The following is a 144,179-nucleotide window of genomic DNA, read 5'->3' as shown; positions in this document are numbered from 1 at the left end:
ATCCTAATTTAATGTGTGTCTGAGCTTGTCATTTATCCTAATTTAATGTGTGTCTGAGCTTGTCATGCTTTCAGTTTCAAAATTTTTCAGATTACATACTGGAACAATATGGAGGCGCTAAACAACACTGTTGTGTTTCCGTTTTCAATGCTCATTTTTTTTTTTTTTTGGTGGAATTTAAACACTGATGTTGAGAAATTGACATGAGAGAAATATTAAAAAGCTCAGCATTGGACCTAGGTGATGTAGTTAGTAGCAAGGAGGAGAGGAGAGGAGAGGAGAAGAGAGGAAAGGAAAGGAAAGGAAGGAAGAAAGGAAGAAGAAAAAAAGGAATAAATTTAAAAGCTGTTCCGTGCCAGGGTAATATATGCATGAAAGAAGTGAATAAAGACTGTTAAGAGAAAACAAAGAGCACCAGTCCCACTTGCCCCAGAACCATGAGAGAGAAACAGGAGCAGAGGTAAGGACAGCCTACAATGTGATGGGAGTGGAGTACAAAAACATTTGAGGGGCGCCTGGATAGCTCAATGCGTTAGGCCTCTGTCTTCCGCTCGGGTCATGATCTCGGTGTCCTGGGATCAAGCCCCACATCAGACTCTTCTCTCTCTGCCTGTCTCTCTGCCTACTTGTGATCTCTCTCTCTCTCTCTCTGTCAAATAAATAAATAAATAATGTCTTAAAAAATTTGTTTGAGTCCACTATCTAGGCAGTCTATGTGTGAAGATAACAAATATAAAACTTCTGTAGAAGTCACAAGTTTAAAACCTTACATACTAAAATGGTTTAGGAAGACAAAACACAGTATGAAGATTTCAGTCTATCATCAACACAGATTTTGAAAGTTCTTTAAAGGCCAAATATTTCCTAAGATTTGGGGAAAGTATATTTTTGTTTTATAGATTAGTTTTTTTTGAACATTCAATAGATACATACTTTTGCACATAACTCCCCTGTAGAAGGACTGTAGCACCCTAAGCATTAGAAAAGGGAAAGGCAGAGCTGTTCCTCCTTCAAAAGAAATAACACTTGCTTCTCTTACGGACCTGCTTCTCTGATCTTCCCATATTTAGTAAAGTGAGGGCTAACAGAGGAAGAGACATTAATAACACTGGCAGGTTTATGTAGCAATGCCCAAAGGTGAAAAATAAAGCAGTTTGGATACAGTGTGCATTTTGGAGGAAACTTTCTAGATGTTTTTCCTGGGCTATTTATTTATTTATTTTTTTAAATGTACTCCTGACAGTAGTGAATATTAATTTCCATCGTATGGGACTTGTGACTTGATCTGTCTTTGATCCGTGTGGCAGGCTTGGGTGTATTCTGTTATCTTCAAACGGCTTCAGATGATGGGGTAAACATTTTTCTTGCTCCTCTCTTAAGCACTGTGGATGGAGGGAAGGAGGTGTGCACTGCTTTATTTCAATGAAGTACATGCCTTACATTTCCTGTTGTTTGAACAGAAAGACTTGGAGCCATCATGCCAGAATATCCAGGTGGGATTTAGGACGGAACTCAGAGAATCTCACCTCCTAGCCCGGAGCCAGATAACTCAATAATATCGTTGTAGTGCATATCTGATGCCCTTTGGAGTTTTAATCAGTTTTTCTAGCTGTTCTTGGTTAAGAGGGCTAGTCTACAATAAAATGCTTTGCCAATTCCAGAAATGGGAATACTATATAAATACTAATAAATATGGACAAAAAATAACTTTTTATTTTGATGAATCTTTCAGCAGGAATGGATATTGAACTTTATTGAATTTGTTTTGGTTTCTAGCGAGATAATTATATATTTTGGCTTTGACTTATTGATTGAGTCAATTAAATGAATATATATTCTAATATAAAACTATTCTAGTATTTCTTAATTAGAGTTACTTAAAATAAGTTTATTACTTTCAGCATATGACTGAATTATTTTTGCTTAATTTTTATTTAGGGATTTGAGAATGTATGTTTATAAAGACTCGTTTTAACTTTTAATTGCAAGTTTGATTTCTTCAGGGATGAAAATGTGATGAAATCCCTTTGAGCTTTAAATTTTTAAATGATTTTTTTGGTTCATACTTTTATTTTTACTTTGGTTTTATTGCATTATATTCAGAGAACATGCCTATGCCACTTATGTTTTTTGTAATTTAAAACGTCCTATGTGACTCAATGATCAATTTTTGTAAATTTTCCATTGTTATTAAGAAATAAGTTGTATTGGGGTGCCTGGGTGGCTCAATGGGTTAAAGCCTCTGCCTTCGGCTCAGGTCATGATCCCAGGGTCCTGGGATCAAGTGCCACCACCACCCCCAATTGGGCTCTCTGCTCAGCAGGGAGCCTGCTTCCTCCTCTCTCTGGCTGCCTCTCTGCCTACTTGTGATCTCTGTCAAATAAATAAATAAAATCTTTAAAAAAGAAAGAAAGAAAGAAAGAAGTTCTATTGTTTATAGGGCACAAATTTGGGGGAAATTGATACATTTTATTAATTATATCATCAGATTATCTAGAGATACAATTTCTGCCTACTTTATCAAGGACTGAGAAAAGTACGTTATTTTCTATTAAAATAGTGTTTTGGGTGCTTTTCCTCCTAGTTAGAGTAGTTTTGAAGTTTTGTTGTTTGTTTGTGTGGGGGGAGGATTCCTGGGTGGCTCAGTCCATTAAGTGTCTGCCTTTGGCTAAGGTCATGATCTCAGAGTCTTGGGATTGTGTCCTGTGTTGGGCTGTCTGCTCAGTGAATAGTCTGTTTCTCCCTTTGCCTCTACTGCTCCCCCTGCTTGTGCTCTCTGTCTCTCTGTCAAATAAATAAATAAAATCCTTCACAAACCTGTACCCCTGAAACAAATAATACATTATATGTTAATAAAAAATAAATAAATAAAACCTTACAAAAATCATTTTGTAATATTTTTAATACATACAGATTACTCCTTAACCTATAAACACACATGCTGTTCCTTGTGAATTTTATCAATAAAAAAATGACTGCCTTCATCCTATTAAATGCAATTTCCTTGAATTCTTTCCTCCCTGCTAATTATATCATCAATTCTGCTTTTAAAATTATATCTGTCAAGTATATTGTTTATGAGCAACCCTGTTTGAGTTCATTAAAAATTTTTGGAAAAAACTCTGATGTAGATTCTTTGTAGCTCAAGTTTCTTTCAATAGGAATTAAAGTATTTTTTATTAGACTTGTAATGCTCTTTCCTTCATTTCGAAACTGGTAAACCAAAAGTTAGGTGATATACTGATGAAAAATTTGAAATATGTATCTAAGAAGCATGTCTTCATGATGAGCTAAGTAAACTATGTAGTGACTCTGAACATGTAGATGATTACAGAATGATCTTTATTAAAAGATAAAGAGTTCTGAGCAATAATTTTAGGTTACTTTAAAATTACAATAAAATATAAAAAATCTCTGATTACCTCTACTTGGATTTAAACCAAATTAAGTATAGTAACATTAGTTGGGTTTTCTAGCAAATTAAACTGATGATCATAGTGCCTTAAGTGGAAGAGAAAAAAAAGAAAAGAAAAGCTAAACAATCAAGGAGTGATAAGATTTCCTGGTAGTGGGACACCTGGGTGGCTCAGTGGGTTGGGTATCTGCCTCAGGTTCAGGTCATGATTCTGGGGTCCTGGGATTGAGTCCCCCATCAGGCTCCTTGCTCAGTAGGGAGCCTGCTTCTCCCTCTACATGTCAGTCCCCTGCTTGTGCTCTCTCTCTCTGACAAATGGATAAATAAAATCTTAAAAAAGAAAAAAAAAAAGATTTGCTGGCAGCACAAGCCTGGTATTTATCATGTTTTCTTTTGATTAATCATAAATGACTCCTCCAAAATGCAAAATAACAGAAAGTATACTATTTACAAAATTCATGATGTTGGTTGCTGCATATGTTGTATACCCTGTACCAGTACCAGTTAGGATTCTTGTTCTCCAATGTCATAGTACAATTATGCACTTCTACCACCAGCATATTGGGGTTCCTATTTATTCACATTCTTGCCAACACTTTATATTATCAACTTCTAACTTTTATCTATCTTATATGTGTGAAAAGTTTAAGCATCTTTGATGTGTTTATGGCCCCTTCATCTCCTTTGTGTGAACTGTCTGGATTCTTTCCCCATTTCCTAATTTTTTTCTTTTTGCCAGAAGATTTCCTTTCTTGTTCTGTCCTTCACTAGTTTTCATATTAAATTTTTCCTGTTTTCTGTATATATATATTTTTTAAAGATTTTATTTATTTATTTGACAGACAGATCACAAGTAGGCAGAGAGGCAGGCCGAGATGGAGAAGGAGGCTCCCCTCCCTGCTGAGCAGAGAGCCTGATGTGGGGCTCTATCCCAGGACCCTGGGATCATGACCTGAGCCGAAAGCAGAGTCTTTAACCCACTGAGCCACCCAGGCGCCCCTGTTTTCTGTATATCTTGATTTTTATGTTTCTCTTTTTTCACCATTTTGAATTTCTTTTGGATTACTGTAGTTTAAAAAAAAAAAAAAACTTCTAATGCCTCCACACCACACACACTGACTTAGAAATTATAAATTCTATTTCTCTTAGTTTCTCCTTTGAAAATTATAATAAATATTACACAGAGTTCTGATTAAGTCTCTCTTACTATGTAATTGTCCACTATTTTTGTTAAATTTTTTTTTGTGCTCCCTGAGTTAGAAATTAATATTATTGTTTTATGCAAGTTTTTAAGAAAATGTATTCTCTTTATTTTATCAATTTCTTCATCATTATTCCTTCTCACTTTTCTGTGACTGTTTTCTCATTTTTGAAATATACTTTGGAATTCCTTTATTGAGGGTTTATTGGAGAAGAATGAATCCATTTTTGGTTGTTGTTCTAATATGTTTTTATTTTGTTCACATCCCTGAATAGTAACTTATCTGTGTCTGTAATGACAGGTTGAAATTAATCTGTATCAGTTCTTTGAAATGTTCTGGTTTCCATTGTTGAGATTGAGAAATCTGTAGTGAATCTAATTATTTCTTTGTAGATAATACAAAGAAATGCTTTTAATATCATCTCACTGTCTTTTCTTTTCTTTATTTTTACTGTGATATGTTGTGGGAGAGATTTCCTTTATTCTAATTATAAGGATTTGTTCTTTATTAATTATAAACATTTATTAATTATTATCTCTTGAAATATTTTCTCTCCCTTTTCCTATTTGCTTCTTACAGAATACCATATAAATACACATATATGTATTTATGTATATAAATATAAATGTGTGTATATGTATGTGTACATATATAATATATACACACACATATATGTATGTGTATACATACTTATATTTTTTCTCATTATATTCTTCATGTGTCTTAATCTCTCTCGTATTTGTTTTTATTTTTGTGTGCAATTTTTTAGAAAACTAATTTGGATCTGCCTTCCATTTCCCCAGTTTTTCTTATAAGCTACATGTAGTCTATTATTTAAAGCACTTGAATGTATAAATTCAATGATTACATTTTTTCTACAACTTCTATTTGTTTACTTTTCAAATCTCCCAATATTTGGGATTAAAATATTGGGTTAATTTCTTCATTTTTATTTCTTTCTACTTCTTCAAGCATTTAAACATTTTAATTTTGTGACTTTCATCATTCTGAGATGTGAGGTCATGTTTGGCCTTATTTTATCTGCTTGATTTTTAGACTTCTGAGAGCTTAGATTAAGTGTAAGCCCTTTAATGAGGACGTTCTGCCAGGTACCCAGAACTCTGCCAAGGAGGACAGCAGCAAATTTATTTCTCAGCTTGGCACTTCTGGGTTCATAGAAGTAGTTTAAATTAGGTCCCTAAAGCAGCCCAAATCATGCCTGTGTTTAAGATACTCAAGGGAGAATTTTTCCTCACTCACAGCACAAATTAAGACAGATACAGTTTCTGATTGTACAGATTTAGCCTTATTTACCATTTTACAGAAGGCATAAGCCTCCAAAGAGCACAGCTTTGTGTGGGAGGGCAGAAATTAGTTTTCACTCTCCTTGGAATGGTCCCAGGCCTGCCTTGGATCCTCTAGATAACTCAGATCAGTAAATACCTTGAGGATTATTTCAACTCACCAGTGTAAAGCACAAACAATGGTAACCTGTCTCTTGAGAAAACATTATGTATAAATACACATTAAATAAATGATAGAAAATGTCATACAGGAAATGGTTGGTGGGTGGCTTAGTTGGTTAAACATCTGCCTTCAGCTCAGGTCATGATCCCAGAGTCCTGGGATGGAACCCCAAATTGGGTTTTCTGCTCAGCAGGGATCCCGCTTCTCCTACCCCCACTCCCTCCGCTTGTGCTCTCTTTTTTTCTCTGGCAATTAAATAAATCAATAAATCTTATAAAAGGAAGGAAGAAAGGAAAAAGAAAGGAAGGGTGAGGCTGGGTGGCTCAGTGGGTTAAGCCTCTGCCGTTGGTTCACATCATGATCTCAGGGTCCTGTGATGGAGCCCCACATCGGGCTCTCTGCTCAGCAGGGAGCCTGCTTTCCCCTCTCTCTCTGCCTGCCTCTCTGCCTACTTGTGATCTCTCTCTCTCTGTCAAATGAATAAATAAAAATCTTTAAAAGAAAAAGGAAGGAAGGAAGAAAAAGAAAGGAAGGAATGAAGAAAGAAATGGTTGGTGGGACCAGGAATGTTTAAATTTGGACAAGTTGTGACATTTTGTTAGGGTTGAGGATGAGTGGGCAGATCATTTGGTAGCTCTTCCTACTCATTTCAAATATTCAAATGGTAGAGAAGTGGAAATAGATTTCTCTGTATGACCTAAAAGAACAGTACTATATTAAGATTGATCCATCAATAAATATAGCAACCATTGTTGTCTGGCACTGGAAACTATGAAGAATTGAAATGCCATCATATGATTTGTTTTCTTACTCATTTTTCAAAAATTTAACATTAAATAATAAAACTTTAAAAATAACTGAAAGTTTTCAAAACACGATTATTGGCTTCACAATATCTTGTAATGAGGAAATGGCAAGATTTATATAATCATTCTCTTGTAGAGTGAATTTTTGCCCTGAAGAGTACTGTTAAAAAAAAAAAAATCCATACCATCTTTTCAAAAGATCTCTGATAAATTCCTTAGATAGATTGCCGAAAGTGTCTGAAAATCATGAATAAGTTTTAAAGGCATTTGATATTTGTTTTCCAAATTGTTTTCTGGAAAGGTTAGACCAATTTACACTCCACCAGCAGTACATGACCGTGTCTGTATCATTTCCACAATTTCTTTTCTGGGTGTATTTACTACAATTTTAAAACCAGGATCTTATGTTTGCAATCAAGAATACTTAAACTACAAGTGTAGCTCATACATTATACACCAGATTTGTAATGATAAACAGGTATCAAACCGATGGCTACTTATGTATTACAGTTACAATAACTTGTCATAGTCCTCCTTCTGCTGCTTCTGTTGAAAAGTCGCCTTGTCTCTTTTACCTAGAGGAATCTACCGATAGTTCCATATGGGATATGTTTGACACCCTCATGGTTTTAGATGTCAACTGCAGCTATCATTAATTGCTTGTTTATTAATTGCTTTATTAAATTTCATAATATCTAATACAAATCTGGATATAAGACGCCCTTTGTTTTATTTTATTTTTTTTATTTATTTATTTGACAGAGAGAAATCACAAGTAGACAGAGAGGCAGGCAGAGAGAGAGAGAGAGGGAAGCAGGCTCCCTGTTGAGCAGAGAGCCCGATGCGGGACTCGATCCCAGGACCCTGAGATCATGACCTGAGCCGAAGGCAGCGGCTTAACCCACTGAGCCACCCAGGCGCCCAAGACGCCCTTTGTTTTAGATGGCAACTGCAACTACCTTTTGCAGCAATAGATATAGAATCTAAAAGTAAATCCATTTTAGATTTTTTTCTCATATGACATTTTCTCTTCCTACGATAGCATGAAGTCCTTGATAGTGAAGAAATGATATTTATTAAAGGTCAGAGACTATCATCTTTAGAATTTAAATGTTTTTATTTTTTAAACTTTGAAAGTATTGAGGTTGCAATATAAATTTCACTTAATACAAAATTATATTGTTATGGGTGGTGGGAAAACTGAAGCTACATTTGCTAATATATATCTGTAAGTTATTTAAATAAGTAAATCAGTGATCCAGAATACTTATTGCTATTCCATGCTGAGATATACTATGCAAACTTACCCTGGGCAAAGGGAGTTGGGATTATGTGATCAAATTATCACATAGATCAAAAGCAATTACTGGGGCACCTGAGTGGCTCAGTGGGTTAAGCCTCTGCCTTTGGCTCAGGTCATGGTATCAGGTCCTGGGATCGAGTCCCACATTGTGCTCCCTACTGAGTAGGGAGCCTGCTTCTCTCTCTCCCTCTGCCTGTCGCTCTACCTACTTGTGATCTCTCTCTCTGTGTCAAATAAATAAAAAATAATAATAAAAAAAAGAACCTCAAACTTCTTTAAAAAAAAAAAAACAACAGTGATTATTCTCCTGTCATGATTGAATCATCCTCGTTCATTTAAACCTTGAAATAAACTTAAACCAGCTCTTTATGTTCACAAAACATCTTCATTTAGAATTTCTTTTCTTTCTTCCTTCCTTCCTTTCTTTCTTTCTTTCTTTTTTAAGAATGAAATGAAATGAACGTCTTCTCCCCTTGTAAGTGTGTCAGGAGTCAGTCTATAGGTAAGGAATTTGATTTGGGTGGCAGGCAGCCTTCCTGTTCTCCCTGAAGAAACGCTGAATATGCAGCCACTGACTAGACAGTTATCTCAAGGCTTCTTGATCTTGGGACTATACGATATTTGGACACACAAGCCATATGCAACGGGAACTCATTTCCTTTAGTAAAACTCAGAAATCAATATGATGAAACATGGGTTCTTTTTCCTTTCTCTACTGCAGCCATCATTTGTATTTTAGAAGTGCTTCCTGTGAAATTTTTAAAAATTGAATTTCAGGAAAGAAAATATCATACCCAGAAAAAAAAGCCATACATGTAGGGAAATGCGTCTGTGCCATCTGCCTTTAAATTAATCACCAACTCTTTTTGTCTAGGTGAATGTAGCAACTTGTATTTTAAGAGGCAACAAGACACAAACAGAAAATGTAATTGACCCCTACTTTGAAAATTATTAAGTGAAATATTATCTTTTATGATCTTTCAGAAGCCCGAAGTTTATGGTCTTTTGTTCATCAACCTCCAAGATTTATCTCAAGTTACGTGGTTGCTGAACTGGAGCTGTTCACGACTCTCATGCCACTGCCTTCTCTCCCTTCCTGTTGCCTGGTTTATAATGGCTTCTGATTCCTTGTTCTGTGATATATTTCTCAGCGAGACCACTCTCTTTTTTTACTCTACCCTGTACAATCTCTGTTCATCCTGTTCTCCTACACAGAGAAATCTCCCATCTTTTCACTGTCAGTTGAAATGCTACACTGTCTGACTAATGCCAAGTTGCACATTGAAATTTCACCTAAATACATATATGGAAATTTACCACTCTACCTTGTGTATATCACATAACTTTACCTTTAGAATTATATTCAGGCTGTTAATTTTGTTTACTTTCTGTCTTCATTGTTTTGAACTTATTTATTAATTGCTTTATCAAATTTCATAATATCTAACATATTATGGATAGAATAGGTTCTTAATAAATACTTCTTGCCAAGAAATAAATCATTGTAGTTCATTCTAAAATACATTTTGCAATGATGAAAGAGTTGAACCATTATCAACATAAAAACTTATAAATGGGATAATAAGGACAACAAAAACATACTTTTCTCTCTTGGCTATTGGAAGCCTTTAAGGATTTTTTTCAACAAAGACTAAATTAAAGAGAGTAATGTACACTCTTTGGGTTTAATTTTCCCAAGGACTATATTTATTGGTAGAAATATAGGTGGTGAAAGGAAAGCCCCTTGCTACCTATAGTATTTAATCCATGTGTGTAGGAGAAACACAACACAGCACACCTCCCTTGAGAAACATGTTGACCATATTGGTATCTGCAAAATCCTCAGAGACAGCCTCTGTCCCAGTCAGCTTTCTATCCCCAGCGCTGAAGATGGCTTCTGTACAACAAAATATTTAACTTTGATTGAAGTAACATGATTTTGCCCTTGGTGATGAGGCACCAACACTTTCTCCTACCTGGCACATTAATTTTAGTTTTTAAAAGACCTTATTTAAATTCCAATCAGTTAACATGCAGTGTAATATTAGTTTCAAGTGTACAATATAATGACTCAATACTTTGATACATTACCCAATGCTCATCACCAAAAATGCACTCCTTAATCCCCATCACCTATTTAAACCACTCCCCCCATTTTCCCTCTGGTAATCATCAGTTTGTTCTCTGTAGTTAAGAATCTGTTTCTTAGTTTGCCTCTCTCTCTTTTTTTCCCCTTCGCTCATTTGTTTCACTTCTTAAATTCCACATACGAGTAAAATCATATGGTATTTTTCTTTCTCTGACTTATTTCACTTAACATTTGCTCTCTAGGTCCATTCATGTTGTTGCAAATGGCAAGATTTCACTCTTTTTGTGCTGAGTAATATTTGAATACTCCTGAGTGTGTGTGTGTGTGCTTGTGTGTGGGTGTGTGTGTGCGCACACACACACGTGTGTATATATCACCTTCTTTATCCATTCCTCAATCAATGGACATTTGGGCTGCTTCTATAATTTGGCTATTGTAGATAATGCTGCTATAAACTATAAACATAGGAGTGCATATATCTTTTTCAAATTAGTGTTTCCATATTCTTTGGGTAAATACCCAGGAGTGGAAATACTGGATCATATGGTAATTACGTCTTTAATTTCTTGAGGAACCTCCATACTGTTTTCCACAAGGCTGCACCAGTTTGCATTTTCACCAACAGTTCACAAGGGACCTTTCCTCTCCACCTCCTTGTCAACACTTTTTCCTCTGTTTTTGATTTTAACCATTCTTATAGGTGTGAGGTGTTGTTTCATTGTAGTTTTGAATTACATTACCCTGATGATGCGTGATGTTGCATATTTTTTCATGTGTCTCTTGGCTATCTAGATGTCTTCTCTGGAAAAATGTCTGTTCATGTCTTCTGCCCAATTTTGGATTGGATTATTTGTTTTTTGTTTTTGTTTTTGTTTTTGTTTTTTGGCATTGAGTTCTCTGTTCTTGATGTATTTTGGGTATTAACCCTTTATTAGATATGTCATTTGCAAATATCTTCTTCCATTCCATAGGTTGTCTGTTTGTTTTCTTGATTGTTTCCTTCTCTGTGCAGAAGGTTTTTATTTTGTTATAGTCCTGATAGTTTATTTTTTATTTTCTTTTCCTTTTCTCAGGAAACATTTCCAGAAAAAAGTTGCTGATATGGCTGATGTCAAAGAAGTTACTGCTTGTGTTTTCTTCTAAGATTTTGATGGTTTCAGGTTTCACATTTAGATCTTTAATACAGTTTGAATTTATTTTTGTATATGGTGTGAGAAAGTAATCCAGTTTCATTCTTCTGCATGTCACTGTCCAGTTTTCCCAACACCACTTCTTGAAGAGACTTTTTTCTCATATGTGGAATTAAAGAAACTTTTAAATATAGAGAACACCAGATGGGAGATGGGAGGAATGGGTGAAATAGGTGAAGGGGATTAAGGGTACACTTATCGTGATGAGCACTGAGTCATGTATAGAATTGTTGAATCACTATATTATATACCTGAAACTAATATATTACTATATGTTAATTATATTGGAATTAAACCCACAGACCTAAGAGTGTGTTTCTTTCTCTTTCTCCCCCTTTGCTCATTTGTTTTGTTTCTTAAATTCCATATGTGAATGAAATCATATGGCATTTTTCTTTCTCTGACTGACTTATTTCACTTAAGGATTTCATAGGGTTGCAGTTGTGTCCTTGGGAAAGGCTTGTGTGGAGGGGAGGGACTCTTAGGTAGAGCAGAAGGTAACAGATTTCTCAAGGGACTCTGTGTGGGGCTTGTCTGGGATGTGGGTTGTGGTCTGGCTATAGAAGAATATGATTTGTAGTTGTAGTCTCTTTTCTGAGAATGTGCGGCACTGTGACCTAGAAAAACAAAGTTAGGGCAAGTACAGATACCTGTGAGTTTGGTATATAAGCTTGGCTGGGGAGGGGACTTTGAATAGAACTCTTTTATAACCCTTATCCTTAGCTCAGATGTTTACATATACTGTATCTTGGAAGGAAAGAGGAATTTATGCATAGGTAAGGCAGGATCTATTCACTCCACAGCTGTTTTAATACAAATCCAAATCACTCACCAGTCAATAACCTTGCTCTTGCCTTTCAGCCAAACCCATGATGTGAGATTACTGATTCTAATGTTTTGCAAACTGTGTTTGCTACACTAGATGCCTTCCTTTTTTTTTTTTTGACAGACAGAGATCACAAGTAGACAGAGAAGCAGGCAGAGAGAGAGGAGGAAGCAGGCTCTCCGCTGAGCAGAGAGCCCAGAACCCTGGGATCATGACCTGAGCCGAAGGCAGAGGCTTTAACCCACTGAGCCACCCAGGCGCCCCACTAGGTGCCTTCCAACAGAAAACTGTTTCTCCCCTGACAACAGAACCTCTCCTGAAGAGGTTCAGATGGAGAAGTTTCTCCCCTCTTTCTCACATGGAGGAAAGGACCAGAAGGAATAATTTGTTGGGTCAACTTTTTGTAGTTCCTTCCAAGTTGCATTATTTGTTATTTTTTTGTTAGTCTATATTTTCTTCACTTTTCATGGTTAAAACACAGCTCCTGAGGAAAGCTGTCATCTTATGCTCACAATATGGATTCAGAATGAATTAAGCCTTATAAAACAAAGGAATTGACTTAGGTTTAAGGTTTAGTAGAAGAAAAGTGTTAAGACAGGATAAATGGAAACCCTGTAATAAATAAAGAGAAAATAGTAGTTATTTGCCAAATGTAATATGGTAAGGATGACAAGATGTCTATCTCATCAACTGCTTTACTCAGTAATATTGGCACAATCCACTTGTGCTAAAAGCCTGGGATTCATTAGTGTGCAAACCAATAATGTTCCATTTCTTCTTAAAGCTTACAGTCTAGTGGGGGGCCTGATAGTGAAACAATTAAGATATTTTTTGTGGTAGGTGCTCTGATGGAATAGTACACAATGACTGGTTGAAGCCTTTCACTGAGAAACAGAATGCTAATTCTACCATGCAATCTCCAAGGAATGTGCTTTTCTTTCACTTCAAGTTATCTCAACTGTAACATCATTCATAGAATTCTTTTAGTTCGGAACAGTAGGAACCAGTTGAGAGCAGCATAAGCAACCCAGGGAATATGTCGGAAGACAATGAACATATCTCAGAAAACCAAAGTAAAAATCAGAATACAAGAAAGGAGGGAAGGAGGCAGACCCCTTGATCCAGTAGTAGGAGACCATTAACATTTTTGTCCAGATCTTCCCTGCCATTTTAAGCATTCAGCTGAACTAATTCCCAGGATCCTCTTCCCTTTTCTGATTGATCAGTTGTTCTGGGCCAGTCCCAGCCTAGCAATAACCAATATGTGGCTGGACCAGCCCTGTGTTTCTTATTACCATTGCAAGATCCCCTTCAACAATGAATGTCAGGAAAATTTGGAAGAACAAAATTTTATTACTCTTAAATCCTGGGAGGCACATGACATACCTGAGCCATATAGTGATATTTTGGGGAGAGAGAGAAAGAGGGGTGGGGGGGAGAGGGGATGCATAGGCTGGGTTCTGGTTTTACAACCAGCAAGAGCGGAAGACTAGGGTTTCACTGGTTCAGTCTTCATTGGTGAAAATAAAAGTTAAGGGTGGAGAATTTAAAGCATGAGAAAAGAAAAAAAACAAGTGGCCTAGATGGATAGTTATTTTTTTTTAAGATTTTATTTATTTATTTGACAGACAGAGATCACAAGTAGGCAGAGAGGCAGGCAGAGAGAGAGAGGGGGTAGCAGGCTCCCTGCTGAGCAGAGAGCCCGATGTGGGGCTCCATCACAGGACCCTGTTGTCAAGACCTGAGCTGAAGTCAAAGGCCCCAACCCACTGAGCCACCCAGGCGCCCCAGATGGATAGTTATTGAAATCAGTCAAGATCTGTAAAATGAAGGAAGTTCATTGAGGGGCAGGGTGTGTGAAGGCAGCCTGATTCATTTTCTAGTTGTGTAGCTGAAGACACATGTATTTGAGATAGCCATCTTTGAAATGGATGCCTCTTTGAAGGGAATGTTTCATCAATCAAAGCTTAAATCAGGCACTTGTGTTAAAAAAAAGAAAGAAACTCCACAACTATCAGGGTTTATACTAGAGTCCACCCTGTGCTACCACAATATCAGAGTTTAGGATGAGGACACTAACTGCCTGAGTGGCTGATATACTAAAAGTCAGGGGCAGGGCTCTGTTGTAACCCAGACTTTGCACATCTAAAAAGGATCAGAGTAGCAAATCCTATAATAATTCTATAGGCAATAGCCTGGAATTGAGTGCATAGTCACTGTCTCCCATCCAAGTACTAACCAGGCCCGACCCTGCTTAGCTTCCAAGATCAGACTAGAGATCGGGCACATTCAGGTGGTATGGCTGTAGACTCATTGTCCAAATTTAAAGGTCCAGACATAAAAAGGGATCAGTGATCCCAGAGGCCTTGGAAATCTGTTCAAGGATTTGTGTAATATTGTGAAATATTTCAACACCTTGAGCCAAAGGTGTAGTGTGCAGTAAGTTTGAACAGGTCCTGAGTTGGTAGATTATTCATCTAAGGAGCAACTAAGGGAGCCAACCTCTTAGTCCTGAGAAGAGGTCAGTTCAGTTAAAGGGTTGTGTCTCATTTTAGGAGGTGACAATGCAGGTGACTTTCTTAAGTTATTAGGCCAATATGGTGCAAGGATTTGCACCAGACATTTAATGAGAGGCACCAGGTATTTAATAAGAGTTTCTATGGAAACAAACAAACAAAAAACAGAGGTTAGTAATTGGAGCACATGATAATCCCAGTTTCTTACTTTGTAAAGGCAGCCTGTTAATAAGTATTTCTAGATGTTGGGGCACCGGGTGGCTCAGTGGATTAAAGCTTCTGCCTTCGGCTCAGGTCATGGTCTTAGGGTCCTGGGATTGAGCCCCGCATCGGGCTCTCTGCTCAGTGGGGAGCTTGCTTCCTCCTCTCTCCCTGCCTGCCTCTCTGACTACTTGTGATCTCTATCAAATAAATAAATAAAATCTTAAAAAAAAAAAGATTTCTAGATGTTGGGCTCAAAGCACCTTCAGATGCGGTGAGGACTGATAGACTTTCTTGGCTTAGAGTTTGAATGTCTCTGGTGATCTTTCTGAGTGACCCACACAGCAACTGGGTGTGAAGCCTGTCCATATATGAGCTGTTTTGGTGATTTCTCTGAGATTTATATAAAATTGTCCCACTGTAGCTTGCATGATTTCAGGAAAAGGAAAGTTGTAGTTCTCAATGATTCTAAGTCAGAAGGTGGGGGAAAGGAATGGAAATGTTAGTTTGGAGAGTTATAGCCAGATATTGGATGATATGAGAAGAATTCAACATTCAGTTTAGTTTACAAGTAAAAAGTAAAACCTCAAAGACAAGAGGATTAGAATCTTTTTTTAAAAAAAGATTTTATAAAAAAAGATTTTATTTATTTATTTGACAGAGAGAGACGCAGCAAGAGAGGGAACACAAGCAGAGGGAGTGGGAGAGGGAGAAGCAGGCTCCTGCTGAGCAGGGAGCCTGATGTGCAGGGCTCGATCCCAGAACCCTGAGACCATGACCTGAGATGAAGGCAGACTGGAATATGACTCGAGGCGAAGGCAGATGCTTAACGACTGAGCCACCCAGGCGCCCCAAGAGGATTAGAATCTTATATTCACAAGGTGTACTATAGTTTCCATTGAAACATATATATATATATTTTTCTCTCTGTAGTCATCCCTACTTCTATCTATCAAAGAAACCACACCAAGGACTGGCTATCAGACTTCACCTGCAATACCTAAAGATTTGGGTAAATCCTCTCTTTTTGAGATCTTCAAAATATCCTGAGTTTCCTGGGCTATAAGGAAATGACCTGCCTTGCACATCTGGTAAGGCTGCCAGGAATCCTGTAAGTAAGGGGTCAGACTGACTTTTCCAAGGGGATTTACTGGCTCCATGAAGTCAATCTTAGATCTTTAAAATTGTCTGGTCATATCTGAGTATATGCACATTCTGGTCATATCTGAGTATATGCACATGTTTCAAACAAAAAAATCATAAAAATTATAATCACCATCATCAGTTCATTCATTCTCATGTAATTAACTGGTGTTGATCTTGATCTTTTGTCAGTAGTTTTAGAAGTCATCGATTTCTCCATTTGTGTCCTACAAATTCATACCCAGTTTAGTGGTATGATCTGAAAATTATATGAAACCTCTCCTCATTAGAGTTCTTTTCATGAATCTCCCTGAAGACAAGCACTTTTGCCAAAGCATCAGAGTAAGACAATAACTGTGAATGGCAAATGTCTTAAAAATGTCTATGGTTAAAGATCTTGTGCGATTCATTATAATGCAATTGACAAGGAAATTCAGGTATTTTGTTGGCCCACACATTTTAAAATAATAATGGAATTATGAGTGATAACATTACATAGCAGATTTTTAGAAATTTCATGTAACTTCCAAAAGACTTTTATTAATAACATATCCATACAAGGATATTCATAAAGAAGGTTTCCCATTATTTTTAAAATAGATTTTATTTATTTATTTGAGAGGGAAAAAGGGAGCATGAGCGGTGAGGAGGGACAAAAGGAGAGGGAGAAGCAAACTCCCTGCAGGGAGCCTACATGGGGCTCCATCCCAGGACCCTGAGATCATGACCTGAGCCAAAGGCAGACACTTAACTGACTGAGCCACCTAGGTGTCCCTTCATCAAGTTCTCCATTATTTTTAATGTAACAATGCTTCCTATGTAATTTAAGATATTAAGGAAGCCTAATCGCTTTAATATCTCTTTTTTAATTAATGATTTTATTTATTTATTTGACAGAGAGAGAGATCACAAGTAGGCAGAGAGGCAGGCAGAGGGAGAGGGGGAAGCAGGCTTCCTGCTGAAAAGATACCAGATGTGGGGCTCCATTACAGGACCCTGTGACCATGACCTGAGCCGAAGGCAGAGGCTTAACCCACTGAGCCACCCAGGTGCCCCTAATGTCTCTCTTTTTATAAGGAGAGAGAACAAATCTTTTGAGATGTTTTGGGAACTCTCTGCAAATTCCCAAAGGTAGTTCCAGTTAGGGTAGTTTAATTGATTTTATTTAGAATTTGAACTACTAGAATTTGAATATGAGTTTCTATTATATTTTATTGATAAGTTTGTAAAAAAAAAAAAATCAAAAGTTTTTAAAACACTTGATTGAAAAGAATCACAGTTCATTGGAAAACAATACTTAGTAATCTGTTCAACCAAAGTAGTAATTTAAGACTTTGCAGGCAAACACAGAAAGTTACATAGTTTTTAAAATAACAAAAACCTTTTAGCTCTTAATAGGGAAGACTCAGTTTTCGCAAGTAACCCAGATAAAGACAGTGGTGCACAAACTTAACTGAGCAGAACTCAAAGGATGTAAATCACCAAAGAGGTTTGGTAAGTAGATGTATCATAAAACATAACTGTTGAAAATTTCACTTTGTAAGGGCCTATTCAACCAGAGTGGCCCCACCTCAGTTGAACAGCCATTTTGTTGTTTATACAGTAAAACTTAAATTGACCCTGCCCCCCGCCCCCCTCAGGGGAACTTATTTAAAAGCAAGTCCAGGAAACCAGTCCCAGGTAAAAAAGATAATAGCCTGAATGCAGGGATGAGTCAGGTCAGGTGGAGACATCCAATCAGTAGAGCACGCATATTTTCTCCCTAGCTACCAAGGAGTATGGGCCCTGCCTTTTGGGTGCCTTTTGGGCACCCAATTCTCACCAAGGTGATAGGCTGCTTCAAATGTCTCCTATAGGGTAAGTTGTAATTCAATTGGTCACTTATGTGTGAACTAGCATGACTGTGCAGCTTTTTCTGTGTGTTACAATCTCATTCACCACCTGTGTGTGACCCAACCTCATGGCCTTTGCTCCATAAGTCTGTGAGGCAGGGAGGGGTCGTGCTCTCTGTAAGAGGCGTGGCCCCGGCCGGTTGGTTTGATTCTCAATGCTTGGTGCAAAATAGAGCTTTACTTGACCTTCGCTTTGTATCAGTCTTGCTCCATTAATCACGGACCCATTATTGGGAGACCCAACATTGGGGACCCAACAACTTGAAAACATTTATCACACTTACATTTATTTACTTGTTCCTAAGATCCTATCTAGATTACTTATAAAAATTTTTATGAGGCATTAACATAGCTAGCCAGAATTTTATAACAGGTATCAATGAGTTTATTTGACTAAAAAACCCAGATAGAATAAAAGTTCTGTCTACATTATATTTAATTATGATCTCTGAAGACATGCTTACTTTAATTAAACAAACAAACTTAAACTAGCTTTTATTTACCAAAGATTATCTCAGATCTCATGAACATGAAACACATTTAGGTTAGTTTCTATTATATTTATGAGAGTTTAGAAATATTTAATTTGATAAGCACTTATTTTTATTTAAGCCAGTTAAATAGAGCTTTTTCATAAATTAGTTTTGGCAATACCATCCAGAGGTAGAGAAGGGGTGGGGGGAGGCACATATAGATAACACATCTCCAGACATACATAAACACACAGACAGACACCGAGACTCTATACCTTTCCCTCCAAATTGTACCCAGGAATCAGGTATAACAATATAAAACTCACCGGTTTATAAATAACGGTTGAATTGAAATTTTGTCTTTGGCAGATAGAACAAATTAAGGTTACCTGCTCCAATGGCTAGAGCTTTTAAGAAATATCTGTGGACTCGGTAAAACAATCTGAGGGGTTTGAAGTCACGGGGGGGTGGGAGGTTGGGGTACTGGGTATTATGGAGGGCACGGATTGCATGGAGCACTGGGTGTGGTGAAAAATAATGAATACTGTTTTTCTGAAAATAAATAAATTAATTTATTAAAAAAAAAGAAATATCTGTGGAGAAGACTCTAGTATCTGTCCTTGACAACTAATCTTAAAAAAAAAGATTTTATTTATTTATCTGAGAAAGAGAGAGTGAGAGAGGGGGAGGACAGAGGGAGAGGGAGAAACAGGGAGGTAGGGCCTCTTGTTGGTTTCGTCAGTCCTCATAAAATGTAATGGTGCTGCCTTGTAATTAAGAGAAAGAGCTTGTGAAAGTAATTTTCAAGACTCAGGGTCAGATGAAACCTCTTTGGAGTTGGAAATGAAGACTGTGTCCCTTGGATCACTGTGGTTGTGGAAATGTGCCATTGGACTGTGCCAGTTTTGTGCCACAAGAAGTGGGTCTCATCTTAATGTCTTCCATGCACTGTGAGCCTTAACAGTGATTATGATGGGGGGATGGGCACAGTGCCAGGCATTAAATATCCAAGAGAGGAAAGGGTGGGGGGCCCTGGTACAGAAATATTGCTCTAGGGTCCTTTGCCTTACCATTTCCTGGAGATCATCAAAAACCCTGTCAGCTTTTCCTTTGGTGGCTGGGACACTTCTTGAGGCCTGTTGTTGATCTCTACCCCTTTCAGAGAAAAATGGAGGGGACTGCAGAGCTCTGGTATGTTGGAGGAAATGAGCATATAGCCTGGGTGGATCTTTAAAAAGGCTATGGATTTTAGGGTCTTTAGTGATACTGGCCAGTGGATATATTTTGGCAGCCATGTGCAACATTTCAGAGCCCATTCCCAACCAATCATATGAAACCCCACAAAGACCAATAAGCTCCTCACCTACTTCCTACTGCGGAACATCTTTAATAAAGTTTAAATTTCAGTTAAGAAATAGTTTCTGATCTTACTTTCTACTTCTTGATTTTCCCCTGTTGCCTTATTCCTACTTAAGGTTATCAGGAAATTTTGACTGATGCCACTTTGTAGACAGCCACTTTCCTTTCCAGGGTGTCCCAGTTAACCTCTCTAGAACTGGGGTCTGATCTGCAAGCAGGATATCCACATGGTCTTTGGGGAAAGCCCCGAGGCCTCCAGAGTACAATATTAGAGTTTTGACACATTGTCATGCCATGGCAATACCCAGGAACTCCCAGGAAGCTTCTATAGGGTTTTGGTTTATTAAGGAGGTGGTATACCTCTATGTCATTCTTTTTTTTTTTTAAGAAGATTTTATTTATACACTCGACAGACAGAGATCACAAGCAGCAGAGAGGCAGCCAGAGAGAGAGAGAGGGAGAAGCAGGCTCCCCGCATGGCAGAGAGCCCAATGTGGGGCTCGATCCCAAGACCCTGAGATCATGACCTGAGCCGAAGGCAGAGGCTTAACCCACTGAGCCACCCAGTCGCCCCTCTCCACGTCATTCTTAGGAGGAAGTAGCACCAGATGTTCAGAACATTTATATGTGTCCACTAAGTTTTTCTTAGCAACACTGTGCCAGAGATTAGACCCACAATTTTCCATTGGATCAGGGGACAAAGAGTGTGTTGAATGAAGTGGTGACCCAGGGACCATAAACGTCTGTTGTATTTTTCCTCTGATGGTGCCAGTGGTTTCCAGTTGCAAGATGATTTTCACTCTTCTGGGTTAGGACTCATATTCTCAGTACAACCCACTGACTCAGTAGTCACAGATAAAGGTCTCCCATCCTCTTTAAAGATTTTTATTTATTTATTTATTTGACAGAGAGAGAGAGAGAGAGAGAGAGAGAGAGAGGTCACAAGTAGGCAGAGAGATGGGCAGAGGAAAAGGGGAAGCAGGCTCCCCACTGAGCAGAGAGCCCAATGTGGGGCTCGATCCCAGGACCCTGAGATTGTTACCTGAGCCAAAGGCAGAGGCTTAACCCACTGAGCCACCCAGGCATCCCTCTCCCATCCTCTTTAAAGGGGGGAATCCTTTTCTTGTGCCTTTAGCCCAGAGCCTTTCCTTGGGGGGTGACAATAGACTAGCAGTCCAACCTACCCTTCTTAACTGTCCTTGGCCTTGAGGCTTGGAAGACTCTCATGACATGAGTCATCAATTAAAGCTTTTATAATTAGTGGTCTACATTCTTATGAGACTCTGAGGCCTTGATCACACCACTCTGGGGGAAATTGTTGGGTCATTATGGGCATCAACCCTTTGGCAGACAAGACACAGTAGAGGCACCATGCCAAAGTACATAGCAGCATGACAAGCTCCCAGGAAGAAGAGATCCTTTTCCAGACGGTAATATCCACTTGAGTTAAGCAAGCTGCAGGTACAGGACATTCCCCTTTTTTAATTGCAATGGCAGGAATACAGTCCTCCTGATGGTGCCAATTGTTTGGTTCCAGGCTCAGCCTAATAATGAACTCTGTTCTGGCTGGATCAGCCCTGTTCTCATCATAACTGCAAAACCCTTTCAGCAATAACCATCAGAAAACTTTGAAAAAGGGTTTAGGACTTGCAAGTCCTGCGAAGTGCATGAAACACCCCAAATTACACAGGGACAGAGAGGGAGAGAGGATGTATGGGATGGGCCTGGGATTCTGGTTTTATTGGTGTTGGGGTGAAGGCCTAGAGTTTCACAAGCTCACTCTTTATTTGGTGAATTTAAAACATAAGAGTGGGAATTTAAAGCATGGTAAGTGGAAAAAAAAACAAGTGGCCCTAATGGTTAGTTACTGAAATCAACAAAGATCTCTAAAATAAAGGAGGTTCAGGGTGGGTAGGTGGCCTGACTCATTGTCTAGATGTATGGTTAACAATGTGTTTATTTGAGATAGCCATTTTTGTTGTGGATACATCTTTGACGTGGATGCCTCCACTAACAAAGCTTAAACTAGGCAATTGCATTACAAGAAGAAAGAAAAATATCCAACTGTCAAGGTTTACACTACCCCAGTTTGGATCTAGAATACATCCTTGGATCAAATAGATTTGGCTATGGTGACAATGATATTTCTACAGATATAGACATTATGAGTCCCACCTTCCTAAGGTAGAAGCCAGAAAACTTGCACCCACAAATTTCTTTGTAACTACAATACAAGCATAAGAACTAAGATTGACCAGTTAGATTTATGCCTTATATGTATATATATATTAGTAGCAGAAACTTTAGAAACTTCTACAACACCAGCTATTCCTTTGGAAAGAGATGTCAGATCTGACTGTGGTGTTAGATCTATATTGAGTCATTTTTTAGGTCTCCAAAGGCTCTCCATTCCCTTCATTCCCTTCAGATTAATACAGTGTCATTACATGATCATAATCTAGGGGTTTCTAGTCTGTATAGCGTGGCATTGCATCAGTTCTGTTACCTAATAGAAAGGAGTTATTAGCTTGCATATAATACATTTTATTTTATTTTAAAGATTTTATTTACTTATTTGAGAAAGAGAGAGCAAGCATGAGCCAGGGGCGGGGCAGAGGGAGAGGGAGAGAAGCAGACTCCTTGTTGAACGTGCAGCCCAGTGTGGGGCTCTGTGCAGGGCTCCATCCCAGGACCCTGAGACCATGACCTGAGCTGAAGTCAGCTACTTAACTGACTGAGCCATCTAGGCGCCCTTTGTAAGGCTCACATTTTAAGCAACATCTCAAGATATAACATTCAAAAGCAAGCAACATTTTCAACTTTTTTACCCTTGTTAAATTAAATATAAATAATTGTCTTGGCTTGTTAGTATTCCCTATTCCATGGGTACAAGTCGGCTATGATTGGGAGAAAACTGTGAAGTGATCATGTTTCCATACATGCTTTATATCACGTGTAGATTTTTTTTTTAAGATTTTATTTATTTATTTGATATCTCTCTCTAGAGATCACAAGTAGGCAGAGAGGCAGGCAGAGAGAGAGGAAGGGAAGCAGGCTCCCTGCTGAGCAGAGAGCCGGAGGCGGGACTCGATCCCAGGACCCTGAGATCATGATCCGAGCTGAAGGCAGCGGCTCAACCCACTGAGCCACCCAGGCGATATTTTTGAATTTACAGATTTTTATATTCTATGCCCATTCAATGGATAGTACAGTTTCAAGTTTACTGAAGAGTGAGTTAGAGTTCCCCCTGTTGTTGAGAAAGTGATCAGAGCATTCCGGAATTAATGGTGACGTCCCACTGAGAGAGGTCTTGCTTCCTACCTTGAGGTGATTGATGAGTTAGCAGAGCAGCAGGCCTGTTTTGTTCTCTGAATTGCAACAAGAACAGTGGTTACGGAACAAAATGAAACAGAAAGAACAGTGGTAACAGCAGGAAGAGTAGTAATAGTCTCTCTTCCTAGTCTCTCTTCTCCATTCTGTTGGAATGTTCACGACTACTCTTTCCTGGAGAGCTGAGTGTATCTGTTTAGATAAACAACGTATGTTTCATATTCCGTCTTCTCCAGGTCAAAGGTAAATAGAGGACAAATTTGTACAAAGGACATATTGTACGGGAGGCTGGATGAATAGCTTGTGAAACACATTCTCACTTAATAGGTAATTAAGTCTTAAGAAATTTGTTTTTACTGATCACTTGGCCAGAAACCAGAATAACAACAATTTTTCAGGGAAAGTCTCTGATAATTTTCCCAGTTAGAGGGATTCTAACTGTCTCCCATCCTCCTTATTGTACAGCTACTCATCAGGACTGTGCAAGTCTGAGTATGAGGTTCAGTACCGTTTGTGAACTGGTACAAAGGCAGTTCTCAACAGAATGGTGACCTAATGTTCCCTAAGTCAACTTCTTGGCACCCTGCTCCAAAACTGTTTCTTGGTGAAATACTTCGGCTCTCAGTGAAATAACGGGTAAAGTCTAACAACAGTTATTATTCTACTGGATGTCGAAATTAAAAGGGATAGAGAGATTTCTCTTAACAAAATCTAAGGCTACTAAGAAGAAAGGAGGAGTAGGTGGGGAACTAATCTTTATTGATGCCTTGTCTGTGGTGCACTGTGCTAGGAGCTTGGCAGTTTATTACATTAAATCTTCAAAAAGATATTGCCCATAAAAATTATTTTCATATTTCAAAGAGGATGAAACAGTTTCCTAGAAGGAAATACTGAAATAATCCCTCCCATTCCTAGTAAGGAGCAAACATAGAATTCAAAGCCAGAGACACCTGATTTTAAAAATCATTCTCTTTTTACCATGTGCCTTTCTTCAGTTTTGTAGGTTCTTTTTTATTTTATTTTATTTTATTATTTTTAAGTAAGCTCTAAACCCAATGTGGGGCTTGAACTCATGACCCCCAAGATCAAGAGTCACATGCTCTACTGACTGAGCCATCTGGGAGCCCTGTTTTTGGTTTCTTTTATAAACTTAAAAGTTCACCTAAAATTAATTCTCAGGGTTTGTAAATTACCAACTAACTAGGAATCTTCCATATGAAACAGAGGAAAATGAAAAAGCAATATTTCTAAGAGCTGCATTCTAATGTCTGACATCAGTGGCATTCATTCTTGAAAATGGAGAGAAAACTTGAACTTACCAGTTTTTAAGATGTTGGAGAAAGACATATACTATAGTATACAATATACAACATATTCCTAACTTATTAGGAACAACATATTCCTGTTGTATACAATATACAACATATTCCTAACTTATTTAATATTTCCATTATATACAAATGTCCTAGCGACACATCTCTCTCTCTCTTTTTTTTTTAAAGATTTTATTTATTTATTTGACAGACAGAGATCACAAGTAGGCAGAGAGAGGAAGCAGGCTCCCTGCTGAGCAGAGAGCCTGATGCAGGGCTCGATCCCAGAACCTGAGCTGAAGGCAGAGGCTTTAACCCACTGAGCCACCTAGGCGCCCCCCTAGTGACACCTCTCTTAGAATTTAATTCAACACATCAGACAGATTTTGATATTCTGTTCTTCACTGGAACTAATAAGATAAATTGCTTGAAATACCTTTTATGAAAAGAGGACAGACACAAGTCAGAAATTGTCTTTGAATGAAAAATTACACTTTATGGGGCCAAGAAATCTCTGGACACTATACTGTGACTGAGTAAGGAGTACAAGGCACTAACTATAGTGTGGTGTGGAAAGTATCACACATTTTTACAATTCTGTAGCTATTTCCATGACCAAGAATGTGATGCCTTGGAGCCATCACGCCTCCAGGAACCCCTCATCCATACAGGATGTGTGGATGCAGGACAAATGTGTATTGCATCACAGTGACCACATGCCAGCAAATTTTAGGTGCAAACTTCCTAGCAGGAGGGAAAGGACAGAGCAACCCCTCTCACAGACGACTGGTTCATCACCCTGTCTCCCGAAGCTCATCATTACCTACAAAGGGTCCATCTCTGACAAAGCCTGAGATGTGTGTAATGCCAATAATGTTCCCTGTTGATGTGCAACGTTCTGTCAGAGAGCTATTTTGCCCGTGTGACATCAAACAGATAGGTGTTCATTCATTTCCCCATTCATTTATCACATAAAGTTTTCTTTTCTCATTTGGATGCTTGATATCCTTTAAATATGATCCAGAACTTAGTCAGAAATGAAAAATGCTCCTTTCTCATACAGCTCAAATTACCAGCACGATATCACCACCACCTGGCTATACATAATGGGACTATCAGTCATCCTGCCTCTTCCCTCACACAAGGTGGATGACAAACTTCTACCCCTTTTCTCTGGAGGAGGGTCTAATCCACAATGTTCTTCTATTTTTACATCTACAAAAACCAAATGTAGGAGACAGAGGAGCTATTTAGGATATTTTAGTTCTGTTGGCCATGTTGGCTCGAAGACATCTAAGAGGCCTAGCCTCCAGCACGCAAGCTGCGCTCACTGCTTGTTTCTGACACAGCTGTCTGCTTAAGTCAGGTGGCCCACTAAGCGTGTGGCCTCAGTACAAAATTTGCCTTGAGTCATTGTGTCGCTATCAATCTCAGAGACTTTTATCCATGGTACAGACTAGTAATTTTTAGCCGGCAACTCACCAACTAACATGTGTTGTCAGCAAAACCTGATATGACCATCATTAATATTAGAATTACAGAGTTTTAGAGCTAGAAAGAAACTTCTGGATGGTTGGCGTTCCTCTCCCTATTTTAGATAGGAGGAGAAAGAGACCCGACTAGGTGTTGGTGGAGATACAAGGTTCTCCCATGAAATAAGGTGAAGTTGTAAGATTTTATACGGAATAAGGCCTTGATATTCTCTGGTACATGACTGAGTGGTAGGCAAGGAATGATGAAAGACGGAGACAGGTTTTCCGCACTATAAAAATGTATGAAAACGAAGAATTGTCATTGGTCAAAAAGCAGCTTACAGTGAGTTGCTGAGCAAGAGGTGTGCGTCTTTGTAAGGAAGGCCTTTCCTGCCAGGACCTGGCTGCTGGCTTCGCTTGGTAAACCAACACTCTCAGGCCTTCTTCCTGCAATTGATTTGAGTCACTCCTAAGTCCGATCTAAGAACTCTTCTTCTAGACCCCAGGGAACTTCTATTCAAAACCAAGAACCACCCCCCCCTCCCCACACACAAACACGCACACATTGATATTCTGTAAATCTGAAATGGGCAAAGATTCCTAGCTCTTATTTCCTCAAATTCTTACCTCCTTCCCACTCCCCCCAAAGTGGTTTTAAATTTCATTCTACTGTTATTCAGTCATTCGTTTGTTTGTGTGTCTTCTTACATTCATCCATCCCACACTTATTAAATACGTGCCTTATATAGTGCACATTCCACATTCTGGATGAGATATAAAGATGTTTAAGTTATGTTTCCTGTTCTGAAGGATTTCACAGGCATGTAAAAAGATAAATTATGAAACCAGAATACCACAACAATGGCAGAATTGCTGTGGGAGCATAGAATAGGGTGTTACCTACTATTCGTGGGAACATCTGAGACAGAACTTGAAATAGGAGAGAAGTTGTCATTGGTCAGAGGGAAAGAAGGAAGATCCTTGAAAGTAATAGCATGTACAAAAGCAAAGTTATACAAGGAACCTATGATGTTTGGGAATTGGTGAGCAGTTTCATGTGGGAAGAATAAAGAGTAAATGTGATGTGATATTACCAGAAGTTGTTTGACTGGATGGATGCTGGAAAAAAGAAGCACCAAGCTTTCTAGCTTAGGACACAGAATAGATAGCGCACATAGTAGAACATCTTTGCCAAGTTCAAAATATGGCACAGATTTCAGTTTGAGACACTTGAGAATGTGTAAAGCCAAGTCATTTGTAAAACAATTATTATTCTGCCTGCTCAGTAGTTTTAAAAACTGTTTTTCACCAATACAGATGGTCTTGTTTTGTTCTCAGTAATCAGGAGATAAAGGAATACATAAATATAGGGGCGATACTAACTTAAAAAGAAAAGACTTTATTTCCTGTTATTGATAATAATCCTGAAAAACTGGACCACCTTTCTACTGCACTTTAGTTGTTCACTTATTTTTAAAGATTTTATTTATTTATTTGAGAGCAAGCATGAGACAGAGGGAGCAAGCATGAGAGAGAGAGAGAGAGCATGAGAGGAGAGAGGTCAGGGGGAGAAGCAGACTCTCTGCCAAGCAGGGAGCCGGATGAGGGAATCGATCCCTGGACTCCATGATCATGACCTGAGCCAAAGGCAGTCGCTTAACCACCTGAGCCACCCAGGTGCCCCTGCACTTAATTTATTAACACTAGAGTTTTAGTTAGAAGTGTGGCCTACCTTTCTAGTATTGTCCATTTTTTAATTAATTGAAACAGTTACACACGTAACTTACAATACTAGTTTTTAAAATAATTGAAATTAGAATGAAAGCAGATGTATAAGACCTGAAGAAAGTAGGAAAATAGGGCACCTGGGTGGCTCAGTGGGTTAAGCCGCTGCCTTTGGCTCAGGTCATGATCTTAGGGTCCTGGGATCGAGTCCCGCATCGGGCTCTCTGCTCAGCAGGGAGCCTGCTTCCTCCTCTCTCTCTGCCTACTTGTGATCTCTCTCTGTCAAATAAATAAATAAAATCTTTAAAAAAAAAGAAAGTAGGAAAATACATATCACAAATAAATTAGATCACAAGGGCAGAAATACAGCCAATGTATTTTTTAAAAGGTAACTGATTTACATCATAAGTGATTTGGCCTTCTCCGTCTTCTTCTTCTCTTTCTCCTTCTCCTTCTTCCTCTTCCTCTTCCTCTTCTTCTCCTTCTTATTCTTCTCTGAAAGTAAGTGATTTAGTCTTCTGCTAATTTGGTTCAAATGTCTGTTCTTCTATGAATGTATCTATAGATTATCTACATAATCTATAAAAAAGTGTTGTGAATTATTGTAATAGAATAAGATAATATATTTCTTATATGTTTTTTTCTTTTTTAACTTTTTATCTTAAAATATTTTCAAATTTGGGGTGCCTGGATGACTCAGTCATTTGTATATCTGACTCTTGATTTTAGCCTGGGTTGTGATCGCAGGTGGTGGGATTGAGCCCTGCATCAGGCTGCATGCTCAGCAAAGTCTGCTTCTCTCTTTCGCCTTCTCCTTTTGCCCCACACACTCTCTCTCTCTAAAACAAATGGATGGATCTTTAAAAAATAATAAAATGAAATAAAGTATTCTCAAATTCATACAGAAGTTATAAGAGAAAAAAATTTAAATAATGTATGTTAACACAGTATAGTTAACAAATTCAGTAAATTTAGCTTTGATACAATAGTTTTTATCAAATCCACAATCTGTATTACAATTTTGACAATTTTCTCCTAAAGTTCAGAGTATTTTTTTTCCTTTGGTAAAAGACTAGTCTAGGATCACACATTTCAGGAAGTTGTCTTCCCTCGGGAAGAGTTCTCCAGCTAATGACATTGATATTTTGAAGAATACAGGCAGGTTATTTCACAGAAAATTCCTGAACTTTTAATTGTCTGGTATTTCCTCATAGTTAAATTTAGGTAATGCCTTCCTGTCCAGAATGCTACAGAAGTGATGTGGCCCTTTCAGGGTGTTGTATCTGGAGGCACATGATGCCTATCTACTACTCCTTACTGATGTTTTTTGACTGCTGGTCCAGTGGGTTGTCTGGTTTGTCCACTATGCAATTACTAATTTCCCACTTGAAACTCATAAACAATATGTGGAGAGACAATGTGAAACCATGCAAACACAGATGATCTTTATCAAATCATCCCCTCCCCCCTGCCTTCATATCTATCCATTGATTGTATACCCTCAAACCAGTGTATACTACAATAGAGGCAAAATGATGATTTTTACAACTCCAGTATCCTTTTCAAGGTTACTAGTTCTTGTCTGACTCTAAGGAATAGTCCTTTAATCTCCTCTATCTATCCCCATCCAGACCATCAATTCCTATTTTATTTGATATTACTGTCCTTATTTACTTAAATAATTAAAACATCTCAGACTGCCAAGGTGGAAGTTTAATTTCTGGCACAACAATGGCTTCTAGGCACACCTTGTACATTCCTTGCCCCAACCCTGGAATCAGTTATCTCCCTTTTATTAGTTTTTTGGAGCCATTTAAAAGAGTTTATGTTTTAACATTTAATATAAACTCAAAGATTTATTCTGGCATTCTGGATATATTTTCTGTTATTGCTTGCTATTCTAATGGATAAAAAATATAAAAATACTCTCTTTTTAACAAATGTGTGGCTCATTTTAAAAAATCTAGTAAGACTTCCGTGGATTTAAAAAAAAAAACCAACACAACGGGGTGCCTCGGTGGCTCAGTCAGTTGACTGTCTGCCTTCAGCTCGGTCATGATCTCAGGGTCCTTGGATTGAGCCCCACATCAGGCTCTCTGCTCAGCGGGGAAGCCTGCTTCTCCCTCTCCCCCCACCACTTGTGCTCGCTCGCTCTCTCTCTCAAGTAAATAAAATCTTTAAAAAAAACCCAAAACACTAAGAAATTTGTAACAGAACTTGTAATCAGAGAATACAATGCCAGGTGAGAATATTTTCCTTGGCTTGTAGGGCATGTTCATAAGGACAGAGGTGCTAATTAAACAATTAAGTATTGGTCAAATGATGGGGATTACTGTAAAATCTGTACTTGTCCAATCAGTGTCTACTCTCACTCAGGACACCTGTCACATTTGGCTATAGCTCTTGGCACTCTGCTGCAACCTGTCGACAGTACAGATTTCCTTTCATCACATATATTTTTAAAAGATTTTATTTATTTATTTGACAGACAGAGATCACAAGTAGGCAGAGAAGCAGGCAGAGAAAGGAGGAAGCAGGCTCCCTAATGAGCAGAGAGCCCGATGCGATGCAGGGCTCAATTCCAGGACCCTGGGATCATGATCCCAGCCGAAGGCAGAGGCTTTAACCCACCGAGCCACGCAGGCACCCCGACATGTTATTTTCTTAATATGACCTTTTTATCATATGATTCAACAATGACTTTTTGTTTCTCAAAATGAAATACTATAGGGGCGCCTGGGTGGTTCAGTGGGTTAAAGCCTCTGCTTTTGGCTCGGGTCGTGATCCCAGGGTCCTGGGATCGAGCCCTGCATCGGGCTCTCTCTGCTTGGCGGGAGGCCTGCTTCTTCCTCTCTCACTCTCTCTCTCTCTCTGCCTGCCTCTCTGCCTAGTTGTGATCTCTGTTTGTCCAATAAATAAATAAATAAATCTTTAAAAATAAAAAGTTCAAAAAAAATGAAATACTATATATTCACTGATCAAGAATATCTTGTTTATACATTAATAAAAGAAAGAACAAGAATCGTATAATACTCTTGATAGATGCTGAAAAAGCATTTGACAAAGTACAGCATCCTTTCTTGATCAAAACTCTTCACAGTGTAGGGATAGAGAATACATACCCCAATATCATAAAAGCCATCTATGAAAAACACACAGTGACTATCATTCTCAATGGAGCTATTCATTGGAGATATTCAAGGGAATATTATTCCCCTAAGGTTAAGAACATGGCAGGGATGTCCACTATCACCGCTGCTATTCAACATAGTACTAGAAGTCCTAGCCTCAGCAATCAGACAACAAAAAGAAATAGGCATTTGAATTGACAAAGAAGTCAAACTCTCACACTTTGCAGATGACATGATACTTTACATGGAAAACCCAAAAGATGCCCCTCCAAAACTGCTAGAACCCATACGGGAATTCAGTAAAGTGTCAGGATATAAAATCAATGCACAGAAATCAGTTGCATTTCTACACACCAACAATAAGACAGAAAAAAGAGAAATTAAGGAGTTGATCCCATTTACAATTCTACCCAAAACCATAAGATACCTAGGAATAAATCTAACCAAAGAGGCAAAAAATTTGTACTCAGAAAACTATAGAATCCTCATGAAAGAAATAGAGGAAGACGCAAAGAAATGGAAAAACATTCTGTGCTCATGGATTGGAAGAACAAATATTGTGAAAATGTCTATGCCCTAAAGCAATCTATACATTTAATGCAATCCCTATCAAAATATCATCAACTTTTTTCAAAAAAATGGAAGAAATAATCCTAAAATTTGTATGGAACCAGAAAAGACACTAGATAGCCAGAGGAGTGTTGAAAAAGAAAACCAAAGTTGGTGGCATCACAATTCCAGACTTCAAGCTCTATTACAAAGCTGTAATCATCAAGACAGTATGGTATGGGCACAAAAACAGACACTTAGATCAATGGAACAGAATAGAGAGACCAGAAATGGTCAACTAATCTTCAACAAAGCAGGAAAGAATGTCCAATGGCAAAAGAGAGTCTCGTCAACAAATGGTGATGGGAAAATTGGACAGCCACATGCAGAAGAATGAAAATGGACCATTTCCTTGCACCACACACAAAAACAGATTCAAAATGGATGGAAAGACCTCAATGTGAGACAGAAATCAATCAAAATCCTTGAGGAGAACACAGGCAACAACCTCTTTGATCTCAGCCGCAGCAACTTCTTCCTGGAAACATCACCAAAGTCAAGGGAATCAAGAGCAAAAATGAACTATTAGGACTTCATTAAGTTAAAAAGATTCTGCACAGCAAAGGAAACAGTCAACAAAACCAAAAGACAACTGACGGAATGAGAAAAGATATTCACAAATGACCTATCAGATAAAGGACCAGTATCCAAAATCTATAAAGAGCTTACCAAACTCAACACCCAAAGAACAAATAATCCAATCAAGAAATGAGCAGAAGAAATGAACAGATATTTCTACAAAGAAGACAACCAAATGGCCAACAGACACATGAAAAAGTGCTCCACATCACTCGGCATCAGGGAAATACAAATCAAAACCACAATGAGATACCACCTCATGCCGGTTAAGAATGGCTAAAATTAACAAATCAGGAAATGACAGATGTTGGCGAGGATGCAGAGAAAAGGGAACCCTCCTACACTGTTGGTGGGAATGCAAGCTGGTGTAGCCACTCTAGAAAACAGCATGGAGGTTCCTCAAAAGTTGAAAATAGAACTATCCTATGACCCAGCAATTGTATTACTGGGTATTTACCCTAAAGATACAAATGTAGTGATCTGAAGGATTATGTGCACTTCAATGTTTATAGGAGCAATGTCCACAATAGCCAAACTATGTAAAGAGCCTAGATATCCATCAACAGGTGAAGGGATAAAGAAGATGTGGTATATATATATAGTGTACTCTCTCTCTCTCAGTCTCTCTCTCTCTCTCTATACACACACACACACACACACACACACACACTATGGAATATATATATACACTATGGAATACTGGAATATTATGCAGCCATCAAAACCCCCAAATCTTGCCATTTACAGTAATGTGGATGGAACTAGAAGGTATTATACTAAAAGAAATAAGTCAATCAGAGACAAAATCATCATATGATCCCGCTGATACGAGGAATTTGAGAAACAAGATGGAAAATCATAGAGGAAGGGAGGTAAAAATGAAATAAGGTGAAACCAGAGAGGGAGACAAACCATAAGAAACTCTTAATCTCAGGAAACAAATGGAGAGTTCCTGGAATGGTGGGGGGTGCAGGGGATAGGGTGACTAAGTGATGGGCATTGGGGAGGGTATGTGCTATGGTGAGTGCTGTGAATTGCGTAAGACTGTTGAATCACAGACCTTTATCCCTGAAACAAATAATAAGTTATATGCTTATTTTAAAAAAAGAGAAAACATTTCTGGCTATATTTAAAAAAAAAAAAGAGAGTATCTTGTTAAGTTACATTAGAACACAAAGATGCAGTAAGTTTAGGAATGGATTAATGTACCCAGATTCTGAGACAAGCTATTACACGATGAAATGAAATTGCAGTGTGACCAGTTTTCTTTCCTTAGTGCATTTGAAGGTTATAGAGGTCATATTGTAGTACTTTAAGTAGTGTAAATTATTTAGCTTAGGATGCACATCTGAATAAAATCCTCTGATAAACAAAGGAGCAATTTTGAAATGAATGTAGGGTTTTACCCTGAATACTATTTTTCATTCTAGAAGACCTTTTGTCTTTCTGGACCAGTTTCAGAGATAGCAAAAGCCAAAAATTATCTTATTTCCTTTGTAGTATTTTTTTTAAAGATTTTATTTATTTATTTGACAGACAGAGATCACAAGTAGGCAGAGAGGCCTACAGAGAGAGAGGGGGAAGCAGGCTCCCTGCTAAGCGGAAAGCCCAACACAGGGCTCAATCCCAGGACCCTGGGATCATGACCTGAGCTGAAGGCAGAGGCTTTAACCCACTGAGCCACCCATGTGCCCCTCCTTTGTAGTATTTTAACCAGTATTTCTAGAGAAACAATATGATGTGGTATGTTATGGTGTGATATGATAAATATTGGATACCCTTCAAAGTCTTTTTCAATCTTTTGATGTCATCAACATCTCTGGGGATAGTTTAGAAGACCCAGGGCTTCTACTTCACTAGTTGAGTTATAAATTGAGTGAGACCTGATTGATGGTATATACAGTGGTTTTCAGGGTTACCGTCCAGATTATCCCAACATGTGAGAACATGTTTTGTGGCAATAGAGCATATCCCAGCATGCTCACAGGCAGAGAACACAGGATTGGGAGACAATTGGGGCTCTATTTGAGTTTTGACCACTCCAAAGGTGTGTTAATCTAGGACATTTAAATTCACAAATTTTACCCTCTTGGTGTATTAGGTGGGGGTGGATAATAACCACTTCATAGGATTATTTTGAGGTTTAACTAAGCTAAAATAATTGAAGAGCTTTGAATATTTTGAAGCATAACCTATGCTTCGTCTTCTTACAACAATACAATATATCCATTCTGTAAATTAAAACAAATCAAACATACCAACCAACAACATAACCTACAACCAAACAGGTATAAGTTACTCTGAAAACAGAAGAATTGGATTACCTGAAATCTAAGATATTATGGTTTTTACTAAGAGAATAAATAACAAAAGATTAATAGGTTAATTTAGAATTTGCTTACTAATATGTACTATGTTGACTTAAAAATCATTTAGAAGAGTCAAACGTGGGGCACCTGGGTGGCTTAGTCGGTTAAGCATCTGACACTTGACTTAGGCTCAGGTCGTGATCTCATGGTTGTGAAATCAAGCCCCCACCTCAGACTCCAAACCTGCTTAAGATTCTCTCCCCCTCTCCCTCTGGCCCTCCCCCACCCTCCCGCCACCTCCATCATGCTTTCTCTCTCTCTAAAAAAAGGGGGGGAGGTCAAACAAGGAAGAGAGACAACACACATGGTTAAGTTTGGATTTGCTCTACTTCTTTTTGTTCATTTTTCCCCTTAAGCTTAAAAATGTAAATTTACTGACTGACTTTTTCTATTGGATTTTGCTTCATGGCAAATCACACCAAAGGTTAGTGTTTCAAAGCAACAAATATTTATTTGGCTCATGAAATTTTGTTTGGATTTCACTGTTTGGAGTCTAGGCCTTACTGAGTTAACCCAGTAGTCTGCAGTTAACCCAGGTTAGCCTCAGTGGACATGGCTTCACTTGTCTCTTGTCTGCAGTCTATGTGATCTGTCATCTTTGACCTGACTAGCTATATGTGCTTGTTCTCCTGGGCAAGCTATAATACACAGGTGCTTGTCAAACTTCTGCTGCTCATGTCTCCTTTACTAATGCCAAAATCAAAGGTGAAAAATAGATTATACCCTTTGATGGGAGGATCTGTAAAGTCAAATTGCAGTAACATGGATTTATGGAGAGGAAAAATTTGTGGCCATTTTTAGAATGTATCACATTGATCTACATTTTAATATAAATAATACAAAATTATAAATAAATTGTTAGTTATAAATACTTTTTTTTTAAAGATTTTATTTATTTGACAGAGAAAGAGAGAGAGACAGGGAGGGAGAGAGCAAGCATAAGCAGGGGGGGTGGCAGAAGGAGAGGGAGAGTCAGGCTTCCTGCTGATCTGGGAGCCTGATGTGGGGCTCAAGCCTGGGATCATGACCTGAGCTGAAAGCAGATGCTTAACCAACTGAGCCACCCAGGTGTCCCTCTAGTGTCTGTTAACGGCAACTTGCTCTTCCTTTTGGAAATTGTCCCTTCCTCATCTGAAATTCAAAGGGGTAGAGGGTAAGCTATACATGGTTTTCAAACTGTACCAATTACCATCTCTTAAAAATCTAAATCTCAAGTGAAATCACACAAGCACAGAAAGCCCTAAAAAGACCTTCTGAGGGTTTCTCTGGATGACACCCCCCCAGGAATAGCCTATTTCCTGTATTTCTTGGAACCTGATTTTTTCAGCATTTCCTTCAAATTTGTGAATTTGTATCTTCAAAAATGTTTTGCTTTAAATATACACATATATCTAACATATATGTATAATTTGCTCAATTCTATGTAAATATATAAAATTATATGTAAAGTAGAACATTTATGAAGATAACATTTATATCTTAAGGAAATAAACATACTTATTTAAGTTTGCTAAAATTTTAGTTTTTTTTAGCCACTCTATGCTTAATAATAAATTAATATAATTCATTTCAAAAAGGGATATTACAAGCCCTGAATTGTAAAACCTCATGGAAGGCAGTACATTCTTTCATTCAACAAATATCTACTGAACATCAACCATGACCAATCCCTGTTTTATGGGATTAGATATGTCAGTGGACATAGCAGACGGGAATCCTTGTCCTCCTAGAGCTAACATTCTGGGAAGAGATTATACCTTTGCAGTGGCTCTAAGAATTCAAGAAGATGTATGTCACTGAGCCCTAAAATGTTCAAGGAAGGCTTCATGGAGGAAGTAATGGTAACTATGCCTTCAACTGGGTATGGTTTAGATAAAAAGAAAGAAGACATTAGACTACAGTAAATGTATTCCTGGAATTTGGTCTGCATTTTTATGAATTAAAATGCTAGTGTTCTAGTTGGTTTTGGTAACAACAACAACAACAACAACAAAATCTGAAATCTGCATTTAAAAAAGGCAAATAAGGTCAATCTTGATTTAAGTCTTCCAAATGGCTTCCCATTGCTTACAGGATAAGATCCAACATTCTTTTTTTTTCTTCTTCTTAATATTTTATTTACTTATTTGAGAGAGAGAGTGAGAGAGAGCATGAGAGGGGTAAAGGTCAGAGGGAGAAGCAGACTCCCTGCAGAGCTGGGAGCATGATGTAGGACTCAATGCAGGGACTTGATCCAGGGATGGCTCCAGGGACTTGGCATCATGAGCTGAAGGCAGTGGCTTAACCAACTGAGCCACCAAGCACCCAAGATCCGACATTCTTAGCAGGCTTCTTCAAGATCTGGTTCAAGCCTACCTATAAAGCTTCTTCTTTACCCTCTCTTCTCTCTGGTCAATAAACTCTTGGTCAATAGACTCTGGTCTTTTGGTCAATAAACTCTAGACCCACAGACCTACATTTAATTAGTATAGCTGGTTAAGCTTCATGCCAAGCTTTATGATCACTTTGCCTAGAAAGCCCTTTTCTCATCAATTTTGCTTAACTAATGCCTACTCATCCTCCATTTCTTAAACAAATGAATTTTTTCATGAAGCTTTTACTGATGCAACAGTTATGCAAGATTCCTTGTTATGTACTCTCAACATTCTATACTTTTCTTTCAGAGGAGTTAGTAAACAAATGACACTAGACAGTCTCATGATTGGATTTTCCAACAAAGGACTTTCCAGGAGAGAGTATAATCTTTTCAATCTCCTTAGAGGCATGGGGCAAGAGAGGATGCTTTCTTAGGGTACCAGTGAAAGCTCTCCTTTCCTTGGTCCCTTCTCATGGGATGACCAGCATGTACCCCACAGCTGAATGCTTGCTGAGTTGCAGGATCTGCTGTCCCATTCTGTGCCTCTAGGGTGTGCAGAAATATTTTTAGAGTAAGGTGGAATAGTGGATATAAAGGGAGCAATCAAAAAGAAACTGATTTAAAGATGTTAATCAAATCTATGGTGGTGAGTGAGATTCCCTGGGAAAAATATAAAAAAGTATAAAAAGAAGAGAACTAAAAGCTCCATCTACACTTAAGGGAAGATTAGAGGAAGAGAAAAAGCATACTGAACAGGAGAAGCCAGAGGTCTAGAAGGAAAACAGGGAAGCTCTGTGTCAAGATGAAGGGCAAAGTCAGTGCTTTAAATGCTCCAAAAATGTTGAGTATAATTTTAGAACTTTTCAAATTATTTCCGACAAGGAGATCATTGATGACCCTGGGAAAAGATAATTTTATGAAGTTAATGTGGCTTGGAAGCATGGGGTATTTTGAGCTGGGGATGTTTTAGAGAGAGTATATTTAAAGACTTGTGAGAAAGAGATTATAGAGATAAAAATATTTAAGATACATCAACAAGCAAAGGGAAAATTCTTAAGGGAGTAGGAGGAGAGCATCCAAGGCATAGGAGAAAGAGCCAGTCTTTGAGATAGGAGGAATCAAGTTTGGATGGCTGGCATGGACATGGGGGAAAGATGATCCTGTTCTTGTCAAATGACCTCTTTTTTTGTTATTGTTGTTGTTAAAAATGAGGTGAGGCAATTGTTGGGAAGAAAGAAGGCTTGGGAAAAGTGGAGTACTGAAATGCTCATAGGGCAATGGAAGGGAGACAAGAAGAAAATCGGAGCAATGCCAGGCACTGAGGTCCAAGTGAACTTAATGATTAACCTATGTGACAATATCCAAACCTGTATAGGCGTAGGATTTCCTCTCGTTTGTTCAGCCATCCCAATAGACCCAAGGAAAGAAACTATAGGACGAGTATAAATCTTGATTTTTCCAAGTGAATGGCATGGCTAGGCACAACAACATGACCACTTCTTTCTGCTCCTATGTTTGTCATTTAAATCACAGAAGAAATTCCAAAATTTAGAAAACAGAAGAAAGAGGAAAGAACATACCACATAGCATAAACAAACACACCAGTGAGACTTCGCTATAATTGTCTTTTTAATGCATGTTTTTATTTTCTATATAATGAAAATCAATGACTATATAATGAGGTGGTATTTTTTCAAATTTAAAATAATCTTTTTGGGGGCATCTGGGTGGCTCAGTGGGTTAAGCATCTGACTCTTGGTTTCGGCTTAGGTCATGATCTCAGTGTTGGGAGATTGAGCTCTGAGGTGGGCTCTGGGCTGGGTATGCCAGGTGTGGAGTTGGCTTGAGATTCTCCCTCTTCTTCTCCTTCTTCCCCTCCCTGTACCCCCCCAACTTGCACGATTTCACTTTTTAAAATTAGTAAACTAATTAATTAATAATCAATCTTTTACAGTGATAAAAATTATATATCAGGGGTGTGGAAACTTCAAGTTAGAGGTTCAAAGTACTGGAAATGATTGGTAAGGGGCTCTGAACTCTAATCTTTTTTTTTTTTTCATGATGTGCCAAGTGGCCTATATTATCAATTACATACCTCTCTTATGGTCACTTCAATAGTTATCAGATGTCTTTTGCCCAAACATGATCCTGTAAATGCTTTTAGCAGATTTCCAAATTACTCTGTTAGACCAGAATTTAAAAGCAAAATATTCCTCATATTCAAAACTACTAAGTGATCATGCAAATATCATCTCTTTCAGAAATGTTTAATTAGAAAAATTATTTTTACATTATAAGGTAAAAAAGATGAGTCAAAAAATCAGAAAGCTTGCCATTTTAGTTTTTCATTGTGATCTAGTGAGAAAAAGGCCTATGGGCATTTGTTGATGTTTTTGTTACATTTTTTTTAGAAAATATATTTATTTATTTATTTATTTGCTTGTATGTGTGTTTGTTTGTTTTGTTTGTTTGTTTGACAGGGGGAGAGAGAGAGAGAGCACAGGTAGGCAGAACAGCAGGCAGAGGGAGAGGGAGAAGCAGGCTCCCCACCAAGGAACCTGATGTGGGGCTCCATTTCAGGATCATGACCCGAGCTGAAGGCAGTCACCTAACTGACTGAGCCACCCAGGCACCCCATTTTTGTTACATTTAACTCAAATTTAGACAAGGTTCTTAAGTCCTTCCTAATGTGATCTTTTTCCTCTCAGTTGTCTCTCTACCTGCCTAGAGCTGCATATTAAATTTAACAGCTCAGGAAGAGGAGTTCTGTATCCCATCCGTTAAAAGACAAATTGTATTATTCCTTTGTCTCCCACTTGTGCAAGCAACATTCTCTTATACGCTTGTTCAGCCACTCAATGCCAAGAGGCTTTTTCTTTCTCTGTCTGACACGTCTTAGGCTACTGATTGACCTTCTGGCCTGACTTGGCCTTTTACAAATCCCTGCCTGTTACTCCTGGGTCTTGAATCTCATAATTCTGCTTTCACCATCCCGGTTACCTCTGTGCACTCACCATGAGCTTTAAGTACCTCATTACCATGGTGTTAAGGACAATGGGAGGTCCTCCCACTTGTATCCCTTTAGATGAAAATAAAATTGTGTCTTGGATACTATCCTGGCATTTAGACTCTCTCCCACAAGGTGGTATGTATATGTGTTCATGGGTTGGAAGGGGGAAGGAAGACATTGAGAAAGACATTGCTTTCATTGCTCTTATTATGATTTTACCTTCTGCCCACTCAATTCTCTTCTTGCTCTGCTCTGAGGCCACGTGGAGAAGTGAACATTGACCTTTTCTCCTCCCTCCTTCCTAGTCTGCTAGGAAAAGAGCGGACTCCACACAGATAGCTTAAGTATGTCTCCCTAAAACTCTCCATTTCCAAAAAAAAAAAAAAAAAAGAAAAGAAAAGAAACTCTCCGTTTTTGGCAAGAAGGAAATTAACTTTACCTGTGATCAAACCCCAAGCTCTATTCTATGCCTACATGTCCTGAATGTTCCAAATCCCTAAGTTACTTTCATACTCTAAATAATCCAGATGAAAAGGAGAGAAATTTATTTTTTTTTAAAGTTAGATTTACTGAATCGGCTATCTTTACTTGAATTAGCAAGATTATAATTCATATCAGTGCTATGCTGACGGATAGAGAGAACCTACCTGACAGGCTTATTGTCACTTACAGTTACATTTCAATTTTAGGGTTATTTCTGGGAACTCTGAAGTCCTTGATTTCAGAAGATACTCACTGACTTACATAAAACCTGAAATACAGTTTTGTGGGAGGTGGCTTGGATCCTGTTCCTTTCCTCCTGTAACTTTAGAAAACAATTTTTTCCCAGTATTTCAAGGTTCTGTGAGGAGGGAGGTCCTTCTGGGTATAGTTTTCTGCGGGGTCTGAGATCATGCCATGTTCAGGTGCTACAGACTCCTGCTGCCCACAGAGCCAATGCTGGTTCAGAGTCCTCCTCACCACTCATTTACACAGTCTAAGGATCAGGCTCATGGTAGCCCTGAAAGGGAAAAATGAGGGCACAGCCAGAAAAAGGTGGACTTTTGCTGACTTATGCCTCCCACCTCTCAGCCAGGTGCTTGACCTCCAGCTCTTGCTTCTGACATTTTCTTATGTCTGTTCAAGAAAAAGACTGAAGGAGCAATGATGGAAGGTTCTATCACCTTCCCTGTCTCAGAAATAAAATGAAAAGGGGCGTTATCTCATATTAGCTTTAGACTGCTTAGTACCTGGTTTTATCCAAAATATGTGAAAGTCAATGCAAGCTGTATATATTTTTTAAATTTCACTAATGTTTTATTTAATCTAATATGTTACCATACCAATAAGTAATCAATGCCAAAATTATTAATGGGATATTTTATATTCTTTTTTTGGTAACAAAGCTTCAAATTTTGTGTATATTTTCTGTGCACACCCTTAGTGGTTTTGTCAAAATGAAGGCAAGAAAAGTAAGTATAATGGAACTTACGATAATTTATTCATTGGTGTTTGTCTGTATTTTAACATTCATCACAACAGCAGTCTATAAGCAGAACACTAGACACATGTAACCGTAATTGAATTCTGCCAACTTCAGTTTTTTTTCATGTTTCCAGTTGGTTACAAAACCATAGTTATAGGGGCGGCTGGGGGCCTCAGTCGGTTAAGCATCTGACTCTTGATTTTGTCTCAGGTCATGATCTTGGGGTTCTGAGACTGAGTGTGTACACACACTAATGCAGTCTCTCTTTCTTAGGAAAAAAATGTAGTTATATGTGTATTTTGCAGTTTTATTGTTATAAAGGTATCTTGCACGTGGACTATGGGCCTCCATTTGTGCTCTTGGCCCAAGCCCCATAAACATTAGGGGTAGAATTGATTACCTTCTTTCCACCATATGATCAGGTACAGTAAAAACAAGGAGAATGCTTCAGCAGTCATAGACTCTCTCTGTGCTAGCATTTACCACTGTGCTTCTTATTCCTAAATACCTTCCCATGTTTCCTCTATTCTTTCCAACCTTTCCCTTTCAGTGGAACAAGTATTTATTGACTAATTAAGTTAGTGTGGTGTTTTGCAATCTGCAAGGACTTTCACATACATTGTCTGCTTGGTGTATGAAATACTCTGTACTTAGTAGGTAAAGCAGGTAGTGAAACAGGTTGAGAAAGTTTGAGTGATGTCTCCAAAGTTTAGCAACTACTCACCCAAGGCTTCTCATTTAAGTTTTTGATCTTTCCACTTCATTTTGTTGCTTCATTTTGGATCTTTTGGGAACCAGGAGAAGGGGGAATTCTGGAAGCATTTTAGGCAGAGCCAACAGCATAAGCAAAGAAACAGACAACAGTTGCCCAATTTGGTTAAAGCTCATTGTCCATGTTCAGGAAAAACAGAAAATATGGGAAAGAAGAGCACTGTGTAGATGAAGCTTTGGATGTCAGGTTTGGGATTTAGTTTTACTCTGATGTATGTGTGCTACAGATTTTTTAAAGTAAGCTCTATGCCCAACTAAGCTCTATGTTGGGCTTGAACTCATGACCCTGAGATCTAGAGTTGCTGAATATGTGCTCTATTTTTTAAAGAAAGTAATTGAAGTAAAGAAGTCTTACTTTTTTTTTTTATTAATAAAATACTGTTTATTTGCTGTTGAGAGCAAGCTGAGTTTTGCCTTAGTAGGAGTGGGAGGAGACAAAAGTAGTGCAACTTACTTCTGCCAATAACAAGTTCCTGAGGCCCACATCTTCCTTTCATCTCTAGTGTGGGAGGGAAGCACATAATCCTGACCAGCTGGCTCCTCAGTGTGTACAACCAGTCATAAAGGTACCAAAGTTAGAGAGGATGGATGGATCTGTTCCGATTTCACCACCATTTTTTAATTACATACCTAAGTGAATATGAATCAGCCTCATCTTTGTACAAAGGACAAGACATTTTCCTTTTCAATTCATATGTAATAATTTTATAGACTCCTTATTTCCAATGCAAGGGAGGATTATATGTTTAGACTTTTAATTTTCAACACAGCAGTCAGAGCACTCCCTTTGAAACGTGTAAGATCCTATTATTCTTTTGTTTAAAACACTGTAATAGCTTTCTGTTCCACTTGGAACGAAAGCATAATTCTTTAAAACATTTTGGAAGGCTTTACACAGTCTGGTTCCCCATTACCCTCTTAGTCTATCTTTTCTTTCACTCCCTCTCTCTTCCTTATTCTTCTCCAGCTACCCTGGCCTTTCTGGTGTGCCTCCAACATACTAAACACACTGCTGTCTCAGGACATTTGCACTTGCTATTCTCTCTGCCTAGACAACTCTTCCTCCAGATGCCTACAAGTTCAACTCCTCACCTCCTTATGATCTTCGTTTGAATATCCTCTTCCCAATGGGGACTCCCGAGTCATCCTATTTAAATAGAGTCTGCTTTCTATTGCACTCTTTTCTCTTTCTCTTTCATTTTTCAACATACTTCTTATCACCACCTAGCATCCTATGTCTTTTATTTATAGTTTTGTTTCTTGTCTCTTTTCAGCCACTTCACTGTTAGCATCAAGGGAAGAAATTTGATCAGTTTTGCTATAACACCTATAACAGTGCCTGACACATACATGTCCTCAACAGATATTTGTTAAATGAAAAACTGAGGTCTTTTATTCTATGGTGACTGAGCATAGAATTTCTTTGGACCTTTTAGTTTGTTAAAGAAACTATTAATCTTCTGATGAATTTCTATAAACCTAGATAAATTCCTTCTTCCTGCTGATTATCTGAGGTTAGGGTGATAGAGGCTTCATCCTCTCCCCGCTCCACCACCACCACCAGGACTGACAACGTCAGCAGGGTTTTAGTCTGACTGAACAAAATGACGTATGTCTTCTAGGTCATAGAATGGGCTTGTTAAACCTGAAACTTGGAAAAAAGTCTTCTTCTGCTGAGTGGGACGTGGGTACCATCTGTGGTCAGAAATATTATTCTCCAGTCTGTCTAGTTTGTTATTTTTCTCTGATTCTATTTAATATGTAATGTATTTAATTTGTGCTATTACAATATTGTTTTATGCTCACTGACTGCTAACTTTAGAAATGTTTCAAATCATGTATGTTTTTCTTTATAACCAAGTTTTAATACTTAGGGATGAAGGACCAGGTTTCTATGATGTGTAAAATGGTGGTGTGCACAGAAGTTCAATAAATATAGGTTGACTTGGTATGGTAATGACAATCTTAATTATGAGAGGCAAATAATGCCATAGAAGTTGTAATCATAACCCATGCATATCAGTTATGCCAAGATTTTCAAGATCTGTATCACAAATAAATCGTGTATATTCTTAAAATTCATGATATGTGAAATCAGAGAATGGAAGAAAAGGAATAAATGAAAGGATAACTTTCTGTTATATTGTTTCAGTGTTTCTGTTCAATTATTTAAACATTGAGAGCATCTTTAGAATGTTCACTAATTTTATTCATCCTGGTATGTCTCGCTTCCATATGTTGTTATAAAATTAATTGGTATAGTATTCAGAAGAACAATTTAATGATTCCTTCAAACCCATAGATTCTGTCCCTGCTTCATCAATAAGGAACTTTGTAAGAAGGGCAGAGTTCCACTGGAGAAATGGAAGATCACTGTTCAGCTCTGATCTGGAAGCAAAAGACAAAGAAACATGTTGCCAAACCCTAGATCTGAATCTATTCTTAGGTCTTAAAACTTCATAGACTCCAAACCAGTGTCACTGGTAAGCCATTCACTTCCTCTCTGCCATGCCTCTTAGTTTCTAGGGCATCTCAAGGCTTTTGAGAAATAACACTGTGCCTCAGAAAATGTTCAAAGTCCTTGAAACAAAGGCTATTTATTAGAGATGATTTGATCTCAGTTTTTTATTAAAAAATGATTCTTAGAATTTCTGGACATTGTAACAAAGAACCAGTTGACATAAATGAATATCCTTTAGCTACTCTCAAACAGAATGGAAGCATCTGTTAGTGGATTTTGACAGCCCAGTGTTATCTGTAGAGTTTATGCCAAGATTAGTGGTCTGAAAATTGATTCTGTCATATTGTGGTAGTCCTGAGTTCCTAGAGATAGTTAGGAATTAATTAACTAATCATTGTTTATTAGTAATTAATTAATTTAACCAATAATTTTCATTTGGTAGAACTTTAGACTTCTGTAACTTGTTGAAGTCTATTGTCATTTTCCTCAGAGAGATATAAAGTGACTCCCTTATTCTAAAATTTTCATTTTCATTAGTTACCCGTTAATATACCTAATGAAGTATTAACACTTTAGACTTACCATTCCAGCCTCCCCTGAAGCCTTCCCACCAGGCAAGCTTGTTTACTCACTGTTCACCAAGCTTCAGTGGAGGCCTCTAGAATTCCTATTGCCAGACCTTTGCAACAAACTTGTTTTTCCCTTAACATGACCTATGTGCTTTGGTCCAGTCAAATCCAGCGTCTATCATGGATGTTCTCCTGACTGGGCCATCCTCCAGATTTGATCTTGCAGACATTTAATTCCCTGAAATACTCAGAGTCATGAATTTGATGTTAGACCTTATCTTTTGTAACAAGTGAAATAATGGGCATGAGCATGTCTCCCTAAATCTCAATTTCTTTTATCTCTTGAATGGTAATAACACCATAGTCACAGAGTCATTGTGAAGTTTAAGCTTTGTAAATGCTAAAAAGTTATGGAAATATTAGGGATATCATAATTTCTGCTCAGTATCATGTATTATTTTTAGTTATCATTTTATGTATAAATATCTTATTTCAGTGTTTCCATCCTAAATCCTCTAGACTGCTGTATAGTTTTTATACTTTGTCTCCTTAATATGCCTGGTCAGATATCCTTTTTATTCTACATGAACAAAAATATTTGTCAATTGATTGCCTGTATTTGATACAGTGATGAAATGTTTCCATAGCATCTCACATTCGATATCTTATTTATTATATAGTGCTTAATTCATTTTTGTTGTTGTTAACTATAGTGTGTTTGGGATAATTTGAAACAATCACTGTGACAAAGAAGAGTTATATTGTATATATTTAAAAAAATTATGTATCCCTCCTTTTTGTCTCTACTAGAAAACCAATGTTGGATTTGGTGAAATGCCACCTGTATTCCCTGTTTTAATTCACATAAATTAACTTTCAAAGCTAAGATGCTGCCTTGAGTCTCTGTAGAATGACTTGTAAGTCAGGCTCTTGGGGACTGGCTGTGTATCAAAACATGGTGGCTTTAATAAGAGCTTTCAAACAGCTAATAAAAGTGGAAAAGCTTGAGGTGGGGTAGAACAAAAAGAAAAGATGCTTTGTTTTAGGGACTTTGTTATTTTTTTTTTCATCCAATAATTACAGGATATCTGTGGCTGCTTCAGAGATGCAGACAAATGAAGTAGCCAAGGTATAGTTTCATGGGTCTCTAGGGCAAATGTGACAATATGGAGCAGATCCAGAAAAAAACGTTACACAGCCAAATACATTACTTAAAAAGCCACTATTTGATTATTAATACAAAGTTGAATAATCTGTTCATATAACATTATCACTGGTGTTTGTTAAGGCTTTAACATTGAAGGCAACCTTGAACTCACCAAGTATTCTATCCTCCTCTCTTATCTTTGATAACTGCTACAGGGTTGAATTTATTTTTGTGTCTCACTGTCCTTCAAGGGGAGAAAGAAGGTTGGGCTTTCCCTAAAAGGAGGGGGGCAAAATAACAGAGATCTTCTTTCCTGGACTCCCAATGATTTTGAATGTTTTAGAGTATTTAATCAGGACAAGAAGGAATTTTAAAGTCACCAAAAAAGGGGCTCCTGGGTAGCTCAGTGGGTTAAAGCCTCTGCCTTCGGCTCAGGTCATGATCCCAGGGTCCTGGGATCGAGCCCCACGTCGGGCTCTCTGCTCCTCGGGGAGCCTGCTTCCTTCTCTCCCTGCCTCTCTGCCTACTTGTGATCTCTGTCTGTCAAATAAATAAATAAAATCTTAAAAAAAAAAAAAGTCACCAAAAAAAAAAAAAAATCATAGACCCCTACAATTGCTTGAAGAACAAGGGGAAGATAGAACTATTGGATAAAACATATTGTGCTATTTAGAAAAATAACTTTTATCAATTCAGCAACATCACAACTTTCAAAATATTCATTCATATTTACTTAGAAATACTATTCCTGTTAATATTTCAAAAGGAAATATGAAAGAATAAAAGCTTTATTCACCAACATATTACCTAACATAAATTAATGGTAATGTAACTATTAAAATACTACTATTAAGTGTGATATTTATAATAACATACAATAATGTTAAGAGAAAAAAGATAAGATTATGTTTATATCATATGATTAAAGCTTTAAAAACAAAATGGTATATTATGTCATTTATATAAAATATTATAGCAAAATACACCAAAATGCTAATGAGGTTATATCTAGGTATAGACCATATCAAGTTAACTCTTCTATTTTCCTGTGTATTATATAAGGACAAAAACAATTTAAAAATCAGAGGCTTAATTATTCCTGTTGAAATTAAAGGAAGTGATTTCTCGCCCTTCCTTTTTCTGAAAACATTTACTTTAGAATTCTTGTCATTGTAAATACTTTCTCTTCTCTTCGAAATAGAATTCCTTTTTTTTTTTTAAAGATTTTATTTGTTTATTTGACAGACAGAGATCACAAGTAGACAGAGAGGCAGGCAGAGAGAGAGAGAGAGGGAAGCAGGCTCCCCGCTGAGCAGAGAGCCCGATGCGGGACTCGATCCCATGACCCGGGCCGAAGGCAGCAGCTTAACCCACTGAGCCATTCCTTCTGAAGGCTAGATAAGACTTTTGTCAGGAAGTCTCTCTCAAGGATCTGAGAACCATCTCTTTAAAATGCAAATGCAAACATCAAACTTTTCCACTGTGTGAGGACACAGTGAGAATGAACATACCTGTCTTGGACCAGGAAGTGGCTTCTCACCAGACACACAATCTGCCAGTTTCCTTTATCTTGGACTCCCCAGTCTCTACTCTGGAACTGTGAGAAATAAATGTTTGTTGTTTAAACCACATCTCCCTTCCTACCCCAAAAGAAAATGTAAACATCAAAGAAGATAATTGGGAGGGCAGGAACCCAGCTGTAATAGGCACCTTGTTCCAAGCTGGAAGACTATTTTCTATTATAAAAACATAAGTTTGATTTTCCTGTGGATAAGTGCAGTTAGCTAGCACAGATGGCCATTTCAATTACCAGGTGAATTTAGGGCTAATCATGTGTGACTAATGGTGCTGTCCAGTCCTTACTTAGTAAGGACTAGTTATTGTCATCTTGAAAACATCTATATAATGGGTTGAATCAGCTTAGATATATAAGGGGGCTGAGATTCCTTTCTGTGTCTGCAGTCTCTTAGCAGATTATCTGTGATGTGCATTACATTCTGGTTCAAGGCTTATTCCATAATAAAAGTGCTTTCATTCTCCATTGTTGTTTTGGGCTGGGAAAACATTGTGTTTTAATTATATTTCTTCAACAATGCCAAGTTTTATATAATGAGCTTTATTACGCTTGTGGTGGAAAAATATTTTACTTTATAATTTGCTTTTATTTCCCCAAGTGATTACTTTTTTGATCTTTTTATTATTAGTTTATAATTACTTTGTCAGTTTGCCCTACTCTAAGCTATAAGTTCCTCTGTGTTCCAAAATCTTTTGACTTGGACACTGTTCCATTTTTTTTCTGAGCTTCAAGTTGTAGAGTTTTAAGCCTGAAAAATACCTATCAGTATTGTCTTACTACAACTAGGAACTCTGTCAGTCTCCCATGGAGATCAACTTAAAACCTTCCTTGCTTTTCAAAGCATCCATTGTCCACTCTTGCCACTCCTTTTCACCATTGTACTGGATGATATCCAAGTCAATTAGCGAAGGAAAGGAAATAAAAGACATCCGGATTAAAAAAGAAGTATAACAATGTCTGTTTATAGACACAGACCCCTACCTCACACTGGGTACAAAAATTAACTAAAAATGAATAATAAGCCTAAATTTAAGAGCTAAACCAACAGCATGTTTTGAAGAAATATAGAAGTAAGTCTTTATGACCTTGTATTATTAGGCAATGTTTTTTAGATATGACACTAACCATTAGTGTCCAAAGGAAAAAAATCTCAATGGATGTCATCAAAATGAAGAACTTTTGTGATTCAAAGGACACCGTTAAAAAAATACAAAGACAACACCCAGAATAAGAGAAAATATTTGTAAATCCTATATCTGATGAGGAAATTGTATCCAGAATATGCAAAGAATTCTTACAAGTCAACAATAAAAGATAGCATATTTAAAAATTGGGAGAAGATTTGGATAGTTCCCAGTGGATACATACAAATAGCCAATAAGTACATGAAAAGATGCTCAATTTCATTAGTCATTAGGGACTTGCAAGTCAAAACCTTAATGAGATATCACTTCACATCCAGGGATGTGAATTCAAAAAAGCATTGCTAAATTTAAAAAACCTGACAATACCTAGTGTTGCCAAGCATGTGAAGAAATTTTAGTCCTTGTATATTGCTGGTGGGATGGTAAAATGGTGAAGTCACTTTGGAAAAATATTTGGCAGCTCCTCAAAATGTTAAACATAGACTTACCATATGACCAGAAAATTCCACTTCTAGGTATCTATTCAAGAGAAATGAAGCACATATTTTCATGAAATCTTGTATCTGAATGTTCTTAGCAGAGTTATTTATAATAACCTCCAACTAGAAACAACCCAAAAGTATATCAACTATTAAGTGGGAAAAAAGTATACACGTACAATGAAGTATTATTTAGCAATAAAAAGAAGTACTGATACATGTTGCAATGTGAATGAACTTTAAAAGTATTATGCAAAGTAAGAAAAAAAAAAAAAGCAGCCAGTTAAAAAAGCACGTATCCTGTGACTCCATTTCTATGAAATCTCTAGAATAGCCCAGACTCTAAAGACAGAAAGTAAATTAGTAGTTGCCAGGTTGTGTGTGTTTGTGTGTGTTGGAGATGAGGTGGAGACTAACTGCTATCAGTCTAGGATTTCTTTTTGGGATGATGAAAATGTTCTAAAATTAGAGAGCAGTCATGATGGTGCAACTCTGTTAATAGACTAAAAACCACTGAATTGTACATTTTAAAGGATGAATTGTATGGCATATGAATCACATCTCAATAAAGCTATTATAAAATACAAAAGAAATTGGCCGGGGGAAGACTGGTGGTTCTGGCCAAGATGAAATAGCCCAACCCTTTTCAGGTCCTTCTTCTTTAAAAACTCTGGACATATCACTATAAACAAATGCCAGAAGTCTCTGAAAGCTGAGATGAAGACAGAGACTTCATCCAGTTACCCTAGAATGTGAGGCACAATACAGGGTTGGGGTCCTTGGATTTTCCTTTTGCCTTCCATATATTCTAGATGGGGCACTGGGGAAGCCTGCAACCTGAGGCTCCAAGTCTATTCACCCTGATCAAAGAACCAAGAAACCAAAAAAACTCCAAGTCTATTCACCCTGATCAAAGAACCAAGAAAAAGACAACCTAACAGAACAGAAAAGCTTTTTGACAATACCTACCACTACTGGAAACAAAATGCCAATACAATATTCAATACTCTGTCCACCTCACCCATAGCACACAGAGATGAGGGAGGAGATAATTCTACCTCCTACTTGATGAATACTGGCCCCAGTGGACGGATATTCCTGCCAGGGCAGTGTTAGTGTGGTCTGGCGGGGAGCCAGCCTCCATTCCCAACCTGGCATCGATAAAATAGAATGAAGAGGAGCAAGCTGGGCTGGTCTTCACTCTGTATTCCCACCCACGCCATTGTCATCAGGACCCAATGGAAGGGGGGCCTCCGCCCTTGCCTGGCATCAAGATGGATCAAGGTGGAATGTGTTGGGCTGGGTGGCACTCTGGTTTCCTCCACTCTGGTGCAGCAGGGAAATGTAAATTAGAACCACAGTGAGATATCATTACATGTCTATCGGACTGTCTAAAACAAAAAGCATTAATTACAAACATTGGTGAGGATGGGAAGAAACTGGATTTCTTACACATGACTTTGAGAATATAAAATGGCACAGCCACTCTGGAAAACAGTCTTCCAGATTTTGCAAAACCAAATATGCACTTCTCCAATGACTCAGCAATTATACTCGTTGGGGGCATTTACCCAGAGAAAGTTTATGTTCACACAAAAACCTGTGTAAGAATGTGCAGAGTGGGCGCCTGGGTGGCTCAGTGGGTTAAGCCGCTGCCTTCGGCCCAGGTCATGATCTCAGAGTCCTGGGATCGAGTCCTGCATCGGGCTCTCTGCTCAGCAGGGAGCCTGCTTCCCCCTTCTCTCTCTCTGCCTGCCTCTCTGCCTGCTTGTGATTTCTCTCTCTGTCTAATAAAAAAAAAAAAAAAAAAAAAAAAGAATGTGCAGAGTGAGTTTATATAGTAAAATACTGGAAACCACTCAAGTGTCTTTAAGGGGCTGTATGGTTGAGCAAACTCTAGGATATGCATACATTGGAATTCCACTCTGCAATAAAACTAATGAAATAATAATGTATGCAAATAGCTGGGTGGATCTCAAAGACATTACGTTTAGTGAAAGAAAGTTAATTTCACAATGCTACATATTGTATGATTCCATTCACATAACATCCTCAAAATGATAAAACTACAGAGATGGACAGATGAGTGGTTTTCAGCGCTCAGGGACAGGGGGATTATGGGAGATGGATACAAATACAGAGAGGTTGCATAAAGGAGTTCTTTGGTGATAATAGAAAATATATGTATCTTGATTGTAGTGGCAATTATATTAATTTGTACATGGCAAAATGCATAAAACTATACACATACATGCACACAAATATGGGTTTTGAAACAGTCATGTCAATGACTTTATGCTACAGCTTCATAAGATGTCCTCATTGGGGGAACTAGATAAAAGGTGCATGGAACTCATTCTATTCTCTCAGCCTCCCATGAGACTATTAATATTTCAAAATAAAAAGCATAAAAAAATGGTTTTCTACTTGCCCACAAAATGAAAATTTAAAAATCTACTTTTTGTGTGTGTGTGTGTGACTATTTTGTTGATTTTGTGTAATCCCAGAAAGCATAAGATTTTCATCCACAATTGTCGATTATAAAATTTGGTAACTCTATGCTGGGGGAACAAGTTACTGTCAATATTGCAGTTCCAAGAAATTAATCTGGATATGCTGCTAGAAGAATTAAGTGTGCTAAGGTTGCTCACTGCACTGACTGCGGGAGTGGAAAAGCTTAAAATTGAGAGCTCTTCAAGCGTCTTCAGGGACTTGCACAGCCATTTTTTGGAGAAATTGTTTCGCTATTGTAGCAATCTGTGTGTGTGTGTGTGTGTGTGTGTGTGTGTGTGTGTGTTTTTAGCTTTATGTATTTGTCAGAGAGAGAGAGAGAGCACAAGCAGAGGGAGCCGCAGACCGAGGGAGAAGCAGGCTCCCTGTTGAGAAGAGCCTGATACGGGACTTGGTGCCAGGACCCTGGGACCATGACCTGAGCCAAAGGCAGATGCCCCTCTGACTGAGCCACCCAGGCGTCCCAATCAGCGTTTGTTTTTTAAGATTTAGGTTATACCACCACACCTCCACCCTAGCCAGGCAAGTCATTGATTCCAAAATAGAGCTTAAGGATTTCTAACAATTATTCTCATTACATATTTTGTTTACAAGTGCTTGATTTCTTCTAGTTCTACTTTCTGCCAATAGCAAGTAAGTATCCCCTAAGTCTGTACTTGTGTGTGTGTGATTTACCATTTTTTTCCACTGATACATTTAAAGTATAATAATTTTAAATAAAATTAGATTTCCAAAGGAAATATATTAAATGATTTAATACAGGGAGTTTGGATCACAAGCTGGGTATTGGGTAAAATAGGAAAGATAGTTGAAAATTTTTAGTACAACCAGAGTCAGCAGTCAGCCTTACCAGTGAAAATGATGGTAAAAAGGATGGTAATAGGTAGCTGCCATATAAAAATAGTAGGATACATTTAAATATAAGCTATAATAATTGTAACACTGCCAGATGTCTAATCCTTTAGATCTTCTAATGGATAAAACCCTGAGGGTAATTGTGTAAACCATCATTGCTCTTTTGGGTGACATTAAAAATGAACTATTTAAATAACCAGAAAATTTCCAACAAAGGAAACAAAAATATCGGCTGGTATGAAAAGCACAATTAAAAAGACAAAATTAGGGGCACCTGGGTGGCTCAGTGGGTTAAAGCCTCTGCTTTCGGCTCAGGTCATGATCCCAGAGTCTTGGGATCGAGCCCACATCGGGCTCTCTGCTCAGCAGGGAGCCTGCTTCCTCCTCTCTCTCCGCCTGCCTCTCTGCCTACTTGTGATCTCTCTCTGTCAAATAAATAAATAAAATCTTTAAAAAAAAAAGACAAAATTACTTGATGGTCAGTTTAAAGAAAAACAAACAAGTAAACAAATAAACAAAAACCATGGAAAACTCCATGCTAGGGTTATGGTCAAATCTTTTGGGAAATTAAAAAGAGATAAAGAAGTTACCCATACTGAGCGGCACTCAATAGCTCTAACACTTCAGAAGAATATCTTAGAATGTACTAGGTGAATGTATTAGTTGAGAGAGTATGTACTAGTTGAATGCTAACCTTGCTCTTTATCTTAAATTGGAAAGCATAGACACTATTGTGTGTATGTGTGTGCAATTTGATCAGTTATTGACTTTTCCCCACTAATTTTAAAAGAATGCTTTATAGTAAAATACCCAGTAAAAATCATTTTTAAAAATGTGAGAAGTACTCTTTTTTAATTTTTTAAAAAAGATTTTATTTATTTATTTGAGAGAGAGAGAAAGAGAGCACACATGCTCATGCATGCACACCCTGAAGAGACAGAGGGGGAGAGAGAGGGACAAGCAGATTCTGGGCTGCACAGAGAGACCCACGGTGAGAGGTGGGGAGTGAGGGGGCTCCATCTCAAGACCACTGAGATCATGATCTGAGCCAAAATCAAGAGAGGAATTAAGAGAGGGTCACCTAAACTGACTGAGCCACCTAGGTGCCTGGAGAATTCCTTCTAATGAGCGGAAAGACAGACATTGATGGAGACACTCAGGGAAAATCTATGATGCTGACGTTGGTGGGAAAAGTCACCCTTTTGTATTTTGCATGAATCAGCAGCCCTGTAGCAGCCCGTCAATAACATCTCCTCTCAAAGAGTTTGCCTCTTGATTTTCCTTGTATATTAATGGACTGGCAAAAATAAATAAATAAATAAAAATGGAAGCTTTTGTTGTAAATTTGCAGAAATAATTATTTAGATGCTTATCATTATAGATAAATTTGTAAAGAAATAGGAAATGAGTTTGAAAACTTGCTATCTGACATAGCTATATGCTGATTTAGGCAGAGAAAAATGCTCATCAAATTTTCAATTTAGTGGAAAATTAAAATTTTAAATTTAATTTCTCTTTTTAGTGGAAAATTAAAAACATTATAACATTGGCTAAAACACAGGTTAAAACGATGAATTGTGGTTTTGCCTAATGACAAACAGTAATTCCCAACATTGGCTTATTCAGCAAAAACACTTGAAGGGTGAATTATTTGCAGAAGTGAAATTGTGAAAGCTTTCACTGGGTGTGACAGGACATAGCAGATTTAAAGTGTGAGATTTGTCACGAGTTGACTTTCTTGACAATGAAATTTTGCAAACTTAATTCAATTATGTGTGATAAAATTTAGCCCATATAATGTAATTTTTTTTCCTTCGAAAAAGCCCTTCAGGATGTGAGGGCAATCTGGCTGTGATATCCGTCATCACATTGATCACCAGGGTTAATTCTGCTGATCCGGCGGGCTCACCCGTGTCCCTTTCTTCCCTCACCTCTCCCCATGGGTCCTTCCTGAAGCTGTGTGCTCGGTGGACCTGTCTTCGGTTAAGGGTACAGGAGTAGGTGCACTCTGAACCTCCCGACAAGCTCTCCAGGTCCACTTGTAGGAGAAGGCAGGGTAGTCAAGCTTCCAAGAGTCCACACTCATTCAAATGAGAGGCTGTATGTGGCAATCTGCCTTTTCAAAAAAAAAAAAAGCCCTTCAACTATTTTCCCCTTAAGACAATAAAAAAAGACATCCTCACAATATTTTCTATGACACGAGTCATTTGACTTTTCACCTAAACGATACTTAAACTTTTCACCAGCAAGCATCTCTTACCTTATTATGCTTATAAGGTTTGCCCAACAATGAGAAAATCTATTTTGATTTGTATGCACATTTTTAAATGGAGTCATGGTCTCAAAATGTGATGACACTATGACAAGAAGAGAACTTACTTTACATGTAAAATCAGATTGCCTCAATTCTATAAAAGAAGTACATTAGCAGCTGTGATTTAGTTGAGAAGCAGAAAGGAAAACCTTTTGTTTTTCTTGTAGCAAACAATGAAAGTATTTAAGATTTGCCTTAATTTATTCAACAAATGTTTATTGAGCCTACATCTTTCTAAGTGCTTGGCACAATCAGTGAATAAAGCAGAAAATACCCTTAAGAGCTGAAAAATGTTCATGTTACAATCCTCCAAAATTCAAGAATTGTAGATACCATCCCAGACCTTGGGATACCTATTTCTTTTCTCTGCTATTAGAGAATTTTCTGACACATGTCAAAAGGACGCTGTTCTAGATGCTCTTTTGCTTCTGTAAGCACCTAGGTAGTTAATTTGAGATTCAGAAGGCTGCTTGAGTGCAAGCGGGAAGAGTGAGCTGCTGGAATTGGGGGACCTTGAGGGTTCTGTGTGTGGTACAGATCCATCTGGGGGAATCACCTCTCCTAGGATAGACGAGAATAGGCCCTGATCAGGAACTTCATCTTTTCAGACCTTGGCCTATTCCACTGGATGGCAGTGAAACAATACAAATATTCTGCTCTCAGGCTATCTTTTCTTGGGCTCCATGCAGCTCATCTCCTTTCCATTCAGACAGAGCTCAGAGTAGCTGCTTACGTTTTGCCTTTAGTTATAAACACACTGCATTTCTTTGAGACAAAATCCTATTCTCAGATGCAACTTGGAGATTCCCTATGCTCACCCACGTCATGCAGACAATTTTCTGTGATTTTCTAAGTTCTAAAAATGGGCTGACTCTTTGATTATGTGCCTGTTTTATATTAGTATTGCAGAAGAACATCACTTTCCATTTCTGGGATACCTCATTTTGCTCTCATGGTCTATTACATGAAGGTGTGGGTGGCTTATTTTATGAGCTCTCTGGATAAGGTTTTTAGATTCTGCTGATACAGTCACAAGAAAACATAAAACAAAGGGGGAGAGCAAAGGATATCTGTCCACATGTCATCCTCTTTACCTGTCTTTTTGAATTCCTCACAGCAAGGTCTTCTGACGGCCACCTATCAATTCTAGTTCCTCAAAATATTCTAGATGAGAGCCCAAGCAGTACTGACTCTCCATGTATTTCAGCTTTGTGGTGGTTACAGTGCTAGCTGCCTGCTAGCAATTGGTGCCTCCTTCACTCGCTGTCCAAGTCTCCTCAGCTCCCAACTTCAGTAAAGATTTGGTGTGCGGCTGAAGACCTCTCCCTCTGTTCCTAGTCCCAGTGGGAATGTCCCAGCCCACCTTGAGCTGCATCTCTTAACCTCCTTACACGCTGGTCCCCAGAACAAGGCTTCTTGATCTAGTATCTTGCTTTTGACAATTTCCTTCCCTGATCATTTCATTCCTACCCGGGCCCTGGCCTCAGTTTCAGGGTCTTAGCTGTCTTATGAAGAATCTCCTTGAAGATGACCCCTTACCTGAATCTTAAGCATGAGGCACCCTGGAGTCTGATGTTAGGTTTTCCCCAAGCCCTCAATTTTCCTGGGAAAACCTAGTGGTTGCTTTTGCTGAACTAAGCCAGCTTTGGCTCCCTGGGCTATGCCCCCACTTGCTTCTTTTTTTTAACAAGGTGACACGCTTAGTCTTAGCTCCTCTCTCCTTGCCTGGGATCTCCCAGGAAGAACATTTATTCCCCATAATTTACCTCCCAAATTTTAGCATATAGCAACTATTGCTCCCTTTTACTCCAACATTTAACTTCTTTTAAAAAATAATGTAAATGATTCTCTGGCATTCATTGTGCATTAACTATTTCACTCTAGAGATCATTAATTTAGAGAATCTGTTAACTGGGTTAATTGAAACACAAAATTTTGTGCAAAGTTTAAAATATATAATTGAGGTTAAACAATTTAGCATTATTTTGAGGCTGAATGACGTTATTTAGAAAGAAAACTCTGCAGATCCCAAACAGCTACATTGAATTTGTTTAATGATTTTTATAAAATTACATAAAGTACATAATTTAATTAGAGAATAAAGCCTCAAAAGGAAATTGGCAGATACAATTTATTTTGGAGTAAGATTATAAATTGGAAATAACTGCAAGTTCCAAGGGAAATGTTCTCATTTATTCTGGAGTACATTTAAGCCATATAGTATGAAAATTTTCTGTGATTCTTTTGAAGGGTGAGGAGATCAGGATTCACTTGGTACTACAGATGAGGATTGCTTTGGCTACTTATCAGTTTACCTTCAAGATTTTGGCCCACATACAAAATTTACACAATTTCAGAGCATAGGCACTCAAAGAAAGAAACATATTTTGGCAAAGTGAGCCTTCTTCATGACTTTAATAATCTTTTGAAACCATATAAAAATGAAGAACTTTGGTTAAGAAGACTGAAAGGCAAAATTAAGAGAAACTCTCAACTAAATCAAAATAAACAACTTGCCATGCATAAAATGTATGTGAAAAAGAACTTCACTCTTTGCTTCCTCTTCCTCTTTTTTTGGAAAAGGGTCGGAATGAGGAGTCTGTAGAACCACCTATTTATTTCTCAGTATTATCTTGAGAAATATTTATTATCTTGGTTATTTAATTTTTCCATCTGTAATTAGAAATCACAAAGGCTGCCTTGAAGTTTGTTGGAAGAAGTCAACAAGTCAAGGTATGTAAGTGTGCTTTGCAAACCATCAAGTCATAGATGCACGCAGGCATACAGGGAGGCAAGACACTGGTGTTGGAGACTACTGTGGTGACCATCCTTATAACCTTGGCTGTCATACAGACCTCTGAGTTTCAGGATTGTTTCGCATGACTTTTATAATCCTTGCCATTCTAGACTTTATTTCTAGATTTCATCATAGCTTCATATAACCAGAACTTCTTTTCCAGAATTTGCCAATCACACATGTTGGACTCAAAGATCGTTGCAATATGTGTAAGATTTTTTTGACTTTTCCCCACTGGAATGAAAATTATTTTCTATGATAAGAAAAATTCCTACAGTAAAAAATGTTGACTAGACACTTGCCTGAAAGCTGCCTCCTCCAACTTTGTTTTTTGTTTGTTTTGTTTTAATTTTTTACTTTTTGAAGCCCATTTTTTGAGAGAGCATATTCTGGGCTCTATCAAACAATAAGTCATAGTTGTACATTCTAATAAAGATACTTGCTACTTAAGAAGAAACATGCAGAATTTGAAGCAAAATAACACTATAATAAAAATCTGAGTCTACCTAAAATAATTAAACTAACTTCACATGTAAAGGCAAATTTCAGACGAGTACCCTTTTTTTCAAACAAAAATTAATCAGAGTCAATAAACGGTTTAAATGGGCAGAGTGGCTATCAGGGTATGAGAAGCTATTTGGGGTTACGTGTGGCTAAGTGCAGGAATTCATGCAGGCTTTTAGATTTTATTATGTAGAGATATCCTAGGAGAAGCTAGGCTGAACTGTGGACATATTTGATTTTAGACTTCATAAAACTTTTAGCTTTCCTGGAGACTGCTATAGGAAAGGAGGAAAATAAAAATATTCTCAATGTATAGACATGCCACATGATGTGTCTCCACACCTATTTAATTCAGTAACTTCCAATCACTGGAGGAGATTCTAATATCAAGTATCTGTTTGTCAGCAAATGTGCCTAAAAATAATTTTAAAAATCTCTGCAGGGAAGCATATTCTCTTTCTTAGGTCCACATATTTTCTCAAGATGACGTGGAGTCTGGTTACCTTCTCTCTGTAGAGGTAAATCATGCATGATATAACTAATCATCTTCATTGTCTATGTAAAAACAAATGAAAGTTAAGGTTAATTTTCAATAAGTGAATTATGCAAACATAATTTACATCTTTATATTTGGCTTTGGTGATAAGGCAACATAGAGAACTCGTGCAAGGGTTGTGTGCGCACACACACACACAAGCACACATGCACGCACACACACATGCACAAAAACTCAAGCACTTTATCTGCCTTGTTCTTATTCCTTTCTGAGATCAGATTCCTCACTTGAAATAACATAAGAGTTTCCCACCAAAAATTCTGCTCAGCAAAGCTTCTATTAATACAAGTGTTTCTAATCAAATATTTCTGAAATGTTTACAAATGTCTTCAATCCAGCATAATGAAGGGTATGTTTTTGGGAAGAAAATGCCCATCCAAAGTAGAAAAACTACCAGTTAAAAATCACAATAATAAAAAAATATTTTTGAAGGATAATTTCCATTTACCTGATAGGTTTTTCCATAAAAAATTATAAAATATTTTAAAAGAGAAAACAGAATATTTCAATAATCTTTGCTTTAGTTTCTTCATCTTAGCAATCAAGGAATTGGACTAGATACTAAGTTTTTTTTTTCCAACTCTAATATTCTATGAGATTTTAGTCAACATAGGAAGATGTTAAAATGTGTCTCATGTTTCATTCAAATAGTAATAGAAAAGGTGACTTAAAATTGTATGCCTGATAATATAACCCTTTTATCTTACAGGTAATAAAATCAAGTCCCAGGGAAGTAACATGACTACCCAATGGTGCTCATCTGTTTGGGCATCCATTAAAGTCACTGCTTCCAAATCTCTTTAATCATCAAATGTTTGCTTTCTTTTTGTGGTTGTTGTTGTTGTTATTGTTTTATTAAAGACTCCAGATCCTCCTCTGTACCCCGGGAAATTCTGCTTTAGTAATTATGGGATGAGATTAGGAAAGAGATCCTCAATATTTTGACTTGTAGTTAGAGGTAGGAACCATAGATCCACATCAGACTACCTGGGATACAGTGATGGAGGGAAGCAGGTATGTTGCCCAATTCTTGGGCAGTCTCTCCAATGTAACACAGCAGCAGCTCCCTAATGGGTCCATCCTTGTACACCACCACTTCCCTTTCCTCCCCACCCTTCTAGATGAAAAGCATATGATGTAAGTGACATCACTTGTTGTCTAGGTTACTTTTCTCTGATAGGTTTCCTATGGAAAAGGATATTCCTGAAAGAAACAAGAATTAAGAGCGTGGATCTAAACACCACAGAAATAGAAACAATTTTAAGAGAATATTATGAAAAACTATATTCCAACAAACTGGACAACCTAGAAGAAAGGGGTAAATTCCTAGAAACATATAAGCTACCAAAATTGAAACAGGAAGAACTAGAAAATTTGAACAGACCAATTACCAGCAAAGAAATTAAATCAGTGACCAGAAAACTCCCAAAAAACAGAAGTCCAGGACCAGATGGTTTCACAGGCAAATTCTACCAAACATTTAAAGAAGAGTTTATACCTATTCTCCTCAAACTATTCCAAAAAAGAGTGGGTCTCTAGCCCTTACTTATCATCTGCTCCAGCTTCATACTCCAGCCATTTTATTCATCTCAACTCCTATAAACTCTCCTTATTGGAAAACATGAATCTGTCTATCATCACACAACAGTCTTGAGCCTTTTAAGGCAGTCTGGGATTTAGAAATCATTTACTTTACCTCAGATCATGATGTATAATGCAATGAATTTCTCTTAATTATTAAAATATATCATAAGAGGAAGGTCTTTGAATACTTATGTCACTAGGCTTTCTCAACCTTTCTGGTAATAAAGAAAAGCTTAAATAGAATTCATATCTAATACCAAAGTTGGTTTTATAGAGAGACAATGGAGAGCAAAGTTGCTTCTAAGATCTTCCATATAAAAATCCAAGCACTTCAACATTTATACTTCCTTCAGTTCTCAATATAGATCTTATGTGTTCACTGGATGCAAATTGTGGCCAAAATACACATTTCTGTTCTTATGCTACTCATGGATGCCAAGGTTTAGTTTAAGGCTTTTTTTTTTTTTTTAAACGTAGAAACTGTAAGAAATATATTATAATTCAGCTCTCAATCAAATACCATTCTTAATATTTCTTGTTAATTAAAAAAGCAAATTAGGTTTTGTCTACTAATTTTGTGGAAAAGTTAAAAAAAAGAAAAAGGAAATGACTTACCTCTAAATATGCCTTCAAATAAAGAAGCTTAACTAAAAGCTATACAATTTAACAAAAAATTAGAATTCAACATAACTGAATTTCTTTTCATATCCTATTTAAGGATTATTTGTTACTGAAGTTGACAAAATAAGATCATTTTTAAGTCCTGTTATTTCTAAGGCTGTCTCATAATATGGCTCTGGGGATCAAGTACTCAGTTAAAGCCATAATAGACTACCGAATGATATACAAAAGATTTTGTGAACATTTTATGTTTGCTTTAGAAGCCTGAACTACTAAACCTATGACAACTTTATTTATTTAAGAGAGTAAACAAGGAAATCAATGGTATTAGTCCATCCTTATGTCAGTTAAGAAACTATTTATGAGCTGTATTTAGAAATCTACCAAATGTTATTAATGTGTATAATTCTTAATTTTCAGTGTAGTTGGGGCCCAGAAAGTGGTCAGTTAATATAATTACCTCAAATGCCTTAAGTGGATACCTATTAAAAGGTATACAAAATATAAATAGTACTGTATATTTTCAAAAATTTTAAATAAACAGAAAGATACATAGGTATACAGGTTATAATTTCAAAGTCAACACTAGCACATATGTTTTTCTTATCTAAATACATACTAGGATACTTCTCATTGTAACACATGCATCTACAAACACATGGCCATGCACATAACCTTGCTTTCTGCCACTTGCAAGAAAGTTAGAATATACAATATAGTACATTGTTTCAACTTAAAATCATATTGGCAAATTAATGAGGATGGCATTAAAAAATTCTGATCTAAGAAATCAAAATACAGGAAGATAATTATTCCATAGATTAAAAACACTGAAGACTGATGGGAAGTTAAGATTGAAATCATTTGTCCCAGTGATCTTGAAAGACAGAGAAGAGAGACAGGATTGGCTGTAAACACTTGGAATGCTCTATTTGGCAATTAGGACTTTTGTCATCTAGCAATCCAGGCCAGAGACTCAGACCATTGATGCTGTAGATCTCAAAGAAATGGTATAACTGGGGGCAGTCCTCCGCACGGCAGGGGGCGCTGATGGAGATCTCGAGGCCCATCTGGAAGGGAGACGGCGATTTGCTGGTCTAGCCGGTCGGGAAAATCCTTTTCCACGCGAGGATTTCACTGCCATGGATTCCTAAGAGACAAAGGAAGACCTCCATCTCACTATACAAGCACCAACAATTGATAATATATTAATATACTAATTGCTTAATATATATTATGGATCCCAACTTCAAGGGTGATGGACTAACCTATTTAGAAGCAAGTAACGGCACGGATATCTGAAGAAGGGGATTGTCTAATATTTGTGGTCTTGAATCAAAAACATCTCACTTTTAATGAGGAATATGGTATTTGAAAATCCTGTAGATCTTTTCACACTGCCACATTTTAATACAATTGATCTCTTTTTACGACTAATTATGAGTTCAGGATTCAAACATTTGTGTTAGATAACTTTGAAGATGGAACTATACGTGTTTATTAGTGGGACATTAGGATGGTTTAGTGTTCTTAAAAAACAAAAAGATAATATTGTATAAGAGAGACCGTGCTCATTTATGTCAAGTTATTGGCACTTTCAGAGGTCATAAGCAAAAGGCACACAGATCACCGAACGATTTATCTGATGCTTTTTTTCCCCACCAAGAACCACTATTACTACTTCTCAAAAGTTTCAAAATTGTCACTAAAATATTTCAAAATATAACTTGTTAATACAGAATCATTATCTATATTGGGCATTATTGGATGACTTAAAACCTTTTCCTTCCTGTCCCTTCCTTTTCTTTAATATCTTCTTTCTTTTCTTTCTACTTTAATGGAAGAAAAACATTCTTAGACCTTTGTAATTAAAAAAAAAAAAAGTTTCCACTACACATTTTATACCAGTATTATTATTGACTTTCCCAACAAAGCCTGTGCTCTTTCATCTGAGATGGGTAGTAAGGATGGCCTCTATTTCTATGACAATAACCTAAAATTTCTTTTTCTGTCTTTGGAATCTTATTTTTTTTTTAGATTTGCTCCCACAGGTGGGGAAGGGGATGAAAAACTACACTTAAGAATCTATGGTAGAGGACCCCCACAACCAATGCAAAAATGTAGCTGATGAGTATTTAGCCAGTATCCTATACGTGTTTCCATTTGCCATCTGAAGCTTACAGGCCTCCCAGGTATTTATGGACTCAACTAAAAAATGGAGAAATACAAAACCAGGGTAATTACTTGTACCTTGTACAAACAGGCAAGGTTTCTGGTAAAATGGATAAAAACTGGTATTTTTATGAGGTTGAAAGCCGCATAAAAATAATTTTTTTTACACCAGAAGAAGACAACCTGCATAGCTTAAAACTATATTGCATACACACTGAATTTTGCAAAAGTATGATTTTTTTGAAATATTAGCTAATTATAACAACCTGTGATCATGTAACTTTTTGTAAATTATGCATAAAAAGGGATTGTTGGATAGCTCTTTGTTATAAATATCAATCTCTTCAACTATCTTTTCCTCCTACAGCTAGGGAAAACTATATCCTTTTGCAAACAAGACTGGAACAAAAAAAGAATAACAGTTTATTTAAATACTTTTTTTGGAGGGGACAATTTTCATGTTAGGAATTTACACCAATAAGAATGACCTTAAAAAATTTTAAGCTAGAATATTTTATTTCCATGTACCGCCTTTCTGCTCCACAAAAAAAAGAGAACTTTATAAAGCATTATTTTACAATGTGTTAGACCCATAGTCACATCCATGTGACTAATCCCATGAGAAAAAACATGAATCAAATGTTGGGAATGACTGAACCAATCATAGCCAACAACTGAAAAGTGCAAGAAATTATTTGAAAAACATTTGCAATACTCTTTTAAAAATATAAACACTAAAAGAATAAAATTCTATAAACCAATAAATGCACATTTGGAATGTTTTTTCAAGAAAGAAACAACAAACATTGAATCTTCTTGAGGCTCTTGGTTCTACTTATTTTATTTATGTTGTCCCAGTTCAAAATTTTAAAGAAGTTATAAGGTACTATTCGCAGTCTTAAAAATCGTATTTTAAGAGGTTCATGTTAACAATTCTAAAATTTATACTTATTCACAAATAAAGGATCAAGAAATTAAGAATACGTCAAACCATGTGCCTACATTCTATTTATATAAATGGACTATTGACTGAACTCTGGTCACTGCTGCAAGTAGACACAGTCCTCTCAATGCACATTAATTGCTTTCTCACCTCTGTTATCTTTCTCCAGTCTACTCCTTGCTTCACTTGCTGTGCTCCACACATAGTTGGCTTTTGCTGAAGCTCTTGTTCTAACTGAACTATTTCTAAATGCTGACTTAATGTGGGCCCACTGCTGACATCAGCATTACATCTGGTCCAGTTATCCTGGAAGCATTTAGAATTTTGCACTGCAGATCCTGTGGATGCCTCATAGGTTTTCAGCAGCTTTTCCACAACACCGTAATTTGACCTAGGATCAGCTGATCTTGGCCGACCAGACAAATTACTGGGTCTCCAGTCATGCTCTTGGAGCATATTGCGGTAGCTGCTGGGGCTCATGTGTTCCTGCATTTGTTTAACGAGGCCTGTTGTGGATATTGTGGTGGGATTGTCAGGCACATTTTCTCTGGGTGCAGGCACGTGGACACTGGTTTTCAGAATATCAGACACATTGTCATTTTCTGAGATGTTACCTGTATGAGTAATTAAGGTATCACAGGGCTTAAGATCTTCAGATGATTCTGAGTAGCTTTGATTTTGCTGTATTGCCTGACAATTTCTATCAGTTCTAAATACGATTCTGTTAAATTCATCAGTCTTTGCTGCCAGTTTTTCATTCCTAGTTGTCTTCTTAAAGCCACAGCTGAAACTTTTAAGTGGGCCACTGCTCTCTGTCACCAAGGAGCTATAGTCACTGCTTATATGCAGATCGGGATGAGCTTTAGTAGGGTGATCTGGAACCATCTTTTCACACTTTGGCTTACTGGGAGTCAAGCAGGTTTTCTGAAACCACAATGGAGAGGGACTATTTTTTGCACTGATCCCAGGGTCATACGACCACATGCTAAGTCCAACATTTTCATTACATGAAGGCTTGTTACATATTTTGACTTTGGGGGCCAAAGAAGGAGACACGATACCATCTTTCAAAGTCTTGCCTTCATTTAGACACAGGATAGGCATCTCATTGTGCCTCAAAAGGAAACCAGAACTGCAGTTCCTTTCATCTTGACCCTCTTGGGCCACCTGGCTGCAGTGATCTAAACTTTCCTTCAAACTTTCATGAGCTTTTTCGGAATAGGAGCTGGGAAAATTTCGAGATGTGCTTCTTGGAGGAGGAAGTGGTGGAATTTCATTTCTTTGCAGATCAGTTGTATCAAGTTCACATGTCTTCAGAGAATTGCTTTGGAGCACATTGGTACTTAGGTTCTTCCTATTTTTCTGCTTTTCTTTTTCTAAATTGAGGGGAAGAATGCCCTGGCCATCATTGACCATGTGGTCTCTGTGAGGCATATTAATTACATTTGGCATTTCCTGAAGAAACGAATCTGACTTCATCCTAAACAATTATAAAACATGATATATTAGTGATAATTTTATTTAGAATGAGTTCTCAAAAGAAACCATGGCTTAAGCAATGAATTTCTGCAATAAGAAAAGGACTCCCAACTTCCTCAAACAGCATTTTCATATAAATTCTCTAGTCAGAACCTCCAAGTCCTCTTTCTTGAAAGATAAAGCCCACCTCCCAATGTAGCATTCATGGTCTACATGCTCTGACCCAAACTATCTTTCCATTATATTCCCAAACTGTCTCTTACACTCAGACTAGACTGTGGAGTCTTTGGGGTGTCTGCCACCGGTCTTCCCATTTCTACAGGTTCCCTTCTACCATTTTCTCATCTCTGCTCTGCCTACTGAATGCCTAGTCATTATGTCATGTGAGTTCAACTTCCTTCTCTTGGATTTGAAATGACATTCTAAACTAAGCAGTGTGACAGAAATCTGAATACAAGCTCAGTGAAACATGAGTAATACCAAGTAGAAGGTGTCATTTGGGCTTGAAACAAAAGTAAGAAGGGGTGGGGGGTGGGAGGTTGAGGGAACAAGGCTGTGAGTATTAGGGAGGGCACGTATTGCATGGAGCACTGGGTGTGGTGCAAAAACAACGAATACTGTTACGCTGAAAAGAAATCAACAACAACAACAAAAAAAAACAAAAAACCTCTGAACAGTCAATTCTGTTTGTTGGGGAAAAAATGCCTCAGCAAAAAGTACACTGAAGGAATAGTTCTCAATGTCATGTCTAAATGGGACTTTTGGGGTGTGATCCTCAGAGAGGAGTGCATGTCGTTCTTATGTGTATAGGAGAGTAAACAAAGTATTTGATGAACATATGAGCAGAATGTGTTACTTATTACCACTACCCATTGAAATCCAGTTATCTCTTCCATTTGGGAACATGGGCAACTAAATTTCCAGGCTCCCAGTTATAGGGGTGAAACTATGAGACCAGGGAGCATGAATGATGTGGGTCATTTCCAAGCTAGATTATTAAATTGCTGGTGTAAGACCTTCCAGAGTTCTCCACCCCCATTTCTTCTGCTGACTTGATCATGGAAGCCCATGTTAGACTGAGATGTGCTTTCGAGCCTGAGTCTCAGTGAGTAGAACAGAGAAGATTCTCCCAATTTAATTCAAGACAAACATGTAGCTTCCATAAACATTAAAAATGTTTGCTTTAAAAAAAAAAAAAAAGAATTTTGGGGGTGAATAAAAGGGCATATAGGCAAAGTGAGCTACAATAAAAATAGGTGGCTCTTTAAGGACTAGAGAGTACTTTGGTATAGCAGGATCATAAAGCAGAGTGGGAAGGAGGAAAGAAATATTAGACTAAATTGTAATGTAAATGTAATGAATTAGTATTACATACTAATTCAAATACAATATTTGAACTATCCTTCTGAAGTGTATGGTGTCACAAGGAGAACTTTATACCAGTTGTGGTTTGTAAAAGAAAATTGGCAAGAGAGTCTTTTCTAAGTTCAATCAAAACAAAAAACCTAAATAAAGCAACAAGATAAATCCACAAGTTAAATTGATCATACTGATAAATATAAATCATATTTATATATCTTCAGCTTGTAAAATGTTACAAGATAGAATACAGTAAAGTGCAGATAAATACTCAGTAATGGAGAATGGTAGGCAAAAACAAAATGGCCAGGTAGAGGGCAAAATTATGTATAAAATATAGTTGAATAAAAAAATCTATTGTAAGTCAATACAAAAATTCTTTCTGAGCTTCTTAAGAGCTAAAGAGAACTAAGGGTATTCCTAAGAGCTAAGAGAAACACTGTTGCTGTTTCTAAGAGGAACATACTCCTTCACTAGGAGATGAATGTTGATCCTAGAACAATCCATCTTTACTTACCTTGTAGAGAATTCCAATTTATTTTTTTAATTTGGTGAAAACTTACTTTTATAATTATATAGGTGCTTCTAAACTGAAATAGCACCATTTACTCTCATCGTATGTGTGTGTATGCATACTTAAAATAGGTTGTTCTGAATTATGTATGCTTCCATTATATACATGTAAATGTAGAGAAATAAATGACTTAAGTATTAAATACTCCACTAGAACATCATTATATAATTAAAACTCCACATCGTTAATTCTTAAGATCTTTTAAATTGGATTAGCCCCGCTGTGTACTCGTCCACCAGTCAACACTCAAAATGAGAAAGAACTACACATTATTACATTATTACATTATTCTGGAGAGTGTCCCTTAACCAAACACCAAAAGAGTGCAGTATTCCTCACAATCAAATTATGGAGACAATGAGAAGATTTGGTTTAAGAATTAGTAAGCAGAGAAATGTTCAATTAAAGTTTTTATCTCCTATCTAAGATAACCCTTTAATAACCCATGGTTAATTCACACGAACCAAGTATAAAGAGGAGGCAGTTTAGATTCATTCACTGAAAACAATATTTGTCTTGATTTTCTGATAGAAAATAATCATAGCTATATCAGCCCACCTTGTGTGGTTGGACCGCTTTCGGATTTCCTCTTGAAAGCTGCATAACTCTTCACTAACTTTGGCAAGTTCTTCAAGAGCCTTTATACATACAAGCAACAGCACATTAGCGCTTTGAAATGTGAATATTTCTTTAGGAACAGTTCTAGGCCAATCACAGTCTTACTTACCAAGTTCAGGGCCCCAGAACACCTCCTGCTCTCTTCCCTCCAAGTCCTCGGACCAGGGCAGGCCTCACAATCTTTTTGGTTCTCTGTGGCCAAAGGATCCATAAACCCTACTTTGGACTTTTTTGTTGCCTTTTGTTCCTTACACATTTGATTTCCCTCGCAGAGTAAGCTCTGCTCTGTTTTATTTTCTTTTTCCACACCATCCCTGTGATTTATCCCTGTAAATTCACATCGCCCTGAACTAGGGTCATTTGGAGATTCCAGCACTTGATCTCGAATTGCTTTCTCACCATCATGACTGATGATCTTAGCACGTTCATTCATGTTGATTTTCCTCCGAAGCTTTACTTCATGGCAAAGCTGCAAAGAAAACAAAGATAAAGCTTTTTTCTCCTCCTAATTTACTTGGTCAATATTTTTCATACCAAGCACACTATTTTGAGTTCCCTTTGCCATATTATGATATACTAACTACCCTGGGGTAATAATGCTCATGCTTCTGAGTAGTGCTTCTAAAATCTGATCAGTCAGGGGTGCTTGGGTGGCTTAGTCATTAAGCATCTGCCTTTAGCTCATGTTTTGATCTGGGGATCTTGGGATTGAGTCCTGCTTTGGGCTCCCTGCTTGGCAGGAAGCCTGCTTCTCTTTGTCCCACTCACCCTGCTTCTGTTCCCTCTCTCACTGTGTCTCTCTCTCTGTCAAATAAATAAATAAAATCTGGTTTAACTGATACTAAAGTGATATTTTAAAAATATATGATTCTATTTGCAGCTAACGGTGAAGTGTCTAAGCAGTTGACAGTATCATGTAGTGTTCCAGTTCATTCCACTCCCTAAGTGGACATTGTGCAGCTGAAGGATGTTTCCATTGGAAGATATGTTGGTGTTACTAAGGTATTGCTAGGTACCACTGAGTTTTTTTTTTTTTAAGAAGAGATTTTTTTCCACCCCAAAAAAGCTTTCTCAGGTACCTGGGTGGCTCTCATTAAGCGTCTGCCTTCAACTCAGGTCATGATCCCAGGGTCCTAGGATTAGGTCCTGTGTGCATCAGGCTCCCTACTCTGCGGGAAGCCCACTTCTCCCTCTCCCACTCCCCCTGCTTGTGTTCCCTCTCTTGCTGTGTCTTTCTGTTAAATAAATAAATAAAATCTTAAAAAAATAAAAAGATTTCTTATCCTGATTAAAACACATGTGACCGGTCCTTTATGATACGAGAACTCTAAGGCTTCCATCATTTATTAGTCTATGTTAAAGTGGACCCCAAATTATCTCTTGATGAGAGTTTAGTTTAACCTGCAGTCACTCACACAACTCACTCCTAAATATAGGAAGTAAGTAGCCTTCCTCTTTAGGCTTGAGCTGTGGGAAAGCTTGGCAAATTTCAAAGGAGTTTTTCGGATAACTATTTAAGCAAATGACTACATTTTATGGCCACAACCTATATCTATTCAAGGAAGACAATACTGCTGTTCAATATTTACTCACATATCAGAGAGAAGCACTATGCTGAGTTGGTGGCTGAAGTCTATACAGTACATATATTTCCATAGATACACATCTATCATTGGATGATCTCAGATTAGCATCAAATTATAGCCATGGAGCAATCATTTTTGTCCTCATAAATTACTTGTTCTGAGCTCTTGTGGGCATTATGATTTGAGCTGACCTTGAGAGATCTGATACAAAGCAACCCTCAAAACTTTATGTTAAATCTAAGGATGCTTATGGTGACACTGTCTGCTTTTTAAGGAGCTATGGGTAAAAACAAAATTGCCTTATTTTCAAAATCAGGGACAAAAGTACTATTCCTGGGAAACAGGTTTGCCTTTGTCTCCTGAATACTGAGAAACATGCAACTTCTAATTTTTATGTTACTACAGAGATAGACTTGCTATATGTAATTCACATAAGAGCCTTCCTCCTGTCTTCAACTCATCTTTTTGTTCTGTTTTGTTCTGAAATACTTTACCTCATGTAAAATTTTATATACCATCTTAAATTCTCTTAGGATTTAAGTGAGGTACGGATAAGCAAACAATACATTATTGATAGAAAACAAATTTATTTTGTATAAGAAAATCTGTGTTACTCCATACTCAGCACTTGTTTATGGTTCTCCGATCATTTGAACAAAGGTGACAAGCAGAAAAGACTGCGATGTGATTAAAAAAAAGAAAGAAAGAAAGAAAGAATTCCAGAAACCAAGACCTCTATTTAGAGTTTCTATCTGGATTACTCCAGGTTTCCGAATACATCTGGGTTTTGCAACAGCACTGCAATGATTGTGGATAGTGGCTGAGCAAAGAGCCATTAGCATCTATCTTAACACTCAACACTGGATCCTCCCACTGGAAGATTATCTCTTGGAACCAAATCACATGTGCACATTTGGGAACCCACAATTCTCTAGTACATGGCTTAATAACTTGTGTCTGACTTAATATGCACAACTTAATGATATATGTTAAACAAATACAGTCTATTATGCTCACGGAATGTTATAATTATTTTCAAATGTTGATGTTTAATTTTAGTTTAAAAAAATTCTGGATTCTCTCACATGTGAGGATACTTTCTTCCTGTTCTCCTCAAATTTTTCTACCCTCGTTTGTAGCCTGTAAGACGGACATATTAAAGGTACATTCTTATGGGCTACAAAGCTGGTAGTGGAAAAGAAATATGTATTAGTATGATAAAGGGAGTACAATGCTAGTATTCAGGTATGAAAGAACATTATCTATGGGTATTCTGGGGAAACACATTATGCAAACATACTCCCAGTCGTGGGGCTGTATATTTCTGGCAAGACACAAATAGCACCATGGCTACTATCCAAGATGAAGAAAAAATATTACAGCCTTCTATCTCCTTGATGCAGAAAGAACAGTATTTCTACAAACTATCATCCTATGTTTAAAACACGTTTAATGCCTGCTCATCAAAAAAGCTAATATTTACCATAGATAGAATCTTCAGAGTTGTGAGAATAATTATTTGACAATACAACAGTACAATGTCTCACCAGACAGCAGATTATTTTAGTTCTATTCCTTAAACAATTGGCTAGACTAATCCTGACTCCTTAATTGTTTTATTATTTTTTTGCTTAGATGCTAGAATTATCTGGTCTTCCAAACCTTTGGGAAGCAATGACCCATGACTTCAGGTTTCTGTTTGGAGTTTTGGATTCTGATTTGACTTAGACATCTCCTTGTTTTCATCCACTCTTAGTCTTTGGATAAAGAGGAGTTAAGAGAATAAGCAAAACATCCTTTCCAAATTACAGAGGTATGACCACTGGATTCTCATTTCAATTGAATCACAGACTCCACGTCTGCCTTCTCAGCTCTGTTACAGGAAGAGTTGAATAGTTACTTTTTAATTTTTCCTTGTAGTGTGCCGATTTGTATTTTATTCACAAGCAATTACACGGCTGTTAAAAATATAAATATTTATACTGAAAACACATAAAGCACCAGCTTTGATAGCCTGTGAATAAAGGCCAAGGAGTCTGTTAAAAGTATCACTTTGGCAACATGCACAAACCACATGACAACATGGATGGCACTAGAAGAAAGCAAGATAAGTAGAAATAATTTTCAGTTGAAACCAGCTCAAAAATACATCAATGTAAATACTTGAAGGAAATATTCCCGGGCCAACAGGGAGGGATGGTTAATGGGGATAAAATGACTATTTGTGTCAGAGTCATGACATGTTGTTTTTCAGAACCCATTTCTTAACAAATGTGCCAATAAATGTGGCACATTCTGCCAGAATAAATATCATGTCCACCGCCATTTTGATATACGACACTCCTTTCGATTATGCTGAATAATCTAATATGTAATTTCCTTTAGTAGACATGATTCATAAATCATTTCAGGAAAGATCTGTATTTTAAAGCCCAATTGTAATTTTGCTAATATATGTTCCACCAATTACATTTTTCTTACATTTTCCTCCTGGGCCTTGTGCTTGAAAATTCATGCAAAAACAAAAACAATAACAAAACTCTTTTTTTTTAAACAACTCGTTTTTGATACCAAGTCACTTTAGTCAGAAAATAATAAATTGCTACACTTTAGAGTAACATTTAAGTTCTTAATTTTCATGCAGGGATATATATATATATACACACACACACACACACACACACACACACACACAACCACCTCGTCTCTTCAATACCACTGGATAAGGTTCTGCTATTTTTGGTCTAGTAAATGTCATTGAGACTCGATGTGCATCTCTTAGGTAGAATAAGGAAAACAGAAATAGTTTCCAGTACAACAGAATCTCAAACAGAATTTTCATTCTGAGCTTTCAGTTTCAACGTATTCAAAACAAACCGATTTGTACCTCTTCTATCTTCTTCTGCATGATTTTCCATTGACTCTCCCATTCCTTCCTTTCGTTGTCAAACTGGTCCAGTAATTCCATCTTTTCCTTGTGCCAGTTAGCCTCTGTGTTCTCCCACTGCTTATGCAGGTCCATGGCAACCGTGTGAGTGTTAGTGAAGGGGTATTTCTGCTTGTCTCTGCCTTCTCAACTGTTTCTTGGAAGCTTGGAGTTGTTTTATTCAAAGCAGTCTCGCTTGCCTTTAAAATAAAGCCCAATATAAACATAAGGAGAAAGAGTTCCAAATCCATTTGCTTTTTGGAAACATGTTATCACTTTGTTAAGAGCCATCCACATAAACAAACTATAGGAAAACCGTACTTAAGACAGAAGATGATTAACAATCTGCTTAAGAAGAACTAACACAGTTGGGACACCTGGGTGGTTCAGTCGACTAAGTCACTGACTCAGGGTTGTGAGTTCAAGTCCTGCACTGGGCTCCATGTTGGAGCCTACTTAATTAATTTAAAAAAGAAAGAAAGAAAGAAAGAAGGAAAGAAAGAAAGAAAGAAGGAAAGAAAAAAAGAATTAACACAGTCAAAAAGTAAGTATTGTCCAAATGGTTTTTTTCCCCTTTCTCAAATGGATTTTTCCCCCTTTCTGAAACAACTCAGCAAAATTATATTGTAAATGCATATGTAAGATGTAAGCATTCCTTTAACCAACCTCCTAATCTAAAGATGGAATTTTTGTGTGACTATCTAAGAGTAGAAGTATGAAATTCCACTGGGTGGTCTGTCCTATCCATACAACTGTGGTAGATTCTGCTGCAACAGAATTACTCCTGTTTTTGATGCAACTGGATTGTGTGTTTCTGTGAATTGAAGTCCTGAGTAGTACAGGACCACAGTCTCCGTTTATATTCAGAGTCGCAAGCCCACGACAAACGTGAGGACTGTAGTGATAAGACCCCTTAGTTGATAGTCAATCTGGGTGGGACTGACATAGCAGCAAAAAATGAAACTGAATCATAAAAATATGTTCATTATTTTAGTTCATCAAGTAAAATGTAAAAGCAGCAAAGCCATCCTGGGAACCACATGCTCTGATTTCCTTCTAATGGACCATATACCACAATCTGTTTAGCCTATTGAATACAGAGCACTGAAGAAAACACTGCTCCATTTGCAAGGATATCCTTGATCACATTAATCAGTGACTGAAATAATTAGATTTCTAGCATTTCCAGTATGCATATTTAGGCTTTGAAGATGCAATTTATTTAATTAACATTTATTTATTTATTTGGATGGCACGTATGTGTGTGTGTGGTTGGAAGGGGGTAGGTGGAGAGAATCTAAGCAGGCTCCATGCCCAGCACGGAGCCCAATGCAGGGCTTCATCTCATGACCCTGAGATCTTGACCGGAGCTGAAATCACAGGTTGGGCGCTCAACTGACTGAGCCACTCAGGCACCCCTGAAGATGCAACTTAAAATACCAAATCAGTAATTCTGTTATATGTCATCTAAAGTCTCTGAAATATATTTACATTAAAATGGATGCTACTTAAAGGGTTGTTACAAAGATTATATGACACACGATAGGCAACATCGTTTGAGAAATCTACACATTTTCCCTAGTTCTTCCTTTAAAAAATCATGGTCTGATTTCCATGAAAAATAATTTCGATTAAAAAGGGCATATGGGGGGGGCGCCTGGGTGGCTCAGTGGGTTAAGCCGCTGCCTTCGGCTCAGGTCATGATCCCAGAGTCCTGGGATCGAGTCCTGCATCGGGCTCTCTGCTGAGCGGAGAGCCTGCTTTCCTCTCTCTCTCTCTTTGCCTGCCTCTCTGCCTACTTGTGATCTCTCTCTGTCAAATAAATAAATAAAATCTTTAAAAAAAAAAAAAAAAAAGGGCATATGGGGACCTGGCTGGCTTGTTTGGTGGAGTGTTTGACTCTTGATCTCAGTGTTGTGAGTTCAAGCCCCACGTTGGATATAAAGTCTACTTAAAAAAAAAAAAAAAAAAAGGAAAGAAAAGAAAAGAAAAAAAAGCAGACTGACACTTTTTAGTGGGTGGAAAAGAGTATTTAAAATGTCTGAATCACCACTGAAGGTAATGATGGCTATTGGAAATCTAGCTCTTTGGTTATCTGGGTCATGACCGAAATGTGTTAATTTACCAGGTGGCTGCTAATGCTAATTACAAGCACAGTGACCCCAAAGTCAACAGCTGTTTGGGTATCGGAGCTGTGGCATGAACCCGACATAACTACTTAGCAAGCCCCATTTTGTAGTGGCAGAAGATGACCATGTATTTCACGTCCCAAATGTAAGATAAACATTGAAGACTAATTTCATTTTTATCAGACTGTTCTGAACATGCATATCCAAGGGGTAAACTGCTCCAAACATATTTTTTGAGCTGCAATCTATCAATGAATTATAATAGACTAATAAGGATAAAAAAGAAATGAGTGCCCTAGACAGGGCTCTACCTTCAAAAACAGCCCATAAATATTGCGATCTACATTGTCATTCTCATAAACAATTTGCTACAGAGCCTTTGTCATTTTTACCGACTTCTTTGACAGTCTTAATACTGTGACTAATTCAGTCAAGAAAAGAAGCTAATTTCAGATCTGAGATGCTCTCATGTCTCATTTTATCCACTCAGCCATGCTGTTTTTCTAGTCTCATGCTCCATCTCCTCTATCGATCCTTTTGTCCTTTTGCTACCTTCCACACCTGTGAGCCAGTGACCAGTGACCACAGTACCCAAAGCAAGTTGCCTAAAATAAATACGTCAATGAAGATCTAACAAAACGAAGATAGTAAAGAATATACACAATCTTGTTTTCTGTTTGTTTTGTTAGATCGGTCATTAATCTTGATTACCAGTAATCTTTAAATTTCATCTACTAACTATTCACAGGAAATGCACAGTGCCTATTTTTTTGACTGGCAGACTGCTTCAAAGCTATATGTAATTGATTGTGAGCTGAAACTCTCTTGCTCACAATAGGTACTTAACACTGAGGTTTCTTAGGGAGAGTGGAATGGTTTAAGACCTCAAGAGGTAGCTGCAAAGGTAACCAAGAAAATTATAGAAAGGGAGCAGATTAATTTCAAGCTACCTGGAAAGAAGGTGTTATGACAGCCCATGTTTTGTCCTGTTTCTAAGCACAGGAAATATTCAGAAATCTTCACAAAGTTTCTCCTATAGTTACATAGCAAATGGACCCAATTTTCTTTCCCTTTTCTAAACTTTTTTTTTTTTTTTTTAAGATTCTATTGTTTTATGAGAGAGAGAGAGAAAGAGAGAGAACAGGAGCGGGGGTGCGGGGAGAAGCAGGCTCCCTGCTGAGAACCTAAGGCCCTGAGCTCATCATGACTTGAGCCCAAGGCCTATGCTTAACCAACTGAACCACCCAGGCGCCCCTCCAATTTTTCTTTCTATTGCTAACTCTTCTTCCTGAATCACTTCCAGACCAAGGCTAAAAGGTGTCAGATTATTCTTTTTTTTTTTTTTTTTTTTTTAATCTACCTGAAGGTCATCCAGGAAAACTACTTCAGGCTTGCTTTTTGTAACAGCATTATACATGAACCCAGGTAATGTTGCCAAAGCAGACAGAATCCTGCACTTAACTGCAAACAGCCAAACTCATCACTTACTTTGGATGAGGGCCAATCTACAGAGCTTCCCCTTTCCATGTCCAGAGCAGTATCTAGTGCCAGGAAATGTAATGGTTATGGATCAAAAGCAAGCCTTTGAAAGAAAATTCCTATAGAGCAATATCTGTGCCAAATTTTGTGGGAGGATTTATGTTGTCTTCCTAGCATCTATGTCATGTCATAATATGACAAACATAATATGACTGAATTTATTGCTTTCCCCTCCAGAAATACAATGGGGTCCATAGAGTAGTAGTGAGGATTACATGAACAAAAGAGGGAGAATGCTTAATAAAAGTGCCTCACATGTTTTTGAATCCTAGTGGGTGTTCAGTAAATGCCTGTTTCTTGGTTTTTTCCTTCTGTCCTTCCCTTTTTCTTTTCTTCCCTCCCTCTCTCCTTCCTTGCCTTCATTTTTCCTTCTTTATGTTTTCTTTCTCTGGAATAAAACTTACAATTTTCACCTTTATTTAATTAGAAATTTAATAGGAACAAATCTGATTTTGCAGACTCTCATATTTTCAATGACTTTCTTTTGCCATCAGTATTTTTCAAATATGTTAAGAATACATGGCAAATTGAACATTTAGGAACTTTTTTTATTGTTAATAAAAATTTGAATAGACAAATCTCACATTAAACTGCTTTTATTATAATTCTCCTTAAATATTAAAAAAAAGTCCAAGTAATAGGGCAACTTTGTAGGAACATAATGTCCTATCATGAGAAGTTACAGGGTAAAGTGGTTCAACAGATTTTAAAACTCTGTTTCAGTGCTCTCTACTGAGGCAAATATAAAAGTTCTCTTTGTTCCTAATTGTCATACTTTTCGCCCATGGATATTGGCATCTACGTGGGAGAGGAGGAAGGATTTGAGCCATCTGCATCCCTCTCTGTGTCTCCAACTCTGTATCATTTTGGTTCATGCAGAATTTCATTCAGAATACAAATTTATTAGAGCAAATATAAAAGGATCGAGTGAACTGCATTAGTCATGCATGTGTTCTTCCCTTGACAAGGCTAAGGTAGCATTATATAATCTATGTAACCTACTTCTGAGTCCCTGAGGCTAAGGCAGGAAGCCAGAATTGTTGGGTTGCGAGTGGGTAGCCCAAGCATGGTGATGGGTGGGAAATAGTTCTGCTTATCTTCTGTCCTATAAGCAAGCAGCATTTAAGAGAAACTTAGGAATCTCACAAAAAATTAATTTCCCAAATCAGTCTCAATTTGGTCATGGTAACACTTCTTTTTCTAAGGAGAGCTCCCCCCACCATCCCCTTCTCCCCACATTGGAAACTGGACATCAGCCAGACAAATGAAACAGTGTTACGGGTGCTGACCCTATGGCTACTTCTCTCTTCTGAGAATTTTGTTCTGAGTATTTGTTTCTTGGTCTCCTATTTCTTTTTTCTAAACATGCTACTTTTCATATAAAATCAAAGGTTTTTCATTTGTAGGAGGTTACAAAGGAATGTAAGAATGCTACACATAGTAGGTACAATCAATCTCACAATTCCTAGAAAAATCATTGGCCCTAGAAATGCTTTGCTTCTCTTTAAGCTTGAGGGAGGAGGAATTCCTATGCCCACACCCATTGCCGTTAGGCACCATTAGTCTCTAAGACTCTAGCTCTTTCTCCAGGCTGTTACAAATCACGTGCATCATTTCAACAAATTAAGACCTTACTCCTCCCCTATTGTTGAAAGATGCATCTTTCAAAGACAACCACGATTTGATTTCATGCAGGGCAAAAGGGAGTATTTTCTCATTGCTGTTTCTTGTTATTTCACCATGGTCCTCATGTTTCAAAAGGCCAAAGCAATAATGCTACATGCAATTCTGAAGAAATCCTTCTTGCCTTCTCATTTGATTACCTTCTCTTTCCTTGTTTTTCTTCAGTTATACACTCATGCTAGAAAACATCCAGGATTAAAAAAGAAAGAAAAAAAAAAAAAACAAAAGAAAGCTTCCAAGATAGAGACACGCTGATTTTACTTTTCTTAACTTAGAAAACTTTTGAAAGGAACTTCTGTCATGGATAAATAAGTATCCAAAATTCATCAACTTAAACAACAGAAGATGTAGTGTGAGATTCCCAGCTAACCGCAGATTCACGGGTTATGAATGGCACGCACTTCCACTCAGATTACAAAAGCACTAGTCATGGAGTGAGCAAACCATCATCTTGAATGAGCTACATTTATTTTTCATTGTAATTTTCAAATACCAACAATCTCCAGGAGTGTGAACTTTACTCTGTAAATGTAAACAGTCTTCATCCTGATGAAAAACAGCATTCTCATAAATACATTTAATGAAATTCCACAGTAGGTGAAGTACTGCTCGAAGTACTGAGAAGCAGTGCTTGAAAAAGACCGTTTCAGAGGGTGGATGTCGCTGTCAGCCCTGAGTTGGGAAATCCACCCACAGCAGCTGAACCTTGCTTCCCCGGGAGTCAATAAAATCCGCTACTCCACCCCGCTCACTGTTTTTAAGCCCAGACGCAGACACTGAAAGAGGCAGATGTTGAACTAACCCTCCACTTAAACAGTGTCCAGAGTTTAAGTCATATCAGCAGCAGCCCCTCTATATTTTGCCACAATGAGTCACTTGATAGAAAGAAACATACCTTTTTGCTCTGGGGAGAAATCCTATGGATGTCCCACCACAACTAGCAGTGGAAGGATAGCTAGGTTTTGTTGTTGTTGCTGTTTTAAAGATGAAAGTCTCAGCTCGGTGTATCTTGCTTCTTTGCAAGAAATGGGAGTGCAAAATCTGTCCAACCATTCGACAGAGCAGTACTGACAAGTCCCTTAGAATCCTTCAGCCCTTTCACAAATCAAAAAGCTGCTCAGCTCGGTGTCACAGCAGCATCTGAGACGACTGTGACGTCAGTTACTTGGAGGCGGCCTTCAAGCCCGTCTTCCAACCCGAGCTCTGTAACTTTAGAGCGGCTCATACTCTGGGTAAACAACTCCAGGTCCAGGACATTTTTAGCTTTTATAATGGAGCCCAGTATTTTCCAACTTGCCAAAAGAGCTGGTGTTAATATCACACAATGACAATGGCCAATTTTAGATTTCATTTGGGAAAGTCAACTCAGTTTTTATAGGCAAGAATTATCTCCTTGCATACCTCTCTCTTTCCCTTTTTCAGCTAGAGTCAGAAAGCCCTTTTCAGTGCCTTGACAAGTAGGTGTCTGTATGTGGCAGAAACACAGAGAGCCGTCTCCAGAGATGTGTGAAAACGTATCAAACGTCTGACTTTAAATAAAGTGGAAGCGGGACATAGGGAAAGACCAACATCATGCGCTTCACGTTTCTATGACAGCTTGCTCTCTGTAATGTCTGTGATGTCTTCCCGCCAGAGGAAGTCAGATACCATGGGAAAGAATGATATTTATCATGGGAAGAGAACAACCACCACCACCACGAGATACCCATGTGCTTGCTTTCAGCTGAGGTGTACCGCAGCCCGAGTATATGGAGGGGCCCCCTAGACCATGGCCCAATCAATCTATCCTGGAAATACTGGGAGAGATGCCTTCTCAGCAACATTTCCAGGTTGTGACTGAACTTGTACACGCATGCCTCTGCTCATGTTCGGTTTAAATGAGGTGTAAGAAAGTGTCTAAAACAGTTTTGTGTGTATTTCGGCAAATAAGCCTATTAAAGGTTTAAATACTAAGGTCTTGGGGCACCTGGGTGGCTCAGTGGGTTAAGCCGCTGCCTTCAGCTCAGGTCATGATCTCAGGGTCCTGGGATCGAGTCCCGCATCGGGCTCTCTGCTCAGCGGGGAGCCTGCTTCCCTCTCTCTCTCTCTGCCTGCCTCTCCATCTACTTGTGATTTCTGTCTGTCAAATAAATAAATAAAATCTTTAAAATAAAATAAAAATAAATAAATACTAAGGTCTTACTCTCAAGTCTGAAGAATTTCCTGCGTGGTAATTAAAACATTACACATTCACTTTCACATGAATTTTTTTTTTTTTTGGCCTGGTTCCAGATTACTAGGAATATTTTGTGGGAGTATTTTGTGAGAGCTCAAAAGTTCAGTAATAATAATCTGCTCATGGTAGCACTTAAGTGCAATTGAAGGAAATCATGCTGTGTTTCAAAAGCCTGCCATCATTTCAAAAGCAATAACAACATAATTGTTATAGCAGTAATAACGATTACTCAGGGAGAGCCCGCTCTCTGCAAAGCTCTGCACTAAGTACTTGGAATATATCTTTATCCTACTTCATAGTCATAGCAAATGTATCTGTTGATATTATTCACCCAGTCTTATTGATAAAACCCTGAGATATAAAGTAATTTCCCAAAATTCATAGAAAGCTGCCCATGTGGAGGAATAGGGTTTGGAACTTGTTGATTTAACTGGAGGCGGGGAATTTTGTCATGGAGATCTTGGTTTCCATCCTACCGCCACCACTCATCTGTGTGAAATTCCGAGTGTGTTTCTTCTGTAAAGGGATACTTCTATTTACTTCCTGAGGTTGTTGTCAGAGTGTGAGGGGATACTTTTAGTGCCATGCACCCCCAAAAAGGTAGCATATTCCTGCCTCTATCCTTACCAGGACAGGAGGAAAATCCTGGAGTGGGGGAAAAGGATTGCCACAAAGCACCTATACAGAATTATCTGGTAACATTTCTGCCCCTACAACTTTCTTCCACTCTGAACCTCTTCATTTCGATGTGTCCTTTGTAAATATAATTAAGACTGGTTTTTAAATCCTATCGGAACTTCAGATAATATGTGGCTAAGTTATGGGAGAAATGATGTTGGGCTATCCTCTGTACTGTCACTCAACAGGACCAATTCCAATACCCTCTTCATGGAAGTCCTAGTAATTATTTATCATAGGTACTTCATCTGCTTCTTGTCATGGTAAAGCTCACCTGAAATTATGCAGATCCAAACTAGGAATTTTGACAAGAATTTCACTCCACGTCTATCACTTATTCTAGTGTTTACCAACCCTTTTCGTTGAATAATTTTTATATGTATTAGCTTCAATTTCCATGCCATATACACACACACATATATATATAATGAAAGGACAGGAAGTCAATGAAAAATTCAGCACAGGTGCTTTTGAATCTTTCCACGAAAAACATTTTTTAAAACTTTAAGAAAAGTTCCTACTGTTAGGTACATAAAAGACCAAGGCTGGTATACTTAGCCCCTCAGGGATATCTGGGTACCTTGAAGTGCCTGACATTTTCAAGCTGATGTCAAGAATGGCTGAAAACTTTATGGCAAAAATGCAATTTGTGGTATAATCTAGATTGCTTTTAAACCAATTTATAGATTTATGCCTTCAAATATGAAATTGACCCAAATCATTGCTCTGTCTCTTGGAGAGAATTTGGAAGAATCGCGCAAATCTGGTGCCATACTAATCTTATCTCAATGTAGAACTAATACGTGAGGACATGAACAAAATAACATTTCATGTCAAGTAAATGCAGCAACACCAGTTAGGTGTCGAGAGACAAAAAGGAAAATCCCAAAAAGGACTTAACAAGGTCTATATGCATAATAATTTTATACCACAGACGATAACATTTTGGAAAGGGTGAAACAAAAACATTGAGTGCATAAATGTCATGGCGGGTGTTTCTAGATGTAGAGAATTTTAGAGCCAGAAAGGACCTCTGAAATCATCTAGCCAACCCTCTCATTTTACAGCTGAGGAAGGAGGCCCTGATGGTACGTCATCGGGTCAAGGTCAGAGAGCCACTTACTAGCAGTGCCGGGAATAGAATCCCGGGTCTTCTCATTCTTGGTGGAGTGCCTTGAAGTTTAAAAGGCCAAGGAGTTCAAGGGAAAGGATTTGGGGCACGAGACATTGATTTCTGGCCTTGTCAACTTCTAAATTCCGTCTTCCTCTAAGTCCACATGAGGGAGAGGCTACTCCATTTTCTGAGTATAATAGAGGAGTCAAATAGAGTATTTATCTTAATGACTGCCTACCTACAGAGGCCTGTGTCCTGAAATAATCTGCATCTTGGGTCCAAATGCAAAGATAAAGGATTTTAATTTGGTAGTTGAAGAAAATCTGGGAATAAATGTTCCAACTTTGCCTTTAGCAGGCCAGCACACATTTAATTTATAGTTTTCACCGAATGATGATCTTGAAGCCTTGCAAAGCAGTCATTTATTTAATTTCTTTATGCTATGGAACTCTGGCTGTGTATGAGGCTGGGTGGCTTCTGACTTCTGGTATGCACATTTTTTTTTTTTTTAAAGATTTTATTTATTTATTTGGCAGAGAGAGATCACAAGCAGGCAGAGTCAGGCAGAGAGAGAAGGAAGCAGGCTCCCGGCTGAGCAGAGAGCCCGACTCTGGGCTCGATCCCAGGACCCTGGGATCATGACCTGAGCTGAAGGCAGCGGCTTAACCCACTGAGCCACCCAGGCGCCCCGGTATGCATACTTTATTTATTTATTTATTTAAAGGAAAGTCTTTTTTTTTTTTTTTTTTTAAGATTTTATTTATTTATCAGAGAGAGGGAGCGGGCACAGGCAGACAGAATGGCAGGCAGAGGCAGAGGGAGAAGCAGGCTCCCTGCTGAGCAAGGAGCCCCATGTGGGACTCGATCCCAAAACGCTGGGCTCATGACCTGAGCCGAAGGCAGTTGCCCAACCAACTGAGCCACCCAGGCGTCCCAGAGGTATGCATACTTTTTAAAGTCCCTTTTCTTTTACTCTTCAAACATATTTACCAGTTGAAAGGGTATCATATTTCTATTTTCCTTGACAAGGAAATGGAAACAATTGGAAAGGGGATGAATTTGAAAAACTGAATTCATTCTTATGCATATTAAAATATAGAGACTATTATAGGGCATACACTTAAAATAATCTTTCCTTCTGGAATAATGTCTTTTGCAATTTTCTTTTTTTTTTTTTTTAAAGATTTTTATTTATTTATTTGACAGACAGAGATCACAAGTAGGCGGAGAGGCAGGCAGAGAGAGAGAGGAGGAAGCAGGCTCCCTGCAGAGCAGAGAGCCCGATGCGGGCCTCGATCCCAGAACCCTGGGATCATGACCTGAGCCGAAAGCAGAGGCTTTAACCCACTGAGCCACCCAGGCACCCGTCTTTTGCAATTTTCAAAATGTTTTATGATACATGATATTGGTTGTTTAGTAGAACTCTCTTGACCTTTAAATTCTCTTTCATTCTTTAGGGAGAAGTCTTGGGCACTCGAATTAATGTTCCGTTTAACAAATATTTGTGAACACCAACTCTGTACGAGGTAAACTGTTGGATCCTAAGGCCCAGAAGAAGAATAAGACAAATCCTTGTTCACAATGAGCTTGGTCAATGTTGATGATTCCTGAAAGGTAACCTGTGGCATGACTGCTCACATCCTGAGTAGTCCACTACCTCAAAATAAACTTATAAACAAATGTGAAGAGACTCTCCTCCTAGTCTCCACAGCATTCCATCAAGGGGACCATAATTTAGTGTTAATTCTCAGCCTTGCTGTACCCTGCAATCACTCAGAGAATGATTAAAAAAAAAAAAACAAAAAAAACTATGAAAGCTGGAACATTCCCCCAGACTTTGGAATCAGGTGATGAGGCCAGGATTTCTTAATTTTTACAAAGTTCCATAGCTAGTTCTCTCAAATTGGGTCCTGTGTTATTTCAGTCCAAGAATGACAGGGTTTGGATTCTGTCTTAGCAAAAGCAATATAATTTTGATACTTAGAGAATCTGTTTTGGGTTATAAGATTATGAGAGTCACACACACAGTATTAGATTGTCACATATTTAGACTGTTGTGTTTCAGAAAATGTGCTCTTTCCCCAGTTCTGGATGTTTTCCCCCTAGAATCATGGGATGCTGGCTCTCTCTTCTATTCTGAGGGTTGGTGGCATGTCAGCAGAGGTTTTAGTCAAGCATATCTGTCATGGGGCTTATGTACAGGCATTTCCAGATGACAAAAATATTCAAAAGAAACAGTCTTAAACTAACTGTTCTGTTTAAGTATTGGTCTGTGTTCTGAAGAAATAAAACAATAAAGCAATAAAACATTTTAGGATTATGGGCTATTTAAAATTAGAGATATATCTGGCTTACTGTTCTCAAATTGGTTTTTAGCACCTCATTATATTATTTCCAGATTCTTGACTTGGGAGCTTTGGATAATGATGAGAACAAAATCTAAATAATAACTAATAACGGGACCTATTGTTCTAGAGTTACCTCTTATTTCAGAAAAGAATCTCAGGAATGCTGGTCTACCGCAAGAGGGCCACCCTGAGTCATTTCTCCCTGGGAGGAGTTCCAGCAGTAAAGCAGGGCGGAGATGCCCCTTAGCCAAAGACAGAGCAAGAAGTCCCTACTCCCTTTCCTTTCCCCACCCGCCTTCCTTGGGAGTGGCCGAGCCAGCCCACCTGTGTCTTCTACCAGAAATGTTAGATTTATCACCAATAGCTGGTAGTATTGTTATTTCCAGTTTGTAATTGTCTAATAACATTTCATTGACAGAAGAAGCAGTTACTGGCTGGTCCCACCTTGGCACAAAAAAGAAGAGCCAGCACATAGAAAGGACTGGGAGGAACAAGTAAATATAGGAACGCTTTGATTGAGGCTTGGGAAAAGAATCCGTTTCATGGGACATGAAATGGGGAGAAGGAGGGGTGATGAGAATGGGAGGTTGTCTGGATGGGTGCCAAATGGATGGGCTGGCACCCAAGTGAGAAGAAATAGGTCATCATGACGTGGGAAGACTATGGTAAAGGCTCTAAAGATGAAGGTACAAATAGCGAGGCTCAAACCCACAGTTCCAGGCAGCCCTGTGAACATTGTGATCAGAGCACTCTGCAGAGCCAGCCAGACCCATGGCCCACACCAAGGTCTCTTAGGAAATCCACGAGAGACGCAAACACAGTACCCCCAATGGCTGTCCTTGGCCTTCACACCGTATTCTTTTATTGATGCTGTTGCCATGGAAATATTTTGCACAGGAAGATTCTCACAACTTCATTCTTTCTTATCTATTCTGAGTTTACCTTGCTTTTTTGAATCCATCTACTTTCTAGAAATAGCAGGACTTCAAACAAAGAGCTTATAACATCCAAGGCTGGGGGATCCTAACTTTCCATCAGTTACCTCCTTTGGGGGCTTCACGTGGATATTTTCATTATATGGAGCCTAAGCAGTTAGAATAAGGCTAAGACCTTCCATGCAGTGGCCCTGGTGCCTCAGCAGATATGCTCCCCCGCCCCCACCCAGGTAAAGTTGCTCACATTCCTAAGAGTCATCTAAAACCCAGAATAAACTGATTTTGCTGACTTGTTAAGTAACATTCTCCCTCCGAAGTTCTAAAGAACTGATTTAGGCTGCCACATAGGTTGTTCTATTTAAAAAGTCAAGCTCTGTTTTGTGTGTCCAGGAATTCACGATTCAGAGGAAGTGACATGGATTGTGCAAAAGCTGCACAGATTCGTGAAAATAAAGAAAGGAAATTATAAACTAGATGTTAAGCAGAATTTTCTGACTTTAAGAAATAACAGACTCTATAAGGTATCTTTCAAAAAAAAAAAAAAAAGGTCTCGAATTCTCTTCCCTTATAAGCTATTTGAGGCCACTGGGCAAACAAATGCGCTTCTCTCTGCCCCTCACACCCTCTTAATTTTCAAACGCATAGATAAGTTAAGATAGGTACTTTCAAAATGAATTTGAAGAGCTGACTTGCTCACTTTCACGGTACATTATGTTGGACAACCTCAGAAAGGAACAAATGTTATTTGTCAGCCTTTGATAAAATCACATACAGAAGGGCATGTGGGTGGCTCAATGGGTTAAAGCCTCTGCCTTCGGCTCAGGTCATGATCCCAGGATCCTGGGATCGAGCCCCACATCGGGCTCTCTGCTCAGCAGGGAGCCTGCTTCTCTCTCTCTCTGTCTGCCTCTCTGCCTGCTTGTGATCTCTGTCAAATAAATAAATAAAATCTTTAAATAAAATCACGTCTTGTTTGTTGACATAGATACATAAGCAGCTCAGCTCAAACACTCAGCTGGGACCACAGAAAATCAACATCGAAGGACAGCTTTTCTCACTTTCCAATATGCTCTATCACTTCCTCTTCAATCCTTACCTTCAGTTAGAGCATCTGACCCAAAGCGTGACTACCAGATGAAAGTGGGCTGGAGTTCTATCCAAATATAGCTACAAAGAGTGTGTGAATATTTGGAATTAGGACTTCGCTACCAAATTGACATACCAAACTTCTCTGGCAGCTGATTAAATAACCGTGTCGCAACTCTGCCACACGGCTTGAAAGGAAGGTTGCAAAATACAGGCCAATACACATTCCAAGCTCAGCACTGAATTTTCCCTTGTTTTATGAGTTTGAGTCAGTTATGCTTAAAAATAGCCAACTAAATTTTTTTTTTCTTAAATCCAGGCCAACTTACCAAAGACACTCTTTCCTAAGCTCAAGAATGTGCATGCAACGGAATTGTCTACAATAAGGTTTGCTTGTTTGAATTTCTTGTCAGTGTCATGTTTAAACAGCACAGCTTCAAAGGTACAAATAGGAGAAAATTCCTTGTCTCAGTAGTTGGGGGACTTTGTTCTCTTGATGAACAAAGAAACCTGGGCCTTCCTCTTTTAGAACTAGCTTTGTACAACAAAGATAATGCAAGTAACAGGATCAAAAGGAAGGGGAAGAAGCTACAAGGGATGCTCCTTCTGAGGTCTTGGGTACCATCTCTGTTAACAGGATATAGAGGTGGTTAACATTTATAGGGAGAGTAAGAGATGGTGATGTAGGGATGATATACCACAGATTGTGGGCACTCACAGAACAGCCTTAAGTACCAGGGAGAAGGCAGCAAGGGATAAGTTTGCTTTGCACTTCCTGGCAGTTTGCTAAAACCACCTCCTACATACTTGCTCCCAGCAGTCCCACGAGATAGAAGCAGGTCTGAATTCCCTGATGCTGAATGCATGTCTCACTGTACACTACAGTGTGGGAGAGGGGTGTGCTTGCTTATATGTGGGCACAAATGGGCAAATGGGGTATGTAGCGGGTAGTGGAGAGTTGAAAAGCATCTCCCTGGAACTCAACTATATTGTAAAGTTGCCTCCTTAACTTCAGAGAAGCTGTCAGAGTGACCCCAATCTCTCAGAACGTGGGAGCAGTAACCAAGTCAGTCCTGTGTCCCCTCCTCAGTTTCTTACTGGGGCTCCACAGATGGAGTGCCTGGATTGAATTCTTCTCTAAAACCAATGCCTTAGAATTCTGTTCATAGGTGAGATTAATATCCCTGTTGCCAGGATGACTTCAATTCCTAACAAGAAATCTAAGGATACGGCTGGTGTTTTGATCAGCCTAGACCTCCTTTGGCTAGCCTCTCCTTTCTTATTCAGGCCACCAGATACTGTGGAGATATATGCAGCACACCTGTATGTAAGCATGTAGGCATGTATGTATGTATGCACGCATGCATATATGTATTTATTGTTTCATTCCATGCAAAAATGTCTTGGGATTTTACTCTTTTCTTAGGGAAATCCAACATGCTTTCAGGTGTCCAATAAAAATAAGCTGCAACCATGAGCCTTTTTGTTTATTTGTTTTGACACTTCACTAAGAGTACCTGTCAGAGTTAGCTGTTCACATGTTTGTCCGGGTCAACGAACCAATTGAAAGTGCTAGGAGAGTAAAAACCGAATTTCATTTTGTCTGCACCTAACAGCCACCTCCTTACTTGGTTTGTTAAATACACAAGGGATCAGGGTGCCTGGGTGGCTCAGCCGGTTCAGTGTCTGCCTTCAGCTCGGGTTGTGATCTCAGAGTTCTGGGATCGAGGCCTGCATCGGGCTCTTTACTTAGTGGGGAGCCTGCTTCTCCCTCTGTCATTCTGCCTCCCTTTCTCTCTCTGTCTCTCATGAAGAAATACAGAAAATCTTTAAAAATAAATAAATAAATAAATAAATACAGAGGGAACCATGTTCTGTATTTCTGTTGCATTCTCGGACCTCTTGTATATGCCTTCTCATCTTGGTTTGGACACCAGTCAGCTGGCACCTACCGTTCCCAGAGGATTTGTGGCACACCACATGGGAAGCTTTGTGGAGTGGATAACTGTGAGTGGATAACTGTGTGCAAATCCACCAACTGCTAGATTGTCCGTATGTGTGTGTGTGTGTGTGTACACGTGTGTGTGGTCATCTCAACGCTGTAATTGGGGGTGTGTATGTGCCTACACTTGCGGGTGTGCGCATGACCCTGCACCCGCCCACCGTTCATCTTGGTCCTGCTTTCTGTGCTGTCCTCTTCCCATTTGTCTTCTCTGCTTTTGTTGGTTTCGAGAACCTGTGCTAATGAAAGAGAGTTTTCTAACACGGCATCGCTGTGGAATTAGAGCTGCCTTGTCATTAGAGGCAAAGGCCATATAGTAAAGATAGAAATGCTTTGGAGAGCACGTGGACATCCACTGAATGGCGGAAGCTTTAAGGTCTGCTGAAACCTAGACGGCTCAGGATTCTATACCATTGGCCTCACACAGTTGGCCGCAGCCTTGCGTCAGGCTGTGTATGCATATTTTAGACAATTCAAACATCTAAAGAAATGGCCCAAGGGAGTTTTAGAAAATACAAAAGCCTGGATTCAAAAATTCAGTGTCAGTTGGTGAGGTGGGGGCTCAATTCTAGAAACATCCTAGGAATTCTGATATGCTGTTAGGACTGGAAACCACTGATCTAGATATTGAGTTCTTGATTCTTTTCATGATAAAGAAAGTTACAATTCTGAAGCCTGTTTCTTAAAGTCACACAGGGTAGTGACTATCCATGATACTTCTGAAGTGAACACGTTCACTGCATATCATGCTTCATCAGAGGGACAATATTAACCATTTGGGTGGGACAATTATTTGAGATTTTGATTCCTTTCCTCTTACTGCCATTAGAGCTTCCCAGTTACTGTGACCACCTACAACACCTCCATAAACCACCAAACGTTCCAGGGGTAGCTGAGAATCATCACTTAGGTGTGTGGCTTCAAAGGCAATAAACATTTCAGACAAATTTCAGCCATCAAACACTGACTTTCAGTTCTGTTACTAAAATGGTCCCCCTGAGATGGCAGTCTGGAGGCTTAATCAAGGCTCTAACAGACAGACTTTGATTTTTAAAGTAGTTGCCTTCCCTGAGATAATTTTTTTTTTTTAAAAAAAAACAGTGGAATAATTGATTAAATACGGTGCTTAAATTATTTTATTTCTTTTTGCCATATAGTTCTACCTAGCCTTTTGAATCTCTAAGATGAAAAGCCAAGTAGATAGTGACAGTTTCCAACTGTTGGCTAACTGCTCCTCCTCACTCCTGGTCTCTCTTCCCTCCAAAACAAAACAAAAGCCAAAAAGAAAAATGTAAAGAACAACACAGAGACTAAGAGCAGTTTTTTAAAAACAGAATTCTCAACTATTGTGAAGTGTTTTTTTTTTTCTTTTTTTTTCTTTTTTTTTTTTTTAATTACTACTCAACGGGAAATGGAGGTCTAGGGGATGAGGGTTCAAGAGATCATTACCAGAACCAACTTTCATAGTACAGCAAAGGTTTTCCACATATTATTCTTGATGCTGAGGTGCAAGATACCTCACTTTATTTATTTGTTTATTTATTTTAAGATACCTCACTTTAACCACAGATTCTCATATCCACCAGCCAAGCTACAAAGCATTTCTGAGTGCTTGACTTCCATGAGTGCTGATATTTCTGAATCTTGATGGCAGTGGTACATTCCAGTTTTCCACTGGGTACAATGTCAGCAAGATGGACAGAACAGGACATTTTGGATACATGGAACCTATCCAGGCCGCTTTAGGGATGAAGAGAAATGGAGATGTTCGGGTTCACCAAAGCAAGTTTATACCTAGAGAACAACTCCCACTGGAACGATGTTACTGGCCTTGGATTTCAACTTGATGAAATTCTAGAGAATGACTATTTTTTCCCTACTGTACCATCTGCTCTGGAAGCAGTTCTATGTGATAACCTATTAGAGAGGCCAGAACTCCAGGCAACAAATCTGATCAGCAACAAATGCCCAAGTATAATAAGTAAATGCAGAAATGGCTGTTTTGCTTGGAGCTGGTCAAATGCAGTAGGAGGGATATAATCACTTTCTTAATGAACTAATATGTAATTCACTCTCATGCTTCCAAACACATCTTTCTAAACAGAATACCATCAGCAAGCATCATGACAAATTGTTTACTTTCCATGATGGTCACATTTCATTCATTCACCATAATTTTTGCTAACATTTATTGGATATCAAAACTATTTTGTTGGTCTAATGCAACCAAGCAAAGATACGTTATAAATCCATCTACCTATATTTTGAGATGTGACCATCTTGTGAATGTCCAGCTTTTCAATTACCCTAATAATCAACTACTGAGAAATAATTGAAAGATTTTGTCATTTTTTACAGTCATAATTAGTTAGCAAGAAGAGTACAGACTAAGATGTAAAAGAAAGAAGCAAAAACTGAAATGATTTATATAAAAAGTCATAATTACTTCCTTACCTGAAATATTTTAATGCTTGGGCTTCTTTTTGAATTTGGTAGTGGTCAGGTGGGTCTTTTTAAAGAAATAGGCAGTCTTCAGTGTTTTTATAGCATTGATTACTACAGAAATTATACTTCTTTTACTTCTTGTCTTGAAGGGTGGACAAAATAAATAAACTGAAAATACTACAATGAATGGTAAATGATGAAAGATTTACAGTACAAAAAACAGCGTAAAAAGAAAGACAAGTTTAAATATCGTTGTGTAAGAAAGTGATGAAAATAATACAAGAATGAGAATAAGTAAAATGATAGGCTGGAACATCTGGGAAGGTAAATGCAGAGACAAAGAGAAGAGTTAGTTAATAATAATTTTTAAAACTTAAATTCATATTAACTAATCTAAGCATTCATTCAATTTAAGATGAAGAAGAACCCTCCCTTAAGCCTGCATTTACAAAATCTGAAACCTATTAATACACACAGTTCTTTCTCTCACTCTGATTTCTATTTTTTTCCCTGATGGTATAATTGAAAACCCACATGCTTCAAGTATTCAAAAATCTGCTACAAGGAAACTGAAAGCCAACCATTTGACATTAGAGAAACAATAAGCCTTAATATTTCAAAATTCAACAAGTTTTATCGCAAAACTTTTTTTTTTTTTCATAACAAAGCAGAGCAACATGCAAGGTAAATAAGCAATAGGGTTGCGACTTTTCTAGTTGTGACTAACAGGCAGTTAATTTAATATCATGCTTCTGTGTATACAGTGATCTTTAAATTTGAATCTCTTGCGTGTCTTAAAAGCCATGCACGCTGTTGTACTTCCGTGTGTTCTCCAATGGATACAGGACAGGAGGCTTGCCAGAGAGGTAGCGCTGCCTGCTGTGTTTTTACAAATTCTCTCTTATGTGGTTAATTCTGACAAAATGCATGGGTCTTTGGCCACCATACCTGGCTAGAGCAGCTCAGTCCAATTCATCAGTTGTGCCTCTACAAATTAGGATGAAGGAAAAATGCTGGTTTTCCCTGTTCGGGAATAGTTATTACTATTTCTCTGAATCAGTGTTGGATTAAACTTAAAGTATAACACTCCTTCCCCAGTTTTGACATAGAGAGATGGCAGTGATTTTTTTTTTCCCCCCTAGAAATAACGATCCTGTTACTTCCACTTGTAAAGGAGTGACTTCTATTTGTTCCTTTTGGTAGGGATCTAGACACAGTATCCTCTCTTCACTGTTGGCTTGTACACTTGCCAGTAGTTACACAATAATCCTGGATACTCAGTAATTAAACCACCTTTTTAAACTCAGTTTCAATCTTGGTTCAAAACCTGCAAATACATAATTAAAGATTCCCATCTGGGATCTTCTTACAGCCGGATCCATCAGAATCGGTCGAGTAATACTGAACATATCAACACATAATAATATATGTTTAAGATCCTTTAATCTTTACACAAAAACTGATGGTGGGGATGTGTGTAAATTTCCTTTTTAACCAAAACAGAGGGGAGGGAGTTACCAAGCGGGTTCCGAAAACCCGAGGCCTGAAGAAGGACAGTGTGAGAGAACACGTGTGCTGTGGGGCTACGAAGCCCAGTGAGGCTCTGCGCGGGGACCCTGAAGCGGGGCGTGGAGGTCGGTGCGCGGAGACGCCCCAGCGGGGAGCACGAATCCGCGGACCAGCCTGGCCATCGCCGTGGCTCGCAATAGGCAGAACTGTACCTGACTCACGGATATGGGCTCCTCGGCGCCGCGGTCGTCCGCAGACTTGGGCACCTCGAGGCGGTCGATGAAGGTCTGCAGCTCCTTGCGGAAGGCTTTCATCTGCGCGTTGATGCGGTAGAGCAGCTCGTGCTCGCGGATGCGGCTGCCGTCGTCCTCCTCATCCATCAGTCCGAACAGGTCCCCGTTGGCCACGTAGATGCGCGCCTCGGTGATGATGGTGCTAGTGTCGGCGATGAGCCGGTCGATGGTCTTGCCCAGGCGCTCGGCCTCCGAGCGAATGTCCTTCATCTGCTGCCGGTCGGAGAAGCTCTTGGGCCAGGGCCCGGGCGCGGGGTAGAAGGAGCGGGTGGGCGTCAGGCAGCGGATGTTCCGCACCTCCTCCGAGTCGCTCTCGCCGCCGATGGGCCCCTCGCGCTTGCGGTGAGGCGGCCGCGAGTCGTCGTCGCTCTCCTTCTTGCCCGCGTCGCTCTCGGCGTCGCTGTCGCGCGGGCTGCCGCGGATGCCCAGGTGCGAGGCCAGGTCGTAGCGCTGCATGTTGGACATAAGCACGCGGTTCTCGTACTGCAGCTGCATGACCTTGCCGCTGAGCTCGTTGATCTGCAGGCGCGCCGCCTTCAGCTCCTCTTGCAGGGCCTCGGTCTTGGCGCTGTCGTGGTGTCGCGCGCTCTCGTGGCCGCCCGACTTGTACTTGTACTTGTTGAGCTCCGCCGTGATGCGCTTGTTCTGCTCCTCCAGGTCCGCCACGTTCCGCCGCAGCAGCTCCGTCTCGTCCTCCACCAGCTGAAGGTGCTGCCGCAGCTCCGACAGGGATTCGCTCTGCTCCCTCATGAGCGGGTTGGCCGAGCCGTTGAAGTCGTCCCCTCTCAGGTCGTCGAGTTCTGCCTTCAGGCCTCTGTTCTCCACCTCCAGTTCCACGATCTTCCTGCCCAGGATGTTGGCTTCTTCCTCCACCAGCCTCAGCCGCAGCTTGAGCTCAGCCTCCCTGGTGCTGGGAGGCCCCCCGGCTTCTCCTTTGGGCAAAGGACTGTCCAGATCCCCATAAAAGGATCTGTACTTCTGAAGCTCGTGTTCGAATCGGTCCTTCTCTTTGTCGATCTTGGCCATCTTCTTCCTCATCAGAGCAGCTTCTTCCTTCGCGAATTGCAGCTGGCATTTCAGATCCTCACTGTCCTCCTCGTTTGGGAAAAAGAGGGGCAGAGGAGAGGAGGTCACTTTTATGTAAGTCGGAAACACACACAAAAAGCACACCTGCAAAAGTAGTTGCCTTTTCCTTAAAATTAAGATTTAATGAGACCCAGATAAATAGACACTGTATGTTTTCTACAAATCATTTAAATTATTTGGTGGATAAAAGACGAGGACAATATCACATCCTGGAAACAATAAAGAGAAAGAAATATAAAAAGAGAAACACTATGGTCATCACTATTCAGAGACTATCATGTCTTGTAACTGAGCACAACTGTGGGGCTGTCATTTCAACAACATTCCTTTTGCATGTTTTGTTTTTTACATGATTTGAATTCCTCTGACTATAATAAATGTGAAACCTATTCCCTGGATGGAACACATGCCGTGTACTCACTGCCCCTTACTGAGCACAGACTCTCAGCCAATTTCTGGAAAGTTCTTTATCCATCTGACCTAATTTAATGTTTAGAGTGAACTTAGTAATAGATACTAAAATACCTGGTTTAAAGATACTCCATAACTTTTTCAGGGTTACAGAGCTAATATGTGGCAAAAAAAACAAAGGTGAAATTTGAATTCAGTTCTGTCTGACTCAAAGGCTCATGGTCACTTTGAAGGAGCAAAGAAAGTCTTCTCTCCTCCATCTTCATTCAAGGCAAAATTGCTTATTTAAAGTAAGGAAAATTTAACACTGGAATGGCTCCTCCGAGGAGAAACTGGCAAGTATTTCATCCAGGTCATTTTAAAAATAAGGGGGCATCTGGGTGTCTCAGTGGGTTAAGCCTCTGCTTTCAGCTCAGGTCATGATCTCAAGGTCCTGGGATCGAGCCCCGAATTGGGCTCTCTGCTCAGCAGGGAGCCTGCTCCTCCTGCCACCTGCCTCTCTGCCTACTTGTAATCTCTATCAAATAAGTAAATAAATAATCTTAAAAATTAAAAAAAAAGATATATTCCCCATCAGTCTAAAACGAATAAAACTGGTTCTGCCCAGTAAATGGATGATGGAGTAGATCTTATGGAAACTCTTCTCACAATTCTTAGGTAACTTGCAAACACTAATCACTGACTAAGTTGAAAAGTACAAACAAACTAAAATTGGAAATCAACTTGCTGAGAGCTAACTAATATCAAAGTACATTATTATGCCTGAGGACACATTTCCTGAGGATAATTTCCCCACATTTGCTTTTAAGTATGTACTTTGGGTCAACTGCGTAACTTCTGTGATTTTGTTTTCCTCGTTTTTAAATACGTTTTTTATAAAAGATTTTATTTATTTATTTGAGAGAGGCAGAGAAAGAGAGCATGAGTGGAGGGTGGGAAGGGGCAGAGAGAAAGAAGGAGAGGCAGGCTCTCCGTTGAGCAGGGAGTCCTATGAGGGCTTGATCCCAGCACCCTGAGATCATGACATGAGCCGAAGGCAAATGCTTAATGGACTGAGCCACCCAGGTGCCCCTTCTCATTTTTTAAATGGAAATAAAAATGCCTTCTTTGCCCAGATTTGAGTCAGCTGTGTTTGAAATGAATTGTGGTAAAGTAGCAGCAACCACTGGTAGTGAAGGTCGGAATAATGAGCTTCTGCCAGAGATGCTCATTAAATATGGCCCAGAGCCTTTGAGATGGAAGAGATGTAGAACAAGGAGGGCACAGGTCTCCTGTCCTCCTTTCTGCTAATGAGAATTAATATGGAAGGGTTGAGAGCTGATGAGTACACAGAGCCTGACCATCACATTCTTTATATCATTACGCCCTGACATTAGCCCTATGAGGAAGGTGATCTAGTTCTACTTTATAGGCAGATGAGGTTCAGAAAGGTTGGTTAACCTGTAGAGCACAAGTTAATAAGTGACAGAGCACATCTGTAACCAGACTGATTCCAAAACTCTTACTTCTTTCCACTGTTCGTGTTGCCTCTAGAAAAGCAGCACAAGAGAAGGAAAGTAGGACAATGGGGTAAAAGAAAAGAAATCGGATGCGTTGGTTTGTATACTTCCCTCTAGAAGGGGTATAGAAGAAAGGACAGAAGCACAGAGAGAAGAGATGAGAGAATTCCCAGGAGCACCAGTGATTGAGAAGGATGAGAGTGTAAATCACAGAAAGATTTGACGTGAAACTCTATTTCACAAGGTAAGAGAGAAGCTGTTCTACGAGAGACTATATGTTGGGCCCTCAAACCAGTTCGGTGAGCATGAAACCAAGGACACAGAACAATATTTACTATCGAATCAGCAGAAGACTCAAAGATTACTGGATGGTGCTGCTAATGACAGGGAAAGAGAATGAACAAAGAGGAGGAGGTGTGAAGAAGATGGGTCTAAGCATATTAAAATGCTGTCTTCGAGGTGTGTCAAGGGAGGGGTATCTAGTGGAAACATCTATTAAAGGCAAGTGAACTCTCGGGCCCAAGATTACAAAGATTACACCTTTGGCCCTGCAGAGAGTTCAGGTGCAAAGGGGAGGAACAGAGAATGAGATGTATAGAGGTGATGGTTGAAGCTATGGCAGCGGTTCTGAAGGGAACCGAAGAGAAGAAAAGAAAAAGAGACACATAAGACATGGCTCAAGGTGTGGCGGGCGGGCAAGAGAGTCAAGTATCATGCAGGAATTAGAAACAATGCTTGGGGATGCCTGGGTGGCTCAGTCGGTTAAGTGGCTGCCTTCGGCTCAGGTCATGATCCCAGCATCCTGGGATCGAGTCCCACATCGGGCTCCTTGCTCAGCGGAGAGCCTGCTTCTCCCTCTGCCTCTGCTGCCACTTTGCCTGCCTGTGCTCACTCTCTCTCTCTGGCAAGTAAATAAATAAAATCTTTAAAAAAAAAAACAAAAAAAAGAAAGAAAGAAACAATGCTTGAATAGAAAGGTGACCAGCAATAAGCTAGTTTACATATTCATCTCCCATATTTGGCCAGGGTGGATTGTCATCATGGGTAACATGATGGGTAAAAGCAAATATGCTTTTACATAAGCCACGCTTTGTTAGAAAGTAAGAGTAGGGGAGACTGGGAAGTTAGGTTGAGTATGGTAGTACTCCTTGATTGCAAGTCTAGGACTTTATTTGCTAGTTTTAAAAAAAAAAATGTTAGTAAAATACTTCACTTTGAATCTAACCAAAATAGCACTGGATGTGGTCTAAGTCACAGACTGGAGCAGAATCACACTTCACTAGGCTACATTAAGCAAACATAACGTTTAATGTTTTAGCAAGGGAAGGCTACCTGATTTGGGTATATGTAAACTCTCCTGCCTTAAAGGAATGAAAACATAAACCTTATTTTAAGACTTGGAAATATACTACATGTAAGAAAGTCCCTAAAAGGGAAGGAGAAAATGATGGGCAACATAGTAATTATTTTGTATTCGCTTAAAAAGAAATCTTTTCAGGGTGCCTGGTGGTTCAGTCATTATGCGTCTGCCTTCAGCCCTGGTCATGATCCCAGCGTCCCGGGATCAAGCCCCACGTTGGGCTCCCTGATCAGTGGGAAGCCTCCTTCTCCCTCTCCTACTCCTCCTGCTTGTGTTCCCTCTCTCACTGTGTTTCTCTCTGTCAAATAAATAAATAAAATCTTAAAAATAAAATCTTTTCAGTATACAAAGTGTGATAGTTTCTACAATGCCACAAACTTAAGAACCTGTAAGCCAGTGTGCCCTGCACGCACAGCCTGTAAACTAAGTATTGTAGCTGCATTTACAGCTGAGCATGGAAATACTGTGTATAAATGCTGAAAACATTAAATCCGAAATGGTATGGGAAGTGCCTGGTTGACAGTGTCTGAGCAGTACCTGCTTGCTCCTATTGTCCACAGTTAATGCTAGGCAAGAAACATTACAATGCTTTGACATGTGAAGCAAGTGGTCTCTTATTTTTGTGTAAAGACTCACTCTTAAGAAGATATGAATGACATGTGAAGAAGGGGAGCCACCTGGGCTGAGTTGACCCCAGCTTTGACTGAGCCACTACTAGATGCTAAATAACATTCCTAATGAATTGCATGGATTAAACTCATTTAACTCGTACCACTCTTTATTATGATCCCCTTTTACAGATGAGGAAACAAAGGCATAGAAAGAATAAGTAAGTCATCTAAGGCCATACAGCTGGCATGTCACTTCCCTTAAATGTTTGTGATACCATTTCTCGGTACATAACGTCACTGTGGTGCTGAAGGAACGAGTAAATCATACATCGAAGAAGGTGAAGCAAATAAAAATGAAGTACGAAGCCGTATAAATAAGAGTAGGTTGAACCATATGGAATTGTCATTTGCATAGGTCAAAATCACAGCATGTTGGCAATTTCTTTTGGCTCAATCTAGATAAAGGAGACAGGAGACTATTCAAAAGCGCATACTGAACATGTTGTAGTATCAGACACTAGACACTGACAAGTCAAAGCTGCATAACATGACCCATGATGACAATCCACCCTGGCCAAATATGGGAGATGAATATGTAAACAGTAGAATGGGAGGCTGGCAGTAATCTAAGAATCGATGGTCCTAAACCTTGACTGAGTAATAGAATCATCTGCGGACTACTTTATAATTGAGATCTCCCATCCAAGACAGTCCTGCTCAATCCACTGGGGTGGTTTTGAAAAACTACAGGTAATAATTTCTGAAAATAAATGAACTAGAAACACTAGCAGGGACTTTAATGGCCACAACAGCGCACTTAAAATTTCCAGGTGTTTGGGCCACGAAATAAAAACAGGTGGACCGCAGTGTTTCTTGATTGTTGTAAGGTCCCAGGTCCCACTGGGAAACCCATGAAAGGTGTGGATGTCTTTTACAGAAAGGTGCCCACATGCGCATTGAGGGAGCTACAAACAAACTCTTAGATGTTCCTGGATAAGAGAGTATTGTTGCAGAAATAAGTAAACTTTAACATAGGCCAAATGTGAGTTTTAAAAGAAAACTGCTGATTAAAGCTGACTTAGGATTTTAGAACAGGGAGAATATAGCCCCTTCTCCATCAGTGAGGTGGAGAAGAGAATTGACGGCAACAAGGGAAATGACCCATAGCACAATATGTAGAGAAGGTGGCTCCAGTCATGGCAAAGGCAGAGTGAGACAGCTACAGTGACAGAGCATCTTTGAACTTAGTAACACAACGAGAAAGATACAAAATGGAGTAAGGCTCTGGCTCTGAGACTCTTTGGGACTTTTGAACTGCTGATCCTTCTTGATATCCTTGTGCCAGGACCAGGAAAAAAGTTAACCAAGAACAGAGCAGAGAGAGAGAGAAAAAAAAGGGAAGATAAACATTCAAGATGCTGTGTTTTATGAGATGCCTGGGTGGCTCGGTCGGTTGAGTCATCTGACTCTTGGTTTCAGCTCCAGGCATGATCTCCTGGGTTGTGGGATGGAGCCCTGCACTCAGCTCCTTGTTCAGCTGGGAGGCTAGTTAAGATTCTCTCCCTCTGCCCCTCTCCCCACTTGTATGCTCTCTCTCTAAAATGAATAAATAAATAAATCTTTTAAAATAAATTTAATAAGTTGTGTTTTTTAAAAAAATTGAGATCAACTTTTCCAAATTTTGGATATTTCAATATCGCTTTAGTTAAAATTATTATCTAATGAGAATACAAATTGTAAGAATATAAAAAAGTATCCTGTAATATGCGATTCCAACTGATGCATGCAAAAGTCAATAAGCAGCCAATTTTTATGGAGAGCCATGATGTCATTTCTGACCCCAAATACTTCCTCTTCTGTTTTAAAATCTGCTCCATTACATCTATCAGCACCTCCAGGCTTCTCTTAGTACATCCCTTAAGTTTTATTTTTATTCATTTCCTTTCTTTTGCTTCCCCAATCACTGGCATAGAGAATTACTTCTTCTACGGCCTTCTCATCACAAGCTTCTCCCTCCCCTCACTATCCCTTCCTACAACATTCCTTTCTCTACTAACTCCTGATGCTATAGGAACAGCCATTCTCTTGACTTTATTAATTATGAATGAAGATGATTAGCACTGTGCATACAGTTGTCAAACATAGCAACACATAAGATACTAATAACATTTTAAGCAATAATAGGTTTGTTAGTGTTAGCAAAGACACCGAGAGCTTTATACTGCCTCTATCTACAGCTACAGAGTGGAGAGGCATAATTAAAAAAAAATTTTTTTTTACATGAGTGTATCTGGCTACTATGTCCACTTATAGATGTAGCTTATTCTTATATACATTTAGAAGTGTTTGATACACGAGTTGAAATTTTATTTCCACATACCTCTGTGGGAGTCTGTTGAGTCTTTTTTTCAGATTTTGGCAGATCTTTGCTTCCTCTTCTTTTTAAGGATAGCTGAAACAAAGCACAAACATATTTAGTTTGGTAATCTATCATTTTAACTCCATTTTATGGTCTCAAACGTGTCTACTGTCATATGACAAAACCAAACCAAATAAATTGTGTTAGGGGCGCCTGGGTGGCTCAGTGGGTTAAGCCTCTGTCTTCAGCTCAGGTCATGATCTCAGGGTCCTGGGATCGAGTCCCACATCGGGCTCTCTGCTCAGCGGGGAGCCTGCTTCCCTCTCTCTCTCTCTGCCTGCCTCTCTGTCTACTGTGATCTCTGTCTGTCAAATAAATAAATAAAATCTTAAAAAAAAAATTGTGTTAGTTCAATCATCATCCAGAAGAAAAAAAAAAATCCAAACCAGATAGAATTTCATGTATTTTTACCTAGGACTGGGATACACTTCTCAGTAGATGAGTAAGTGGCAACCATCTAAATAATTTAAGGAAACCCACTGTGAAACTGCAGACAACAACTTGGATAAAATTTAGACCAATGACCCAATATACCACCTATTCCAAACAAACGCAAACCCTTGTTAGCATTCCTCTCACCAAAGAACAAAAAGGAATAGGGTATTTCCAGTTGAAGGCAGGTTTGTTTTTTTTTTAATATTTTATTTATTTATTTGACAGAGATCACAAGTAGGCAGAGAGGCAGGCAGAGAGAGAGGAAGAAGCAGGCTCCCTGCTCAGCAGAAAGCTGGATGTGGAGCTCAATCCCAGGACCCTGGGATCATGACCTGAGCCGAAGGCAGAGCCACCCAGGCGCCCCTGAAGGCAGGTTTTCATAAGCTTGTAAAGACAAACTTTCAGGGGATTTATGGAGAATTTGAAGAATTTTGCTCTTTCCTCACCACACATCTCTGCAGACAAATACAATGCCCCTACACATGCATATGATGTAATACAGTAGGGAATTGTTACGGTGAACTGGAGAGGACAGGCTCTATCTAAGCAATGGGCTGAGAGGGAATTAGCTGCAGCTTATTGGTGTCATACAGAAATGTGGGCTTTTTCTAGATAAGCTAGAAATCTGGATTGTTATGTACTGGTTGGCCCTAATTGAAATTCAGATAAACAACACTTTTTTTTTTTTAAGATTTATTTTTATTTTATTTATTTATTTGAGAGAGAGAGAGCATGAGCAGAGAGAGCATGAGAAGGGAGAAGTCAGAGGGAGAAGCAGACATCCTACTGAGCAGGGAACTCGATCCCAGGACTCCAGGATCATGACCTAAGCCGAAGGCAGCTGCTTAACCAACTGAGCCACCCACGTGCCCTGAAAAACAATACTTTGAAGCAAAATAATACAGAGCGTCTCTCTGTATGAATACTAATCCATATGTATGAATACCTACCACATACCTCATATTGAATGTAATATCCAAATATCAGTTAAACTGTGTGGACATCATCAGGAAGCTCACAATATACCGTGGGAGACAGAGAAGCAAACAATTATCATACAAGCTGGGAAATGCCAGGCTTTAGGTTCTGTGAAGCAGTGCTTTGTCTTACTGTGGTATTACCACCATCAGAATAGTACTTGGCACAGGGCAGCTATTGGAAAAAAATATTTACTGAACTAACGAAACATATTCAATATGACTATATTCAGAAAATACGAGGTTCTGGGGTCAAAGAGGAAGATGGGGGTGTAGACTGAATGTAAAAGCAGGAACGGAGGCTTCATACATCTGCAAAGAACTCCACGCTGCATTTTCCCCATGTTAATTTCTAACCCATATCCCGTGTTAAATGCAGGCATATGGTCAGGTCCAGAAGGCAGGGAAATACATTGCTGCAACTGCTTTCATTCAGTATGAAACTCAGACTAGAGCCAAATGAATGGCCTGTGGGCTTATTTATTTCTACTTATCCACAGAAGTAAAGATGTTCTCTATGTTGCTTGTATAATCTTAGAAACAAAGGCTGTGAGGACTGCTTTGCCATAACCAAAAGTGGTCTGGGAACCAATCAATTTCTTTTCCCAAGAAAACCCCCCAAAATAGCAAGCTGAATTAGGGAATCCCGGAACAGTCTGTTTAGAAGCTGCCTACAAAGAAGCACCCAAATTCATTTTATTAAATATTTACTGAATGCTTTTATTTTCAGTGTATTTTATTATATGTTCATTTATTGCTAACTAACGTACTTTATATGGCACCTGTGATACAGTAATAATAAAACCAGCAGAGTCACTGCTCATTATGAGTTTCCTAATTTACTAGGCAAAGGGTCTATTCAGTCAGCAATTTAAAACTGTGATGAAAGCAATGATAATGTAAAAACAATAATAACTGGCAATGATTGAACACTAATTCATCTCTAACACTTTACATATATTATCTCAATTAATTCTTAAAATATTTTATTTATTCATTTGAGAGAGAGAAATGGAGAGAGAGAGCATGAGCAGAGAGGAGAGGCAGAGGGAGAGGGAGAAGCAGACTCCCTGCTGAGCTGGAAGCCCAAAAGGAAGACATGTAGTCATCTGAGTCACACCCAGGCACCCTTAAAACACCACTTAGATTTAACAAGCTCTTCAGGTGATTCTGATGTATGATAAAGTTTGAGAAGGGCTGGTCTAAAATTACAGTTAAGTAAGTAGCAGGATCAGGTTTTGACCCAAGTATTTTTTATCTTTATATACTAGGTCATAAAGGAGAAAGGCTTAAGCCAGTCTGGAACTGGCGATGGTATGGGGAGCTAGGGAAAATTTCCAGAAAGAAGTAACATCTTATGTTGAATCTGGTAGATGAAGAGTCAGCCAGTTGAAGATAGAGAAGAGGAGAAAGGGAAAAGCAAAGCATTCCATGTAAAAAAAACCATTTCTGGGACACATTTCAGCAGGTCTGTAACAAAATTTGAGGAGAGCAAATGATGCTGATGGCATGAATCAGATCTCGAAGGATACTGAATAAGGTTGTTGCAAGCAAAAAATTTCCATAATCAGATTGTCATAGAAGAAATACATAGATGCAAAAGTAGAAGTTCAAATGGCCACAAGGTATAGGGACATCATGCAAGGGAAATGAGGGAAAGTAGGTTCTAAGATTCTGAGAGCTTTTTTGAGTGGGCCTTTATTTTTCATTCATTCCGTAAATATTTGTTCAGTTCTGCCATATATACTATACTATCTGGTTATACAAATGTGACTTACTCTCCTCCCCACCAAAGAGCTAACTGTTTACAGTGGGTAAGAGGATGTAGATAATTAGCTAAAACTATAGACAGAATTAACGAAGAGCAATGGATGAAGAACAAACAAAAGATTCAGAGAACGAAGAGGCAACTATGATTCCAGATCCTGAGAGATGAACGGAAATCATCTGAGGTGGCTGATCTTTGAAGGCTGTACAAAATTTCGACAAAAGTGAAAACAAATAAAAGAAAAAGGACTCAGGGGAATAGGTGTGCCCTTACAGACTCACTGACTTCAGACAAGAAGTAATGGAGTCAATAAGATCGATAAACCTTTGGCCACACTAATCCAAAAGAAAAGAGAGAAAGCCCAAATTCATAAAATTATGAATGAAAAGGGAGAGATCACAACTAACACCAAGGAAGTAGAAGTTATCTTCAGAATAATCAGAAATCAGTAATCATCAGAAGTTATTATCAACAGTTATATGCCAATAAGCTAAGCAACCTAGATGAAATGGTTGCATTCCTAGAAAACTATAAACTCCCAAAATTGAACCAGGAAGAAATTGACAACCCGAATAGACTGATATCTAGTAACGAGATTGAAGCAGTGATCAAACACCTCCCAAAAAACAAGAGCCCAGGACCTGATGGATTCCCTGGGGAATTCTACCAAACTTTCAAAGAAGAAATAACACCTATTCTCCTGAAGCTGTTTCAAAAAATTGAAGCAGAAGGAAAACTTCCAGACTCTTTCTATGAAGCCAGCATTACCCTGATCCCCAAACCAGGCAAAAATCCTACCAAAAAGGAGAATTTCAGACCAATATCACTGATGAATATGGATGCTAAGATTCTCAACAAGATCCTAGCAAACAGGATCCAACAACACATTTAAAAAGATTATCCACCATGACCAGGTGGGATTCATCCCTGGGTTACAAGGATGGTTCAGCATTTGCAAAACAATCAATGTGATAGAACAAATCAATAAGAGAAGAGAGAAGAGTCACATAGTCCTCTCAATTGATGCAGAAAAAGCATTTCACAAAATCCAGCATCCGTTCCTGATTAAAACGCTTCAAAGTATAGGGATAGAGGGCACATTCCTGAACTTCATCAAATCTATGAAAGACCCACAGCAAATATCATCCTCGATGGGAAAAAGCTTGCAGCCTTCCCGTTGAGATCAGGAACACGAAAAGGATGCCCACTCTCACCACTCTTGTTCAACATAGTATTAGAAGTCCTAGCAACAGCAATCAGACAACAACATCAGTCAACAACAGAACACTCATGAAAGAAATTGAAGAAGACACAAAAAGATGGAAAACCATTCCATGCTCTTGGATCGGAAAAATAAACATTGTTAAAATGTATAGAGCAATCTATGTTAAAAAGTATAGAGCAATCTATACTTTTAATGCCATTCCGATCAAAATTCCACCTGTATTTTTCAAAGATCTGGAACAAATAATCCTAAAATTTGTATGGAATCAGAAGAGACCCCGAATAGCTAAGGAAATGTTGAAAAACAAAAATAAAGCTGGCGGCATCACCTTACCTGATTTCAAGCTTTACTACAAAGCTGTGATCACCAAGACAGCATGGTACTGGCATAAAAACAGACACATAGACCAGTGGAACAGAGCAGAGAGCCCAGATATGGACCCTCAACTCTATGGTCAAATAATCTTCAACAAAGCAGGAAAAAATATAGAGTGGAAAGAAGACAGTCTCTTCAATAAATGGTGCTGGGAAAACTGGACAGCTATATGTAGGAGAATGAAACTCAACCATTCTCTTACATCATACACAAAGATAAACTCGAAATGGATAAAAGACCTCAACGTGAGACAGGAATCCATCAGAATCCTAGAGGAGAATATAGGCAGTAACCTCTTGGATATCAGCCACAGCAACTTCTTTCAAGATGTGTCTCCAAAGGCAAAGGAAACAAAAGCGAAAATGAACTTTTGGGCTTCACTAAGATCAAAAGCTTCTGCACAGCAAAGGAAACAGTCAACAAAACAAAGAGGTAACCCATGGAATGGGAGAAGATATTTACAAATGACAGTACAGACAAAAGGTTGATATCCAGGATCTATAAAGAACTCAAACTCAACACACACAAAACAGATAATCATATCAAAAAATGGACAGAAGATATGAACAGATACTTCTCCAATGAAGACATACAAATGGCTATCAGACACATGAAAAAATGTTCATCATCACTAGCCATCAGGGAGATTCAAATTAAAACCACATTGAGATATCACCCTACACCAGTTAGAATGGCCAAAATTAGCAAGACAGGAAACAACATATGTTGGAGAGGATGTGGAGAAAGGGGAACCCTCTTACACTGTTGGTGGGAATGCAAGTTGGTGCAGCCACTTTGGAAAGCAGTGTGGAGATTCCTCAAGAAATTAAAAATAGAGCTTCCCTATGACCCTGCAATTGCACTACTGGGTATTTACCCCAAAGCTACAGTTGTAGTGAAAAGAAGGGCCATCTGTACCCCAATGTTTATAGCAGCAATGGCCATGGTCGCCAAACTGTGAAAAGAACCAAGATGCCCTTCAACAGATGAATGGATAAGGAAGATGTGGTCCATATATACTATGGAGTATTATGCCTCCATCAGAAAGGACGAATACCCAGCTTTTGTAGCAACATGGACGGGACTGGAAGAGATTATGCTGAGTGAAATAAGTCAAGCAGAGAGAGTTAATTATCATATGGCTTCACTTATTTGTGGAGCATAACAAATAACACGGAAGACAAGGGGAAATAGAGAGGAGAAGGGAATTGAGGGAAATTGGAAGGGGAGGTGAACCATGAGAGACTATGGACTCTGAAAAACAACCTGAGGGTTTTGAAGGGGCGGGGGGTAGGAGGTTGGGGGAACCAGGTGGTTAGTATTAGAAAGGGCACAGATTGCATGGAGCACTGGGTGTGGTACAAAAACAATGAATACTGTTACGCTGAAAAGAAATAAAAAATTTAAAAAAAAAAAGAAGTAATGGGGGTAGAGACACTACAGAGCTCAGGGAGAAGGAGACACTTATAAAACACTAAGGTCAGCTTGTGGAGCTGAGAAATTTAGACTTTATCCTGTGGGCAATGTTAAAATGAGCCCTCTAAATTAATATCGGAGAAAGGCTGAAATCAGGCCATCCTTTCCTAAGAGGCATTTTCTATTTTACTTTTATTTGAATATCACTCAAGTGAGGTGTCAAACCCAAAGCTCTGAAAAAAGATTTCTCCTTGAAGAGAGGTAAACTGCCTATAAGGCGCTTCTAACTCAAGTACCTTCAAGTATCACATTTAAATGTTCGATAAATATTTAATCACCTTTTCATATTCCCGTAAGCTTTTATTAACTTTCTGACTCTAATAAAACAAAGACAGGACTCATTTGGGTAGAGAAAGTTGGAGAACTAATAGAAGTCCACTCTGTCTGTCTCTCTCTCTCTCTTTTTTTTTTTTTCAAGATTTTATTTATTTGAGAGAAGGAAAGAGAGAGGGAGAAGTAGACTCCCCACTGAGCGGAGAGACCAATGTGGGGCTCCATCCTGGGATCCCGGGATCATGACCTGAGGCCAAAGCAGATGCCTAAATGACAGAACCACTGAGGTGCCCCATAAGTCCAGTCTCTTTCTTGTGAGTGTAAATTCCCATCAGCAACTCCCCACCGTATCATCCTGTTCCACCTGCACGCATGAAATCCAGGGAAGAATTCAGGCACGAGTTCAGGAAAGCTGTTTAGGTCACCAGAACTAAATCTCACATTTTCATCTTTGTTTTCAAAGTAGGCTTTTCAGATGGCTCTCTAGATAAAAGTGTTGGAAGCATTGTCTTGTCCACTTCTTAATTCTTGTCTTTCCCAGGCTCAACTAGTCCCAAGGAGGCTGCTAATCTTTTTCATCCATAGGAAGGCCAGGAATTAGAAGGTTTTTCCGAAAAAAAAAAAAAAAACCCACATGCTTGCACAGCAATGATAGAAGATGGATTGTTCATGTTCTAAAAATATTTTGAGACTGCCTTTTCCCCCCTCTCAACTGAAATCTGGTCTACTTCTTAATATGTAGCATCTTTATGTTTTCAGCAATTAAACAACAGAGAAAAACCTGTCTAAAATGGTACTGAAAGACATGATATGTATGAAAGCTTCCTACATTCTTGCTAAAATTGAAGAGACCCATTTGTACAGTGATGAAATCAAGAAGGAAACTATAGCTGTATTAATATCTAGGATTTACTGAGCACTCACTGTGCATCATGCACATTTCTAATCTTTTAACATGTAACTACTCATTTGATCTTAAAACAGACTTAGGAGGTTGACACCAATTATCTGAAGCACTCAAAGGATAAATCATTCAGCTAATAAGTGTTAGAATCAGGGTCTAATTTATCCAGCTTCAGCATTCTTGTTCTGAATAATTACATTACAGTGTTACACCAAAGGAAGAAACATACAGGGCAGGATTATCCCTGAGCATGTTCTCCTCTATGCTGTCACACCACTGCTGCCTGGGCTTGGGGCCCTAGTTTACATACATTACACACAAGCAATATGTTTTTTCTGTTTTTAACATAGGGCTCACCAGCAGTGACATACACACCCACACTCATTCTCTAAGTTTCCAGCAATGTTGGGAAAGAGGCATGGGGATTTCCAGTGGAAGACTGGAGGAAAACCAAGACGCAGGAACTCTGGCTCTGCGGCAGTCTGAATGTTTCTGTCCCACCCCCCACTCTATATTCATATGTTGAAATCCTCATGGTCAATGTGATGATGGTATTTGGAGGTAGGGTCTGTGGGAGGTGCTTAGGTCATAAGGGTGTAACTCTCATGATGGGATTAGTGCCCTTACCAAAAGAGACCTAGAGTGCTCCCCAGCCCTTTCTGCCCAGCGAGTGTACAAGTCTGCAGCCTGAAAGAGGGTCCTCACCTGACCACAAGGGCACAAGTCTCATCTCAGACTTCTAGGCTCCAGGAACTGTGAGAAATAAATTTCTGTTATAAGAAATTTATAAGCTACCCAGTATGTGTTTTGTTATAGTGGCTCGAATGGACTAAGACAGGCTTCAACCCATTTTGAAGGGAAACAGGAGTTTCCTCCTTCCCTCCTATGGTATCCTTGACACCTACCAGAGAGAGTGCCAGAGCAGGGGCCGGCACCCAGAGATCTTCCTCATGACCATTCTCCACTCTCTCCCTTAAAAGAGGGAAGCAGGATCCCAAGTTTTATACAAAGACATGATCTTGGGGGCCCAAAGGGAATGAGGGTGAAGGAGGCAGGCTAGGACAATCCGGTTCATGCCATTCTGTGCAAAATCGTCCCGCAGCTGGTTGTCTCATTCAGAATCAGAGCCACACTTTACAAAGGCCTAGGAGACCTTGATCACACACTGCATTTATCCTGGTAATGTCTTCTAAAGATTGCATCAGGCTTCAACCCAGACCAATTAAAACAGATTCTGGGGTGAGGCCCAGGCATTTGTTTCAGAATTTGCAGGGTGAGCACAATGTACTCTGAGAACCACTGCTCTCCTGCCTGACTAGTCTGCCCCGCCATCTCCAACAAGCTCTTGTGCCTCATCTGTCACCACATGCACCCCCGCTTTCCTTGTGCTCCTGTCACAGACATCCCTGTGGTTCCTCAAACATGCCAAGCGTGCTCCAAATAGGGGCCTTTGCTCTACCCTCAACATTCTTCCTTCCTTTTTTTTTAGTGATTAGGTCTTTCCACAGTGAGATTCTTCACAAAACTGGTTGTATTTTCCCCCTCCCAATAGGTAGGCCATTTGCAATATGCCCCATTAAGAGGCAGAGTCTATTTCTGTGCCTCTTCAAACAGGGCTGGCCCTTTGACTTGCTTTCAACAATAAAATGTGGTAGGAGTAAAGTGTGGTAGCAGAGGTGACATGCTAGCTCTGACACTACCCTCAAGGATCTGGCACACTTGTGCTCACTCTCTCTTGGACACAGGCTGCCTCATATGACAAGTCTAGGATAGCCTGCTAGGTAGAAAGAGTCACATGGCCTAGTTACTCCCATTGTCCTAGACAATAGCCGGCAAACTTCCAGATACAGAGACTTGATGGAGACTTGATCGTCAGCTGTTACTGACCAAAAATAAATGCAGGGACCCAATTAAGACCAAAATAATCCATATAGAGGACCAAAGAATTAAGTAAGTAGATAATTATTGTTTTAAGCCATTAAATTGTGGGATGGTTTGTTACACAGCTAAAGCTGATACATTTACCAAATATTTATCATCATTGGAATTGAAAAAGCCCCAGTTGATATATATGCGGAAAAAAATCTCCTATTCAAAATTCCAGAAAAGCAAAAGACTCATGTAAAAGATCAAGAAAGAGAGTTGAAGGGGGTTCTCAAACATAAGAAAAAAATAAAGTTCAATGTATTTTCCTTGTTCCTATTTTTCTCCTGCCTTAGTCAATATTTTGATTCCATAAAATATTTTTTAATAAAACTGAGCTTTAAATAAATTAGTATAAAGGCTCACCTTCCAGTTCCAGATTGCAGATGTTTCTTTTAATAAAAGTAGGTGTTCAGTTAGCACCAAAGGTGTTATATGAGTTAAGAGCTAATAAAGTTCATCCTAACAGTCAGGCTTCTTACAGGGTCAGGCTCAGCACATTTTTGAAGTTAACACACCTGAACTTAGCTTTTATTCTTCCTTTTCAGGAAGAAGTGATGTATACACATCTACAGTGTTTCCCTAGATACAGATTTCTTATTTATATGTCAGTTCCACCTTTAGTTTATCAAATTTCAATTGTCCTTTTGTTTCTGTGAATTTCCCAGGCAGAGGAATAAAAATAACTTTAATTTTATGACTTTCTATTTATGTTTCAGAAGTGAAACATAAAGAATTTAAAGGAAGCTGTACCCAGAAAATCCTCAACTGTAACGTAGGATTAGATTTTTCAAATTTCTACTGATTGTTAGTTAAGAAGACCCAACTTTGGAAAAGGACAGCATGGAGAACAGCTTGCTAATAGCGCATAAGTGTTTTTATGCTGGAACTCACTTTCCATGATTAGTACAGTGAAATTCAGGTAAGCCAAAAACTTGAACAGCAAAATATTCAACTTCACCCCAGAAAATTTAAGAGATCTTAAAGACCATGGGGATATCAGAGAGAGAAAAAAGAAAGAGAAAAAGAAAATGGAGGCTCTTCTCATTAATGGGTTGTTGTTATACTATAGGACCAGAGGAAGTGACATAGTGAGGAAGCTGGAGTTGAAGTTGTAATAGTTGGGTCTCATAAATTATCTGTGAAGAATATCTCTTTAAAGTTAGGACCCAAATGGAGCACCTGACTGGCTTAGTTGGGAGAGCACTCAACCATTAATCTCAGGGTCATGAGTTCAGGCCCCAAGTTGGGCATGGAATGAGTAACTGCCTGCTTTCTATTGTGTGCTTCATACCATATGATCGAAACAAGATCCTCAGGGAGAATTAGTCTCGGTATTCTCCAAACTACTCTAGGACCCTCAAGGGGCTCAAGGTTACTGGCAAGAGAGTTTCTAATACAAGAAATCCTCATGTCATTGTAGAAACCCTCTTTTGGAGTAGTGTATAGGTTTTTAGTGGGTTTTCCAAACTACTGATAATAAATGGATCCCAAAGTAAGACCATCTTGCTTTAAAAAAGCAAAGACAACATAGTAAGTGCTTCTCTGTTATTTGTGTCATGCAAATAACATGCAAATGTCTCAGAAAGTTTCACACAAGCAAGGGGAAACTCTCTCAGTTAGACTTAACTTCTTTAAGTCTGAAAACCGGGTTAATGAATTTTGAAGTAATTGTTAAAAATTATTTTATGGGGGCACCTGGGTGGCTCAGAGGGTTAAAGCCTCTGCCTTCGGCTCAGGTCATGATCCCAGGGTCCTGGGATCTAGCTCCACATCCAGCTTTCTGCTGAGCAGGGAGCCTGCTTCTGCTTTCTCTCTCTGCCTGCCTCTCTGGCTACTTATGATCTCTGTCTGTCAAATAAATAAATAAAATCTTTTAAAAAAATTATTTTATGCCTTAGACCCTTTATCCACAATAAATATATCCTCACTATGCTATGAATGTCATGAGCAAATACAGAGCTTTCTATTCCCTTCTAATTTGCTCTAGTTAATGAACTAAATTCTAAGTGCCATTACATTTAGCAACTAAAATGCATTTAGAAAATTATGGCTGAACAGCGATAGCAGTGCCTTATGGCCTTTTTCTACGCCGAACCAAAGTAGGAAAAAATATACTGCAGCCAGCATTTATAAACTGAAATGATGATTTGTCCAGTCTTTTTTATATTGTGTCTCAACAAGCTTCTACCTTATTAATACAGAAGTTTTTGTACTAAGTTCAGAATCTTGGAAGAAATACGCTTAAAATACCATTGGCGTGCCAGGATCCTGAGGGATGAGTATTTAGGTACTTTAAAATGATTCTTTATACAATTATACATACATTTAAGATATTCTGTGATAAAATTTTAAAGGTCAGAGTACTCAATCATTTCTGAAATGTACTGAAAAGGAGTAGTTGTTAGTTCCTGGAATAATTCCTAGACTAGGTTAAAAAGTTATAGCCCATAGTTGTGTTTTAACATTTTTGGAATTATTGCCAATTTTTAAAACGGGGACAATTTACATTCTAAAAATCAAGATTTCCAGCTTCCCTTGAAAAATGGGAAGACCTGGTAACGTTAGATCCTGATTATGGCATGACATCCTTGGGTTGGAACTAAATATTGAGACATACAATATTGAGTTTACCCCATCAGTCTTACACAAAGAAGTTCCTTCATTTATATAATCGGTTGGCCCCTAGTGACAGTAAAATGTTCAAACTCTGCCCTGGACTGCTAAGGTCACGTATGTGGAAGGTGCTAAGAAAACCAATCTTCCATTCAGCACCCTACAGGAATCCTTTGTATACTACCTAGTCTCTGCTGGTGCTTTTCCACAAGCTTGTTCCCACATGAGGCAGGCAAAGCCAATCCCTTTACACATGGCTCTAATGGATAAAATGTCTGTATTTCGATCCCGAATCCACTTAAAGTTAAAAATGACTCACAGTGGGGCACTTGAGTGGTTCAGACAGTTGGGTGTCCAACTCTTGATCTCAGATAGGGTCTTGATCTCAGAGTCGTGAGTTTAAGCCCTATGTTGGGCCCCATGCTGGGCATGGAGACTACTTAAAAAAAAAAATTAAAGTGATTCAAATAATAAATCTATCTTATCTTCTGGGTGCCTGGGTGGCTCAGTTGTTAAGCTTCTGCCTTCAGCTCAGGTCATGATCCCAGCATCCTGGGATGGAGTCCCATATCAGGCTCCCCACTGAGCAGGGAGCCTGCTTTTCCCACTCCTACTCCCCCAGCTTGTGTTCCCTCTCTCTCTGTCAAACAAATAAAATCTTTTTTTTTAAAAAGTCTATCTTTTCTTCTATATTAAATCCCTCCAAACATTGGAAGAGAGCAATCACATGTCAAGTATTTTCTTCTTCAGCCCATATATACATATATATACACATATGGCAATTTCTTCTTCTTCAGGATATATGTATACATCCACACTCCCCAGTTTTATAAGCATTTATTATATGACATGGTCTCATATCTAGCTTTGGGTCAACTAAACTCCCTAAGCCTCTTTTTGTGTAAATAGCTATGAATATATTTCTGTATATATTCTGTATAAACACAAAATGTATTTGTGTACATTTTAAAAAATCACATCATAGGACATCACATTTATTCATATTAAATTTCATCTTATTAGTGTGGGGTTTTTAGCACTCTCTTATGTTGGCATCATTTTGATTTTTTGTTCTGTCTTTGCCTGTATCTTTCTTGATTGCTACTAAGGAGGTTTCTGCTCAGTTTTTGCTTTGTTTTGTTTTTTTTGTTTTTGCTTAGACATTCTTTAGTGTATAATAGGTGTTTACTAGAGACATAATTGAAATTACTTGAAACAAATGACATAAGAAGGAAGACTGAGTTAACTTGCTGTAACAAATTTATGAAAACATTGATGAATAAACCAGGACATTCACAATCCTGCAGTCTCTATCATATACCAAGTAAGTAAAAATCATGAATAAAGAATGATTATAGAATATTTTCTCTGCAAATCTTAAATGGATTGGAAAAATATCTGTTTCCATGGTTAATTTCAGTAATAACTATTCCTGAGGAACTGGCTCTTTTCCGTTTTTAAAAATAGAGAAAGTTGGGGAAGAAGTAATTGTTTTTTTTCCTTCAAATTGATATCATTTAATTAATTAATTTAAATTTAAATTTTTATTTATTTAATTAATTTAATTTAATTTTTTTCAGTGTTCCAAAATTCATGTTTATGCACCACACCCAGTGCTCCACACAATATGTGCCCTCCATAGTAATTGGTTTAATTTAAAAAAATTACATAGTATATTTAAAATGGCAAAGAAGTGAACCCAAGCTTTTAAAATAACACATTTTAAAATAACACATCCATGGAGTATGTTTTATTTGTACATGTACGTTCCCATTCACTGAACAAATGAGTATGAGTCTGTGCACATGTCTGGGTGTATATGTGAATATTTGTATATATGTCTTGGCGGATACATGTGTATATACATATGTGTGCTTGGTCCTGGAAGGCATTTCAGCATATTGTAAACACTGCTCAGTGAATTCTAAAACACAAGGCCAAACAGAATCTCTGTAACTTCTATCTATAGATCAAACACATAACCTGAAATCTATTACAGATATCATTAGAGAACACGTTTATTGAACCCTTACAATCTGATCTTACTTCATATTAAGAGGTATTGTAATGTTCTTTGGAAGTGTATTGTATTTGACCAAATGAGTCAGTCGATTTCTAAGTAATTTTGGAATAAATGGACAATCACTAAATTTCTGAAATTCTAATTTGAACAAAAAGAAGTACCATTTTCTAGGGTAAATGAATTTGCTTAGTCCTTTGATATAATGCTCAAGAATACACACATGTGTACACGCATCTTTTTTAGACACGAGAGCAACTTAACAGCCATGCATATAGTAATGCCTTTATAAATAATAAATAAGTACCTGATGTAAATACACACATGAATATAAGAGCTTGAGATACAACTGGTATAAAAATAAAATATTCCATATATTAAGGAAGTTATTGAAAGTAGTCACAGATGAATCAGGTTCATTTCCTAAGGTATTATATTTTAAAGAAAAATTGCCATTTACATTGTTAGTCAAATAGAATATGGGGCTAATAAAATATGGAGCTATCACTTTCTCCCTATTTAAATACACTTGAAGGCAAAGATACAAATATAGATGCAGTAACACTGGAAACTAAAGTTAACAGTCAAGCATTTTCCAGAATCAAGAAAAATTTCCCTTAATAGCAGTATCAATGGAATTCAATGAAGAAACATAACGTATCTTATACATAATCTTTACTGTCTGAAACAGTAGAAATGGAAACACAGACCAAACAAAACCAAACACCCCTAATTCTTAAAATGTTAATCACAAATTTACCATATGACTCAGCAATTCCACTTTTAGGTAAATACCCAAGAGGAATGAAAACCTACATTCACATAAGGATGTACACAAGAATATTCTAGAAGCATTATTAGATATAAAATAGAAAACATATAGAAGAATATAATAGAAGCATTATTCCTAATAGCTCAAAATTGGGAACAACCCAAATGTGCACCTACTGGTGAATGGATAAATATGGATAAATAAAATATGGTATCCATACAATACTATACTATTGAGCAATTTTAAAAAGAAGGAAGGAACTACGGATATATGACATGACATGGATGAGCCTCAAAAACACTATGTTAGGTGAAAGAAGCTAGACATAATAGACACATACTGTATGATTCCACTTACATGAAATGTCCAGAAAAGGCAAATCAATAGGTAGAACAACTAGATTAGGGTTGCCTGGAGTAGCAAGAAGGAGGGAAGAAATGGGGATTAACAGTAAGTAGGCATGAGGGATCTTATAAGGTAATGAAAATGTTCTAAAATTAATTTATTGTAGTAATTGCCTGCCATGGAAAATTTGCTCAGAGATCACTGAAGTGTATAGGTGGAAAGGGTTAAGTATATGATGTGCAAAATGTGCCTCAATAAAGTTATCAAAAAGCAAACCACTTGGGCAGCCAACACTTCTATGTCCCAGCCCTACTTTCTCTCTCTAATACATGCATTAATATTGCACAGATACTGTTTTATCATGTATCTGGAGAAAGGGCCTGGCTGATTTGCAATCAGCAGCTCTCAGGTTATCAGAACTACAATTCTCCAATACAAGTAGGAGCCAAGCAGGGAAGGAGCTAGATGATTAATTGTGCAATGAATCATGAGATAGGCTCTTTTACAATCCAGGGCTTCCTGGGGAGAACCACAGGCAGAAAAGCCTTGGGAACACCCAAATTGGGGTTTGTTGGTTTTCACACACTACTGATAAAGAAAAGAATATTATTCTAAGATTCAACTTTTCTCCATAGTCAGCATGCCTGAGTGCTGCCGTAGTAGACTTTCTCATATTCCTTCTGAATAGCCCAGAACTAGATAAATGTCTACCGGCCATCAAACGTTGGATTGGACCTGTGTGTATCAAATTGTGAGATAGCTTTGGATCTGAAAGCAAGCAGTTAGAGGGACTACAAACTAGTTACATAGTGAGTGTGTCTTGAGACAACATTGAATTTAAAAGGAAAGTTTGACATTCAATGGTATTTTTTTTTTAAGAAAAAAAGTAGAAAAAGAAATAGATATGATAAAAATAGAACTAGATTTCTATTTCTATATAGATATGATAAAAATAGAAATAGAAATAGAAAAAGAAATAAATAATGGATATGAATAGAAATAGATAATGGATAGATAATGGATAAAGGCATTTCAGTGGGGAAAGGATAGTCTTTTCAAGAAATGGTGCTGGGACCATTGGAGATCTATATGCAAAAAGATAAATTTAGATGCCTAACTTACAACATACACAAAAGTTAACTCAAAATAGATTACAGGCCTGAATGTAATCGCTAAAACTTGTAAAACTCTTAGAAAAACAGTGGAGTGATTTTCCTGTACGTTAAGCAGAGATTTCTTAGAAGTGACACCAAAAGCATATGTGATAAAAGAAAAACATTCATAAATTGGACTTCATCAAAATAAAAATCTTTTGCATTACAGAGGACATCATAAAGAAAGTGAAAGGCAAGCAACACAGAAAACATTACAAATCATACATCTAATAAAAAAAATATATCCAGAATATATATAGTTTAGATTATTTTTTTAAGAGTTTAAGCACAATGTAGGGCTTGAACTCACCACCCTGAGATCAAGAGTTGGACGCTTAACGGACTAAGCAACCCAGGAAGCCCCGGAGTAAACAGAGTTTAAATTAGAACCCAGAAATAAGTAGACAAATAATCCAATTTAAGTGAAAAAAAATTGAATAGATATTATACAAAAGAAGAAAGTGAATGAAAAAAAGCACAGGAAAACATGCTCAACATTATTAGGGAAACACAAATTTAAGCCACAATGACATACTGCTTAATGCTCAATAGGACAACTATACCAAAAAAGATAAGCAATAAGGGTTGGCAAAGATGTTGTTAAATTGAACCCTCCTTTGTTGGTAGAATGTAAAATGGAGCAGGGGCTCCCAGGGCCGCTCTGTCAGTTAAGTGTCTGACTCTTGATCTAAGATAAGGTCTCGATCTCAGGGTTGTGATTTTAAGCCCAGTGTTAGGCATCACATTGGAGATGGAGCCTACTGAAGAAGGAGGAGGAGGAGGAGAAGAAGACGACGGCGACAATCAAGTGGTACCTTACCAATTAAAAAAAAAAAATGGTACCACCACTTTGGAAAACAATTTGGCAATTTCTTTAAAAAGTCAAATATATTCTTTTTAAAAATTATTTTGACAGTGTAGATCTCAAGATTGTAGCTTTTCATGCAGTTGTGGGAAATAAAGCAGAGGGATCCCATGTCCTCTTTACCCAGTTTAAAAAAAAAAAAAAAGTCAAATATAAATTCATCATATAACCATAAATTTCTTCTAGATGCCTACCCAAAAGAAATCAAAACATAGGTCCACACAAAAACTTATATGTGAATGTTCATAGAGGCATTATTCATAAAAATGGGAAAAAGTTATACCCATCAACTGAAGAATGGATAAATTAAAATGTGATATATAAATATATAAATATAGCTACATATATGTGTGTGTATATATATATATACTTTTTACATATATATACACACATAATCAAATTTTATTTGCAAATAAAAAGGAATGAAGTACTGATAAAAAACATTAGTCTCAGTGAAAGAAGCCAGATGCAAAAGGCCAAAAATTGTACGATTATAATTGTACGACATAGTAAGAAAATATAAAGTTATAGATTTAGAAAACAGATTAGTGCTTGACTGGGGTTAAAAGTGAGAATAGGAGGTGACTACAAGGGAGCGTGATAAATAAAGTTTATAGAATTGTATTGTGGGGAAGGTTGCACAACTCTGTACACTTACTAAAAGTCATTAAACTGAATACTTAAATTCATGGTATGTAAATTATACCCCAATAAATCTGTATACAATGAAACGTATCGGGTAAACTAAGAAAAATGTATTCAGCTAAAGAGAAAGGGAAAAAACAAAAATCTATGTTTGAAAAGTACTCTGGAAAACAGAAGGCAGCTTTAAAAATATTGTTTTCTTTTTTTTTTAAAGATTTTATTTATTTGAAGGAGACACAGCAAGAGAGGGAACACAAGCAGAGGGAGTGGGAGAGGGAGCAGGGAGCCTGATGTGGGGCTCGATGCAGGACTCGATCTCAGGACCCTGGGATCATGACCTGAGCAGAAGGCAGACGCTTGATGACTGAGCCACCCAGGCGCCCCAAAAGACAGTGTTCTTAATGAGATAATGAACATGGCCTCTATGAACTAAAAATAGAAGGTCATAAACAAGATTAAGATCTGAAGACTAGGAAGCTATTGGAAATAAGAAAACTCAGAGGACACTAAACTTCAGTGCAAGAATTAGGGAGTCCCTGGGTAGCTCTGTTGGTTAAGCATCTGCCTTTGGCTTAAGCCATGATCCCAGCATCCTGGGGTCAAGTCCCATATCTGGCTCCCAGACTCCCTGCTCAGTGCAAAGCCTGCTTCTCCCTCTCCCTGATACTGCTCCGTAACCACCCCACCCCCATGCTCTATCTCAAATAAATAAATAAAATATTTTTAAAAAGAATACATGTATGTATTTGCACATGTAACCTTGAATTTAATATAAGAATTAAATTTTGTCTTCAAAGACCACAACTGACACAGCAGAAAATTACTCAATGATACTGAGAAAAAACTTGAGAATTTGTCCAAGGACAGAGGTGAAAAGGACCAAAAAAAAAAAAAAAAAAAAAAAAAAGGTGAAAGGATGAGAAGTAGTAGGGGTGCGAAGTGAAGAAAATAAAGCGTGTTTGGTTGTCAAGCCTATACCCAAGAAAGCTTCTTTGAGATAATTAACAAATAAGTATTCATTTTCAGATCTACATTTTTGAACGTATAAACAAAGACCACCGCCTAGATATGTCCTGACGATATTTTTGAACTGGCTATTCTCCTTAGTTATGCAGACTCCTTCTTGCCCCTTCTCTGTGCGACTCTGTGTTTCAGGAGGCTTACCTCTGCATACGTTTTTACCTATGCTAGCTTTCCTGCCAGGTGCCTTCTAGTTGGGTTTGGCCAATGGAAGTCACTGGCAGAAACGCTGAGGGATGGGAGGAGAGTCTAAGGCACTTCTCCTCACTCCCTCACTTCTTCTTTTTTCTTTTCTTTTAACTGTTCTTTTCTTTTTTTAATTTCTTTTTTGAATTAACATATAATGTATTACTGGTTTCAGAGGTACAGGTCTGTGATCCACCAGTCTTATACAATACCCAGTTCTCATTATATCACATGCCCTCCTTAATGTCCATTACCCAGTTACCCCATCCTCCACCCCTCTCCCCTCCAGCAACCCTCAGTACTCCCTCACTTTTTCAACACTGTATCTGAGCAGTAGCTAAGATACATTCAGATGACAGTTCCCCCTTGGTGGACCGTCCTCCACAGTCCCAGGAACACCATTTCCTCAGCAGCATCTTTATATCTAGGGGTAGGGAGGGTTGCCAGTCTTCTCTGAATGCCTGACCAGTCCAAACTAAGAGCATGTTCTCTGAATCCTGCCCAACCACTGTGAGTAATCGTAAATATATGATCTATCTAGGTGACTTTCCTTTGCTACCAGAGGACCATGACTGATACAAAGGGTAAAGAAAAATATCCATAACTATGTAGAGAGAATATAATCTGACCTACAAAGGAATCAAAATCAGGCCAATCTCATATTTCTCCACTGAAAAACAAATGCCAGAAGATAATGGAACAGAATATATAATGCGGAAAGAAAAAAATTTCACTTGCTAATGCCATTCTGCCATTTCTAAGTGAAGTCAGCCACATGCTATTTTCAAAAATACAAAGGTCAAGGCTTCCGGTGGCAGGGTCTGGGGAAGGGGCGGCAGGCGCCATGTCCGGCCGCGAAGGTGGCAAGAAGAAGCCCCTGAAGCAGCCCAAGAAACAGGCCAAGGAGATGGATGAGGAAGATAAGGCATTCAAGCAGAAACAGAAGGAGGAGCAGAAGAAACTCGAGGAGCTAAAAGCGAAGGCCGCGGGGAAGGGTCCCCTGGCCACAGGTGGAATTAAGAAATCTGGCAAAAAGTAAGCTGTTCTTGTGCCCAAGGCAATGATGATCCTTAATTCCATTCCTGTTTAAACATCTGGATTCCTTGTCATAGCATCTGTTGCTATCTATAGCTGGAATGAAGTGTTGTCTTAGATCCTGTTGTACATTTAAGAATAAACTTTTGTAAAAAAAAAAAAAAAAAACAATCATACAGTGGCTCATAAAAAAAAAATACAAAGGTCAAGAAATAGAACATCTACAATTTTTTCCTGTAAAAAAGAAAAAGAAATCTGGCAAAAAGTAAGCTGTTCTTGTGCCCAAGGCAATGATGATCCTTAATTCCATTCCTGTTTAAACATCTGGATTCCCTGTCATAGCATCTGTTGCTATCTATAGCTGGAATGAAGTGTTGTCTTAGATCCTGTTGTACATTTAAGAATAAACTTTTGTAAAAAAAAAAAAATAAAACAATCATACAGTGGCTCATAAAAAAAAATACAAAGGTCAAGAAATAGAACATCTACAATTTTTTCCTGTAAAAAAGAAAGTCAAGATCATTATCTAATCAAATTAAAGATTATTTAAAACTGAGGTTTCAAAAATGTAGTTGTGGTTCAAAATCACTGATAGTGTAAGCATTGAAACTGGAAGTATATTGTTTGAATTACATATGAAGCAAAAGATATTCTTTAAATCGAAACTAATACTATAACAGTAAGTAATAGTAAAAATCTTTGTTTATAATCCTATGTTAAATTAACAAAGACCAAACAGTAATCCAAGAAAGAATTCTTAATTCCTTGTTTTATTCTTGAATTTGATGATTAGAAAAATTGAGAATCATAAATGAAAAAACCCTTAAAGTCAATACTAGTAGAATTAAAAATAGAGTAATTACCTTCCAAATCATTGCAGAACATATTTATTTTATTTTAAATGTAGCCATACCTCTAAAAGAAGTGAATCTGATAGCTGCATTTTATCCTCAAGAAACAATACTTTCCATAAAACAGACCCTCCTAAATACAGACAGATGGTTATCATTTGATCAAGTTCTATGAAAATCTTTTCTTCCATATGCAAGGAGGCAGTAGATACAATTACATACCAACATATAAGTCACTCATTATGCCCTTGAATACAATAATCAATTGGGCTGTCTAATTATTTCTGCTATTATTCAAGGTTCCTGGCCAACTTAATGGTAAGAACATTTGTTTTGTGAAGGAAAGAAAAAATAATGTAGTTAATTTTATTAACCACTTACCACCATGATTAATTGGCTAGACAAATTGGAAATAACTGAACTAGCCAGCAGATGAGTATAGAATACTTTGAATTTTTAATTTTAAGCACCTCTGAGTTGAATCACACTGAATATAAATGGCTCCATTAAGTGAAATATACAAGTATAAAATGGAAAATGTCAGGAGAGAAGCTAAATGACATCTTTAAATGTCATCTTCAAATGTCATTTACCATCTGGATAAAGATCAGTTTAACTGACCCTGAAATGTAAAAATGGAATTAGAATGGAGACATCAAATAAGTGATTGTACTTCCATTAAAATGCAATGAACTCTGAAATCTTCAAGATATAACTGAATTTTCAATTTAGAAAAGTCTTCTTAATATACGGTGAAATTGCTCATTATATTTACTCAGATGTAACACAAGTATTGGAAAACAAAAGAATCGAGTAAATTCTAATTTAAGAGCTAAAGATGAGCTCCTCTGATAGCAATCACATCTTCCTAAACACCTCTTCTCTTGCCCAAGCATTTAAAAGCATTTACAGTTTTTGTATATATAAGTCTTTCTGTGCATTAAATGGAAATATGGTTCCTAAATTCAGAGAGCACAGATCTTTGGAGTCATTAAAAGGCACAAAACCATCTAAACTGTCTTGTACTTGAATACAATAGCCCTTCTCTCTCTGCTGAGAGGTTTCTCTTTAAGAAAAATATTTATAGAGCAGCAGAGGTAGGAGAGACATTCACCCAGACAAATCAGCGGTCAGCCCTGTTGGGGAGTGCGGGGACAGACAATCTAGCTGCTGTGTCTGCATGTCCCTTCAAACCTCTGCCAAGGAGAAGTGCCGGAGGGTGACGTGGTTGGGTCTAATGACATGCCTCATGGAAGAGGGAACGGGACGTGTGGATGAAGTTAGAATGGCTTTATAGTGAAGGGACCTATAAAGAAGACCTTCACGGTCATAGACACTCATGGGGAAAGAGAAAGCAGAAGTGTTTCAAAGCCTGGATAGAAGAGTTGGAGTCCTGGCTACATCTAAAATTTCACTCTCATGGACTCAAACATTCTTTCTAAGAGTTAAGTCTTAATAAGCGAATCTAAAACAATGTGATAATGACAAGAGCGTCTGATGTCTACACCACCTTAGGGCTTATAAGGCATGCCACATATATTCTCTTCTGTTGTCCTTGAGAATACATTGAAGAGGGAAAATAGCTATTTTCCTTTAAGAGGCAATTAAGTCTATTAGTGATTTATCTGAAATAACACAGGTATGAAATCTGTAAAAAGAAGAGATGGTATCAACAGACTTGAAAACATGCTGTTTAGCCCTATGTTCCCAGTTTCTTTCTTTCTTTCCTTTCCTTCCTTCCTTCTTTCCTTTCCTTTCTTTCTTCCTTTTCCTCCCTCCCTCCCTCTCTTCCTTCCTTCCTTTCTTTCTTTCTCTCTCTTTCTTTCTTCTCCCTTCCCTTCCCTTTTCTTTTTTTTTTTTTTTTTCTTTTTTCCTGTAAGGGTTTCCCTTCTGTGAGAGAAAACATAATTTTCCTTTGGACACCTTGGAAGTATTCTCTCAATATTTCTTAGTGCGTTTTCTAAATGTGTGCTAGAGGTGCCAAACTTACGAGATTCTAAGAGAATTAAGGTCCCTAAAGATGGCAGGTCACTTGTGGGTCTGGAAGAAGACAGAGGTGCTTGTGGAAGGGACACTCTGACCCAACAGTGTGGCTGGGTAGCATTGGCCACTGGAGACTATGGGCTTGGAGGGAGGGGGACCAGTGTGGACCCTGCCAGCTTACAAGTGATATTAACTTTGCTAAGCCTTGAGTGTTTACCTCTAAAATGAAACTACTTTTAAAAAAAGGTTTATTTATCTGAGAGAATGGGGAAAGGAGTGGAGGGAGAAAATCTCCAGTAGACTCCCCGCTGAGCATGGAATCAGGCAGAGCTTGATCCTACGACCCATGAAATCATGACCTGAGCTGAAACCAAGAGTTGGATGCTCAACTGACTTGAGCCACCCAGGTGCCCCTAAAACGAAACTATTAACAACATCATTATACATGAAGTATCTGGCACAGAGATTGGTTTATAATTAGCACTCAGTGCTTGTAGTCACTGAGCAGCGGCAGCCCTGCAGTAATTCCCCTTGTCTGTCCAGGCAAATTAACTGCTGAGCTGACTCTCTCAAACATCAGAGATTTAAAGCAAATAGTTGGATAGTCTTTGGGAGTGACAAAATCTGCAGTCTGCAGTCTTCTCTCGTTCTCTAAACCCGCATTCCACATTGTCTCACCAAAGGATATAGAAGTCAAACACAGAACTGACTCACTTGTTTTGTTTTGTTTTGTTTTTTGTTTTAGTTTTCCTCTTGTTTTTGAGCTCTTGTCCTCATTTCCCAACCCAAGACTATGAGACCTTATTCCTCAGTGCTTGTAGTCACTGAGCAGCGGCAGCCCTGCGGTAATTCCCCTTGTCTGTCCAGGCAAATTAACTGCTGAGCTGACTCTCTCAAACATCAGAGATTTAAAGCAAATAGTTGGATAGTCTTTGGGAGTGACAAAATCTGCAGTCTGCAGTCTTCTCTCGTTCTCTAAACCCGCATTCCACATTGTCTCACCAAAGGATATAGAAGTCAAACACAGAACTGACTCACTTGTTTTGTTTTGTTTTGTTTTTTGTTTTAGTTTTCCTCTTGTTTTTGAGCTCTTGTCCTCATTTCCCAACCCAAGACTATGAGACCTTATTCCAGGAAAGACGTTTCTGGGGAATAATGGGTTTGAAAGAAACAAGGTAGAGGACTAGAAGTTTCTAGGAGATAGCAAAGTCTCAAGAGATCTCTAATTCTGGAAGCAGGGTGAGCCTGGATTTCCTCCTATCTTGTTTGTATTATACTAGGCCCCATGGAAAGAGTCCTGTTTCTGTTCTTTCTACAAAATAGGGCCTGAAATACCTCTCCTACTTTCCACATATTCTCTCACTCAAAATTATTTATTCTTTGTGGGATTTGTATCAACAATTTCTGATTGTTGTGCGCATGATGCTGAGTAAGACACGATTAGGTTCTTACTCCCAGAGGGTTTATGGTCTAGTGTGGAAAAAAGATATATACAAATTAAGTATGGAATAGTGGTCGCTATTATATTACAGAAGAATATGGCATAATTGATTAAATGCCAGGCACTGACCTGGATGTTAAGGGTACTACAGTGATCAAAACCGGTGTCAGCCTCATCCTTATAAGTTTTCCATTCTGAGATAATGAACATCAAAGCATTCAGTATAGTAACACACATGTGTAAATATTGTCAAAGTACAACTTCTACAAGGCTGTCTTTTCTTTTGTTTTAAAGATTTTATTTATTTATTTATTTTACAGAGATCATAAGCAGGCAGAGAGGCAGGCAGAGAGAGAGAGGAGGAAGCAGGCTTCCCACTGAGCAGAGAGCCCGATGTGGGGCTCGATCCCAGGACCCTGGGATCATGACCTGAGCCGAAGGCAGAGGCTTTAACCCACTGAGCCACCCAGGTGCCCCACAAGGCTGTCTTTTCTATCAGAAAGTAATTAACTTGAAGTCAGGGACTACCCTCATGGTTACACTAACTGTTACCTTCTTACATACACTATATATAAAATTTATATATATATAAATATATATATATAAATATGTATATTTTTATATATTATATATAAATAAATATATATAAATAAATATATACAAAATATATATATATACTCAATAAAATGTTTGCTAAATCAAACAAACTTTGAAAAAAACAAACAAACAAAGAAACAAACTTTGCTAAATCAGATCAAACTTTTTGGTTTTTAGCTCTGAGGAAGATGTTGAGGCAGAGATGCTATTTCCTGCACCACTAAAAGCGGGCCCTTCTCAGGAAGTCAAAGGTAGAGGGGAGTGGGAGAGAATAATGTTACCCCAAAACCTAAAGGCACCACAGGGACTAGCTGGGTCACAGTTACACCCAACAGAGTCCCTTAAGGAAAAGACTGGTTGTTTAACGGGGGTCAGTTCTATGTGAGGTTTTTCTCTGTCACACACACCCAAAAGCCTAGTGACCTCAAAGAGATTTTTATTATACTCTTGGAAACATAAAGACTTGAACCTTCAGAAAATCTCAGAAGTCATATCATTTCAATAATAACAAAATTAAAATGTTTGGATGTTTAGCTGATGACTTCACTCATTTAGGACAAACTCTGAGTTTAACACAACACCCTGACATCTGTGTCTTTGTATGCTCTGAGGGCGGGGTGTCTATACGCCCATATTACAGTAGGCAATAAATAGTATTCAATAAATATCTGTTGATTGAATAAGGGAAAAAATAATTACAATAATAAAAATGATAGTAGTGAAACAGACTGGCATGCGTGACTATAAATAAAACTTTCATGGAGAATAGAGATGAATAATAAAGTAGAAAATGACATTTTTATGGAAACTTGGAGAGTATTTAGTTTAAGTTCTACATTTATGAATAAAGACGATACATTTCAAGTTACTTGCTCAAAGTCAGTTTCTAGATGCCATGACATGTGAACTTTCTCATAAACCACACTCAAATTCACAGCTAATGACAAAATGTCTAGATGTTCTTTTCTCCAAAAGGGTCATTCTTAATTTATAGACTGGGTAGATAAGAACTGACAATGGTTATGAAGGTTCAGCCATCCACCGGTTGTCATGTGAGCCATCTACCGGTTGTCTGTTTATAATTGCAAACATTTTCCTGTACTAGGATTAATTTTCTTCATGGTTGCTCCGAAGGCCTCCTATAAAGCTTGACATTGCCTCCATATCCAGCCACAGTTAGGAAGCAACTTCTCTGAATTTTTCTCTCCCTGCCTCAACTGCTACTGAGCTCAGAGCTGTTTCACACACATCCCTTGGGTTAAGTTTTCTTTCCTCTTCCCAGAATTCTTACTTGACCAAAATTTTAAACCCTTAGTTCAAGGGTTATGATTTATTGAGAACTGTTTCAAATTCCTTTTTAAGGTAGGTTAGAGAAAGAAGATGGAGAAGTAAGCAACTCTTTAATACCTGTGTCAGTAAAGAACTTCCATGGAGATATTTAAACATATATAAACTGCTCACCTCTCACACACAGATCCCTCAAAGTTCAGCCTAGAGCCCCAGGACCTCGTTAAACTGGTAGAGTACATGGTTGGAGACTTAGCTGTCATCGATACGGTTCACCAGCAGATGCAACAAACCTTTCAACATGCGTTTTTTTTTGTTTGTTTTTTTTTGAGTATGGGCTTGAACTCAGGATCCTGAGATGAAGACCTGAACTGAGATCAAGATCCGGATGCTCAACCAACTGAGCCACCTAGGAGCCCCTCAACATACATTTATACATAATCTATGAAGCCATGCCATTGCAAACATCATAATTAATAGATATTTGAAATGTGAATAAACATATAATCAAAAGGAGATGCTTAATTAAGTAGAATTCATATTTACACAGTGCCTTGGTGCTTTAAGAACATAAAGTTCAAAATCCCAGCCAAGACACAAACTGGCTGTAGGAAGAATCTTTATTTTCAAAAGCATTGAAACCCTTGTGCTTTTCATTTAAATAAACAGAAACTTGAGGTTTACAATAAAAGTTCAATATGTTTCACAAAATACTCCACCAACGGGGATTGTCTCACCAACAGGGATTTGCTTTTGCTGGGGGTTTGGCATCTGGATAAAAGAAAAGACACACTAATATAGGACTGAGTCTAGGGAATAACTTCAGAGTGCATACAACTGCATATGTAATTTCATGGAAAAAAAAATCCAATTGAGTTCACAATTTCCAAATAAATACATCTTTGAAAACACATACCCAATATATAGCAACCTGGAAAACAAGGTTTCTTCTGCTTACCAGGCACATTGTTTTTTTTAAGATTCTAATTTAGTCCATATTATTCCTGCCTAAGTTATTCAACAAACCACTGCTTCTGAGAAGATGTGACTAAAGTAATAGTGTTTAATTGATGCATTTAAAAATATTTATGGAAATTTCATTTAAAAATGTCAATATCTGCTCTTCTATTTTTCAAATTACAACTACCAGAACCAGGGGAAACTATTTGAATGCCAAAGAAATTCTCCCTTAAAACCATCTCTGGGACTGCTTCTTTACTGATTTATCACTCAGCATTTCATTTTTGTACTTTATAACTTAGATGAACATACCCTATCAAAACCAATTAAAGTTACACTTAACATTTATTTTATATCAAAAAACAAATAGGCAATACTAAACATGCAGGACAAGAATTTATTTATTAGCGATCTGTCTGTAAAGAGAGTCTAAGTAAACAGATATATTCTTTATATACTTAAAAAAAAGACACTACTGTTGAAATTTATGGTACTAATTATTTTTGTGTTCTAGAATGAGAGTTCACTGTAATAGACAGAATATATTAAGCAAGTGCACAGAAAACAAAAGTCTCAAGATAGATAGTGCTATCGCAGTAGGCAAATTAAGGGCCCTCTAGGGCAAAGACCAGGAAAAGTTAAGAAAATTATTTTAAGACTCTTGTATGAGGTTAAGTGATGAAACAACACAGAGAAGATAGATTCTGAAGTAAAAAGGATCAAATAATCATTTATCATCACCATCATCATCATCATCATTATTCTTTCTTCCTTTCCAACCTCAAAGGTCCATTTCTTTCCTCAAATGTCTATTACCAATGCTTCTCCAAATGTCAGATCTTAAAGGTGACATGAGAAGACCCCTCCCTTCTGAAGAGCACAAGGGTTTCAGAACTCTCAAAGTAAAGTTTCATCCTATAGAAGGACTTCATGAAGGGCGGTGACCTTCAATTAGCTATAGCAGACCCTCGGCCCTCACAGAGCCTCCTCCATATCTTTATGCTATTTGTGCATTAACCTGTCTTGGCATTCAAACCATGAATTGTAGTTTCCATGAAATAACTTTTGTAAAAACCTGTCTCTGATTGCTTGTGATGCTGAAAAACCATCATTTTCCCTGGGTTACAAAAAAGTAAAGGCATTTTTCTACTGCAAGAAAGCATAGTGGTAGTAGCAATCAATGTTTTGTTATCGGATGAGAATACCATTAAGATTCTAAGGCTGCATCCTAAGAGGTCCCTCTTGTTTGCAGTTGGCAGAACACCAACAGTTTCAGTACAAGCAATGAGTTGCAGTAGACTCGTCTAATTACCTCTATCCTGCCTCTACTCAACTCTTCTTACCCCAGTGCCTACTCTGCACTCTCAGAGGAAGAAGATAAGCAGATGGATGTGAGCAGGTGCAGAGGACCTTGTGTAGCCACTAGCCTTGAGAGCAATTGGTCAACACCCTTGAAGCCAATTAAACTCTTAGTTAATGGCTTCCAAACTCCAGCAGATGGCCTGTTGGTCCCAGTTGTGCAGTTCAACATCTATATGACTCCATATAAGAAACTAAAAACTGGGAGTTAGAGCGTTGCTTCTCTCTAGTATATTCTACTTAACATTTTATGATTTTACTCCATAACTAGTGTCTTTTCTTCATAATGGAAAGTGTGGCCTCCTTCTGTTTTCTCCACTGATTAGAATGCCACAAAGGATGACAGTTGTGTGATTAACACTCACCAAGGACTTGAATAGGTTTTCATTTTACAACCAAGGAAACAGATGATTATGTGAAACTGTCACAGTCACACGAGGCCAACTCAAGCTTCAAACTCACAGCTCCTACCCCACACAGTGAGACACTTATGTTGCAACTCAGTTTTAATACTGATCTTCTTGGAAGATAACAAAGTTATTACAAGAATCTCATTTTAATGAAACATTTCTGATTTCCAAATATATTTTTACACTACCTTTTCTATTCCTGACTCTTTTCTGAGCATTATGAAGGTTAACCTCAAATGAATGATTTCAGAACTTTCCTGTGAGAATATTTTTCATTTTTCCTTTATTGCATTTAGAATCCCCCAGATCTTTATCTTCTACTCTCTTGTTCTTCCTCTCTATTTCTATTTCCTTTCTCCACTGCCACCCACCTTCTCAAACTGGGAATGCTATTGTAGAGCCCATCTTTTTAATCAAAGGTTACTTTAAAAGCTAATATCCTGAATACATGCTCCTAAATTCCCTCCACTTTTTGTTATTGTTGTTGTAGTCTCTAATCAGGGACTGGAGTTTGGCTTTTAGAACTCCAAGGAGAATGTGAATTTCCTTTTTGGCATGAACATATACCCACATTGTTTGATACTACAAGAATGTTTTCCCAAATCAGAGTCAGAGCCCTGAAGGAAGAAATAGTTGAGGCAGAATCAACAAAACACATCTCTACAGTGATTCTCCTTTTTTTTTTTTTTTTTAAAGATTTTTATTTATTTATTTGAGAGAGAGACAGTGAGAGAGAGCATGAGCGAGGAGAAGGTCAGAGGGAGAAGCAGACTCCCCATGGAGCTGGGAGCCCGATGTGGGACTCGATCCCAGGACTCTGGGATCATGACCTGAGCCGAAGGCAGTCATCCAACCAACTGAGCCACCCAGACATCCCTTCTACAGTGATTCTCCTGAGGGCATTCTCAGGTTCTAGCCCTCCTTCCTGGTAGCCAGACTATTCTGGCTTTTATTTTACAATGGCAGATGTCCCATCTATCTGGCTAATGGACAGTCTACAGGTATTTTCTCCTTTTCTGGACACAGAATGAAATCAGGAAGCTCTTATGCCATTCTTTTTTTTTTTTTTTTTTAAAGATTTTATTTATTTATTTGACAGGCAGAGAGGCAGGCAGAGAGAGAAAGGAGGAAGCAGGCTCCCCGCAGGGCAGAGAGCCCGATGTGGGGCTCAATCCCAAGACCCCGGGATCATGACCTGAGCTGAAGGCAGAGGCTTTAACCCACTGAGCCACCCAGGTGCCCCTCTTATGCCATTCTTAAATCCAACTTTCAGATATTTACTTAAAAAACATTCACATGATACCAAATCACAAAGTATTTCTCTTTCATTCCTGGTCATCAAATGAAGTTTGTTTTGACTTGAGTATTCTTAATTGTATAAACAAGGAATATGGGAGAAGGCAAGTGAGGTATGAACATGGAATGGAGCCTAATGTAACTGACAATGAACTTTCTCTTTACTTGCCTATAAGAAGATGTTTAATTGCTATGGTTATAGAATGAATTGGGTCCCCTCAATTCACATGCTGAATTCATAACCCAGAGTACTACAGAATGTGACCTTTTTTGGAGATAGGGTCTTTACAGAGGCAGTCAATCTACAATGTACGACCTACAATTAGGTAGGTCCTAATCTACAACAACTGATGTCTATAAAAGGGGAAATTTGGACATAGGTATTTATAGGGAGAATGCAGTGTAAACATGAAGACAACTGTCCATAAGCCAAGGAGAGAGGCCTGGAACAGATCCTGCCCTCCTAGAGAGTAAACCCTGACTATACCTTGACTTTGGACTCCCAGCTTCCAGAACTGTGAGAAAATAAATGTCTATTATTTACACTACCCAGTTGGCAGTACTTTGATACAGCTGCCCTAGCAAACGAATAAAGCTGCCGATTTCATTGTTTTTCCTGGAAATTAATTTTTTTCATTTTTTAATTTCAACTGTACATTATTGTTTAAGAAGCATATACTTCACATAATTTCATAGTTAATCTCTTAACTTTAGGAAAAAAAAATCTATGCTACTCTTTAAAGATAATGTCCTGGACTTCATGATAAAAGTCGTGATAGCTGCAGGAGATGCTGAGAATCATTAAGACAACATTTTACAACTGAATAAACTGAGGCAAGTTTGAAGCTTTTTAAGTCACACAGTTAGTTACATGATAAAGATGGTCACATGGCTCCCAGTTTCCATGTTTTCCTCCTGTAGCGCACGCCGTCCTTAGGTATTAGCTAGGAATTACAGATCATGAAAATGGTTTTGCCATGGGGTGCCTGGGTGGCTCAGTGGGTTAAAGCCTCTGCCTTCGGCTCAGGTCATGATCCCAGGGTCCTGGGATCCAGCCCCACATCAGGCTCTCTGCTCAGCAGGGAGCCTGCTTCTCCGTCTCTCTCTGCCTGCCTCTCTCCCTACTCTGTCTGTCAAATAAATAAATAAAATCTTTAAAAAAATAAATGGTTTTGCCCTAATTTTTCATGTTAAAAAATGTTTAAAATCAGGATAATATAATAATAAATAGAAACTTAGATCACAAAATAGTTTACCCCACTGAAACTATTACATACATATTCCTAACCAGACTTGATACTTTTTTCACTGTTACATGGTAAATATATTTTTATACCATTTTAAGATAAGCAAAACAATGCAAGGTGCAATAATTCAGTTAGTCCATGGAAAGGTTAGGATTTTCATTTAAATTCTGCATATTTAGGGGCACCTGGGTGGCTCAGTGGGTTAAGCCGCTGCCTTCAGCTCAGGTCATGATCTCAGGGACCTGGGATCGAGTCCCAAGTCAGGCTCTCTGCTCCACAGGGAGCCTGCTTCCTCCTCTCTCTCTCTGCCTGCCTCTCTGCCTACTTGTAATCTCTCTCTGTCAAATAAATAAATAAAATCTTTAAAAAAAAAATTCTGCATATTTAAGCAGAGGACAATGTCCAGAGGACCATTTGTGCATTTGCTAATTCTCAATAATAATTTTCGTAAGTTGCACATATACTCTCAGGCAGTTTTCAAAGATGATTATTTTAACTCAATTGCTACTTATCACAAAGCTAATTACTTCTTTATTTATTTTTATTAATTATTTTTATTAACATATAGTGTATTACTTGCCCCAGGGATACAGGTCTGTGAATCATCAGGTTTACACACTTCACAGCACTCACCATAGCACATACCTTCCCGATGTTCATAACCCAACCACTCTCTCCATAACAAAGCTAATCACTTCTTGATAACTTTCTGTTATCTTTTCTCCTTTATCTTATCTATAAACTTTCTGTTTCTTTTCTCCTCCAATTATTTTCTGATACTAATTTTGTTCTTTGAGAAAATTTAGGGGAAATAGAAACTTCAAATACCTGATGTGGAAAGAGGACTCTGGACTCTTCCTTCTACCCTAAAGGGTAAGAACTAAGATGAATTGGTCAATTTCAATTACAATGAAATAGATTTCAACTGAAAACAAAGAAAACCTTTCAAAAGAGCTAGGTTGTGACAGAATTGGCTAATGCAAATGAACTTAAAGGTCAGTCACTGGTAATGTTCTAAGCATCTGATTATTTGGGGGTTTTGTCATAAGGAGGATTCAAACAATGTTTCAATTTGATTCAATTAAATGATTTTTATGTCATTTTCATTCTAAAAGTCTGAGTTCTATGAACTCAGTAGTAATCACAGGACTATTTCTTCTTCTCAACACAAGACTTAGTCCTTCGTGATCTTAGACATGCTTTGTGTTTGTATAGTTGTGTAATTTCTTTAGCATAAATTTATTTATTTATTTTTAAAAAAGATTTATTTATTTATTTGGGGGTGGGTAGGGAGAGAGGGAGAGGGAGAAACCCAGGCAGAGTCAGGGCTGAGTGCAGAGCCTCATACAGGACTCAATCCCACAACCCTCAGATCATGACCAGAGCCTAAACCAAGAGTCAGGAGCTCAACCGACTGCACCACCCAGATGCCCCTCTTTAACATGAACTTAGAGGACAGAATGGAACCTCAGTCAGAGCTCATATATATCAAGTTAGAGGTAGGGCTGAGGTCAATTTTTCTTTACTACTTATTACTTTAGTATGAAGTCATGCATCTGTTAGTATATTGGGTGAGAACAAGAAACTGATCTATAATAATTAAAAGATGGAAGTATTTTAACAGTCATATTTGTCCTGGGGATTCTTTTCTAAAGAACTAAATGTATATGTAGCAGAACATGAGATAATCAAATACTAACCTCCTTCATTTTTTCCAGTTCATTCTGTAAAGCTTGCTTTGCGATCTCAACTTCTATAAGCTGTTGCCTCAGTTTTTCATTTTCGTCTTCTGTTGTTGTTCGCTTTTCTTCCACATTTTCCAATTCGTGGTGAAGTCTGACAGATACATCCTTTGCAACCTAAGTTAAAGTGTTTTAACAGTAATATATAATTAAAGACAATAAAATAGTGAGCTAAAGTTACAGTCACCTTAAAACTACTAAGAGCCATAAATAAATAAATACAACTATTAAGAGTTGATATACAAATTGTTTCTGCCATATACCAGTATGCTTTATATATAAGTCATTCACATATATAAATGATTTAACCATCACAACAAACCCATGATATAGGGACTATTACTATTCCTACTTTACAAATGAGAAAATGGAGTCTTAGAGATGTGAAGTAATATGCTCAAGGTCACACAGCTAACAAGTGGTCAGGTAGTCTGGCTCTCCGCTCTGTTCCCTAAACCTCTACACTACACCACGTAACAGATGTTCAACTGTGATTCATCATGCCTAAAGAAATGTCATGTATCTCCTGATTCTACAACAACATTATATATTTCTGTTATTACTCATTTTCATGACTAGAAAACGAAGTTTTCACAGGTGAAGTGTGAGGATTGAATTCTGATCCTATGAAATATGAAATCCTAGGAAATATATCAGTCCTTGAGATTAAGTTTTGTTTTGCTTTAACTACAGTGTACATTTTTGCCTTTGCTTTGGTGTGGTATTATATAGTGGCTCAGGACATAGACTGTGGTTTTCTACTGGGTGGGGAGACAGCCTGGCCACCTATTAGCCAATTCCCAGGGCTGGGGACTGGGCACTTTAACTATGAAAAGGTTCAGCTTCCATACAAGATGATGTTAGTAATAATTCCAACCTCATAGGTCCCCCTCCCCCCCCTTTTTTTGTCTTCTGCTAACATTTAGAGAGATAACTCACTGTTAATATATAAGAATGCTTGCCACAGTGCCTGGTGCATAGTGAGCACTCAACAAATGTTAGGAAAAGAAAAAAATAATAATACAATGACTTCCATTAAGTGTTTTCTCACAGCTTTCTTTAAAACAAATATAGGATAATGACACTCGATTTTCATATCTTGAGGAAGTTAAAAATAATTAAAATTATGTTTGGTTGTCCAAGGTTATGAAGATAACATTGGTTTGCACTGTCAGTGAATCTGCCTACAGTCAAACTGAATCGAACAGGCCACACCTACTTAAAAAACGTATTTCAAGGTTAAAATTTCCACACTGGGGTAAATTCTAAAGGAAGAGCTTCACATTAAGAATGAGGTTCTTTCATTTACTGCACTCGCTCTTTACTTCTCCACAAGGGGCGGCAATTTGAGCAGATTTTCTTTCATGGAGTTAGCAAAGTACAGAAAGGAAGGAGTCCTGGAAGAAGGAGGTTAGGGTGACTTGCAGGGAGAAACCCTAACTCTAATATCTTTCCAACGCTGTTCTGGTCTTCAATCCTTTCCCTTCAGGAGTCTTCATCGCGCTGTTCTTGACCGGCTGATTTCACCTGGCCTTTGCTCGGAAGACAGCCTCTGGAGGCCAGATCTACCAACGCCAGAGTCTGCGCTTTGCCACGCCCGCGTTTCTGCCGGATGAGGCGCCCTCCTCCCACCATCTCTGAAGGAGTCACCATTACTCCCAGGAAAGCCCACTAACCTCGCTTTCCTCAAGGCCTTCCACGCACACTAGACCCTTCAGACCCGCTGGTCTGTTCTTCCCTTTCTCCTGCCCCGAAGCCTGGGATTTCGTGGTTAGCTCTGCGAAACTCCGTGTCTTTGCTAATGACCAGTAAAGGCCTTTCCTCGCAAAGAGGTCTCATCTGCCGTCCCTGCCCCGTGCCTCCCGCACCCACCCCCCCCAACCCAAGCCCGGGTGCAGCAGACCTTGAGATCCTGCTCCAGGCTGCGCAACAGCTCCCCGTCGATTTCCCCAGTCTGCGCGTAGCGGAGCCTTTTGCGCTCGGCTTTGCGGAGGCGGTACTGCAGGATCCGGCAGTTTTTGTTGGCTCTCTCCAACTCGTGGCGCATTTCCTGCAGTTGACAGGCATCCTCCTCGAAGAAAGTGTCCCTCATCTCGTCCATCTCGGTCCTCAGCTCATCAATCTCGTTCTGAGGCGGTGACAGGCCGTGGGTCAAAATTAACCTTGCCCCCTGCCACCCGGACATGCACCGTACGTACCCCATGCCAACTGAAAATTCTCAGTTTTATTGCCCCCTCTCCATGAGACAGGAGTGCAGAGCTGAATGAAGAAGAAACTAGAAAAACGGGCCTTCTTTGGGCCTTCTCATACTCTCCTACTCTACCTCTCTGCATGAAAAAGTGGGACAAACCATGATAATTAGAGAACGAAGGCCCAAATTTGGATTTAAATTAAAACCTGAGGCTACTAATCTTAGGTCGTTTTAAACCTGGAAAAGGCCAAGGAGCCGCCCCCCCTGTTTCTTCTTCCCTTCCCTTTTTAAGGCTACCTAACAGGTTAACAGACTCTCACCCTCGAGGGACACGCCCTAATCCTCCGAGACCCACACCTCCCCTCCCCCACGGGGCTGCCCCCCACCCTTCTCACCTTGAGAGTCTCGTTTTCCTCTCGCAGTTTCTCCATCTCCTCCTGCATTTCTTCCTGCTCCTGGAGCTGCTGCGGGTGCGGCTGCGACGAAGGAGGCGCCGCCGCCTGCATGCCCCCTCCACTCGCGCTGCCCTCGGCGCTCTGCTGGGGGCCCTCCGCTGCCGCCGCCATTGGGGAGACTGAAGGGATTGCGAGAGGCTCGCAGATGGCAGGGGCGCCAGCGACCGGGGAGCTGCGGCTGCTGCTGCCGCCGTTCTTAGTGTGCATCTGAGCCGCGGCCGCCGCCGCTGCCGCCCGCTCTTTCTTGAGGTGGAACTGGATGAGCTCAGACTGCAGACATCCTTCCTTCCAGTAGCTCCCTCCGCCACCGCTCCCGCTCCCCACAACACCGCTTCCGGAGTTTCTGCTGCCGGGGCCTGGGGTTTTGCCCGCAGAGGATGGTGAAGGGGAGGCCCCCTCCCCGCCGCTGCTGCCCCTCTGCTGAGCGCGTACGCCTTTCCCTCGCCAGCCCCTGGGCGGCGGCGGCGGCTGCGGAGCGCCCCCCTCCCTTTCCCCGGAACCACCGCCGGCTCCTCCTCCTTCCCCACCCCCTCCTCCTCCTTCCCCGAGCGGAGGGGGTTCCCCGAGTTTAGCGGACACCGGCTCTAGCTCCCGGGATGGCTCCTCCGACGGGCCAGGCCTCCTGCCGCCCACGGGGGCCAGGGTCGCCGCAGGGGCCGCTTCAGCACCAGCCGCGAGATGGACAGCTCCCGGCGCGGCCCCTTTGGGCGCCAGGGGCGCAGCCTTCTCCGCCCCGCCTCCGCCTCCTCGGGCACTGGTCGGAGGCACTGAGCGGCTCCCGGTCTTGTTGCCCTGCTGCTGCTGCTGCAGCTGCTGCTGTCGAACAGAATTGAGTTTAGTGCCGGCCCCCACGGGGGACCGGGTGGTCGCGGTTGTCTGTCGGACCGAATTGTCCCTTAGTCTGGCAGGTGATTGAGCACGCTGCTGTTTTCTGCTGCTGCCCTCTGGGTGCAGTCGAGCCTCAGTGGCAGAAGTGGCTGCAGAAGCTGTGGCTGTGGCGGGGGCAGCGCCCCCCATCGGTGGCTGACTCATAGCGGTCTGGAAAGAATCTACCAGATGAGATTAGAATGGTTTATCACCAGATCATTCTTTTCCCTTCTCAAATCCGCCAACCTTCCTTTCTAATCTGAGATAGAAACAAAAGAAGGGAAGCACACAACACGTCTGCATTGTTACGGAGCAAAGGGTGATTTCCCCGTAAAAGGGAAGCCCTAGAAAATCATGAAATTTGTAAAGCACTTAACAGAAGCCTTGAATTTAGGAAGAGGATGCAGAAGAGTCTATTTTCATTTTGTTGAGGGAGGCACCATCTCCAACTCACTCCATCTCAGTAAAACGATGATGATGGGAAAGCAGCTGAACCTAAAATTCTCACGGTAGCAGGTTCTGGCAATGGTGAGATATGGGTCAGAAAGGAATTGATGGGATGGGAGAATTAAAAAAAAAAAAAAAGAAAGAAAAAGATGAGGGGATAAAGTCAGGAAGAAGATTCAGAAGGAAAAGAAGTCCACGTGGTAGAGTTGAATACCCTGCTTTTTCAACTTTGATTTTCCTCCTTATTGAATCCACATTTTAAAACCTAATTGAGTAGAGAACATTTAATTTAATTACTATTCTCAAAGAAAGGAAAGGGGTTATGATGTAGGTTCCTACAGGAAATTTGCTGTGGATACATTTCACAGATAGGTCTGACTCTTATTGTTGTTCTTGGTTAGAGAAATTCACCCATTTTCTTTTAGACTAGAACTAAGACAAAAAGTAATGAGTGATTTTTAAATCAACTTCATTTTAAGAAAGTAATGGCATTCAGGATCATCTAGATGGTTTAGTTATTAGTAACCCTAAAAGTATTCTTCTTTAAGCTTTGGTAAACAATTTTTAAAATACTTTTGGAAAAGTTTATTGCTAGCCCTGCACAATGTCTTAAGTTACACGTGATGACTTCTACATTTATCAGAATTTTATAGTTCTTGTGAGTCATTTTAGTTTTAAGTGTAATTGCCAGATAGAAGATATTTTCATTCTTAAACATCTTATTACATGGTATATATCACAGGTAAAGTTTATATCATAGGTAAAGTTGTACTTTTAAAGTGCCGGAATCCTTCTATGGAGCCAAATTCTGAGACAGAATGATTCTCCAGCCAAGAAACATGGTGCATCTTTACTCATGGTGGCAAGATAAACCTCTATTGTGTATTTTTTCCAAGATAAATCCATCACTAGCTTTTAAAATCTGGAAAATAGCAAGCCATTGCCTCCTGGGTTCTTTTGCCTAGTGATCCAGCTTCCTGGTCGACTGTCAGTTTGGTGCTTTTTCCTTAGAGCTACCATCTCTTTTTAAAGCACTGAAAGGGGTATGACTAGGCAGAAAGTTCTGCTAAAAAAAGAGAAAAAAAGAAAAAAATCCTCCTACTAGGAGAAGAGATGCTTGCCAGTTATTTTACTAGCATTTTTCCTGTTACTTTCCATTTTAAGTATCATAACTTAGTGAACATGCAGCAATTCCTCATTTTATGAAGAAATATTACTGGAAGTTTCCTTCTGCCCCTGACTTTCTCTTTTGGGATCTCCCCCAACAGTTTAAAAAATAATGGCGAACAAAGAAGTCACTAAGGGGAAAAAAGTTATCCACCAACTTATTTTCTACACGTTCTTCAGAGCCACATCCTCCTAGAATGTCTGGCCTAGTTCAACGGCATGGGTCATACTAATGCGGACCACCTAACCAAGCTATATTGCCAATGCAACCTTATTTTTGTTTTTGAATTAGGCATAATCACTTAGGAGCTGAGAGTCCCCTGACAACGTTTAAATTCGGCTCCCAGACAGCTCTAACCCAGGAGAAAGCTCAGGAACTCGGCTCCCACAATCAAAGGTACCATGCTGTCACGTGATTCTCACAAAGTGACAAGATGCTGTGCCTCTTCAAGGCTTCCCCCGTGGAAATCGCCAACCAAGCAACCCCGGATGGGCACAAACCAACAATTTTAATCTCAAATTTTATCTGCCCATTGACCCACCCCATCTCTCATCCCCATCCCTTTAGAAATCCAGAACTGCTCACTTCTCTGCAGACGCGATGTTTCGAAGTTGCATCAACAGCGTTTTCCTTCTGATCCTCCGGCGACCTCAGGGTTTATTTTTACGTCTTTTAAAGACAAGGAAAGTTTAACTTCGTAGTATTATGTGCGACTTTTTGGCTGAGCACGACTTTGGGCCCTCTCGCCCCAGTTCCACACCCACTCGATTTCTCCAGACAATGGCGTTAACGTGCAGGCTCGGCGGCCCCCAGAGCCGGTTACTTCCCGGGGTCCGCGACTCGGCTGAGCTGCGGCTCCAAGCCGGCGAACACGCGAGGTACCAAGCGGTGCCAGACGCTCCTCAGGAAGTGCACTGATATTCATGAGCTGACCTCACCGGACTGGGCAGGGGAGAGGGCGGGACTGCAAGGGAGTATAGGGTAGAAGTAACCAAAGAGAGGCTACTTTCATAGGGAAAAGAAGAAGGCGGGGACGAGCCGGGGTGGAGGAAGGAGCGGGTGACAGGGGTGGTGGCTAGAAGACAAAAAGGCCGGAGCCACACCCGAGATGGAAGATCTGTAGCTGCGCTCCAAGTCCTTGCTTCGCTCCCAAATCCTGTACTTGGCAGAGGATTCCAAAACCGCTCGAAATCGGATGCGCTGGTTTTCTGCAAGCTTTGTCCTGGGCGGATCAATCTCCATCAATTATTCACTTGAGCTCTTTTCTCTGGGAGGCGTATTCGAACAGCCTTCCCGGGCGTGACTGACGTCTCCTGATGCAGCTGCGAGGAGCTGGCAGGCGGCTGCTGGGAGTTCTCTTTGTTCGCTCACTTTAATTCTCGTACAGCCCTCCACGCGGTGCACCCTCCCCACCCCCAGCCCGGGCGGAGTCACAGACGTTGCTTCCCGGAGTAGATAATGGTTGCCCGACCCACCGTCCCACAGACAAAAGGCTCTTGAGATGCCACCACCAATTTAGTGCAAACCTAATAAATTTCGGTTTACAGAGATCGTTTACTGCGGGGTTGTCCTTGGTTTACACTCTTCTCTCCTTTATTAAATCCTCGTTTCTGTTGTGCATACAAGAAGCAATTGCTAGAATCCATAATCTTTATAGTAGTGCATATGGTGAACAGAAATCATCGAGTGTATTTATAAAATAGGAGATTAAAGCAAATTCAGGGAAGAAAGGAAGGAATTCAGAATATATGTCTTTACAATGTACACTAATCTATTCTGTTCCACAATAGTATTTTTAAAATCGGACTGGAAAATTATTTTTCCTTCCGGTGTTTTTTGGGGAGGAGGGGTTGGTATGGAGGTCTCCCTTGCACCTCAAAGAATTCTTTGGTGAACTTGAAGATGAGAATAAAAGTAAACACTGCTTTAGAAAAGGCATTTTTTGCTCTAATTTTGTTCTAAATTATTCATTAATATGTGGTTTTGTAGGTACAAAGGAGGTCAATATATTATTTTTTACGCTAACATGAATTTTAGTGTAAGAGATTTTATTTTCTGAGTGTAACATCTTGCATTAAAAATGAAATAAAAACAATTTAAGAGTAGTTTGCATACAAGCAACATAATTACAGCAAAATAAAAAGCTGTTTAAGTCCTGGTGATTAGTAGCTCCAGCAATCTATAGGACAAAACATCCCTGTATTCATTTGGTCTAGGATAGATAAATGCCTATTTTATGCCTGACACTGCCCAAGGTGCTAAGTATGCAAATATAAAACAAATACTTCCTGTCTGGGAGGTTCAGGCATATTGAAGAGAATCAGATAATTTCCACATAATCCTTTTCCTACTTTTTAAAAGTGGAAATGTGGTATCTGTGACCTCTATAATGAATAGCTCAGACCTCAACAAGGCTGCAAAAATAAGGGGCGGGGGGAAGCAAAGTAAAATATAATCACAACTTATTTGGAATTTATATTAGACAACTTGTCATTATGTACTCAAACTTGAGTTGTAGTTTCCTTAGAAATACCAAGATCCATAGGTCTCATTCAATCAAAGTGGATAAATTGGATAAAAATTTTTTTTCAGATTAATCCTTACAAATAAAATAATGATATTATAAACATAGACTATGAACACAAAATGTACCTCGTCCTGCTTCTCTAAGAGCTTGTACTCTGTTCAGTCATCTATATTTCAGGTTTTGTTCCTAAGGCAGTATTATTTATTTCAGTGTAATTAGTAACTTGAAAAGTCTTATAAAAAACCAAGAATTTATTATCATGCATGCTTCAGTCAAGTAGTCACTGTGCTTAAATGTGTCACTTCATAATTTAGTATTATGCAATGTCAAACTTGAAGACTAATAAAGAATAAGAATAAGCAATATTAAGATGCTTCTCTACTCATGTAGATATGCCATGAGAACTTTTGAACTCAAAAATTATTCTTTTATTTGCTAGTTAAGATTATATTTACTCAATAAGACAAACCCCAAAGATAATTATTCAAAGATTTTATCAGAATTTGTCAGTATTATTTTTGCTGTGTCTCAGAAGCAGACAGACCAAGTGGCCTTTTAATTCTGTAATAATGAATTGCTTGTTTTGTAGCATAGTATGGGGTGCATCTTCAATCAAGGGAAGTCGGCTGAAGTCTCAATTCCAAAGTCCTTAAATACATAGCTTAAAATATCTACCCTTTGGTTCTCAAGACTTTAACTGTATAAAGGTATCTTTATATAGCTTTACAATTTGCAAGACCATTTCACTTTGTATGCTTAAAATACTGTGAAGTAGATACTATTTTCTCCACTTAAAACATGGAATAACTTAGTTTGAGGTGGTAAGTGACTCGTTTAAGTTAAATTTCAGAATCAGAACTTGAACTTTGGTCCTTTCTTATATCCAGTCTGCTTTTTATATTCTTCCCACATACCTCTTTTTCATACCAGGACTTAAAAAAAAAAAAAGAAAATCAAGGCTGACTTTGTACCTGTATCCTACCTAGGCTGATCTTTTGACATAAGAACAGACTGTCTACATTTGGAAGCATCATTTGGAAGCATCAACTCAAACTCCATATGAAAATGTTCTCTCTTGTCCAACTGGTATCGAGTTTTATCTTCTTTTCCTTTTAGTGAAGAAAAACTATATTCTATATTGATTTTTAAATGAAATCATCATTTGATAGATCTTCTCACTAAACATTGGTTTCTTTATTTCTTAATCTGTTTCCTTCTATATCCATTTTTTTCTTTCAAAATATTTCTTAGACTTATCTTTTTTATTTTCTGTGTAATCAATACCAAAATCCAGACCATTGTGAATTCCTCCTATATTAAATAGATTCTTTCCACCACACCCATACTGCCTAATGCTGCCAATTTACAGTTCTTTCAGGCAGAAAATTTCCTCATGTCACTCTGCTTACAATCACGGGATCATGTTCAAACTCTTCTAGACTTCAAAGAATTGCCCCGTCCCCATCCTATACCAAAATGTGCTTTCTAATGCTTCACCACACATACTCCCTTCCTATCTGTACTTACTGTCTCTTTACCCCGTAAGTATCTAGGGCTCATCCTCCTTAAGTATCTAGGGCTCATCCTCTTTGTGTATTATTTTTCTTGCTGTTTTCCATACTTAGCATGTCTGTCTTCCTCTCCTATTCAAAATCTACCCTTAATGGGGCACCTGGGTGGTTCGGTTACTTGACAGTCTGCCTTCAGCTCAGGTCATGATCCCAGGATCCTGGGATAGAGACCCAGAACAAGCTCCCTGTTTAGTGGGGAGTCTGCTTATCCTTCCTCCCTACTCCCTCTCCCCCTTACTACCCCTTCTCACTCTCCCTCTCCTCCCTGCTCATGCCCCTCCCATCTCTCTCTCTCTTAAGCTACCCTTAAGGCTCAACTTAAGTCTCAAATTCTTCTGTCATGTGAACTTAGGCAGGTTATTTAAACTTTCTGAGCCTTTTGTATTTTTCCATTCAGTCATTCATTCCTCTATCTATATATTTAACATATATTATTGAGTTTATATACCTAATTTGTGATGATGATTATTATAAAATGATGAAGCTAATTCTTATTACAGTGCATGGGACATGTGCTAATCATAACAAATTTTAAGTGATAATTACTATGTGCCTGGCCCTGTAAGGTACCAGTAAATGTTAATTCTTACTGTCATTTGTCATATTTTAGGAATATTATTATATTAGTTTATCCAAATTCTCTAGAACAAATTTCTATAGAATCATTTCCATAGAACTAATAAATAATGTCACACTGTTAGAAATACTTGGTTAGTCTTGAATTATTTTATAATTGTCCATCCCAAGCTAATGTGTTACTTCAAATTAAAAATTAATTGTAAATATGATAGATATTTTCAAATAACATTCCCATATCTCTCATTATCTCTACCAGGTAGTTAGTCAGCACAGGGGCTGGAATTTTACTGGTAGACTTCAAGTGACAGAGAAAACCTGATACTCTCAGATCCATCCCCTGTTTTTAAAGAGTAATTTAGCTTGGAGATATGCCATTGTCTTGACCTTTACTGACATATGTAAGCAGTCACAAGCCACATTTGTTCTCTGGATTACATTTTAGATAATGATTTATGAATCATAGACTCCTTGGGTTGTAAACATCATTACTCATCTTTTTATGTCTATGCAGACTACCCAAACCATATTATATATTGTCTTTTACCTAATTTTTATGCTACAATTTCTCAAAGTAAATGTATGTATGTTGTAACTTAACACTGTGACCAAAACTAGTTGTTAATTCATATGTTGGATTCCGACTGCTTTATGATTGGCAGAAATTACTAGTGTACTATGAAGGCTTTAGTTACTCATGCATTTACTGTTGTGTACGTTTGCAGTTAGGTATTACATAGTCAAAATTCTCTTGGACAGCTTCTATAAATGCTCATGAATATTTACCCTTGGTAATTCAAGCCAATGTCTAGGCCCTCACCATAAGCAAAATTCTGTCAGATATTTGATTTCAACTTAGTCCCATTTCAATCTTAATGTTAGTGGAAAATTTTAACAAGTCTATAGTTATTATGTAAATGCTATATATATTTAAGATTACCATTAAATTCCCCCTAATGTAAAAATTGTTGATTTTTATGGCAGTGTTTTAATAACCCTTTATCTCATCTCTAAATTCTCCTTCATTAATAAATAACTGA

At 38.6% G+C, this 144,179-nt stretch overlaps 3 protein-coding genes across 3 annotated transcripts; 1 reads left to right on the top strand and 2 right to left on the bottom strand.

The window, feature by feature from the left end:
* Positions 1 to 61,683: 61,683 nt before the first annotated feature.
* On the bottom strand, positions 61,684 to 79,269 carry KIAA0408 (KIAA0408 ortholog). The gene is made up of 6 exons (XM_044249260.1): positions 79,035 to 79,269; positions 72,750 to 72,988; positions 68,386 to 68,745; positions 68,217 to 68,296; positions 64,397 to 65,726; positions 61,684 to 62,281 (listed from the first exon to the last, which is right to left on the bottom strand). The coding sequence occupies exons 2-6, from the start codon at positions 72,882 to 72,884 to the stop codon at positions 62,108 to 62,110; spliced, it is 2,079 nt and encodes a 692-aa protein (XP_044105195.1). The 5' UTR covers positions 72,885 to 72,988; positions 79,035 to 79,269; the 3' UTR covers positions 61,684 to 62,107.
* Positions 79,270 to 91,013: 11,744 nt separating this feature from the next.
* SOGA3 (SOGA family member 3) lies at positions 91,014 to 139,849 on the bottom strand. The gene is made up of 7 exons (XM_044249287.1): positions 139,051 to 139,849; positions 135,924 to 137,032; positions 135,241 to 135,465; positions 133,296 to 133,454; positions 100,112 to 100,183; positions 92,684 to 93,859; positions 91,014 to 91,278 (listed from the first exon to the last, which is right to left on the bottom strand). The coding sequence occupies exons 2-7, from the start codon at positions 137,013 to 137,015 to the stop codon at positions 91,168 to 91,170; spliced, it is 2,835 nt and encodes a 944-aa protein (XP_044105222.1). The 5' UTR covers positions 137,016 to 137,032; positions 139,051 to 139,849; the 3' UTR covers positions 91,014 to 91,167.
* Positions 119,940 to 120,332, top strand: TMA7 (translation machinery associated 7 homolog). The gene has a single exon (XM_044249273.1). The coding sequence runs from the start codon at positions 119,974 to 119,976 to the stop codon at positions 120,166 to 120,168; it is 195 nt and encodes a 64-aa protein (XP_044105208.1). The 5' UTR covers positions 119,940 to 119,973; the 3' UTR covers positions 120,169 to 120,332.
* Positions 139,850 to 144,179: the final 4,330 nt, after the last annotated feature.

The sequence above is a fragment of the Neovison vison genome, chromosome 1, assembly GCF_020171115.1.
Source record: "Neovison vison isolate M4711 chromosome 1, ASM_NN_V1, whole genome shotgun sequence".
Lineage (NCBI taxonomy): Eukaryota > Metazoa > Chordata > Mammalia > Carnivora > Mustelidae > Neogale > Neogale vison.
This window is presented reverse-complemented; position numbering and strand designations above follow the sequence as displayed.

Bases quoted from the DNA above. Each gene is read 5' to 3' on its own strand.
- SOGA3 (XM_044249287.1), bottom strand. From the start codon at position 137,015: ATGAGTCAGCCACCGATGGGGGGCGCTGCCCCCGCCACAGCCACAGCT. The intron at 100,184-133,295 runs GTTAGTATTTGA...GCTTTGTTTCAG, and splicing joins AACTGGAAAAAATGAAGGAG to CTATCCTTAAAAAGAAGAGG. The intron at 93,860-100,111 runs GTATGTGGAAAT...TTCCCAAACGAG, and splicing joins CTCAACAGACTCCCACAGAG to GAGGACAGTGAGGATCTGAA.
- TMA7 (XM_044249273.1), top strand. From the start codon at position 119,974: ATGTCCGGCCGCGAAGGTGGCAAGAAGAAGCCCCTGAAGCAGCCCAAG.
- KIAA0408 (XM_044249260.1), bottom strand. From the start codon at position 72,884: ATGGACCTGCATAAGCAGTGGGAGAACACAGAGGCTAACTGGCACAAG. The intron at 68,297-68,385 runs GTAAGTAAGACT...GTATGTATAAAG, and splicing joins GTTCTGGGGCCCTGAACTTG to GCTCTTGAAGAACTTGCCAA. The intron at 65,727-68,216 runs GTGGGCTGATAT...ATAATTGTTTAG, and splicing joins AAGCGGTCCAACCACACAAG to GATGAAGTCAGATTCGTTTC.